The sequence below is a fragment of the Phyllostomus hastatus genome, unplaced genomic scaffold (assembly GCF_019186645.2).
Source record: "Phyllostomus hastatus isolate PE091 unplaced genomic scaffold, TTU_PhHast_1.1 phas_contig_41, whole genome shotgun sequence".
NCBI classification, from domain to species: Eukaryota; Metazoa; Chordata; class Mammalia; order Chiroptera; family Phyllostomidae; genus Phyllostomus; species Phyllostomus hastatus.
The window spans coordinates 11,218,303-11,340,198 of NW_025333876.1; the positions used below are offsets into that span (position 1 = coordinate 11,218,303).

Consider the following 121,896-nt stretch of genomic DNA (forward strand, 5'->3'; position numbering starts at 1 on the left):
AATCCAGATTTTGGCTATCTCTGCTGGTCCTGGGTTTGTGTGGGAGTAAATGTGTGCACAAGGCCAGCTTCTGCCAACATTGAGCCCTAGGGCAGCCTGAGATTCACTTCTACCTGTCTTACCTGACTCCACCTACAAGCTTCCTGTTAGGCTCTACCACTGAAAGAGCCTCTACAGGTATGCAGGTTGCATGACATGTTTCTCAGTGAGTCATCAGATTCCGGCAATTGGTGTTCACCGGAATGACACAGATTAAAACTCAGTGCTAATTGTGGATTTGAGGCTACCTAGCAAAAGTGCCAAGGTACACCAATTTCAGCCATGACCTAGAGGATGCCTGCAGTCATTTGTAATGGGGTTAGGGAGTAGTCAGGATGACACCACCAGAGTTTATCAGGCCCCAAAAGACCAAGATTTGGCCATGTGAAGGGAGCACTCTGAACAGGAATGGTGGCACTGGTTGGGTGTGCAAGGAAAATATCCCCCTCCCAAAAAGCCACATAACTCAGTCTATTCTCAATTCTGGCTGGACATCCTTCACAGTTCTAGCTCAGCAGGGCAAGGTCACCTAGAGTCAGGGTAGTGGGCTAGTGGATCTCTCCTATTATAAGAATCACATCCTCAAACCACAGTAGCCCTTAGCATTCTAATACTTTGAAAATGGGCCTCCCTTTCATAGAACACCTTGTAGGATGCTTTCAATACAAAAAAGAGATGAGTCCCGAAAGAGGTTTTTATATTATAATGTTAGTAGTTCCTGGGTTACTGTATGTACATCCTAGGGACTCATTTAACCTATAATAATAACTCTATGATATTTAGTCTGTATACTTCCCCTGGATCTATCCATGATAGCTGTCTCACCTATGCTAATGTTACTCAACTCAATCTCAGTATGATTTTTGTAGTTCGCAGACAAACAGAAATCTGGCTGCAGGTTAATGTTACCCATGAATGGGAAGATCCAGGAGGCCTGGCCACTCTCAACTGTGCTCTCTCTCAAGTGAGGGTATGGTGCTTCTTAGGACTCTCATTACTTGAACTGTTTCTACTATCATAGCTGCCTCTGCTGCAGCTGAGTCCAACCAGACTGCTCATGTTGTTGATGCCCTCCTCACCAATACAACTCAAGAAATGATCAACGGACATATACTGACCAGAAGATCCTTGCCAGGCTCTCAGTCATAGAGTCTGCAGTAATATGGCTGGGAGAACAATAGGATGCTCTTGTCACTTGCCAACAACTCACTTGTGATCCAGGCATCTCTAAGCTGTGTATCATCCCCCTGAAGTGGAACTCCAGTCAGCACTCATGGGAGGTCCAAAATCGCTTGAGAGGTGCCTTTTTCTCCAATTTCAAGGGACAAATTGATCAACTCCAGATGGAGCTACGTAAACAGCTTCAAGAAAGAGACTCACTGAGCTGAAGGTCTTTCACGTCCTGCATAACAACTTACAATCGCTCAATAGAAAAACTTAGTTTGAAGGACTAAATTTGTGTGTCTGGGTCATGGGGGCTATGGGATGCCTACTAATTATTGTGGTCTTATGGGCCTTGAAATGTATATACAAATTGCTTTCCAGGGATTGTATATGCAAAGAGCAAGTAACAGGTTCCGTGGGACTTACTGCCATGTCTGACATAACAAACAAAAATGTGGGCGATGTTGGGGACCACTCCATGTGGTTTTGGAGACTATAGCCCCACCAAGCAATGCCTTGGAAAAAGCTAGTAAGTCTCCCTGGAAAACCAGGAAAACGAGTGGCAGATGTGACCCGATACTAACACTGAGGGTTCCCCTGGGAAATCAGACCTGAAATATACAACAAATCTTTTGAAGCCTACTCTGCCTAGCCATAACCCTGTTGGTATAAGCCAGACATTTGAGTTCAAAGGATAAGGAGTGAACTCCTTATCTCATGAACACAACAATCACGTGGTGTCAGCATGTCTCCCAGACCTGAACCTGAAGGATCTGTGTTCCTTCAATTGTTATCTATAGATATGTTTTCTATTAACTACAGCCTTCAGGCACTGTTTGATGAGCTTTGAATGCATGCTGTATACCCTTGCACACACTGATCCCAATAAAAGCCATTTCGGAGACGGGCTCAGGGCATTCTCCACTAGAGGGAATTGTCCTCCCTTTCCCAAGGGAACAACAGGTTGAGTCCAGGATGATTCCTTTCTTTTCATCTGCTGCAGCCTGGAGAGCTCTGATAGGCAGAGCACCCCTACACTCTATCATTACAAAATTTCTATCTTTGTCTCTTGTTACCTTTTTTATATTGAAATCCATTTTGTCAGATATAAATATGGCTACATCTCCTTTTCTCTGGATGTTATTTGCTTGGAGTATAATTTTCCACCCTTTCAGTTTCAGTCTGTATGTATCATTGCAGCTTATATGTATCTCCTGAAAGCTGTATATGGCTGGGCTTTGTTTTTTGATCCAGTCTTCTACTCTGTGCCTTTTACTGGTGAATTCAGTCTTTACATTTAGGGTAATTATTCATGTATAAGGATTTCCTAGTGCCATTTTATCTTTTCTGGTGGCTGTGCCTCCACTTGTTTTTCCCTTTTTGTTTTTATTTGTTGCATATGCTTAGTGGTATTCCATACTTTTCCCCATTTCCTTTTTTTTTTTTTTAAGTTATGTGTCTCAGTTTTGGGTTTGTGTGTGTGTCTGTGATCACCATTTACTTTCTGTAAAATCAAGTTTTCATGTATATAGTTTTTTAATTTTGATGCACCTAATCTTCATCCTTCTTTGCAATTTCAGACCTTTACCCTCTCCTGTTTTATGTTTTTGTTGTTATATATTATCTGTTTATGCTGTAAGTTATTTGGTGATCTTGCTTGTAGTTCTGTGACCTTTTGTTCTTTCTTTCAGGTGAATAACCCTTTGAGTATTACCTGCAGTAGAGTTCTGGTAGTAAATTTCCTCAGCTTCTCTTACGTCTGGAAAAGTATAATGATGCTGTAATTACTATTCTTGTATGTTAACTTCTCTTCCAGTAATTTGAATACTTGGTTATACTCTCTTTTAGCTTGTGGGGTTTTTGCTGAGAAGTCCAATGATAGCCTCATGGGCCTTTTAAAGATAGGTTATTTTCTTCTTTATCCTGGTTGCCATGAGAAGTACTTTTCATCATTAATTAAAAAAATATTTTTTATTGATTTTAAAGAGAGAAAAGGAGTGGGAGAGAAAAATATCTGTTGTTCCAATCATTTATACATTCATTGGTTGCTTCTGGCATGTGCCTTGACTGGACATTGAACCTGCAACCTTGGTGTTTCAGGATGACACTCTAACCAAATGAGCTATCCAGCCAGGGCCTCATCTTTAATTTTTGACAGTTTTAATATAATGTGCTTTAGAGAAGACCTTTTTTGATTGAGGTAAGTACTGTGCTCTGTTTGCTTTATGGATTCAAGAATGAAGCACTTTCCATAGATTTGAATTTGAAAAGGCTCTTTGTTCTGTTCTCCTTTTCCTCTTCTTATGTCTATATCCTTATATTACTCCTTCTGATGGAGTCAGATAGTTCTCAGAGTTCTTTTTTTCTTACGTTCAAGGCTCTTCTTCATTTTTAGCTTTCTGTCTTTGATATCACAAATTCTCTCCTCCATCCAGTCAGTTCTATTCCCTATGCTTGCTAATTCATTCTTCCATCTTTTTTATTGAGTTCTTCATCTCCAGAATTTTTGTTTTATTGTTTTAATTTCTTTGGTAAAGTACTTGGTGATTTTTTTTTTTTTAGTTCATTAAACTGTTTTCTTACATCTTCTTGAGTTTTTGAGATCTGCAATCTTGAATTTTCTGTCATTTAAATCACATATTTCCATGTCTAAGTTTATTTCTTTTTCTGGGTAATTTAAATTTTTTCCTAAGCTGCTTTGTAGCCTTCATTATTCATGGTATTTGATGGATTCCTTTTCTGCCTAGGCACCTATGAGTGGTACTTCTGTGGACTGACAAAAGTCTTGCTATTGTTTTCTAGTGTGTGATACTGAACCACAAATTTTTTTAGATTTGTAGCACTTCTCTGGCTTTTCTGATCTCTGCGGGGTGGTAGAAAATGGCGTGTTCCCTGGAAAAATGCATATCTCCTCTGGGCTTTGGCCAATTTGGTCTTATCCTCAGCTGCAGTTTCTATTGTCTACCCCTTCAGGAATGCTCACTAAATCTTTTTAAAAAAATGATTTTATTTATTCTTAGAGGGGAAGGGAGGAAGAGAGGGAGAGAAACATCAGTGTGTGAAAGAAATATCAATGTGTGAGAGAAACATCAATTGGTTGCCCCTCATACACTCCCAACAAGGGTCCTGGCCTGCAACCTAGGCATGTGCGCTGACTGGGAATCACACCAGTGACTCTTCTCTTTGCAGAATGCCCAGCACACTGAGCCACACTGATCAGTGTGCTCACTGAATCTCCTCCAGGTTGAAGGGAGTAATGGTAGCAACCTCATTCCTCCCCTCTCCAGTGTCAGCCCTGCCTTGAGCTCCAGTCTGTGGGCTGTCTTTGTCTAATTTTAGCTATTATCCCTCCTCACCCCCCTGGTTCACTTCCACCTGCCCACCTTCAGATGTTTCAATGTACCAATGTCTTTAATATTTTTGTGCATTGAGCACATTTTCTGTTAAATGATAGCTATTCAAATAGTTGAAGCTTCAAGGGTAGAGACCATGGGGATCTCTTATATCATATTCCTCTGATGTGACTCCCTTTCTTTTTGGCATCATAGATCCCAGACTTGAAGCTGAAAGCCAAAAACCAGAAGGTGCAACCTCCCCCACACCCCCCCCCCCCCGAAAAAAAGAAAAAGACCCTGGCTGGCACAGCTCAGTGGATTGAGCGCGGGCTGGGAACCAAAGTGTCCCAGGTTCGATTCCCAGCCAGGGTACATTCCTGGGTTGCAGGCCATAACCCCCAGCAACCGCACATTGATGCTTCTCTCTCTCTCTCTAACTCCCTCCCTTCAATCCCTAAAAATAAATGAATAAAATCTTTAAAAAAATTAGTATTCAAAGTATTATAAAAAAATTTAAAAAAAGAAAAAAAAGAAAAAGAAAAGCCACCCCCACCCCAAAAGAAAAGCTGTAGTCAAAATACCAGAAAAGGAAAAGCCTATCAAGATAGAACACTTTTAGACAATAATCTCTTTACTTGAGCTAGTTACTATAAAACTCAACATGGCTACAATCCACCATACCAGCGAAGTCCAGACTTCTACACTCTTAAGGTTTAAAGCTATTCCAAATCACTTCCACCCGTACCTACTTAGAATGGTGTCAGAGAAGGCAGAGTAGGGAGGATGGATTTCTTTGTTGGTTAAATTTTTTTTCTTGGTTAAATTTATTACTAAATACTTTATTGTTTTTGATATTATTGTAAATGGGATAATTTAGTTATTTCAGATAATCTATCATTAGTCTATAAAATGCTACGGCTTTCGGTATGTTATTTTTATATCCTGCAACTTTACTGAATTCATTGATTAGGTCTAACAATGTTTTGGTGGAGTCATTAGGGCTTTCTATACATAAAATATCAACTACAAAGAGACAATTTTATCCCTTCCATTACAATCTGGTAACTATTCTTTCCTTCTATTTCCCTTCCCCTTGCTTTCCTGTCCTTTCCCTTCCTTTCTCTTTATTTCCTTCCTTCCCTCCTTCCCTTTCTTTTATGGTTAGGGTTTCCAGTATTATGTTGAGTAAGGATGATGATAGAGTGCATCCTTGTCTTGTTTCTGAATTTAGAGTACAGCTTTCACCCTTTCACCACTGAGGAAGATGTTAACTCGGCTTTGTCATATGTTGTCTTTTTAATGATGAAATACATTGTTATATACCAAAACTGTCTTTTTATCATGGATGTTTGTTGACTTTTCTCAAATGCGTTTTCTGCATCTACTGTGATGATTGCATGATTTCCTTGCTTTCATTCTATATCACATTTATTAACTTCTAAGTCGATGTTAAATCCTCCTTGTAATCCAAGGATAAATCCTACTTGGTCATGGTGAATAATCACTTAATGTGCTGCTAACTTGGGTTTACTAGAATTTTGAGAATTTTTGCAGTTATAGTCATCAAGATATTGTCCTGTTGTTTTCTTCTAAATTTGTCTTTGGTACATTTTTTCCCCCCTAGGATAGTAGCTTAAGATAATCCTCATTTCTAATATAGGTATTTTGTGCTGTTTCTCTGAGCTCTGGTTTACCTGTATACCACATATTTTGACCTGTTCTATGTGTATTTTCATTTAGTCTATATATTAATTTCTTTAAAAAATTGCTTGAGACTTCTGGCCAAGATGGAGGTGGAGGTAGATACACTTTGCCTCCTAACATGACCAAAAGAAGGACAACAAATTTAGAAACAAAAAATAACCAGAACTGCTGGAAATTGAACTGTATGGAAGTCTGACAACCAAGGAGGTAAAGAAGAAACATTCACCTGGATTGGTAGGGCAGGAGGAGACAGGCAGCCAGGGTGGAGAGGAACGACTGCAAGGCAGTGGATAGAGGACTGGGGCAGGCAAGGTGGTGGCTAGTGGAGCGGGTGGTCCCACATTTGTGTGTGGATAAACCAGGAGGAACTACTAGGAAGGAAGACACACCACACAACCCAGGGTTCCAGTGGGAGGAAATAAAGCCTCAAAACCTCTGACTGAAAAAACCTGTGGGGGTTGAGGTGGCAGAAGAAACTCCCAGTCTCTCAGGAGACTTTGTTGGTGAGACCCACAGGGTCCTAGAATGTACACAAAACCACTCACCTAGGAATCAGCACCAGAGGGCCCAATTTACTTGTGGGTAGTGGTGGAAATGACTGAAAACCAACCAAGCCTAGAAAACGACATTGTTCCCTTTTGGAACCCTCCCGCACATAGTGTCACAGAGCAACAACATGGGATGTCCTGCCCTGGTGAATACCTAAGGCTCTGCCCCTTACTACAAAACAGGCATGCCTAGACAAAACAAAAACAAAAAACATGGTCTAAATGAAAGAATAGATCAAAGCTCCAGAAAAAATACAACTAAGTGATGAAGAGATAGCTAACTTAACAGATGCAGAATTCAAAACACTGGTTATCAGGATGCTCACAGAAATGGTTGAGTATGGTCACAAAATAGAGGAAAAAGTGAAGGCTATAAAAAGTGAAATAAAGGGAAATATACAGGGAACCAACAGTGAAGGAAAGGAAACCGGGACTCAAATCAATGATCTGGAGAAGGAAGAAATAAACATTCAACTACAACAGAATGAAGAAACAAAAATTTAAAAAAATGAGGAATGTCTTAGGAACCTCTGGGACAACTTTAAACACTGTAACATCTGAATCACAGGGATGCCAATAGAAGAGGAAGAACAAGAAATGGACAACTTATTTGAAAATATAATGAAGAACTTCCCTAATCTGGCAAAGGAAATAGACTTCCAGAAAATCCAGGAAGCTCAAAGAATCACAAATAAGTTGGACCCATGAAAGCATACACCAAGGCACATCATCATTACATTACCCAAGATTCATAAAGAAAGAATCTTAAAAGCTGCTAGAGAAAAGGAGAGAGTTATCTACAAAGGAGTTCCCATAAGATTATCAGCTTATTTCTCAAAAGAAACCTTACAGGCAGGAAGGGTCTGGAAAATTCAAAGTCATTAAAGGCAAGGACCTATATCCAGGATGATACTGTCCAGCATAGCTATCATTTAGAATGGAAGGGCAGATAAGGTGCTTCCCAGATAACATCAAGTTAAAGGAGGTCGTCATCACCAAGCTCTTGTTATATGAAATGTTAAAGGGACTTACCTAAAAAAAGTTAACAGTATGAACAGTAAAATGACAACAAACTCACAACTATTAACAACCTAACTTAAAAAAAAAAGCAAAAAATGAACTAAGGAAACTACAACAGGAATATATTCACAGAAATAGAGATCACATGGAGGGTTATCAGCAGGAAAAGGTACAGGGAATAAGAAGCATAAATGGTAGGTGCAAAACAGACAGGGGGAGGTTAAAAACAGTATGAGAAATGGAGACACCAAAGTATTTGTATGTACGGCCCATGGACATGAATGAAGGTGGGGGAATGATGGTGGGAGAGGAGATACAGGATGGAGGGGAATAAAGGGGAGAGAAGAAAATGGGACAAATGTAATAGCATAATCAATAAAATATATTTTAAAAATTCCTCATGAGACAAATTATTTAAAAGTACATCATTTAATTTTCAGATGTTTAGGGATTTTTGTTATTTTCTGATACAGACTTACAGTTTTGACTCCACTGTGTTCTGAGAAAACTGTATGATTACAAATTAGTGTTTCGAGTTTCTTTGGATAAATTACCAGAAGTGGAATCACTGGATCATAAAAAAGTTCCATTTTTAATTTTTTGAGGTAACTCCAAACTGCTTTCCTGAGTGGCTGCATAAATCTGCACCAGAGTTCCCTTTTCTCCACATCCTCACCAACAGTTTATTTATTTATGACAGCCATTCAGACAGGGGTGAAGTGATTATGTTGTTATTGTTTTAATTTGCATTTCTCAGATAAGTGACATTGAACATCTTTTCATGTTTGCTGGCCACCTATATATTTCCTTTTTGGATAAGTGTTTATTCATCTCTAAAACTTTTATTTCCTTTAGTTTATGCTATTGGGTACTAATACAGCCATTTGTTTCTTTCATAATTTAAACAGTATTTTTAGTGAGAAGGGAAGGGAGAAGAGTGAAAGAAACACCCATTGGTTGCTTCTTGCATGTCCCCAACTGGAAACCTGGCCCACAATCCAAGCATGTGCCCTGACTGGGAATTGAACTGGCAGCCTTTCAGTTTGTAGGATGGCACCCAACCCACTGTGCTATACCAGTCAGGGCTTGTTTTGTTTCTTAAAGAATAATGTTTGCAGGGTATTTATTCCATTCTTTTAATTTCAATCTACATCTATGCTGAAGTGAATCTGAAATGAGATTCCTGTAAACATATACTTCTTTCACGGTTTTTTATGCACTCTGCCATCCTTTTGATTAGCATATATTGACCATTTACACTTAAGGTTAATTAATGATAGGTTAGTGCTTATGTCTGACCATCTTTTTTGTTTCCTCTAGTTCTGATTTGTTTTCTTCTTGTCTGTGGGGTTCTTGTACATTTTTAATATCCATCTTGATTTAATTCTAGTGCCTGAGTGTATCTCATTGCATACTGGTTGCTGTGTATTATGATATCCATATGTGGTATCACAGTCCAATAGTATGAACATTCTACCATTTTGAATAAACTTATTAAAACTTTACTTCCATTTAGTTCCACACTTTTAAATATCATTGACTTGAGTATAAGATGGTATAATTGTATCAATCATTAAATGATTTACAAAACTCATGAAGGATAGTTCATTATTATGTACCCACATTTCTGCTCTTCCTCTCGGTCTTTCTTCATGTTACAAGGTTCTTTTTTTTTTTTTTTAAGATTTTATTTATTTTATTTTTAGAGAGGGAAGGGAGATAGAGACAGAGAGAGAAACATTAACGTGTGGTTGCTGGGGGTTATGGCCCGCAACCCAGGCATGTACCCTGGCTGGGAATCGAACCTGTGACATTTTGGTTCGCAGCCCGCGCTCAATCCACTGAGCTATGCCAGCCAGGGATACAAGGTTCTTTAATACTTTTCTATTTGAATAATTGCCTCTGGCCAATCTTTAGTGGTAGGTTTCTAGTGACAAGTTTCCATTGTCTGAAAATGTGTTGATAACCCCTGAATTATTGAAGTAAATAGGAAATTTAAATTTGAGTTTTTTTCCTTACACACTCAAAATGTGCCACTTGTTTCTGGCCTCTAATGGACAGGTAACATCTATACATGGATATTCTGAATAAAGGATGATTGACATACTGGGAAGGACAGAGGGGAACGACTCGAGATTTCATTATCCTACTCAGAATGGTGTGCAATTTGAAACAATTTTTGTTTTTTAAAAATAATATTTAGTTTTCAACTATAGTAGACATACTGCAATTATATTAGTTTCAAGTGTACGACACAGTGATTAGACCTTTATATGACTTGTGAGGTGATTACCTCTAAGTCTAGCACCAACCTGGCACCATACATAAGGTATTACAATATTACAGACTACATTTCCTATGATATACTTTAAATCCCTGTGACTATTCTGTAACTACCAGTTTGTATGTCTTAATTCCTTTATCTTTTTGCCCTTTCCTCTAACTGCCCTCCAAAATGTCCTCTGTATTGGAGTCTTTTTTTATTTTTTCAGATTCCATATACACTGTACTTTGCAGTGTATAATGCACTCCTGTGTATAATGCACACTCATGTTTTGGGCCCAAACTTTCAGGAAAGAAAATCTTGTTTTAATGTGATTCATTCATTCATTTTATATTAGACGTGAAACAGACTATTGCATTCCAGGGTAGTATTTTGCATACAGCAATTGCCATTACTTTCTAGAGTTACACTTTTAACACATAAGCACAAATAAAAGAATTAAAAACATTTATATAGATGCAGAATTACCACTACGCATGTATAATGCGCACCCTTATTTGTCCCTCAAAAATCTGAGCAAAAAGTGCACATTATACACGGCAAAATAAGATAAATAAAATCATAAGGCCTTTGTCTTTCAGTGTCTAACTTATTTAACTTAGTAGAATATCCTCTAGGTCCATCCACAGTGTTGCACATGGCAAGATTTCATTAAAGCTTATGAACTGTTTATTTCTGAAATTTTCCAATTAATACTTTCCAACATTTTCACCATATAAATTGAAATAATAAAAAAGAAAAACTGCAGATAAGAATATGCGTGGAGAACAATACCATATTTTGTATTTTAATCCAATACTAAGTTTTTGCTGTTGTTTTTCAAATTTTTCTATTTCAGGTTGCCTTTTGTTCCCTTGACAAAAAAAGAAAGCAAAAATTGTGCTAAAAATTACATAAAAATAAGTTAACCATTTTTTAAGCATACAGTTTAGTAGCATTAACTATATTCATCTTTTGTGCCAATGACTTCTAGAACTTCCTCCACCTGCAAAACAACTATTCCATTTTAACACTCCTCCCGCCCATTTCTGTCTACCTACAGCTCCTTGCAACCACCATTGTATTTTGTTTCAATGAGTTTGACTACTCTAGGTACTTCATACAGCATTCATTCTTTTTGTGATTTCAATGAACTGATACTATTAAATTTATGTATATTCCATATTTGCTCCACCTCTTCGATGTTATGAATGATACTGCAATGAATCTGCGTCTGCAAATAATCTCTTCAAAAGCCTGCCTTCAATTCTTTGGAAAATATGCCCAAGTGGGACTATTGGATCATACGACACTTCTATTTTTATTTTTTTGAGGAATCTCCACATTGTTTTCCACAGTGAATGCAACATTTTACATTCCCACTGCCAACATTTTATATTTCCACCAACAGTGCATAAAGGTACAATTTCTCTGCATCCTTGCCAACACTTACTTTCTGTTTTGTTTATTCCACATTTGTGCATTTGAATAGTTATTGTAGCAGCCAGAGTCACACAATTCAGATCTCCCTTCAGGAAAATCTGATGTAAGGAGCATAGCTGGTTAACAGCTTCCAGTTACTACACTTTCAGATCCACTGAGAGATCTATGCTGAAAGCATGCCCATCCTGGGTTGCTCCAAGCCATGGAATAAATGATGCAGGAATACAAAGACAAGTTATTTCTACCAAACTCTAAACTCTTTATTTTATTTTTGGATCCTTGCCTGGGGACTTTGGCCTGATCAAGATTTTCTGAGAGTTGCACAGCAGTCTTGGCTTTTTCTAATTAATTTTCTTTTTTCCCTCTTAACTTTTCACAGGTGCCAGACCTAAATTACAGTTTGAAGGTTCCCTCTACCTATACTTGCTCCCTTTCCCCTTTATTTTTCATGTATGTTTCCCCCAGTAAATCTTGCACATTTAATTTTGTCTTGGTTGCTGCTTCTGTTACACACAGGATTTTGGGCAGAAGTAAAATCAGATGTTCAGTCCACTGTTTTAATATAGAAGTCACCATTAAGTTTTTGTGTTCTTTGAAGACAATAAGTTTCAAGTTTCATTAAAGTATGGGAGAATAAATTACTTTTAATCCATTTATCATTTGAGAGAAAAATTTTTTGTTGTTGTTTTAGTGGAACAAAATATTCCATGAAATTCCCCAGGAAAATACAGATATTTATTCATTCTTTCAACAAGCTTTAAAAGACCACAGAATGACATACATTATGCCATTTTAATCACTTCTACCCTCTATAATATAATTAAGAATTCAAGTATGGAAATAACTCTAGTGCTGAGGTAACAACATTGTAACCTTCTCCCAACACGACTGTATAGGTCTCAGGCTACACGATGAATCAATCCCACTTCTAATTTAGGCCAAAAGCAGCATATTATACCCATGTACCTGAAAGAAATATCTTCAATACATGTCTGTTTACATGTATATATGTGTGTATATGTGTGCAGGGACAGATACATGCCAGGGAAAGGTTAACTGAACCTCATTGATAACAAAATGTTAGAAGTCAGATGATGTGGGAAATATAGAAACATACACAGTCTTCATGTTCAAAGTCTTCATGGGGATTTTTTCTGTAATTTCTAGAATAAAAGAAGAAAAAGAAATAAGTTTTCTACCTATTCTGCATATTTTAAAAATGTTAACTGCCTAAAAAGTAATGAGTTTGGCCTCAACCCAAACAGAGGTCTGACCTTTGTCCCAGTTCCTGGGGAACTTCTAAACCCATAGAACTTTCTGAGAAAGTCATGTGTGTTGTTAGTCATGGTGGGTCCTTGACCACACCTGATAGTTTATGCTAAACAGATGACTTAGGGTGGAAGTGACCATACCAGAAAGACCAACCATATGATTCAGGGCAAGAGTAGGCTCAACATGTGGGCAATGAATCAAGCATGCCTATGTAATAAAGGCTCAAGACCAGCCCTGCACACCAAGGCTCAGGTGAGCTTCTCTGGGTGGTAATAAACTGTACATACCGACATGCATTGGTGCCAGGAGGAGGTAACACTGTCCATGAATCTTGGGGAGAGGACAACTGAAACTCTGTGTTTGGACCCCTCCCATATTTGGCCCTGCACATCTATTCCTGGGCTTGGTTTAAGGTTTTATCCTTGTCCTATAATAAATGTAGTTCTGTGAAACCTGCTAGTAAATTATTAAACCTGAGAGTGGTTTTGGGAAATCCTCTGAACTTGTACTCGGTGCCAGAAGTGACAGTGGTCTTGTGTGAACCCCTCCCTGAGTTTGTAGTTGAACCCTAACTTGTTACAGCTGGGGTTCAAGTCCTGGTTTAAAGTTTTGAAGGACTGTGCCCTCAACCTACTAACTCTGGGTATTTGTCAAAATGTCCCATACCCCCTCCCTTCATACCACTCCACAAGATATTTCCTCTATCTACAGAAAAGGCCGAGGAGCAAAATTAAGCCAGTGGCCCAGATTTGTGGCTTCTAAATATTAACTTCCTATAACAAGGTGAAGAACAGCTATTCCCAAATCTAGGGAAGAGTACATGGTAAGCCTAGGACACACCTTACAATATCAGAAAATAATTAAAAAAAAATAAATAAAGGGCTCATGTCAGGGTATATGAGCCAGTACGGCCAAAGATAAAAAATTTAAATATACAAAGTATAACACAAACACTACTGATTAACAATGAATACATAAAAACTCAAAGAGAGAAAAAATATTTAAAAAGTTCTTTGCCTGCTTTAGGACACTTTTGCAGTTAGTCAGCTCTGAATTCAAGGGGAAGGATCAACTTTTCCTAAAAATAGCTCTTATCCTAGTAAAAATTCTCAGTACAAAAATACCGTGAAGTTGCTTCCTTAATAGATAACTTCAGGATCTAAAGATGATGTTTAGAATCTAGTGGACAAATCAAAATGGCATCAGTGAGTTTTTCAAACCGTAAGCATTATGTCATCCTTCTAATTTATCAAAATATTAATATTTCATGAAAAATAATTTTCAGAGGAGAAATACACGAGAATACACGTGAAAATGCACGAGAAACAAGCATGTGTGTCAAGCTCCCTCTTAGCTTGGCAGTGGGCTTGAAGACAGCAGCCAGTGTTCCCAGTGTGAGACCCTAGCACCTATTTCTAGAAGCAAAAGAGAAAAAAGATACCACGTTTGTTCTAACATGTCTGGGGGCTATCTGAAGAACTTACATAAGAGGCTTCTCCGTGTTTTGCCTAACTTGGAACTAACTCAGGGCAGAAAGTTGTAGGTATTGCTTAAAAACATTGAAAGGCAAACAAAAAAAGCCCATAGCTATGTGTAACAAAAAATTATTATTGAAACATACTGCTTAGGAGTGGGAGAAGAAGCAGGAGACAGTTTCTTTGGATAATTCGGGCATTAAATGTTGCCCATATATCTTGGGTAACTTGAGAAAGCCACATGTACACCTTGGCCAGGATGTATACAGAGTAGAGACCTAAGAAGAGCCAAAGCTTTCAATTCTGAAAAAGGTAAAAGGCTTTTCTGGCCAAATCTGGCTGTTCTCCAGGCTCAGTGAAAACATAAATTGAAGGCTGAGGCAGGGTTGTAATTAGCCTGGCTGTGATGAATGAGTACCCTAGCACAAGCTGATCCCCCAAAACTGGGAGAGGTGGGTATTTTGTTTTTAAGCTTTTAGCTCCTGGAAGTCAAGAAAATCTCTGTCAAACAGTAGTAGAATATAAGCTAAAGGAACAGACTTCAGTGACTACACATAACAAGGAATATAGTCTTGGGGAGTGTGAGCGCGTAAGTTTGGCAAAGTCATAAAACAAATGAACAATTACAGCTTTCAAAAATCAGAAATAAGCAAACCCTTGTGAGGAGGCGAACCTGATTTCCAGAGTTATCACAATACAGTATTCAAATGTCTAGTTTTCAACAACAAAAATATCCCAAGGCATACAAAGAAACAGGAATGTTATAGTTCATTCAGAGAAAAAAAATAATTGACAATAGCTGTGCTTTATTTAAAGCACAAGTATTTGAACATACAAACGCTCTTATATGGAAAACAATGAACTAATGGAAAGGCCAACAGAAACCACAAAGAATTAAAGAAATCCAAGAAAACAATGCATCAACAATTCAAAAACATCAATAGAGCTCTGGCTGGTGTAGCTCAGTGGATTGAGTGCGGGCTGCAAACCAGGCATCGCAGGTTCGATTTCCAGTCAGGGCACATGCCTAGGTTGCAGGCCATGGCCCCCAGCAACCGCACATTGATGTCTCTCTCTCTGTCTCTCTCTCTGTCTCTCTCTGTCTCCCTCCCTCCCTCCCTCTCCCTCCCTCCCTAAAAATAAATAAATAAAAAATCTTAAAAAAATCAATAGAGAAATTATAGAAAATAACTAAATACAGACTCTGGAGTTGAGAATAACTACTGAAATAAATTCACTAGAGGGACTAAACATATTTGAGCAGGCAGAAGAATCAGTGATTTTGAACATAGGACATTTGAAATCATCCAGTCAAGTGGACTAAAACATACACATTATTCGAGTTTCAGAAGGAGGAAAAAAAAAGAACATTTGAAGAAATAATGACCAAATAGTAAAAACAATAAAAGAGAAGCAATATAACAGGAATATTCAATAAGATTAATAGCCAATTGCTAATCAGAAACCATGGAAGCCAGAAAGCAATGGGATAACACATTTAAAGTGCTGAAAAACTATCAACACAGAAATCTCTATCTGGCAAACATATTCTTCAAAATTAAAGACTAGTTAAAACATTCCCATATAAAGAAAAGCTGAGTAAGTTCTTTATTACTAAATGTGCCCCCCAAAATGATAAAGGAAGTTCTTCTATTTGAAATGCAAGGATGCTACACAGTGACTCACAGTTGTATGGTTATGGCATTGTTGATTTGTAACTCTGCTTTGTTTTCTTTTTTAAAAAGTTTTATTTATTTTAGAGAGGGGAAGGGAGGGAGAGAGAGGGAGAGAAACATTGCTGTTTGAGAGATACATTGATAGGTTGTTTGCCTCTCACAGGCCCCAAATGGGGACCTGGTCCACAACCCAGGCATGTGCTCTGACTGGGAATCAAACTGGTGACCTTTGGATCTGCAGGCTGGTGCTCAATCCACTGAGCCACACCAGCCAGGGCAGCTTTCTGTTTTCTACATGATTTAAAAAATAAGTACATAGCCCTGGCTGGCGTAGCTCAGTGGATTGAGTGCGGGCTGGGAACCAAAGTGTCCCAGGTTCGATTCCCAGCCAGGGTATATTCCTGGGTTGCAGGCCATAACCCCCAGCAACCGCACATTGATGTATGTTTCTCTCTCTCTCTCTCTCTCTCTCTCTCTCAAAATAAATAAAATCTTTAAAAAAAAAGTACATAAAACAATTAATATTACATTTATATTTATGTATAGTGTATTTTCTGACAAGAATATAATGGGGGCAGAGCTGAATACGAGCAGAATTTTTGTAAGCTATTAAAAGTAAAACTGGTATCAATTGAAACTAGGTTATAAATTAGAATGTTAGTTGTAACCCCTGTGGTTAACACTAAGAAAATACCTAAAAAAACACACTAAAGGAAGTCAAAGGAAAATCAAAAGAGTATACTATAAAGAATCAACTAAACACAAAAATGTCACTGAATGAAGAAAATGAGGGGGGAAAAAAGGTGTAAGAGTTGCAGAAAAGAATCCTGGCAAAATAGCTGAAGACCTTCCTAGGCAGTAATAGTTTTTGAACTTTTATTCTTTTAAGCAGAATCTAATTTACTCAGGGGAAGGAAAATACCCAACCCTAGCCCCTTAGAGCCTTCCTTTCTCACTTTAAGAAAAAAGAAAATTAAAAAGCAGAGGAACATCTGTGAAGGTCCCCAGGTCACATTCCCACTAAAGACTGAGCTATAACAATGAAACTCTAGAAGACCTTCCACTCCACCTCCTTCCATATCTTACCAAGACATTATGTGACCTCCTGTATGATCAACTAGATTACCAATGAAAGAACGGCAAAGGTCCCATTTAAGCCAGTTCTATTTCCCTAGTACATTATGTTGAACAATCAACAAACACACCCAGGCATTCTAAGATAAAAAAAAAAAACACAACCCCCCCCCAAAACAAAAACCCCAAACTAAAAAAAAAAGAAACACCCCACAAAACAAACCCAACACCACCACTACCAACAGAAAAACAGTAGGAAGAGACAAAGCAAACATCACTCTGCCATTAGCAGACTGGGAATTTAAAATAAATAGAATTAACATGTTAGGACTCTAATGAAAAGAGTGGATAACGTGCAAGATGAGATGGGCAATGTAAGCAAATAGAGACTAAGAAAGAATTAAAAGGAAATTTTAGAAATCAAAACAACGCAACAGAAATGAAGAATGCCTTATACCAAAAAATCTAAACCTAGGCACATTATATTCAATCTGCAGAAAGATCAAAGATAAGAGGCAAAGATAATGTCTGCCAGTTTTCCACCAATGCTAGAAGACACAACACAAATCCTGATTCAGAAAGTCTAATAAATCTCAGGCTATACGGCTATATAAATTAAAAGATGGAATGGTAAAAAGTTTTGAGTTGGGATGACAAGAATAGTTATTAAGCAAACAACAAAAAAACAAAACAAAGCCATATCCCACTGTAACCTTTTCAAGGAAACAATGTCTAATGTTAAGGGGTTACAGATCAGACTTAGAAGGGACGGTAAGATGTCAATAGAGAAGTTGTCGGCATAGACAGAGAAGCAGTAGTGCAGAAGTGGATGATGTAAAGAGAAGTGTGAGAGATAGAGAAAACATGTATGTCCTTGAAGACACTAGCCTGTGTGTTCTGCAAAGCCAATCATCCTGAGCCTCTGTTTTCTGAATTATTAGGTGGTAAATATGTTGACTGATGACCTAGCTATTCATTCTGATCCAACTCATTGAGAAAATGCATTTAAACCTGCTTTATAAGCTGTAAAGGAGGAGGGACAAAGTCACTTATAGGATTCCCTCACACTGTTATTTGACAATAATGTGATCATTTTGACTCTAGGGGAAGAGAACAATTTAGAATCAGCAAACACGCTAATTTTCCTAGAAGCATGCACAGGACAAAATAGGTTTACACTTGTTCATATGGAAAATAATACCATAATTAATAAATAAGTAAACTATTTTGTGTACTCACAACTGCAAACCTAATTTTGCCTCAACCTGTATTTTTAATAACACACCAATATAATTTTTAGATTATCTCAAAAGCAAAAGGCAATCATCCTCTTAAATATTTTTTTAACATTGTATTATGGTGAACTTCTGGAGAAAGAGGACAAAAAGAGGTAATAGTATTATCTCCTACATTTAATCTATAATTGGTTACTGGTATCACACCTATTTTTAGCAAAAGAAAAAATAAAAAAAAATGTAGTATGTTCTACAATCTCCTCACCATTCATTTGAGTCTCATCCTGGAATAGCTTTAACTTCTTGTTGCGAAGGCCAAACACCTTGGCTGCTTCATACAGAAGACCTTCATAGGTGAGTCCATTCTGTCCGAATGGGTTTTCAAGCAGGAGAGTACCCACTGTTCCCAGTAAACACTCTGCAGAAAACAACAACAACAACAAACAAATTGGATTAAATCTCAAGAATTCACACCATCTAGCTAATGGATTCCTAATGGGAGCAGTGACTGATGCTGGCTTGCAGAGTCAGAGGTAAGTAAAAGAGCTAGAGCGGGACAGCTGTACAGTTTGCAGAAAGAGAAAGAGTCTTAAACATCTCACAAAGGAAAAGGGAAAGGAGTAAAAGAAGACTCAACCAGTAGAGAACAACCACAGCGTGGGAAAGAAATAATCAGTAAACACTCCAATGAAGAGCCTGAAGACTCCACTAACAAATGTGTATGATGAGAACACCAAAATAACAGGAAACAAAAATAACAGTTTTAGAAACATTTTTCAAGAGCCCTGCCCAGGAAGCTCAGTTGATTAGTGTTGTCCCTACACATCAAAGTTGTGGGATAGATCCCTTGTCAGCACACATACAAGAGGTAACCAATGATTGCAAAAAACGTGAAACAACAGGATCTAACGTGTGCGGAGTAGCTAGAAGCTCCATCCACTTGCTCCCAGACCCAGACCGGTCTTACATCTAAATTGCAGAGCAATCCCCTCAGAACTCCACTGGCTGAGAGTGAGTGAGAGCGTGCGTGAGTGTGTACACAGATTAGTGTGTTAGTGGGCAAGAGCCTGCCTGTCTGCAGGGCACACAGGAGTGGGCAGCCTGGGCTCTCCTGGCAGAGCAGCTGCTAGAGTTGTTGCCCAGTCTGGTACTTCCAGCTGTAGAGATTTGGTGTGGGAGACATTTTGGGGAATGCAAAATAGCCTCTTTGGGAAGAAGCTTCCAGAATGCCCACACCTCAGCCAGGATCCATAGACTGCGACTTACTGGGGAGGAGACTGTTGCATCCTGGGCCCTAGGCACCATGGTAACTGCGCTACTAGAATCTGACTCAGGAGCCTTGACTTCCAAGGGGCTGAGAGAGACAGCCAGGGTGGGCTGGCTCCAGAGGCATTGCAGTGGGAGCAGGCCTGCCTGAGGTTGAGATGCACTTAGAGGAAGCAGTGAGAGCACCCTGCCATCACTGTCCAGAAGAGATCCAGAGAGAAACGTTAAAACTGTCAAGGCAGTAGCAGAGCTGTGGTCATCCCTGAGAGAGATTTTGTGCTTTTTGGGGAGTTGGGAGGTGTGTGGAAAACAAGTCCCCCAGGACTTGGTGCTGCTGTGGGTGCTGTTGTGTGGGGGCCACACAGAAACTCTCTGAAAAGAGGACCTGAGGCAGGACCTTGTGTTTGCAGCTGTGCACAGCGTCTCTGTGAACAAAGAAATCAGAGTGATACTATCACGCTAAAGTGACTATGGAACCCAACCAAAAACAGCTGGTGAGCAGGGAACTGTACAGAATAGGGAGTTCGGCCCAGGTCTGCTGCAAGAGGGGCAGACTGGGGACAAGACAGCCAAGAGCTGAACACCTGAGACTTGCTGCAGCAGAGCAGGTCTACCCAACCCCCACCCATGGGATTACAGGCTTTATGGATCAAGGCCAAGTTAAGGCCAAGCTCAGGAGCCCCTAGCTGGATGCACATCCATGGCGGCGGGGGTGGGCGTAAGAATAGATCTGAAAGAAGCCTTTCTACCAGACTCTACAAGCTACACTGTTCCTCCAGCCCTGATCAAGTGAAATCAGCACAGCAGAGAGATTAGAGATAGGCACAAGATGTGTTCAGGGCCCCACTTTGCTTCAGTTCTTAGGGCTGCTGTCTGCACCAAACAGAAAAGAGTTGCCTCCTTTACACATATTGACCCCTTACAAGAAATGGACAGCTAACTTACCAGAAACCATACATTATCGGAAAGAATATGGGACAGACCAAGACATGGTGAAGGGGCAGGGAAACACTCCCACCATCTTCCCTGAAGAATGAACAGCACCCCCTGGGGGTGACCCAGGGTTCCTACCAGAGGTCCCCTCTGGAACCAGGTGGAGGAGGTACTGGCAGTCCTCTCAGGCCATAAATGAACCACTCCTGGGCCCTGTGCTGATGGAAAGCTTATAGGGCAGGACACTGGTGCCACCCAAGCCTGAAGGAAAGAGCCACAGACTGTGGATTGCTTGTAGTGGCAAACAGGTTGCCTAGGGTCAGAGACTAGGACACCATCAAACATTACCAGGAGCAGATCCAGAAAGAGAAGACAGTAGCAAACACAGGGCTCTGCTGAGATGAACTGCACTGTAGTCTTATTGATTATTGGCAGTATTCTCTCTCCTGCACTGCTTTTTAATATTCATTATTTGTCCTTCAAGTTTGTTCCTATAATTTCACTATTTTTAAAAAATTTTATTTTATTTCAAATCTCTTAATTTGTACCTCCCTTCTCTTACTCCATTCTGTCTTCTTCCTTCCTCTTCTCAGTTTTAAATTTTATTTTCCCTCTTGCTACAACTGGTTTCTAGTCTGCACTCTTATTATTTCTCCTATCTCCAGCCTCTCAAAACCATTTTCATGTCACTAGGCATCTCATATTCTTTTTTCCTGTTCTTAAAATACCTTTATTCTCTTTCCACCATTACAAATCTTTGCAGATTGGATTTTGATACAGTGGTTGCTGCATTTTTTCAATTTCATTCCTAGACCTTAACTACTTTTATATTTAAAATCTCAAATTTTCTCATTCCCCTCATCTATTCAATTTTACCTTCCTCCTGCTCTTACCTTTTTTTGTTTTAAAGTTTACTTTTCCCCTCTCAGCCTGGTGTTCAATCCTCACTTGTATTTCTTTGCCCTTTAACCTGTCAAAATCACTTTTCTTTCCTTTAGATATCTCATAAGCTTTTTTTTTCTTTCCCTTTTCCCCATCTTATTCCCATTCCACCTGTATCAATCTTTCCTCATTTGTGGTGGATATTGTTGTGGTGAACCTTTTCTTCTATTTTGGTTCCTAGTCACTATTAAACAAATTGTTTTTAGAAACCTCATACTATACTCCTCTTTTCTTAATCCATTTTACCTTCTTTACCCCCTTTTAAATTTACATTGTAAATTTTATTTTCTTGCTTTCTTTGCCTTGTTTCTATTTCCTAGTCTTATTATTTCTACTCCTTCTACCCTCTCAAAATAATTTTTCTTTCACTTAGTCATCTCCTATTTTTTTAAATGATAGTCTTAATATCCTTATACCTTTATTAATATTTGCTTGTATACTGATGATAGTGTGGTTGTGGGTGAGGTTATTTTTGCAGGTGTGAGTTTTGTATCCTGGGTTGTTTTGTTTTGTTCTGGCAGCACCTGTGTAACAGCATATAAGACATGGTAGGCAGTGTGCCTCTCAGCCAGCCAGCCAGCCAACCAGAGGGAAATACCCACCAAATAACACAACAATGACCCAAACCCAGGTACACCAAGGGAGCCCAAATAAATGGCATAAAGGACATCCAAAGAATTTCCAGCTCAGGAGGTCAAGGAGACTGTACCACTGAGTCCCAAAGTCTCCTACCATAGAACAGTACCCCACAAAGACAAGGAGTCAAAGCAGATCAATCTAATGTGCAGAAACAAACAAGAAGAGTCACCTAAAATGGGGAGAAAAAGAAACATGCCAACTGAAATAAAAATCAGGAATCCCCACAAAGACTACTATATGAAATTGAAGCAAGTGATCTAACAGACATACAGTTCAAAATAATGGTTATAAAGATGCTAAAGTAGCTCACTGAGAACTACAAGAAACACTATGGAAGCTACAAAGAACTTGTATAACTAACTATATAAGTTCTATATTAGCATAAAAAAAGCATAGAAAAACTATATCAGCATAAAAAAAAGCATAGAAACTATCAATAAGAGCCAGGAGAAAATGAATACAGTATCTGAAATGAAGAATACACTAGAAGGAATTAAAAGTAGGCTAGATGAAGCAGAGGATTGAATCAGAGTTGGAGGTCAAGGTAGAGAAAAACACTACAACAGAGCAACAAAATGAAGAAAGACACAAAAAGACAGAAGATAGCTTAAGGGAACTGTAGGGTAACAATGAAACGTAACAATACCTGTATCACAGGGATACCGGAAGGAAAAGAAGAGGAGCAAGGGATAGAAAACTTACTTAAAAAGATAATGACAGAAAACTTTCTTAACTTGGTGAAGGAAATTACCCACAGACATATGAAAAAATGTCCAACACCACTAGCAATTAGAGGGATGCAAATTAAAACCACAATGAGATACCACCTCAAACCTGTCAGAATGGTGTTCATTATTAAATCAACAAATAAGTGCCAGTCAGGATGTGGAAAAAAGGAAACCCTATTGCAGTGTTGGTGGGAATGGAGACTGGTGTGACCACTGTAGAAAAGAGTATGGAATTTCCTCAAAAAAAAAAAAAAAAAAAAAGAACTACTGTTTGACCCAACAATGCCACCGCTAGGAATATATCCTAAATATCCTTAAACAGCAATTGAAAAGAACTTATAAATAGTGCCCTATGTTCACAGAGGCCCTATTTATAATGGCCAAGCGCTAGAAACAGCCCAAGTGCCCATCAGTAATTGAGTGGATCAAAAAACGGTGATACATTTACACAATGAAATACTACACAGCAGAGAATAAAGGAGCTCCTACCCTTCCTGGCAGAGTGGATAGAACTGGAGAATATTATGATAAGCGAAATAAGCCATTTGGTGAAAGACAAATACCATATGATATCACTTATAAGAGGAAGCTAATGAACAAAATAAACTAATGCACAAAATAGAACCAGAGGCATGGAAAAATAGAACACTAACAGTGACCAGGGAGGAGGGGGAAGGACCATCAAGGTGGAAAGAACGGGGAAGGGACTAATCAAGGGCCATGTGTGAACGACCAATGGGTATGATCAACAGGATAGGGAATGACTCTGGAGCAGAGGGAGGGCTGGGTGGAGGCAGACTAAAGGGGAAAACTGGTTTAACAGTAACAAAATAACAAAATATTCAAAATTTAAATAAAGAAAAGTGAAACAACAAACTGGTGGCTCTCCTCCCCCACCTTCTAAAAAATCAATTAATAAAAATAATTTCCCCAAAAAAGCTAAATTAAAATGTTTTGGCATTTAAATAATTTAGCTTCATTTAGCTCTAATTTTTACGTAACCAGTTTATATCATTTCTTTAACATGTCAGATGGATGAATTTGTTTCTACATAGATATACCAAAAGAAATAAACCTGTGTGTGCACCCTAAAGCAGGGTGGGAATCTACACTTATATTACTACATTAAAGCCAAAGTGAAAAATCCACAGAAGTGAGAGAGGTTGAACATTAAAGTAAACCTTACTGCCCAAAACCCCACAATTCACCTGAGGAGGGTGTAATTCACATAGGTACATAGTAATTACACGGTAATTCACATAGCAATTCACATAGCTAGGGGAGGCACGTACCTTGTGGGTGTGTGTTCAGGAGCTGTAGGTTGATATACTGACAGGGAAGAGTACTAGGACTGTCAATCAGAGAGGGAGCTGATCCTGCAGTCACACATAGTGTTTTCCCACTGAGATTCAGTAGGTTGGTTTGATTTTGTATTTCTAAAAATAACAATAGCAACAAGATATTATTCTTTCAGAGCTGAAGTCATTCACTTTTTCTTATTTGTTAAACTACCACATATACATATTTTCAGTGATATTTTTCATGTGTTTATCAAAGGACACTGCCTTTACTATAAAATCAGGTTGTATTAATATGCAATTAATAGACAATGTTATTGATGTGAAACGGCATATTTACGATCTAAAATACAGGCCAACTCTTCTATCCCTCTTTCATTCTTTCCCTGTATAGCTGACTCTTGAACAACATGAGTTTGAACTAGGCCAACTTACATTAAAAAAATTTTAAAATAAATACAGTCAGCCTTTTGTGTTTGCAGGTTTTGCATCTGGGGATTGAAAACAGTATTTTTGCATTCCCAACTGGATGGAAAATACTGTTTTCGGTCCATAGTTGGTTGAGTCTGTGGAGGTGAAGGGTTGACTACACAAATTATATTGAGATTTTTGACCAGAAGTGTGGGATGGGGTGGGGGGGGATCAGTATCCATAAAACCCACATTTTTCAAGGGTCAACTGTATATTATATTGTAGCTTTCTTAAAATTTTCTCCTGAGAACCCCAGGTTTCACCATGAAAAGACCCATGTGTCTAAGAATAATAATCATAGTGAGAAAACATGGTTTTGGACTCAAGAACATATGTGCAAAATAGCAAGACACAAAACATGTGCAATATAATTTTATTTACAGAAAGTTAAACACTGCTAAGTAACGTAAACATAGGTGAGTGACAGGCAGTGGCTGTGACTGAGGACGGGGAATGGATCTGGTGGGTATGAAACCAGACTGGGTAACACCCTCAAAGACCCGTTTTACCTAGTGGTTGGATGCCCATGACCAGCCTGGAGTCACAAGGGCTCCTCTCTTGACCCACACCTATGGCTTCCTGAGGATTCACCAGTTGACTGTGAAAGAAAGTATGTCAAGTGTTTTGTGTGAGTGGCTCTGCATAATGTGCCGCACTATCGCAAATAGATGACTGTAGTCCTGCACACCCACCCACTCTGGGTGGCCCTGATGAACAGTGTTGACAGGAAGACAATTAGTGGGCACAAGTTCATTCAGGGCAGCTGACTGTTTATTTTACTCAGGTGGGATGACCAGAGGAATGGATCTATACTAGTTCATGGGCAGTGGCTAATAATTTGACTGATTGGGAATGACCAGGGACTTGGAAAGAACAGAACTTGAAAATTAGTGACAAGGAAGTCAGGGCAAAGGTATGTAGAAAGACTGCTGCAAACAAGCAGACTGTGTATGAGGATCCTAAAAATTAGGTGGATAGTGTCACCTGTTTTGTGGAGGTCAGTCTAACCCTCTCCCCAAACACTCCTGTTCTTTCCCAATGGAATGATGAATAAAGGGGCCATTCTGGCTAGGTAGATTTCACATGGGTTTAGCAACACAGATTTCACTGTAAATAATGGTTTTGCTAGTTGGTACACTATATCCCATCAACCAATAGCAGGACCATTACTAAGCTCCCAATATCACTTTATTGCCAGATGATGAGTAGAGAACCCGATGACAGATTGGTAACTGGGCCACTTCCATCATGGAAAATGTAGTACTTTATTCTTACTGGAATAGACATTTATTTGGGGTATGGGTTAGTCTTAGTTGCCTGAAATGCTCTGTCAAACCCATCATCTGTGGACTTTGGGAACATCCTATTTACTACTATAGCACCTCACACAGTATTGCTTCTGCCTAAAGAACTTGAGATATGGCAAGGTGTGTGTATGCAGGGAATTCTCTGGCCATACCATGTTCCCCATCATCAAGAAGCAGCTGGTCTAGAACAATGGAGTGGCTTTTTAAAAAATTATTTTATTGTTCAATTACAGTTGTCTGCATTCCCTCCTCCAAAAACTACCCCCCTCACCACAGCCAAAGACACCTCCCTCCCCTGCTTCCACCTCCCACCCTTGATTTTGTCCATGTGTCCTTTATAGTTGTTCCTGAAAACCCTTCCTCCCATCCACCTCCCCTCTGGTTACTATCAGATTGTTCTTAATTTCAATGTCTCTGGTTATATTTTGCCTGTGTTTTTCTTTTGTTGATTATGTTTCAGTTAAAGGTGAGATCATATGGTATTTTTCTTTCACCACCTGGTTTATTTATTTCATTTAGCATAATGTTTTCCACTTCCATCCATGCTGTTGTGAAGAGTAGGGACTCCTTCTTTCCTTCTGCTGGCAGTATTCCATTCTGTAAATGTACCATTGTTTTTTGATCCACTCATTTACTGATAGGGACTTAGGTTGCTTCCAGCACTTAGCTATTGTAAATTGTGTTCCTATGAACATTGGGGTGCATAGGTTCTTTAGAATTGGTGTTTCAGGGTTCTTAGGATATAATCCTAGCAGTGGACTGCTGAGTCAAAAGGCTGTTCCATTTTTAGTTTTCTGAGGAAATTCCATATTGTTTTCCACGTTGGCTGCACCAGTCTTCATTCCCACCAACAGTGCACTAGAGTTCCCTTTTCTCCACATCCTCTCCAACACTTGTTTGCTGCTTTGTTTATGATGGCCATTCTGAATGGTGTGAAGTGGTATCTCATTGTGGTTTTAATTTGCATCTGTCCGATGGCAAGTGATGCTGAGCATCTTTTCATATGTCTCTGGGCCCTCTGTATGTCCTCCTTGGAGAAGTGTCTGTTCAGATCCTTTGCCCATTTTTTAATTGGGTTTTTTTGTCTTCCTGGAGTGGAGTCATGTGAGTTCTTTATATATTTTGGAGATCAAACCCTTGTCCGAGGTATCATTGACAAATGTTTTCCCATATAGTTGGTTCTCTTTTCATTTTAATGCTGTTTTCTTTAGCCGTGCAGAAGCTTTTTAATTTGATGAGGTACCACTGGAGTAGCCTTCTGAAGTCTCAGTTTCAGTACCACATGGGTGCCTACAGATGGCAGGGCTGTGATACTGTCTTCCAACATACCATGCATGCTTTAAACCAGGATATGGAGACTATGGCTCCTGGCTGGTTTCCTGTTTATATAAATAAAGTTTTAATAAAACACAGCCTTGCTCAGCCAGGATAGATGCCTGCCAGAGGAGATACCACAAGGGGTGGACTGTTGAGATTTAACTCTGCTAACTTAGCTAAGCTAAAAGTTTCCCAGAGAAAGGTGCACAGGCACCACTCAGCTTTCACAGGCTTCCATTCTTCCAACTTCTGGGCCACGCACATGAGCAACTCTCTTGCAAAGCTTCTGCAGGTCCGAACTGTCACTATTAGCAGTGGCTAGACAGATGAGTTCCAGTCTGTCCCTGACTATGCCTACTTCTCATCCTACAGTGACTTCAGGTGGAAACCCAATCCTTCCACTGACTTACTTATCGGTACCCCATGGTGGATCCTGGTCAGAGATTTTTCTCAGATGCTCCAACTAACCACTCTCATCCATACCTTTAACATACCGGGTTTTTCTCATATTACTTTTGCTTCCCTCTTCAGCCCCTAACAGACAGGATGGCATGATTTTTCATGGTGGTTCTATTCATTTACAGTCCAGCAGTGAATGTGAGTTCCTACTACACAATACCCTTGACAACATTTAATGCTGTGAAATTTTTCTAGTTTTTGCCAATGTGGTGGCAAGTAATAGTATCTTACTGTGGTGTTTACTGTTGAGGTTCAGCAGGTATTCCTTCAGTTATTGACGATTTAAATGTTCTCTTTTAGGCTATTTAAAAGTTTCTGAAAATAAGCATTCAGAGTGTATCAGTTTCCTTACAGCTGCTATAAGAACCATAAACTAAAGGGCTTAAAAAACCAAATAGTTCTGGAGGCAAGATGTCTGTCTATAATCCAGCTATCAATAGGATCTTGCTTCCTCTGACACCTGTGGGGGAATCCTTCCCTTTCTCTTCCCAGCTTAGGAAGGCCCCTACCAATCTTATGTGTTTCTTGGCTTGAGCTGCATAATTGCAATCTATGCCTGTCATCACACAGTGCCTCTGTGTCTTCACCAACTTCTCATAAAGACATCAGTCATATTGTAGTGGGACCCACCTTACTTTACCTTAACCACCTCTGCAACAACCCTATTTAGAAAGAAGATCAGTGGTACTGTGAGTAAAGACTGAAATATATTTTTGGGGCAGTGGGTGGGCAGGTTGTATCTCACATTTTAACCCATGCCAGTGGGAGAGAATGTACTTACAATTAAAAAAATTATTTAGGCTTATCTTATTGAAAATATGGGTTTAGCAAGACACAGGTACTATGTTTAAGAAAGTTAAAACTCTCCAGGGAAGTCCCTGAAGCCCAGAACCTATCACATGGATAACGGGTGAGAGAGTAGGATGGGAGATTTCATCTCCTAATAACTATGGTGTTTGTTCCGCCATATTGCACAGAACGGAGACACAGGCACGCTTCCGGCAGGCACTGCTGAACAGTCTAGCCTGACTCATATTTTTAACAATCCACCTCATGTAAAAGGTTAATTTTCAAATTTGCACATACCTGTTTCACCATGGAAGACAGCCAGCTCTGTATTTTTCACACCAAAAATGCTATTAACAACACTCTTCAGCTTCAAAAGGTCTAACCTATTATCGCCTTTTGGATTTTCCAGAAGCAATACTCCACCTAAAAAGCCACAAATATAAGTAAAACTGAAGAAAAAGGTAAACTGGAATGAAAGGTAAAGGAAAACAGGGTGTACAAGCTTGACTTTCTTTCCTTTTAAGCATATACTTATGCAGTCTTAGTATGTGCGTTGGCAGTCATAGGTAAATTTGTTCCAAAAATGGAACTCCATCAGGCAATGTTTTCCTAGATTCAAACTTTTGTCTTTATGACCCTCATTTTTCATTCTACACTATTTATAAATCCCGAGGTCACAGAATGGTCAAATATACCATCTAACTTAAAAATAATATCCTCAAGTGGTCCTTGATATTAATTATTCCTACACTTTAGATTTAACTACACATTTTATTGATTTATTTAGATATTTTGAGATAATTAATAAGTCATATGCAGTTATAATAATAGAGATACCCTAGACTCTTTATCCAGTTTACCATAACATAAAACTATATACTACAGTATCACAATCAGGGTACTGACACCGACAATCAAGACACAGAACAATTTGATCACCAGAATCCCTTGTGTTGGCCTTTAAAATCTACCCTTAATTCCTAACTCCCTGCTCCCTACGTAACCTCTAATGAACACTCTATTATCCATTTCTGTAATTTATCATCTCAAGAATTATAAAAACGAAATCATATGTTATATGTACCCTTTTGTGACTTTTTGCACTCAGCATAAATGTAAGGTTTACCCAGGTTCTTATGTTAACCAATGGCTTGTTGCTTTTTATTGCTGAGTCAAGTTCTGTGGTGTGATAGCACAATAGTTTGTGCACCATCACCTGTGAAGAGCATCTGGGTTGTTTCCAGTTTGGGGCTATTATGAATGCGGCTACTAGAAAAACATTTGGGTAGAAGTGTTCTGGGGAAGAATTCAAACTTCATTACTCTAGACTAAATACCCTGGAGTGCAACTGCTGGACCACTGTGGAAAGCATGTTTAGTTTTTAAAGAAATTGTTAAAAATTTTCCAGAGTGGTTGTCCATTTTATATTTCTAACAGCAATACATGAAGAGATCCAGTTTCTCTACATCTTCATCAGCATTTGATATGGTTACTTTTCTATTTTACCTATTTTAATAGGTGTGTAGTAATATCTCATTGTAATTTTAATTTGTACTTCCCTAATGATGTTGCACATTTTCATGTGCTTTTCTGTTATCTGTATAGTCTTCTTGGTAAATATTTATTTAGGCCTTTCCCATTTTCTCCTGGATTTTTTAAACTGTTGAGTTTTAAAAGTTCTTTATATATTCTAAATTCTTCTTTTAGTAATTTAAGTGGTTTACAAAATCTCTCTATAACTTTTTTTATCCTTTACATAGGATCATTTGCAAAGCAGGATTTTTAATTTTGGGTAAGTTCAATTTATCAATTTTTCCTTTTATGAAATTGGCTTTTGGAGTTGTCTTAAAGACCTTTTGCCTAGTCCTTATTCCTAAAAACAGCTGAGTATTTTGAATCTAAGGCTGTGATTCATTTTGAGATTTTTTTTAAAGATATAGATTTAGGTCAAGGATATTTTTTAGTATATGGATTACCTAATTGCTCTAGCATCATATAATGAAAGGACTCAATTGAATTGCATTTGATTCTTTCTCAAAAAGCATTTAGCCACTTCTGTGGGTCTATTTCTCTTTCTTTTTAAGAAATTCTCACCTAAGGACATACTTACTGGTTTTAGAAAGAGGAGAAAGGAGAAAGAGAGGGAGAGAGACATCAAAGTGAAAGAAACTTCGATCGCTTCCATCTTGTGCATGCCCCGTCAAGAGAACCAAACCCACAACCTAGGTATATGCCCTAATGAGGAATTCAACCCGTGACCTTTGGTTTACAGAACAATGCTTTCATCAACTGAGCCACACCAACCAGGGCTGTCAGTCTTTTGGTATTCTTTATTTGTATCGCTGATCTATATATATTTTCTATGCTCATCATGCCAGTCTTCATATGTCTTGAAAATGGGTTAGAGTGATTCTTCCCACTATATTATTTTTCAAAATCCTTTCAGCTATTTTATTTCCTTTATTTTTTCCAGATAAATTTTAAGAGAATCCTGCCTATACCTAAAAAAGTTATTGCTGAGATTTCATAGGAGCTTGGGAGAAACTGATGTTTACTATAATGAATTCTCCAGTCTGTGAACATGGAATGTCTCTCCATTTGCTTAGATTTTTGATATTTTTCATTAGTACTTTATAATTTTTGACCTAAAACCCCTGTAATATATTCTCTTAGATTTATACCTAGGAGTCTTTTATTTGATCAACTGTAAGTGGTATTACATTTTATATTTCATTTTCCAGGTGCTCATTTCTAGTCCACGTAAATTAAACTTATTTTACCTTTTATCAGTAAACTTCATTGAAGTTTTATTCATTTTCTTAGCAGTATGACTTCATGCAATTACTTTGTAAACAAAATCCCCCAACTAATGCTTGAACCAAAAGAAATTTTCAAATAATTTAAAGATCATTTGTTGTTTTTTACTCATGACTGCTTCTAGCCAGAGAATAAGTTACAAACAGTATAAAATCATGTTAATGCAGATAATTAATTTGTAAATGTAATTATTCATCGGAAACCAATGCTACTGGGGATCGGGAGCTGTTTTTCCAAGTTGTTTGATCAGTTGGCCCTAAAAAGAACAGCACTGGAGTCAGCAGATGGGGAATGTATGGCTAATCTACCACTGCTTATTCTGCTGAGTTTATGACTGAAGCTGACCCAGAATCCTGGCCTTGCTGACATCACTGATCCACTTTCTATGGGTTTACCTCACTGCCTCCACTCAAGATAGCCAGGATAGCTATAATAAGGCAGCTCATACATCACTGAACTTGGACAGCAGTGCAGAGGACCATGTATTGCCTGAAGCATCATCACATGTCCAAATGAACACATGATCATCCAGACAACAGTAGGTGCTGGTGCTTGTGGGCAAACCACTGGAGGGGTCTTAGGACAGAGACATGTCTATCTGTAGATTCTGCTAGTCCAAGCAGTGTAATCTACACTAGCTAGCTGTAGATTCAACTCTACTACCTTCACCACCCGCCTTCCCTGTATTAACAACTATACTATCCTCTGTGTCTATTTCTTTTTGTTTTTTCACTTGTTGCTTTCAGTTTTATATCCCAAATAAAAGTGAAATCATATGGTTCTTGCTTTTTATGACTTATTTTGCTTAGCGTGATCCTCTCAAGATCCATACCCAACATCTCCAACACTTATTATTTGTTCTGTTGTTAATAGCCATTCTAACAGGTGTGAGGTGGTATATCACTGTAGTTTGATTTGCATCTCCCTAATAGTTAATAAAGGTGCCTTTTCATATGTCTATTGTCCATTTGTACATCTTCTTGGAAGAAGTGTCTGTTGTTCAAGTTTTCTGTCCATTTCAAAAACTGAATTCCTTGTTTTGTTTTTGCTGTTGTTGAGTTGTGCAAGTTCTTTATATATTTTGAACATTAACCCCTTGAGAACTGTTGTTTGCAAATATCTTCTCCCATTTGATTGGTTGCCTTTTTGTTTTGCTGGTGGTTTATTTTGCTGTGCAGAAGCTTTTCAGTTTGATATAGTCCATTAATTTATTTTTGCCTTTACTTCCCCCTGCCTTTGATATCAATTTCATAAAATTCTAAGAACAAGATCTGTAAGCTTTGTACCTGTTTTCTTCTCTGTAATTTATTGTTTTAGGCCTTGCACTTAGGTCTTTCAATCATTTTGAATTAATTTTTATATAGGGGAACAAACGGAAGTTTAGTTTCACTCTTTTGCAAGTGGTTTTCCAATTTTCCAAATCAAAGTGGACTTTTTTTTCCCATTGTATGTTTTTGGTTCTTTTTTCAAAAATTATTTGACTGTAGACATGTGGGTTTATTTCTGTGCTCTCAATTCTGTTCCACTGATCTGTGTTTTATTCTGCCAAAGCCATGCTTAGGCTATTTGGGGACTTTTGTAGTTTCATACAAATCTGATGATCTTTTGTTGTATTTCTTTAAAAAATGTCATTGGGATTTGAATGGGGATTGCATTAAAGCTGTATATTGCTTTGGGTAATATGTCCACGAACTATATTGCTTCCTCCAATTCATGAACAGAGTATCTTTCCATTTTTTTGTGCCCTTTTCATACTCTTTAAATGATATATTGCAGTTTTCAACATACAGGTCCTTTACAACCTTTGTTAAAGTTATTCCAAAGTATTTTATTCTTTTTGTTAAAACTGCAAAAGGAATTGTTTTAATTTTTCCAATTTTTTTTTCCAGGAATTTGATTATTAGCATATAGGAATGCAATAAGTTTTTGCATATTGATTATGTATCCTGTAACTTTATTGTGCTTGTTTATAGATTTTTTGTAATGACTTTAAGGTATTTTCCTGTATAAAGAATCATGTCATGTGCAGAAATTGACAATTTACCTCTTCATTCTCAATTTGGATGCCTTTTCCTTTTCTTGTCTGATACTTCTGTCTATGACTTCTAGTACTATGCTGAACGAAGAGTGATGAAAGTAGGTATCCTTGTATTGTTCCACTGATCTTAGAGGAAAAGCTTTCAGTTTTTCATCATTTAGTATGACATTATCTCAGGGTTTCTCATATATGGCCTTTATCATGCTCAGGTACTACCTCTATACATGTCCTTCCCTGGAAAGAACCCCACTTGATGTGATGCATCACTTTAAAAATGTACTGTTGTATTCAGTTAACCAGTATTTTTAGAACTTTTCCATCTGTATTCATCAATGACATTTGTCTACAGTGTTCTTTTTCTGTTATACTTGCCAGATTTTGGTACCATGTTTATGCTGGCATCATAAAATGTGTTAGCAATTATTGTCTCTTCAAATTGTGGGAGAAATTTGAGAAAGGCATCACTTTTTTTTTTTAATGTTTAGTAGAATTCACTAGTGAAGCCATCAAGCCCTAGACTTTACTTTTTCAGATCTTTTGATGAGTGTTTCAATTTCCTCACTGATTCAGTCTGGAAAGTTTATGCATTTCTAGGAACTTACTGATTTATCCTCAGTTATTAAATTTGGTGGAATATAGTGTCTCAGAGTATTCTTGCTAGAGGCCATTTTTATTTCTGTAGTGTCTAGTAAATTCTCTTCATTTCTGATTTTGTTTGAGCTTTTTCTCTTTCTGTCCTTAGCAAGTGAAGGCAGAGGTCTGTCAATTAATTTTTTCAAAGAACCGGCTCTTTGTTGTATACTGTATTTTTTGGACTATAAAACACACCCCCTAAATTTGGGAGGAAAAGGTGGTGTGTCTTATAGTCTGAATGTAGCTTTACATGTACAGTGGTGAAACATTACGTTATTGAATATTTTACCACACTTTTTGTTTCAAAAATTTTTTTTTTTGTATTTCCCTCCTCTAAAACCTAGGTGTGTCTTACGGTCCAAAAAATACGGTAGTCTTTTTATTGTTTATTTCAGCAATTTTCAACCAATGTACAGGAATAATTTTTAAAACATGCAGTATCTGACTGTTTATTCAGGAGTAGTAACCTCTTTCCCTTAGATCATCAAATAAAAAATGACCATAACCAACACAACATAGATGTCTGATGAGAATGTAATTTTTTGGTGTGCTGCAGAAATGTAGTAGTTTATGTGTACATTGAGATAAAAAAGGTTGAAAATCTTTGCTATTTCATTTAATTTTGCTCTTATTTTTATTATTTCTTTTCTTTTGCTGGCTTGGCTCTGGGCTGCTTTCATTTTCTTTTTCTATTGCTTTACAATGTAATGTTAGGTTGTTTACTTGAGATTTTCCTGGTTTCTTGAGATAGGCCTATAATGATATAAAATTCCTCATTATCGCTTTTCCTGCATCCCAAAAGTTTTATGTTGTATTATCATTCTCCTTTGTCTATGAATATCTTTCGATCTTACCTTTTATTTCTTTGACTTAGTTGGTTGATTCAGTAGCATATTGTTTAATCTCCATATCTGTGAGACTTGCTTTCTTTTTGCAATTAATTTCTAATTTCAAATCATTATAGTTCAACATTATGTTTAGTATAATTTAATCTTAAATTTGTTGAGACTTCTTTTGAGTCCCAACATACAGTCTACCTGAGAATATTCCATGTTCAATGGAGAAAAATGTGTGATTTGGTGTTCTGCAATTAAAGGCCTTGTAAATGTAATGTCCCTTTGATCTAATGTGTCATTTAAAGCCTGTATTTCTTTACTGATTTTATTTTCGTATGATCTACCTCTAGGTGTCAGTAAGGTATTTAGGTCCTCTCTTTTGGTTGTACTTTAGTCAGTTTCTGTTAGTTTCTATATTTTAGTGCTGACTGATTGGGTGTGCGTATGAGATGTGTATGTCTTCCTGATATAATGTATCTTTTATCATTATACAATGTCCATCTTTGTCTCGTTATCTTTGTTATTTTTGAAATATAGTTGGTCAGATGTAAGTATGGCTACACCTACTATTCTTTGGATGCAATTTGCTTGAAGATTCATTTTACACTTTTCCCTTTGGGTCTGTATTTGACTTCACAGCTAAGATGTGTCTCTTAATAGCAGCATATGGTTGGGTTTTGTTTTTGGATCCAATTTGCTTCTCTGTATGTTTTTATTGTTGATTTCTGTCCTTTTTTACATATAGGATGACTATATTTATCAGGGTTTTCATTAAACATTTCATCTTTGGTTTTCTGATAACTCCATGCTGCTACTGTTTCTTATCCCTTGCGTTTACATTTGGTATTTTTAGTTTGATGGTATTCTATAATTTTTTATTTTGTTTCCTTTTTAAGTTATGGGTCTCAGTTCTGGATGTTTGGGTGTGTGTGGTTACACGTAGGTTTATGCAAAAGATTTATTTACACAGTAGTCCTTTTTGTTTGGAATGAATCTAATTTCCATCTCCCTTTGCAAATTCAGAACTTTACCATCTCCCTTTTCATGTTTTTGCTGTCACTAATTTACCCTACTTATGTTGTGAGTTCAAGTAACTACTGCCTGCTTCCTCTATGTTAATGTTTCCTTCCTTTCCTATTTTTTTTTTTTTAAACTCCTTTAACTGTTGAGTGACATTTAAGTGTATAGTATCCTATTCTGGAAAAGGGTTTAATATTCTGCTTCTGCCTGACTATTGGTGATCTTACACATAGTACTATATCCTTTTATTCCTTGTATCAGGTAGAATAATGCCCTTAAATAAGGTCTTCCAGTGATAAATTCCTGAGCTCTGAAATAGTTTTTATCTTTTCTTCATATACAAAGAATACCTTGGCTGAATACATTTTTCTTGGCTGCTAATTTCTCTATTTTAGTAGTTTGAATATTTGGTTCTACTGTCTCCTGGCCTGTATGTAGGGTTTCTGCTGAGAAATTTGATGAAAACTAAAGGGATTCCATTTATAAGTTACTGTTTTCTTTTCCCTGGCTGCTTTGCAAATTCTTTTTGCCATTAATTTCTGAGTTTTAATACAATGTGCCTTGGATTGAGATAATTAGGTGTCCTGTTTGTCTTAGATTCAAAGACCTAAGTCTTTCCATACATTTTGGAAGTTCTCATCAACTATTTACCAGAATAAGCTGTTACCTTCTCCCTCTCTTCTTCTTCTAGTATGCCTATTATTCTTGTATTATACTTTCTGGTGGAGTCAGAGAGTATTTTTATAAGCCTTCATTAAAAACCCCCCACAAAACTCTCTTCAGCCCCATGTCATAGTGAGCAGTCCCATAGGAATGGAGGAATATTCACTGAATTTGTCTGCTATTCCTCTCTGAAGGGAGTGTCAGTGGCAATCTGACTCCTTCCCTTTCCCAAAACCCTTAGTGAGCTCTAGGGTATGTCCATGGCAAAGTCTTAGCTCTCTCCCCCGCCCCATCCATTTTGCTCCACTTGCATACCTCCATGTTTCAATGCATGTATCTCTTAGGTATGTTTGTACATTGAGGAGAAAATATTGTGTTGGATTACAGCTGTTCAAATTGTTGAAACTTGAAGAGGAGAAATCAAGGGGATGTCCCACCCTGCTAGTCCTCTGATACCAGCCCTTAAGAGTTTGTTTTCCTTTTTCCCTTAAGATTCTATTTATTTATTTTTAGAGAGAAGAAAAAGGAGGAAGAGAAACATTGATGTGCAAGAGATACATCAATCAGTTGCCTCTTGCACACACCCCACCAGGGATCCAGCCCTCAATCCAGGCATGTGTCCTGACTGGGAATCTAACTGGCAACCCTTTGATTCGCAGGCCAGCACTCAATCCACTAAGTCAAACCAGCCAGGGCCCTTTTTTGTGTTTCAGTTGTGTTTTTACCTTCCTTGAAATAATAAAGCATAATACACCAAAAACATTGTTTATTCTTCCATTTTCAATATTAAAATGGCTACATAAAACTTCAATGTTGATAACTTTTTTAAATGCATGCTGATATGACAGGTGTCACAATACAATCTAACAAAATTGATCTGAATGAATTTGAAGACTATTAAGTGCTACTAGAGCCAGCTTATGGAGAAAACGAATAAACTTTCTGGCCAACCCAATACAATACACAGATGGCTTACTGACAACCAGCAATACTTTTGAGGATTTTTTGCTCAACACCATCAGTGAATCATTTGGCAAAAGAAGATATAAAGTATCACCTCACAAGGACCAAATTTGCAATTAGCAGGTGGCATATGTGGGATTCCAAATGAAAACACAGTACTAGGAGCTTGATGGCTGATCAAAACAAGCCATTGTTATAAAAAGCCCAGAGAACTGGCAGCAGCTTTATGGTTTCTTAAGGATTGCAGGATTCTGCCAAATTTGGATTCCAAACTTTGGACTTATAGCAAAACCACTGTGTAATTTTTTTGAAAGAGATAATCCTAATGTTACCCAACAGACTACCACTACCTTAAACTCGGCCTCCCTACTCCCAGACTCAGAGAGAGGCTCAAACCTCCAGCACGACTGCTTGGAAATCATAGACAAAGTTTACTGCAGCAGACCAGATCTACTGGGCCAGCCACTGACAGAAGCTGACTGGCAATTATATACAGATAGGAGCAATTTCATAGAGAATGGTCAACAAGCCAGGTGTAAGTAAGTCATCATATACAAGGTAATGAAAGCACAAATCTTTGCTGTAGGAACCTCAGCACAAAATGCTGACCTGATAGCCCTTATCAGAGTCTTAGAATTGTCCTAGAGAAAGAATGTTAACATCTACACTGACTCTAAATATGCCTTCATGGCAGTCCCTGCCCATGAGGCAAGAGAGAAAGAAACACAACTCTTAACTTTGGGGAATAAGGACATCAAACATACAAAAGAAGTTTTACAATTGCTAGAGGTAGTGAATCTACTGAACCAGATAGCCTTAATGCACAGCCCAGGACACCAGAAGAATGATTCCCAAACAAGTCAAAGAAACAAAACTGCAGATAAGGCCGCAAGACAAGGCACACGAGGGATGCCACTTCAAGGGGCTGTGATTCCCCTCCTGGACTTGTCAGAATTTAAACCCCATCACACAGAACAAGATGATGAATGGGCCCGAGAATGGAGATTTTCTAATATTGACCCTAATTCGATATGGAAGATCAACACTCATGGTATGATCTTATTCCCTGAAGCTCTAGTATATCCCATCCTCAAACACTTACAAGAAGGGTCCCATTATGAAAGAGATGCTTTAATGGACCTCAACAGACTATGCATGAAGGCCCTCATTTGCAAAGGACCATCCAGAGAATTATCCAAGCCTGCCAGATATATGACAAAACAGCGCTAAGACAGAACTTACCCCAATGAAAAAGGAAGTACAATACAGAGGGATTTGCCCATTTAAAGACTCGCAAGTTGACTTGACACAGACGCCAAAAACCAGAGGCAACTTTAAATTTTTATTAGTTTTTGTGGACACTTTTTTTTGGATGGGTGGAGGCATACCCAAATAGAACCAAAAAGGCAACTGAGGTAGCAAAGCTTCTACATAAAGAAATAATCCCTAGTTTGTACTTCCTCACAGCATTAATAGTGACAATAGACCATTGTTCACTTCAGAAATCTCCCAGAAGCTAGGACAGGCACTACAAGTACAATGGAAGCTACATGCGTCCGGGAGACCTCAATCTATGGAAAAGACTAAGAAAATAAAACACAATAAAGAAGACCCAGGCAAATACATGCCAGGCAACACATTTGAAATGGGACCCGGTATTCCTTACTGCCTTGCTCTGAATTAGGGTTGCGCCCTGAAGTGGGCTTAATTTAAGCCTTTTTCAAATAGTTTATGAGAGATCCAAATTTCTGTTTTAGGAACATCCCCTTTAGATTTAGAGCGTGAATCAAAAATTAAACAATATGCACAACATATAGGGCAAACACTAACAATTTTGCACAAGTTTGCTCATTCCAGGTCCATCGACCCATCTGACCATCCCTTACACCCATTACAGCTGGGAAACTGAGTCTTACTAAAGATCAGGAAGACAAGGCCCTGAAGAGCAGTTAACTGAGCAATGGACTGGTCCCTATGATGTCCTGCTCATAACACTCTCTTCCTTAAACCTCAAGGGAATCAAGCCTTGGATCTACCATACACAAATAAAGTGGGCACTGCCTGAGGAAAACCACAGCTGTTGTTGAAAAGCAGGGAAAGATGGACCTACATTCATGAAGGAGATTTAAAATTCCTCTTTCAGAGGGACAGTGGCTCCCAACGTTAACTGACAATGTTACTTTCTATTTCTTTTCCTTCTTATTTTCCTGCATTTCCCAGTAGTGGTTTCCTCAGCAAATTTATTCAGCTGTGGGAGGTTTCCACCCAAAGCCCTGCTCAGGGTTAGATCACAGGGATTCTTTAGTCTCTCTAGTTTCCAACCCTTCACTTGATTGTAGAACAGGTTTCTTTTTGGAAGCCCATCTGCAAAACTATCTCTTGAAACATGAAACACTGCCATTTTCCAAGATACTACATATGCTGCCTTCCAAAAACAACAATTTTTCTCCCTCATGTAAAGAATTCTTTCCATTCCTAACTCCCTTACTCCTTTGTTAGATAGTAAGAATCTCTGGACCTGGGGATTAGTAAGATTATGTCCTCTGCCAGGAAGGAGTAACCCCAGAAGAGTAAGATCTTTGACAGACAATTTACCCTTGTAAAGGGGGGAGGAGGGCGTTGAAGGGGGGAACAGTTATCATAAAATAGTCAGTGGGAGCACCAGGAGAGTCCCCGACCATTGGCCAAGACAGCAGCAAGGGGAGGTTTTTACACTAAGCATGTCAAATGCTACAGATATAAATGGATAGGGCCTGAGCACGCTGAAAGCTAGAAGATGAACATGGATAGTGCCCAAGGAAGTTAAAAGCTAGACAGATAATTGGATTAGGAACATAGCCCTCCCCTCTCTATCCCTATAAAAACTGTGGGCTAAGTAGGAGGATTGAATTGGTCTTTGAGACAGGAGTCCACCATTATATTTCAGGTTGTGTTGCACCTGCATAAACCTCTTTTCTTTTTGTACATCACCTGCCTTACAGTTTGGCAAAAAATATATATTTACACATTTTTATATGCTTTTTATACAGTATACAGCTGGTAATATGTTTGCATTACTCTGTCAATTTAAACCATCCACATTTAGTGTAATTAATGATGTTAACTTTAAGTCTTACAATTTATTTTCTGCTTTCTATTTGTTCTGTTTTCTTTCCCTGAGCTTCCTGTGGGTTATCTGATCATATCATTCCATTTTTGTCTAGTGTTTCTGTATGTAACTTTTGATATAGGCTTTTTTTCCTTTAGTGGTTGTAGTAGGTGGAACATAATACATATATAACCAGTAACAAATTCTTTTCCTTTTCCCTTATTTGAGAATGTCTTGATTTTCTATTCATCCTGAAAGATAGTTTTGTTTGGTATCATTCTGGGTAGATATTACCCGTATTTTAGTATTTCAGAAATGTCCTTTTAACCTTCTGGCATTCATGGTTTCTGAGGAGAAATCCAGTATTATTCAAATTTTTCCCTCTCTAAGTTAAGGCGTTGCACATCTCTGCTTTCAAGATGTTTTAAGTTCTTGTAAGTTTGACTGTGTTGTCTTTATGTACCTTCTTTTGGGATTTTATTGTATGTGGTTCCCTCAGGTTCTTGAATCTGTAGATTTATGTCTTTTGCCAGATATCAGAAGTTTTTGGTGATATTTCTCTGAATACTTTTTAAAGTCCTGTCCTGTCTTCTCTTTCTCCCAGAATTAAGAGACAAGAATATATAACTTCTGTTATTACCCTATAGATCCCTGAGGCTCTGTTCTTTTTCCCCCCAGTTATTTCCCCACCTGGGGGCATTAAATAATTAAACCACATTAAAAATACTTTCATTTTGGTGGTTATAATTTACTCCCCTACAAAAGTCCATGGGGTGATCTGGTGGGTTTACCATAACTGGGATGAACTATGGGAAATACAGTGGCATTTTCTTAGATGCCATGTTGGGGAATTAGAGAAGAACAAGAATGCACACACACCTGTAAACAATCTCTTTCAATGTCTTTTTTTGTAAAAAAATAATCAAGTATTTTTAACTCTCTGTCCTTCAGAATGGGTAATTTCTATTGTTATATCATCCAGTCCACAGATTCTTTCTCATCTTTTTTATTCTGTTGTTGAGCCATCTACTGAGATTTTTGTATGTTATTATATTTTTCATTTCTAAAATTCTCATGTGATTCTTTACATCTTCCATTTCTTTGCTGAGATTTTATACTTTTAATTTGTTTCTATTGTGTTTGTAATTATTCTCTGAAGCATTATAGCCACTTTATATTCTGTCAAGTAATTTCAAAATTTCTGTTATCTAGATGTTCATATGTATTGAATGCCTTATTTAATTTAGTTTAAGAACTTCCTGGTTCTTGGTAAGATGAATAATTTTCAATTAGGTTTTCTGAGACTCTGGTTCTTAATTTAACCCTCCGTTGTAGCTCACTTTGACATCACACTGGTGCGGAAAGGTGGTATTGATTCATTATTGCTTGGTGACAGGGTATGTCCAGGTTCCCTATCATTGACATTCCTTGTCATTGCTGGAGCATGGCGGGTGGTGATGGATTGAGGGAATTCCCACTTTTCTTTAGGCCTTGAAGAGTTGAATTGCTTGCCTACTGCTCCCCACATGGCCCTTAACGATACTTCTCCAGGGTGATGGGTGTCGTGTGACCTCATTACCACAGGGAATGGTGAGGGGAAGAGATGACTTACTACTGGCTGGTGGGGAAGAAGTGTAGGCTCCCCACGTGATCTACACTGCCTCTACTGGGAAGAGGGTCCAGCTGCCAACTAGGTAAAATAAAAGTCCCATCTTACTACTTGGTCTTCTCTGACAACCACCATGGCAGTGGTGGTTTGAAGTTCCTTAGCCTGGGAAAGACAGAAGTCTAGGCTCCCCACCTGATCTTTGTGTCAGGGCTAGTGAGGTATAATAGTATTTTTTCTGTTGCCAGTTGGCTGGAGGAGAACAGTTATTATGTAAAAGTTTTCTGACTTGGTCAAGGTTGCACTGTACTGATCCTTCACCTAGAGAGAGCAGGATTTTGTTGGGGTGTTTTTGTCCATGCTCACTGGTATTTCCAGATTGCCAGCTTCTTTAACTCCAAGTCTGGGATACATGATGGAAAAAGAAATCCCAGGAACACAGTTCTGTTTTGTTGCTTGGTCCCAAGGTCCCTAGCTAGCCTGCCTTCTTCCTTCCACCTTGAAAGAGTATTAGAAATATAAGCCCTGATAAAAATCAGGATTTCCCCCTGCTATTTTGTAATACAAGTGACTGATTTAAGCTTTGTTTGCCTAGGCATGCACTTCAAACACAGCTACCTCCAATAAACACACTGCCAGCCAATGTAGTAGACAATGAGCCAGGAGTAGCTCTTTACATAGAGGCTCCTTTGTTGTGGAGTTCTTGGTTGACTTCAATATCTAAAATTTGGCTACTTCTCGTTTTCTCTTTGCATGCTTTGAAATCCTGCTCTTATGTTTTAAGTTCACCAATAATCCAGGTCTGTGCATTTGTATGCCTGCAACCAACTCCAACCTGGTTTGGTGGCCCCATGTGTGTTGTGTAATTTCCAGGTTTTGTAAGTAAGAAACCTGTACCTTTTCAGTTTCCTGATGGTAACTGTTGAAGGGTATCTTAATCATAAGAACCAAAAGGGCTGGTCTAACAATACCACTGGTTATTGATAGACTGAGAACAGTACAAAATAGTCTTCTCATGCTGGTTTTTACATATAATATAAATGGCATTTGGCTGTACTTTGTGGGAGAAACAGGGAAAAGTATGTCTACTCCAACTTCCTAGTAGAGCAAATCTAGTAATTCACTTTTGTGGGTTCATTTTGATAACAATTAAAAAGAAAAAGTTATCTGATTTTACCAATTCTGTTATAACAGCTTAGAAGATATTCATAGGTTTAAGTAAAAACAAAACAAAACATGGAATTCAGTTACTCATACCTTGCTCACTGCCATTTCCACTAATGAAAAGGTTGACATATGCACAAGCAGGGCTAGGCTTGGATGATCCTCTGGTGAGTGTAATTTCCAGGTCAGACCCCTTTAACTGAGCACAGAAGAATATGTGATTAAGTACCTGCAGCAACTGACCACAGTGTCACAAACAATACAGCAACTATTTCTTCTAAGATAAAGAACTTTCTACAATTTTGAGATCATATTCAATCCCGTCAGCAAAACAGTCAAGGGCTTCAATTCCCCCTCCAATTGTTTTAATCTTTTTTTTTTTTAATTTATTGTTGTTCAGTTATACTTGTCTTGCCCTACCCTGTCTCCCCTGACTCCCACAGTCAATCTTCCCCATAGTCCATGCCCATGAGGTCCTCTATTTGCATTCCTTTGCTTGGCCCTTCTCCTTCTTTCCCCTGTTATTCCCCTCCCCCTTCCCCTCTGGGCATTGTCAGTTTGTTCTTTATTTCCAAGTCTCTGATTCAACTTTGCTCATTTGTTTTATTGATTAGATTCCACCTATAGGTAAAAAAATATACAAACTAGAAAATGAAACTATCTTGTAAACTGTCCTCACTAAAAAGACAGTCACTTCCAGCCCTTGCTTGTCTGCCTTATTTGTCCCACACAAAATAGGAACAGATAAGGAATAAGTGATTGAATAAATGAATGGCTGACATAGATTTTCTTCCCCTATTATACATGTCCAACTTCTGGCCATGTCTTAGTATCAAATTTCCAAAGTTACATGTAAAATGTACTAACAGGAAATAAAACCTTAGGGGTGTGTGTGCGCACAAGCAAGGGCTGGAAGGGACTGTCTTTTTAGTGAGGACAATTTACAAGATAGTTTCATTTTCTAGTTTGTATATATATATGTGTGTGTGTGTGTATGACCTACCACTTTAAAAGTTAACTATTTTCAAGTTAATTGTAGTTAACTTCAACAATAATGTCTAGAATGCACATTATGGACTTTCCTAGTTTTAGATATAACTGGCCCATACAACCATGTGATAGTAGCAATTTTTACATGTTTCCTGGCTACCTTCCCCAAAAGAACTGCTAGGAGAACAGATCTCCCTTCCTTCCCTCTCTCCTATCCTGGACATCATCTCCCTGACCGTACAGACCACTGTCCAAAGTAATCCAGAACTAAGTATTACGCCAGTTGCTACTCAGGGAACAGAATGTCAAGAGGTTAGTACATAGCCCTGACTGGTATGGCTCAGTTCGTTGGGCATAATCCCGCAGAACAAAAGGTTGCTGGTTCAATTCCTGGTCAAGGCACATGAGTGGGTTGCAGGTTCAGTCCCTGGTCAGGGTATGTATGAGAGGTAACCAACTGATGTTTCTCATTCACATCAATGTTTCTCTCCCTCTTTTTTCTCTCTCCCTTTCCCTCTCTCTAAAAAATAAATAAAATCTTAAAAAAAAAAAAAAGAATTCCTTAGATTTAAAAAAGAGAGGTAGTACATAAATGTAACATAAAATCTAATACTAAATCTCTTAATAGTTCAACAGAACTCAGAACTCACCTGAATTTTTTCTTGAATAAGAATTTGATCTGATGTAGGTACTGGATATGGTTTCAAGGGAGCCTTTATGGTGGCAAATATGAACTCCATGTGGCTTTCAATAATGGTACTCAGATATTTTTCTTTAGACTGTGCTGTGTAATAGACTGTTATTTCATCAGTTGTAACCAGATTGCACTAAAAGGACACATAGAAAATTTAAAAGACAAACTTCATTAATTAATATGTAAGGTGCTGTTGAACAAGGGCTGACAATCCCATGCTGAATCATTATGGCAGGGTACAGTCTCCTGCCCAATCCTCCGCTGAAACAAAGGAGTGAAACAGTGAGAACCCATGCACAATGCTCAGTATGAGACAAGAGCTCACAAGCAGTCTGTTTATATGCAGGAAGTAGCCTCCTGAGAAGGTGAACTGCAAATTTCAAACACCTGGCCTAAGGATGAGGGCTGGCAGGAGCCCTCCCTTAAGGGTAGAAGCTCCATAGCTCTTACCTGGTGGAAGCAGGCAATGGTCTCTGTCCACCTGCCCTGGCTCCGAGCTCCTAAATAAAAAACACCCCTTCTGACCAGATCAAAACAATCTCTCCCCTGAGCTAGAAGCCCTTCCACACTTACTGGACTGAACCTCTATTCTTCTTCAGAGACACCCACTGTCATCTCTGATGACCTTCTGCACCAGTCATAAGATGATTTTGTCAAAGTCCCAGGAAAGTGGAAAAAGGAGGACAAGGGGCACAGACTAGTGGAAAGCTCCTAGCCAAAGAAACTAGGTACCCACATCCAGCCTGGGAGTGAACAAGCTGAGAGGGAAAGTGGCCTAACCTTCTTGCAGAGTACAATCTGAATGAATTATACATTAGCAACTAATTTTCATTAACTGATTACCATGGTTTATGTTGCCTACCTCTCCCATCCTCCCCAACAACCAAAACTTAAGCAAAATTCCAAAACAGCAGCTTGCTCTTAATCTGACAAACCTTTTTGCGAAGTTTCTGGATGCGATTGATGACTTCCCGAGCTACTCCTTCATCTATCAATGACTGGTCAGGGGTGACATCTAAGAGAACCAAAGCCTAGAGGAATAAACAGAGCACAGTATGAAGATCATTTAAGGAAAAATGTTCTTTCAAACCCAGCAAAATGCTTTTTAAAACTAAATTCTGAGAAGTCTAATATGCAGCAGTATATATTCACAAAACTGAGCCAAGAACACAGGTAATCTAGTTTCTTCACAGTTTGGGTTCTTGTTTGTAATCAGTGACTGCTTCATCCTTTGAGGTGCAACTTTCCATTTTTCTTCTGTAGGTTGCTGTTCACTGAGGATCCTGAGACCAGCTTTTGTTAGTCTGTCAACTCTACTTTTTGTCAACAGGCACAAAGTCCTTAAAACAGCTTTTCACAATGGATCCATAACAAACAAGTGGATTAAAGGCAACCTGTTATTTTCTTAAAACAAGACCCCTTTTTATCATTTGGTTTACTAGTGCGATTTAAAAAATACTTTCTAAAATGGACCACAGTATTTTTTTGAGTTTACTGTATTTTTCGGACTATAAGAGGCACTCCCTTGCCCCTCCCCCCCCCAACACCAATTTGGGAGGAATAATGGTTGTAAATGCTGCTGTTGAGTTCAGTTTATATTTACACTGGTGAAATACTGTTATTTATGTTTTTAAATATTTTACCGCATTTTTTGCTTCAAAATTTTTTCCTCTAAAACCTAGGTGCATCTTATGGTCTAAAAATACAGTAGTTTAAATTACCATCTTCTTGTCAACTTTGTTTATATTTCTGTCCAATAGGTTCTGAAGATTGTGATGATGATGTACTAATAGTATGTTTCACTTCTATTAGAGGGGAATAAACAAGTAAATTAGGTAACATCACCATTTACCTTAGAGGGAACTCAATCAGAGAGGGTAAGCTTTACAAAAGCATAGAAAGTAGAACAGGAAATGGAGGATGAGTCAGGGCAGTGCCACCATAGCCCACAATGACGTTTCCTTAAGTCAAGCAGAACACTTCTTCAGGCTCTCCCTTACATTGGCTGGAGCTGGGAAGAACTGTACCATCTCAGTGTTTACTATCCTCCCTGTACTCCCTCCCTTCCTTTGTAGCTTCCTCACCTTTGGCTCCTTACACCAGTCTGCCCACACCACACAGAGTCTACATCTAATGTAAGCACCAAGGAGGTTGGCCAGTTCAGATAAGGTACTCCCCACCTCCCACTGAATCTGACATGTTAGGCACAGAGGGACTCCAGCAAGCCCACTACTCCCACACTGGAGATCTTAGAACCTATCTGCCCAGAAAAGTCTGATCAGGAGTCAAAAGAGATGCTATGCTCCATCACGATAAAACATGTTGGCCCCAGAATACAAAACTGCTTGTACACCCTCTTCAAAGGACACTTCCTAAACATCCCCACTTCTACCCCACACTTTGATTTTATTTAATTACTTAATGTTTAAGAGAAGGGAAGGGAGGGGGAAAGAGAGGGAGAGAAACATTGGCGTGAGAGAAAAACATCAATTGCTTGCCTCTTGCACGCCTCCAAACAGGGACCTGGCCTGCAACCCAGGCATATGCCCTGACTGAGAATTGAAACAGTGACTTTTTATTTTGAGGGACAACACTCGACCAACACACTGAGCCATACCAGTCAGGGCTCTACCCCACACTTTAGAAAGGAGTTATTCTCAGTACTTACTTCCACCAGATAATTTATCAGGCAGAAAACAATTAGCTTACTTTCTGGTGTCCATAACTGACTCATCATTTGAAGGGTCAGATTACATTACATCCTATTCATTTTAGTGTGACCCAACACTTGCAACAATTACTCACATACAAAACTCACAAAATGTATATTTATGCATTGGTTAAAGAAATGAATATGTAAGAAGCATATAATAGAGGAGTTTAATTAAGACCATCTGAAATGATTAACTGCTTTACCCTGAGACACGCTGTCAACATTTCAGGAAAAAGAGTATGTCTTATCTTATGGTAAAGAAATGCTCTAGGGAACAGACAATACCTGAGCATCCGAGTGTGCTTCAAACTGTGTTGTTCCACTTGTTGCCTGATCAAAGGTGTACATGAGACGAATATCTTCTTCATGTAATTCATGACCTCCCACAACAATGGTCCCTATTAGAGAATAGCCACTGTTACTCAATCAGTTCTTTCTCCTACTCAGGCTGCCCTGCTCTAAGTATGATGTGCCACCTTTTAACAAAAAACATTCACAGTACTAAGCTATAGAGGCTTTAAGATATCATGTCCTCCTGACCAATGTCTACAGTTATATATAAACTTCCAGATTCAAAGACACGTGCCAGAACGCCATGAATTCCCATCTTAAATACATATTTCATGATGTAATGAAAAATGCAGTCTATAGAGTCAAACTGGCCTTAGGCCTACCACTCAATGAGAGTAGGACTATGGTGTTTTATTATGTAAGCAGGGTGCAGGTGAAATAACGTGAACAGCGTGATGCTCTAAGGGTCATGCCCGTCCACCACAGGCAGAGAATTTATAGAGCTCAGGATGGCAAAATCCCCATGTTCAGGAAGCCCACTGTAATTACCAACAATGATGTTCTTGGTCTCTGAGCATTGGGATGCCATTCTCACGTTATGTCACTATGTTCTGAAAATGATTTTGTTTTCCATCAGGGCAGAACAGTCTATTCAGGAAATACAGTTTTAAAAATTATTATCTTTTGGTTTCAAAAAAGACAAATTTCAGGAATTTTTGATATTTTGGCTACCAGGTGAAACAAATTTGTGATTGAAAGGTTGATCAAAGATTTTTATTAATTTATTATAGCAAGTGAAATTAGTTATGTACTCAACTTTTAGTTGCTAACAACTCATGTAAGTTTGCCAGATAAATTTTATTTAACAAGCTGAGGAATCTTAGGGACATTTCCCCCAATTTTCACAATCACTCATCTGATTTGAGTCTTTAAATCTCTTTTCATGTCACCTCTGTGCTTATGATTTTCAACTTCAGAGGAAGCACTACCAATTAGACACCTTGTGCCCTAGGACAGCTGCAGAAGGTCAAGCTGCAATAAGACCGAGTATTATTCTAATCAAGGCAGTGCTGAGAACTTGTGGACACATGGCAAGCAGATGTTAAGAGAGAGTTGAGTCCTATTTCCTCATCTTCTCATAACATCCCTATATATTTGCTTCAGAGCACTTACAAAACTACAATTACTTCCATAAATCTTCTAAAAAGTGAGGGTGAGGAGTGGCTGCCTTATGAAACTCAAATAGAAGGGCTTTAAACAATATGTGCTGAGTGAACAAAACCAGCCTTGCCCAATTAAGAGACCAAAATATGGATTCTATATAGTTTAAGAGAAACTGTGATAATTTCTGAACCAGTTCTCCTTCACAAAATGTTCCAAACCTCAATGCTAAATTTGTTCTTTAAAAATAATTAATCCTTTTTTCTGAATATTTTCCAGTGTTCATTCTGGTGCCTCCAAAAGTCACCACATCTTTTCTTTCTTAGCAGTATTTGTTAATAGTTGCTTTACATCACTGGCTGGCAAAAGAGCCCCAAGGGTTCTGCTCTCTCCCAGGAAGGTCTCCTTTCTGGGCCCATATTAGGATTTGTAGAATTCAATGATAGCCTAAGGGCCAACCATCTGTTTCAGTAATTTCCATCTAGAAATTCATCCCAAAGAAATTAATTTCATAAAACATTTATATGAAAATATTCACTGAAATATTACTTGCAATATTAAAAGAATGGAAATAAGCTAAAGCACCAATAAAAGACTGATTAAAACCATTATCAGGTATCCATATGAAGGCTAATTATGCAGTTATTGAAATAGCATTTTAATATTAACACACAGAAACACATAAATAAAAAATGCAAAAGAAAAAAATGTTAAAATGAATGAAAACCGAAATTTAAAATTATAGTGTGATCTGTTTCGTAATGAAATAATATGACTATATATGTAACCAAAAGAAAATGAATCAGAATTTTAACAATGCCCCAGCACCTAACATATTAATCAGCAGAAAGAAGGCCCTCAACCTACACTAAATGAATGTGTGATGGGTTAGGGATCATTTTTATTGCCTATTTAAGTTTTTCTAACTTATGAGAATTATGTCTAATAAACATTTTTATACACAGAAGAGTTTTTGGTAAGCAAAAGTCAAGATAAATGTCAAGAGCTTCATTAGGCTCAGACTCCTATCAGGCCGACACCCACCACTCTTCTGGAACTGCTCCAGCTCCTCACTGCTCAGCTGCTTGATGGATGTCATCACCACCTTGAAGGCTCCCTTCAGACGCTTCCCTAGGATCAGGTGATCTGGTTCTGCCCTTAGGCGAACACCATACTTTTTTTTATCTGTAGACAGTGTAACTTTTCGAACATTCAATTCCTATGGTTGGTGGACAACATAGAAAGAAAATAAGGAAAAGGAAGACATGTGTCCACAAAAATATCACACACAAATGTTCCTGCAACATTATTCACAATAAATAAAAAGTAGTTCAACTGTGAATGGATAAAAGATGTAGTCTGCCTATAAAATGGACTATCATTTAGCAATATAAAGAAATGAAACACTGACTTCTGGTGAAGATGGTGATTTAGGCAGGCATGGCTCTCCTCTTCACACAACCACATCAAAATTACAACTAAAATGTAGAACAACCATCACACAGGAACATAAGAAATCAAGCTGAATGGAAATATGACAACCACGAAATTCAGTTGGATGTAAGTCTGACAACTTCGGAATTAAAGAAACCACATCCATCCAGACTGGTAGGAGGAGTGCAGTCAAGGAACAGGCTGGTCTCATACCCATGTAGATAAAAATTCAGCTGGTATTTCGTGGGAGTAAGGAGTCCCAAACCCAGACCAGGCCCCCCAGCCCAGAAATTCCAGTGCCAGGAAGATAAGTCCTTATAATTTCTAGCTACAAAACCCAGCAAGGATTGAGTCACTGGAAAAAACTCCTGGAGCTCTAAGCAGTTCCTCTTAAAGAACCTGCAAACGGACTCACCTACTCTCACTCACTCCCTCTGAGCTCAAGTACTGGGGTAGCAGCTTGAAGGGCACCAGTGGAATACAGGGAGAAACTGAAGTGTCTGGCAGGAAGGAGAGCAGACGCCATTGTCCCTTTTCTAAACCCTCTCCCTACAGTGAATGCAAGCTGGTGCCATATTTGAGACTTCATCAACCTAGCCAACATTGTTTGACCAGCCTTTCAGATCTCCAGAGGCTATGCCCCACCCAACTTACAGGTCTACCAAGCTACTTTTCCATATAAATGGTTGTTCTTGGCTCCTAAATCTTATCAAATAAGAAACAGTTGGCTTCTGAGCCTTAGTGACAGCCAGATTCACAACTTAGCTTCTCCTGGGAATCTCCAAGCCCAGCACAAGTAGTGGCCATCTCAGATTGTTTTATAGCTCTGTCAGGGTGCCCTGGGGAAAACGCAGGTGAGGGCTGACCCCGGCCTGCACCACCTGGGAAACCCCAGACCCAGTGGACATCTACAGATCATGTTGGAGCACCACCACCCTGCCCTACACAGCTGATTCTCCCTGGAGAGCAGAGGTTGGTGGTAAGTGGTCACACCCAGTCCTTGCAGGTGACTGGCCTGGGTACATTACTGGACTACCACTGATCTGCCAACAGCAACCAAGGCTCAACTATAAGAAGCGTGTTTACTCAGCCTACATGAAGGGCACACTTTGAGTACCTGGCTTGGGTCATAGGGGAGGCTGTGCCACTGGATCCTACGGGACACCTACATTAGGCCATACTGCCAAGACACAGCATCAAAGCAGCTCTACCTAATATATAGAAGCAAACACAGGGCCGCTGACAAAAAGAGAAGACAAAGAAACATGGCCCAAGTGAAAGAACAGATCAAAACTCTAGAAAAAGAGCTAAACAAAATGCAGATAAGCAATCTATCAGATGCAGAGTTCAAAACACTGGTTATAAGGATGCTCAAGGAACTTAGTGAGGACCTCAGCAGCATAAAAAAGACCCAGTGAGAAACAAGACACACTAATTGAAGTAAAGAAGAATTTATAGGGAAACAACAGTAGAGTAAATGAAACCGAGAACCAAATCAATGATGTGAAACATAAAGAAGCAAAAAAACACCACAGAACAAGAAGAAAAAAGGATCCAAAAACGTGAGGACAGTATAAACAGCCTCTGGAACAGCTTCAAGAAGTCCAACATTCACATCAGAGGGGTTCCAGAAGGAGAAGAGAAAGACCAAGTAATTGGAAATCTTTCTGAGAAAATAGTGAAAGAAAACTTCCCTAAATTGGTGAAGGAAATAGATATGCCAATTCCAGGAAGCACGGAGAATCCCAATTACGATGGATGCAAAGAGGCCCATTCCAAGACATATAATTAATAGGCCAAAGCTTAAAGATAAAGAGAAACTCTTGAAAGCAGCAAGAGAAAAGGAGTTAGTAACCAGATGGTTGACAGATGGGAGTGGGGAGGATGAGAATGGGTTTAGAGGTGAGGGGAGTAAGAAGTACAAATAGGTAGTTAAAACATAGGTTTGGGGATGTAAAGTGTAGTATAGAAAATAGAGTAGCCAAATAACTTACACACGACCCATGGACATGAATAATAGTGGGGGGACTGCCTGAGGGAATAGGGGGTACTGGATAGAGGGTGGCTAAGGGGAAAAGTTAGGACAACTGTAACAGCATAATCAATAAAATGTAACTTTTAAAAAAGAAATTAAGCAATAGTTCATGCTATAACATGAATAAAGTTGACGATGTCAAATACGAAAGACTACATAGTATATGATTCTATCCATATGAAATGTCCAGAGTAGGTAGGTATACCCAGAGACAGAAAACAGGTTCACGGTTGATAGGGACGGTGGAATCCTGAGGGGAAATGGTGCATGAACATTATAGGATACAGAGTTTCTTTATGCACTGAAGAAAATGTAAAATTGTGGTGACTGGTTATATAATCCTATAAATAATACTGAAAACCAATGCCTTGCATGGTATAAAAAACCTTTCCTGTCTAGATCTGTCAAGAAAGCTGAACATAACTCAATTAAAAATGACTACAGAATTAGGAATCTGAACTTCATCTCTCAAGGATAACCTTTGGTCAAGCAATTTCAGTGTAACTAAAGGTTCACTATCCAGAAGAATCATTTAATCATAACATTTCAGATCTCCATCACACTAGTCAAAAATTATTAATGCAGCCCTGGCTGGTGTAGCTCAGTGGATTGAGCGTTAGCCTGTGAACCAAAGGGTCACAGGCTTGATTCCCAGTCAGTGCCCATGCGTGGGTTGTGGGCCAGGTCCCCAGTAGGGGGCTCGTGAGAAGCAAGCACACATTGATGTTTCTCTCCCTCTCTTTCTCGTTCCCTTCCCCTCTCTATAAAAATAAATAAATACAATCTTTGAAAAAAAATTACTAATGCACAGTAACTGATGACAGGACAGTATATATGACTGAAGCAAATTTTAGGGAGGTGTCTACTTTTGCCATTACACTTAACTGTGTTAGGTGATTCCATAGTGATTAAGATATGCTACTCAAAAATACTCTATTTTTATCCATATTTACAATCATTAATTACAAAATTTAAAACTCTTTAGTTCTAATATTGTCTGGAATACTTAAACACTTAAAGCCAACATAGAAGTTAATATTTTTACAGTAATAAATTTAAATATCACCAGCAAAAATAAAAATGAAATTTGAAATATGGTATATTTATTTTTGAAACATCATGGAATAAAGCATTTTGGGAGGACAACTGACAGTAGTTTAACTTTTGACCTCAAATCTTTACTTTTAGGAATCTATAAAGTGTCCATACTATATAACACAGACACAAAGTTACACACAAACTTTTTGTTTGTAATGAAAAAGCTAAATTTCCTACAACATGAGAGACATTAAATAAATAATGATTCAGCCAAAAAGTGAACATCATGCAGCTGTAACAAGAATAAAGTAGATCTTTATGTTTTTAACACAAGATACCCTTTATGAAATTATAAGTGAAAAAAGCAAGTTGCATACATAATCCTCTATATGCATAAAGCCAATGATGTGTGTATATATGTCTAAAATGCTAGAAACAACCCTTGCAGGAGCTAACCTAGGGAACATCCCTAGGAGGGGCTGAGATTCCATGGGGTGAATGGAACAGAAGAGACTCACCTTTTACTCTATGCTAGTGCTTAACTGTTCACAATCAATGTGTTCACTTGTTACTTATACAATTTGAAGGAACAAAGTTTTTTGTTAATCACAAAGTACTATGAAAAAGAGAAGTGCATGAAGGTATAAATAATCCACCTAAGTTAAGGAAACTCTGATCTTGAAATCACTTTTAAAGAATTTTAATAACTGTAAAAATTCATGATGATTCTGAGAGTAAAATTTCATGGATAATTAAATTTATGTATATAAAGATGCACACAATAAAAAGGATAAATTATATACTCTAAGTGTAGTTCCTTGAAGTGTCCTACTTGAAATAATCTTCTCAAGAAAAGAATCCTGCTTAGACCCAAAGAAATAAGTCATCTACCTTACCTCAATGATATACTTCTCCAAAGACCTGATATCATTAAGAGCTTCCAGATCATGATGTATAACCACAATTTCTTTCAAAGGATACTAGGAGGAAAAGACAAAGAGTTCACTAAGCAGCCAATCCTCAAAACTCCAGAAAATATGGAACATTAAATATTTTATCTGAATGTCAAGTTCCAAGGCTCAAAATTAAGCTCAACCAGTACTAAGTCATTCATACCCTTAGTATAGAAGCAAATGAAAATTTGTACCATTGTTGGAAGTTCTCTATACTAATACTCAGACATACACATTTAGGACTGTGCAATGCAAAATAAATAAAATCTCAAACCTTTATTGGAATAGTTTTGCGGTCTCGAATCACTCGCCCAAGTTCAATGACAGACTGCATTCTAGAGACTGCACTCTCGATTTTCTTGTCAATCAATTCCTCTCTAATTAGGAGAGGGAGGGATGTAAAAGGCATTAGATTTAAAAGAAAAAAAAAATCCTAAATACCAGGCATGCTTAAGTAAGGAAGATGGTCAGGTTAAAGATATGATGGTGTGGTAAGGCCTCCCAGTGAAGCACCTGGGGAAGGACAACATGAGCTGGCCTTGAGAATATTGCAAGGAGCAGGCAGTAAACCTGAGCCTCCTGCTCACTGCACCCAGCAGTTCCCCAAGGCGACTCCAACAGATGTGCTCACACCTCGGATATGCGGAAGCATGCAGCACTACAGGTGGTTCCACACTGAGCATTCCCACTCCTATCCCCACATCTACAACCTGAGGAGAGGCTCTGGTGAGAGCCTGGACACAAAGCAACTAGAGCCCTCACACCAGTGCATGTCTGGCAACTTCCCTTCCCATGGCCCAGTGAGACTTACATGTATTTGATTCTTACCGAACACGGGGCAGCATGAGGTAGTGGATGCTGCATGTATCCTTGTCCTGGACAGAAACGGGGTCAATCAGCATCTTAAGATTCTGGTACATCAATTCAGTAAGAAAAGGTGTATAGGGGGCCTATATAAGGACAGAGGACATCATGTCACTCACATGCAGCCATCATTAACTGACCTCAGAGGGGAAAATGAGAAGTAAACATTTTAAAAATACAAAGATATATGGACAGAAGTGGACATGAGGTGACTAAACATGCCCTACAAGAGAAATGACCTCATTTTCAACTTGGCGAAAGGAACTTCCTGTGGAGCAAAAGAAGGGTACAGTGAGGACCTAAAGGATCCTGAAAGATTTCTGCATAAAAGTAAGAGTCACTGGCTTATCTCAAGAAAAAAGAAAAATCGTAAGAAAACCTACCACTAATCTTAAAGACCTAGAAAAAGAAAAAAAGACAGCCTAAAGTCAGCAGAAGGAAATAGTAAAAATGAGAGTAGAATTGAATGAAAGAACAAAAAAAACTATACAAAAATTAATATAACAAAGAGCTGGTACTTTGAAAAGATTAATTAAATTGACAAACCCATGGCTAGACTCACACACAAAAAAAAAGAGTTAAAAAATGAGAAATGAAAGGGAAGAAGTTACCACCAAGACCAAAATACAAAGGATAACTACAAAATACTCTAAAAGACTATAGGCCACCAAATTCAATAATCGAGGAAAAACAGGTAAGTTTCAGAAATATATAACCTTCCTAGACTGAATCACAAAGAACTAGAAAATCTAAAAGACTGAATAGGAATGAGAAAATTGAAACAACCATCAAAAACCTCCTAAGCCCTGACCAGTGTGGCTCAGTTGCACATTGTCCCACAAAGCACAAGAACACTGGTTTGACTCCCAGTAAGGGCATATGCCTGGTTGTGGGTTTGGTCCCAGGTCGGGGTGAGTATGAGAGGCAACCGATCAATGTTTCTCTCTAACATTGATGTTTCTCACCCCTCTCTCCCTCCCACTAAAAATATAATATGTAAACAAAAGATAAGATAAACAACAACAACAAAAAACTCCTAAAAAACAGAAGTATAGGACCAGATGGCTTCATTAGTCAATTCTACCAAACGTTCAAAGAACTGACACTTACACTTAAAAAAACCTTTCCAAAAAATTGAAGAGACAATACTTCCATACATATGAGGCCACAGCCCTGCTACCAAAACCCAACACAGATAAAACAAAAAAAGAAAACCACATACCAATATCTCTGATGAATACAGATGCAAAAATCCTAAATGAATACTAACTATCAAATCAAACACAACAATACTTTAAAAACAATACATCACAATCAACTTGGGGTTCATTTCAAGGGAACAGGGATGGCTCAACATATGCATATTGATCAATGGATTGTACCACATTAACCAAATAAAGGATAAAAATCATGTGATCTTATTAATAGATGAGAAAAAGCACTTGATAAGAAACAACATCCACTTATAATTAAAACACTCAATAAAATGGATATAGAAGAAAAGTTACCTCAACATAATAAAGGCCATATATGACAAATCCTCAGTTAACATACTCAGTGGTGAAAAACTGAAAGCTTTTCCTCTAAAATTAGGAACTAGACAAGGATGTCCACTCTCCTCATTCTTACTCAACATAGTACTATATAAGTCATAGCCAGGACAAATCAGGCAAGATAAAGAAATAAAAAACATCCAAATTGGGAATGAAGGAGCTTTCAAATGTGTCTTTTTCAGAGGACATGATTCTTTCTATAGAAAAACCTAAAGGCTCCACCAAAAATTATTAAAAACAATAAACAAATATGACCCTGGCTGATGTAGCTCAGTGGATTGAGTGCTGGCCTGTGAACCAAAGGGTCATCAGTTCAGTTCTCATCCCAGTCAGGGCACATGCCTGGGTTGTAAGCCAGGTTCCTAGTTGGGGGCCTGCAAGAGGTAACCACACATTTGATGTTTCTCTCCCTCTTTTCCTCTAAAAATAAATAAATAAAACAATAAAAAATAAAACCTTACATTTAAAAAAACCAAAAACCTGAACAGATACTTCTCCCAAGACCACAAATGGCCAACAGATATATGAAAAGATACTTGACTTCACTAGTTATTAGGGAGATGCAGATCAAAACTACCATGAGCTACCACCTTATAGCTGTTAGAATAGCTATTATCACCAAGACAAGTGACAACAAGTTCAGGAGAGGTTGTGAAGAAAAAGGAACCCTCACTCACTGCTGGTAGGAATGTAAACTAGTACAGCTATGATGAACAACAGCATGGATGTTCCTTTAAAAATTAAGAATAGGGTTACAATAGGACCCATCAACTCCTCTTCTTGCTATCTACCTGAAAAATTTGAAAACATTTATTCCCAAAGACATATGCCCATGTTTTCGTCACTGCATTATTCAGTGGACAAATCATGGAAACAACTAAAGTGTTCTTCAATAGATGGATGAATACAGATGATGTGCTACATATATACAATGAAATATTAATCAGCCATAAGAAAAAATGAAATACTGCAACTTGACACCATAAATGAATCATGAGAATATCATGCAAAGCAAAATAAGTCAGACAGAAAAAGCTAGAACCATATGCTTTCACTCATACGTGGGATATAAAACTGTAAACAGCAAATGAATGAACATGAAAAACAAAAACTCACAGACACAGACAACAGTATGGTTGTTACTAGGGAACGAGGGTGGAAAGGGTAGTAAAGTTTAAAAGGTGTCAAATACCTGGAGATAGAAAATTGACTTTAGATGGCAGGCACACAATGCAATACAGAGATGATGTGTCATAGAACCATACACTTACAACCTATATAATTTTATTAACCAACGTCATCTAAGTAAATAAAAAAGAAAAAAAAAACAACAAAAAAACCCTCAAACAAAAAATCAAACAAACAAACAAACAAACAAACAAACCAGTCACTGACCACATACCAGCAAAGTCATTATAAAAAAAACTCAATGTCCCCAAAACTCAGAAACCTCATTTGTACAAGGGGAACACAACCTGCTTTATAGAATAAAAATGAGTGAGGCCCTGGCTGGTGTGGCTCAGTGGATTCAGTGCTGGCCTGCAAACCAAAAGGTTGCTAGTTAAATTCCCAGTCAGGGCACATGCCTGGGTTGCTGGCCAGGTCCCCAACAGGGGGTGTGAAAGGAGCAGCCACACACTGATGTTTGCCTCCCTCCCTTTATCCCTCCCCTTCTCCTCTCTTTAAAAATAAAATACAATCTTTGAAGAAAAAAAAAGTGAGGACAGTTATGTTAAATCAGGAACAGGACCTGATACAAAGCAGGTTCTCATTCTGTGTATGTTTAGGAAATATACAGAAGGAAGCTTATAATTTATAATAGACTAGCAGAAATTGGTAAAGGAATCCCCATTAAGATGAGGAATGATATTCAAGGGAATTGTGGCAATTCAATCTAGATGCAAGAACCATGACCAGAAATGTATTGTCAGCAGTGAGAAGAAAAAAAAATCTACCTTTTGAAACTAATGTTCTTTGCTTGACACATGTAAGCTAATAAGATTTCTACATATGAACTAGAGATTTAAGTTGTAAAACTTGATTTCTATTTCTGGTATAACAATTACAAAATAGATACAGACAGGAGACTCTGAAGCAACAGGGTACTGCAAAGAGTCCATAGGGCTAGAGTTTTAGAATGGGGCCCAGCATCTTACCATAAGTCTGCACAGAGAAAATAAAACACTAAACAAGGTCTCCAGGGCCGTAACACAATCCTCTGTGCCATTTTCACCCTAGTGAATAAAAAAGAAACACACCGAAATGTTAAAACCAAGTAAGTTTATTAAAAACAGGTAATCCAAAGAGAGCCCATAGTGTACTGACATGACAGACAGAGCCAGGAGAAATGACCACAACCACATAGATCTGGGGTCAGTGCAGAGAGCCAAGATGGGGCCCCCTACTCACTCCTACCTCTGTGGCTGGCTAAGCTGATGAAGAATGGCTCTGTAACTGTGAGGTAAAGATGAACAACAGAATCGGCAGGCTGATAGTGAGATACCCACACAACAGACAGAAGTAGTTGCCAATACAAAATTTAAAGAACTTTTAGGTAACATTCCTTATTTATTAAAAATGTGTATAACGTGTATTTAAATAGTTATATTGATTCATTATAGAAAAAAACAAAAGATTATTTTAAAAAAACTTAACCATAAGTAAGTTACCCAGAAAAAACTACTGTAAACATTTTATCGCATAACCTTGTAGACTGTGTATATGTACATGCATATGTGTATATGTGTGTATATTTTAACAAAAATGAATTATTGTTCTGTTATGGGCTTTTGCCATTAACACACATAAAGGCAAAACTGATGGGCGCCTCTGACTGACCTTCAGGATGAGTGACCCTCACTTCCTGTCTTGTACAGTTACTGTTTATGCATGGCTTAAGTCTTGAGATAGTACCCATTCATTACTCATTGTAAATCCCCAACAGGCTCAAAGAAGAGTTTTGTCAATAAATAACTGACCCTTTAAAGGTAGAAGCCACCCTGGAGATCACAGTCATATATAAAATTTGAAAACATTTATATAATTTTAGACTTCTGGCCAAGATGGAGGAATAGGTAGATATATACTGTCTCCTAGCACAACCAAAAGAACAACATTAAATTTAAAAATAATAAATAACCAGACCTGCCAGAAAATCAAACTTTATGGAAGTCTGACCCCCAAGGAGTTAAAGAAGAAACATTCATCCAGACTCATGGGAGGAACAGAGGCCTAGCAGCAAGGCAGTGGATGGAGGACCAGGCAGGTGAGACAGCGGCTGGAAGACTGGGTGGAACAACTGGGGAGTGAGACAGGCCACACAACCCAGGGTTCCAGTGCAGGGAAATAGAGCCTCAAAACCTCTGACTGAAAAAAAACCTGTAGGGGGTTGAGGTGGGAGGGAAAAACTCCCAGCCTCACATGAGAGTTTGTTGGAGAGACCCAAAGGGTCCTAGAAGGTACACAAACCCACCCGCCTGGGAATCGGCACCAGAAGGGCCCATTTGCTTGTGCGTAGCAGAGGAAGTGACTGAAAGCCAGTAGAGAGCAGAGCCTAGCAAGCAGCATTGTTTCCTCTCTGACCCTCCCCTACATACAGCGACAAGCAGCAGCAATGTGGGCTGCTCTGCCCTCGCAAATACCCAAGACTCCGCTCTTTACTACTTAACAGGTGCAATGAGACAAAAATGTGGCCCTAATGGAAGAACAGATCAAAGCTCCAAAAATACAACTAAGTGATGAAGAGATATCGCCAACCTATCAGATGCAGAGTTCAAAAACACTGGTAATCAGGATGCTCACAGAAATGGGTGAGTATGGTCACAAAATAGAGGAAAAAGTGAAGTCCATGACAAGTGAAATAAAGGAAACTGTACAGGGAACCAACAGTGACAGGAAGGAAACTGGACTTAAATGAACGATTTGGAGCAGAAGGAAGAAAAAAACATAAAACATATGACCAGAAAAGAATGAAGAAACAAGAATTCAAAAAAATGAGGAGAGGCTTAGGAACCTCAGGGACAATTTTAAACGTTCCAACATTTGAATTGTAGGGGTGCCAGAAGGAGAAGAGGAAGAGCAAGAAATGGAAAACTTAGTTGAAAACATGATGAAGGCAACTCCCCAATCCGGCAAAGGAAATAGACTTCCAGGAAGCCCAGGAAGGTCAGAGTCCCCAAAATGTTGGACCCAGGAAGCACACACCAAGGCACATCATAATTACATTACCCAAGATTAAAGAGAAGGAGAAAATCTTAAAAGCAGCAAGAGAAAGGGAGACAGTTAAGGAGTCCCCAAAAGACTATCAACAGATTTCTCTAAAGAAATCCTGCAGGCAAGAAGGGGCTGGAAAGAAGTATTAGAAGTCATGAAAGGCAAGGACCTACATCCAAGATGACTCTATCCAGTAAAGCTATCATTTAGAGTGGAAGGGCAGATGAAGTGCTTCCCAGATGAGGTCAAATTAAAGGAGTTCAGCATCACCAAGACCTTATTATATGAAATGTTAAAGGCACTTAGCTAAGAAAAAGATGATGTGCAAAACTATGAACAGAAAAATCACAACAAACTCACAAATATCAATAACTGAACCTAAAAATAAAAACAAAAACTAACTAAGCAAACAACTAGAACAGGCACAGAATCACAGAACTGGAGATCACATGGAGGGTTATCAGTAGGGAGGGTCAAGGGGGAGAATGTAGGAAAAGTTACAGGTTATAAGCATAACTGGTAGGTACAAAATACACAGGGGAAGGTTAAGAATAGTATGGGAAATGGAGAAACCAAAGAACTTGTATGTATGAGCCATAGACATGAACTAAGGGGGGGTATGCTGGTGGGAGGGGCGTGCTAGTTGAAGGGGAATAACTGTGAGGAAAAAAATGGGACAACTGTAATAGCAAAATCAATAAAATACATTTAAAAAAAGAAGAACATTTACATCACTTTATTTTGCATTCTAAGAGATCTGTTCAGATTATTCCTACATAGCCTTGAGATTCCTTCCAATATAACAAGTCCTTAATTGTGTTGTGAAAACACGCTCCATGACTTTTAAAACTTACAGGTCCTCATCCATCAAATGGTGATAAATATAGCTAATACTCAATGTAAGAAAAAGACTGTTTAAAAAACTGTAGTAGACCATCCTGCGTGGCATGGGCCTAGCCACCAGTGGCAAACATTTACTGCAAAATAACCTCCTAAAAACCATGCTAAACCTTCCAAGGACCAGTGTAACCGGTTCAACCACTCTGCCTTTTCATTTGCAAATATCCCTCTTCTGTGATGTGTTTACCCACATTCTCTCCTTTGTTTTCTGTATGAGGTAACCACCTAAAGTGACCCTGTGCATAGTTAATGAGGACCTTCTTGTATTGTGCCCAGTAAGACAATAAAAACTCACTGGAGCAAGAGGTGAGGCTTTTGCTCCTCTTGAGAGAGAAGGCGCTAGCCCTTTTCTTCCACAGGATTCGGTAGTCTGTGTGAATTTCCTTTGTTTCAGCTACAATGCCGTGGACCCCATGAGTGGGGGTCCGCAACAAAAAAATGAGAGCACTGGGCTGTATGTATTTTCAGACTTCCTAGACATTTTGATGTTCTGAAGAACAGTCTAGACTTACCTTTAACCTTCGGCGGTTCATTCTGACATACCAATTGGTGAGAATATCGACAAACTTGACCAGGCGAGGCACCACAGTATAGAGCCTATAGGCTAAAAGTAAGACCAATCAATCAGGTTGCAAGAATATACTAAGCATTTGAGGTAGTTGAGGAAAGGATGGACATAAGAACAAGTCACCCTGTTATCTAAGAGCGGCCAAGCTTGTTAAGGACAGAAAGAACCAAAGTGAAACAATCACAATGGCTCATTTACTGAGGACATACAGTATGATCATCAAAGGTCTAGGTGCACACACACACACCATCCTGTGAGCTCCTGTACGTAAGGAAAATGTAAACCCCGTATGTGTGGCTCAGAGGCCAATACTGCCCATCACATGAATCCAGAAAGCTGTTTCCCAGGAGCTATGCAAAGCTACAGCACTACAAAAGCCCAATTTACTTTACTGTGCTGCTCTGTACCTCAACTAAGACTAACACAAAAACGTCTAATGAGATGTTAAGAGATGTAACATAGGTCAATGTCTTTCTACCAGAGCAACTTTGTCCAACAAGGGACACTGGCAATGTCTGGAGAGACATTCTGGCTGTCACAACTGAGGAGGTGTGTGCTCCTGGCACCTGGCAAAGGGAATGAGAGATGCTTGCTGCTCAGTCTTGTACAACATACAGCCCAGCCACACCACAGAGAAGCACCCAGCCCAAACAACCCTTCATGCTGCCACTGAGAAACTTAGCAAGAGCTATGAATAAAACAGAACAGGCTTTCTAAGGGGAAAAACAAGGATAACTCATTTTATTGTACTTTACTTTATTGTGCTTCAAAGATATTTGGTGTTTTTTGTTCTTTTGATTTTTTTTTTCTTTTACAAATTGAAGATTTCTGGCAACCTCACAAGTCTACTAGCACCATTTTCCAAACATCATTTGCTCATTGAGTTTTTGTTTCATTTTGGTAACTGCTGCAGTATTTCAAACTTTTTCGTTACTATACTTGTAATGTGATCTATGATCTTTGATGTTACTATTATAATTGCTTTGGGGTTATCATGAATCATAACAACAAGATTATAAACTTAATTGATAAATTAGGGTTCCAAATGCTCTACTGACTGACCATTCCCCGATTTCTCTTCCATTCCTCAGGCCTCCTTATTTCCTAAGACACAGCGACATTGAAATTAGGCTAATTAATAAACCCACAATGGCCTGTAAGTGTTCAAATGAAAGAAGAGTCGCGTAACTACTTCTGGTGAAGATGCTGTGAAGACTGCTGAAATGACAACAAAGGATTTAGACTATTAAACAAACTTATTTGATAAAATAGCAGCAGGATTTGAGATTGACTCCAATTTTGAAAGAGTTCTACTGAGGGTATAAAACACTATCACACAGTATCACTGTACGTGAAAGGGTCAACTGATGCAGCAAACTTCATTATTGTCTATTTTTAAGGAACTGCCACAGCCACCAAAACCTTCAGCAACCATCACTGTGATCAGTGAGCAGACATCAAGATTGAGGAAAATACCTTCACCAGCAAAAAGACTAGTGAAGGCTCAGATGATGGGTAAACGTAAGTATGCATGTTGTGTCAGACACAATGCTTTTGCAGATTTAGTGTAAACATAACACCTATACCCACTGTGAAACCAAAAAATTCATGTGGCTCACTTTATTGTAATATTCTCTTTATTGATTATCTATTTTATTGTAGTAGCCTGGAACTGAACCCACAATATCTCCAAAAGCTTGACAGTCATATGATCCTAATTACGTATGTATAAGGGGGTAAATAGAGTCCTTCAGGATGACTGATAAACACATGGAAATTCCTGGACTAACTGTCCTATTGTTCCAAGTGTAGAGACACCTATTCCAGTGGAGGAAAGGCAGATCTGTGTCAGCAACAAAGTTTGGCTCTGCCCCTCAAACTGTTGAGTACTGTACCTGCACAGCAGCACCGGGCAACTACAGGGTGCTGAGGGAGGCAGGTCAAATTTGCTAGGGTGTGAAAAAGGAATCCCCACCTCAGGTATCCTAGTCAGTAATTTCTGGAAAATTTCTCCCTGACTTATGATTATTCTATCTCTAACCTTGAGAAAACCATCATAACCTACCTTCCCAACCTCTATATAAAACCCAATTCATGTTGTTAAGAAACAGAAATATAGAGAAATGTCTGCTTCATTATTGCTTTTCTGTATTTCCTAATTTTCCTAGACTGTTCAAGAACTACTTATTTAATAAAGCAGACCTGAAAATAAATAAAAAATGAACTATTAACAAGTACTACTTTTTGAGTACCTGTTATCTGTCAGCTACGTGTACATGATCTCTATTTGAGCCACACATACATGTGTATGATCTCTATTTGAGCCTTATAATAACTCTGACAAAGTATTTTTCACAGAAAAAAATTGAGGTTCACAGACCAGGCAATGTTCTGCCAGGGAAAAGGTAGTAGAACCACCCAACACTGAAGCCCCTAATTCCATGGGCCCATGTAGTGCTGGTGGAGAGATAAGGTCCCTCGACATCCCCTGAGACAATTACCTGGGCCTTGGACCAGCACCTCTCTACAACTAACAAGTCTTAACAAAATTTTATTTGAGTGTTAGAAGAAACAAGTATTTATCTACTGCTTTGCCTCTTCAGTATCTCTTAAAATTTCTACAAATTTCTACAAAATCTACTCTATGTTTATATATAAAACATAGTATCTAAAGGGCAATCATACAGAAGAGTCTTTAGTCCTGGGAGGAAAGCTAAAGAAAAGACGCACCTGCCATTTCGGTCTCAAAGAATGCAATGAGTGACTGCATGAAGGACACGACCCATCGGTCTGTGATGTTGGCACTTTTTTTAACCATGTTCTCATTGTAGAGGAATTCCATTTTCTCCTCCTAGGAATTGACAATTGTTGTAACATTCTGCAAGCTTGGGGGAAATTCATATCAAGAAACAAACACTTTAAAGCACTAAAACCAAAATTAATAGCCACATCCTGCCCTCCCCTCCAAAAATCCAGACCTATTGGCAATCTGCAGTTCTAATTCTCAGTAATATTTTCAGAATAAGCTCTACATTTGGGACATTAGGTCCTCAATTAGTGAATTCCATTTTTGAGTGAAATAAGGGGAACTTTGGGAAAAAAATTATTCCTCTGCACCAAAGAATGATTATGAATTGAGAAGTATTCCAAAATCTTGTCAATATGGGCTTTAGTTACTTTAAACTTGAGAAAGGAAGGACAGAAAAACTGGCAATTATATAGATAATTGACTATAAATTGAAAATGAGCCCTAGGAATTACACATTTTTCGGACTATAACACACATCCCTCCCCCATTTGGGAGGAATAATGGTTGTTAATGCTGCTGTTGAGTTCTGTTTACATTTACGTTGGTGAAATATTATGTTATTTATGTTATTAAATATTTTATCACATTTTTTGCTTCAAAATGTTTTTTTTTTCGCTATTTTCTTCCTCTATAACCTAGGTGCGTATTATGGTCTGAAAAACACGGTAGTGTCTCAGCTTGTATTTGTCACTTCAGCTAGAATGCTCTATTTCACCCATTCTTTTTCCTTTGAAAAATCTTCCTCAATCCTGAAGGCCCACCTCACCTATCCCTACTCACACAGCATCACCAGTGGCGGTAGAATGGCCATGCTGATCCTTGCCCTGATTTAAGCACCTGAGGGTGGAGCTGATGTCTTGCTGCCATGCCCAGATGAGGTTCCAGACCAGCAGGTGGCCTGCAAAGTGGACTGTTGGCCCAAAGAGGTGGTAGAAATGAAAAGCCAGGAACACTAGGGGTCTTGGGAAGGTGACTGCTTTTCTCAAACCACAGGGAAAAATCCCTCCAGAAGGTTCATTAGCAGATCTAGATAAGCAAGGGGCAGCAGGAAGCAAGTGATACGACTACTGGAGTGTGATGTTCAAAGCTCAGCTTTCCAACCAGTTTCTCAGGAAGGAATAACATTACATATTTAGTTGACAGGAATTTACTAAGCAATTCTACCTATAGGGTGCTTGAGGTAAAAAGGTGAACGGTATCTGGGCCCTGACCCCACATGCAGTACTAAAAGCGCAGACAGGCACATGTGTAATGGAGCCTGCTGGCCCAAGGGCAGTCACTGGGGCAGGGGAGGTGGCTTCTTAGAGAATGCCTGATGAAATTTTCTAATACATCACAATCATTACTCTAAATCCTAACAACCCAATGAGAATTTCCCTTATGTACAGAGTCTTAGCCCAAACACCCCCATCAAAAGGCCTTCTCTGACCACCCATTTGCAGCAGCCTTTACTGGATATTCAATCTCAGACAGTAGCTGACTCTTCACAGGCTCCACCATGCCACCCCTACTGGTTCCATGAGGGGTGGGGAGGTGGCTAAATGTATACCAAATGCAACTTTTCTACAGGTGAGGCTCCTGTGTCTGTATAGGTAAGCCTGCCCATACAGCTTAGCTCCAACCCATGCTCCTAGCTCAGCAAGGACCCCAGATACCTTCACCTATGGATTCCCAAGTGTCTCTGAGCTTCCACCCATAGGGCTTGAGCAAACCCAGCTCAACATAGCTGGGAAGGCACCTTGGCCCACTTCCAGCTCAAACCACAGCACTTTGGTCCACACCTTCTGCAGTCTTAGGATGTTCTGGATGAAGAAGCGATAGGCATTGTACCAAGGGAGTAGCACATCTTTCAGGACATCACGCACACCTTCCTCTTTAAAGCGGAGGTTTTCTGCTCTGACCACAGGGGAGTTAATCAGATACAATCTGGAAATAAAATTTACACAAAAAAGGAATATAGATGCTACCAATTATTATGTGACATTTTGCTAGGTTAACACCAAAATGATCATTTCTTCTAAAAAGGGGGTAATTATGAGTAGTCTTCTCATGGTCTATATAAAACTGACAAAGCTCTTACTTTTACATATAATAGACTCAGCAAATTATAAAAGGAGATGTAGCCCCCACAACAAATGTAGCACTGGACCAACCTAGAGAAATGCCCTGTGCTGGTCTCAGCTCAGGCCATTGGTGGTGGGTATGGCAGAACCAAGAGGAAGCAGCCAGGACACATCCAGGCACGAAGGACTCACCAGGAGCCAGGACAGAGAGGCTTTTAACCTGAACACTTAATGTTCATGACTATGGCTATTTCAAGCAGCAGCTCACATTCTCTAAAAGGTTTTCAATATTAATTTTTACTTGCTCTAGTATAAACATACCTCATATGACTCTTTTGAAAAGTAGAAAATAGAAATAAATGATGTAACACCAACAAGACAGGGAAAACTTAGACAGAGGTCCTTGTCCTCTAAAAGATTTCTAGATTTGAAAATGTCATTATTATTCAGTAAAACACTTTGGGTAGAGCAAGGGGGTTTAAGTCAACACCATACAAATTTAACCCCACCTAAAACAGAGATACATTTTAAAAAGCTAATTATAAACTAAATGTAAGGAATATGATTAACAGAATGAGAGGTGAGAGGTGCTTACATAAGAAATGACAAATACACACAAGGGAGAGCACTGGTTTATACCTGAGGGCATCAGCACCATATTTATGGATGATTGAAAGTGGATCTGGATAATTCTTTTTTCGTTTGCTCATTTTTTGGCCATCACTTGAAAAACAAAAGGGAGATGTCAAATAAGTTAACTTTACAGTATCTTTATATATGGTTATAGATATTTTCAATTGGAATATATAAATGCAAATGGCATACAAGTAAATGTTAAGGTACAACAATAAAGTTGTTTTGTTAATACCCATGGGCTTGTTTTTTTAAATACTGTGTTGAGTCCATGAAGAATCTTCAGGGTAGACAAAGGCAGCAGGACATCATAATTTAACAGTAAAAAATATAGACTAGGAAGTTATCCCAGAGAAATGAAAGTCTACAGTTATGCAAAACCTGTACCCAAGTTCATAGCATTATTCATTGTCTGTAAAAACTTGAAACAACCCCAAGGTCCTTTAGCACGAGAATAGTCAAACTTAGGGTCACCCACACAGTAAAGAGAAAGAAACACAGATACATGAGCACCTGAGGGAACACCCAGGGAATAACACTGACCAAAAAAATCTACTCCCAAAAAGTTATATATGGTATGATTCCATTTACATAACATACTTGAAATGGCACACTTGAGCTCACCACTTATTTATTGTGTGACCTTACTTTTTCTGTACCTCAAATGTCAAAACACGGTAATAAAAGAACACATCTTACATAGTTCTGGGGATTAAGTGAGTAAAGATGTGTAAATATTCACAACAGGCCTACTGTCATCCTCCCCACTCATGGCACATAAAGCTGGGTATCTATGTAAATATTTTTAATTTCTTATTTTTGTTTAGGTTTTACTTTTAATAACTTGAGGAAGTGTAATCAAAGGATTCCAATATAAAACCAGAAACCTCTAGAACTCATAATTTCCTAATATATTAAAAAAGAAAACAAAAATCTATATAAAGGACCAGTATACAGACTAAGAGCTATAACCAAAAGTACTTTAAGAAAGTCTAAAATGACAAATGTTATTTCATCACTAGAATTATCCCAAGCAAGTCCTCCCTTTTTGCCTACTCCATTATGCTTAGCTTCCAATCCAAGTCTTCCCCCTAAGACAGAGGAAGTGTGGAGACAGAACACAAAAGATGCAAAAGTACACAAAAACAGGAGCTGGATGAAAAGGAAGGTAGCAAGAAGTACAGAAGCAGAAAAGAAAAAGTAGTAAGAGCAGAGTTGGGGCATTCCTAAATTCCCCTATTCATGAAGAGCAGTAAGGGGAAGGGGAACTGGAACTTGTCAAGACACAAAGGAATACACCTGCCTTGCAAGAATGAGTCCATTCGCAATCACATTCCTGAAGGGCGGCTGTCCAAAGAGAGCTGTGGCCAGCACCAGAAGAGTGTAAAACCTGGGAAAAAAATCCCACAAAGAAAGTTAAAAAACAAACAACAAAACAAAACCCCCAAAAGAAGTCTAGCATAGGAAAAAAACTGTACTTACTTATTGAACTGAATTTCTATTTTTGATCTGTTACACTTCTTGATAATCACTTAAGGCAAGGATTTTAATTCCAGTGACATTAAAATCATGCCAGGATCGTTGAAAAATTACACACAAGACCCACTGCAGATCAGTCACATTTAAGCTTCCGATTAGAAAAATACATGACTGAAAGCAAATAAAGGCCTGGATCGAGGTACTGACCCCAGTTGAGGATAGTACCATCACCCTTCTTGGGGAGCCAGCTGAACAGCCTTAAGGCAGAGCACAGCAGGGTAGCAATGGGTGGCCTCTCAGGACCTTCCCACATAACACAAGGCTGAAAATCAGATGTATGTCGCCATTAGCACAAGGTCATATGGGATAGTCTGATGACCTCCCCAACCCCACATGGCCAAAAAGGCAAAAAGCACCCTCGTTCCAAAGTCAAAAGATAGATTATAAGAGCAGAGAAAATGTTTTTATTCTGTCAGATATCACATATGTCATTTATTTGCTAGCTAGCCTCACATCCCTATAAGCTGTACCAGTTAAGTGAGGCTCTTATGTCACCTCCAACCTGATTTTGCACTGCAAGACCATTATGAGACATGAATAGGTGATGTCATAGACCAGACTCCATGTCTAACATGAACACCTGACCTCTAAAGTATGTCAAGAGGACTCTGGTACCTAGGAGAGGCAGCCCACAACTGAGTAAAGAGGAGAGGAGGAGTGTGCACAGGGAACCCATATAAGGACTATTATTAGTTGTCAGCTGTCACCACTCCTCAGAGAATCTCCTTAGGAATAGGAGTTTGTGCCTGGTAGCTCTTCTTATAGGTAAATGGACTGTAAAGTGAAAATAGCACATTCCAAAGCATTAAGGCTAGAATTTAATCAGTTTGTGATGACTACCACAGTTTGCAAAAGCAAAAACTCCACCAACATTCCTTAAACACCCCTGTAGAAACATTACTAATGAAAGTATAATTAGAACCTGGGCCAATCAAGCTCATCCACAAAAAGAAGGTAACTAACCTTTTTATAATTAAGAGGATGAGGGTACTGCTTTAAATAAGGCACCAGATAAAACCAATGCCACAACCCTCTCCCCATGTTTTTTTTAAATCTAGATTTTTTTCAAATGTTAATTTTGGAAGGCTAATCTAGCATCTGAGCATATTTCCAAGTAATCCTTTTTCACATTTGTAGGACCCCACCCATTATCTTGTAGGTAAATACTTACTCGACATCTGAATAAACGACTTGAAGTGATCAAGCTATGACCACATATTAAGAGTTTTGTATCATTTACATTTCCAGTGAAACAAATCTCTATATTCCAAGATGTCAGTGAAATAATTAAATCTGAGACTACACCCTACCACAGACAGAGATTCCTACTTAAAAGATTCCTAGCTTGGTCCCAAGAAGCAGGGGCCCTCTCACTTGACACAATCTTCCCAGCACATAGCAGATAAATACTAGGTGCTCAGTAAAATAACTGCTAAACAAAATCAAATCAACAAAACACTTGAAAGAACCAGGAACATACCATCCTCTGGTTTGGTCAATGCCTTCGGCAATGAAGTCTGCAGGAAATGCATCTTCAAACTCTTTCTTGTTTTCAAATGGATAATGAACTTGAGCATAGGGCATGCTGCCACTCTCAAACCAACAGTCAAACACTTCAGAGATGCGGCGCAGCGATCCCTTCCCACAGCGTGAAGGAATGGTCAGATGGTCAATACTAACAAACAAAAATATAGCCATTCTATTAATTTTAAACTTAATAGAACGTGCAGTTGAAATGCCAGCAGGAAACACAATTCCTGACAAACTTCATATGTATCTATGAACAGAAACATCAGCAGTCATCACAGGCTTACAGAGAGCACTCAAACTAGAGGCACTCAAACTAGAAGTCCTCTGACATCTAACTCAAGAACAGAAGTCACCCTTCCTCATTATGACACAAGTCATCAAGAACAATGTAATTCAGCATATCAGTGTTTGATTTCTATATGTAGCTCTATGATCCACTATAGAGACCATGTCTTAACAGGCCAGGACCTAGCCCAATGCTCTCTGAATGACAGAACTGACAGGAATAAAGCATTCAGAAACTGACCTCTCTCTGTGGAGATCTGAGATCTTTGCTCTTGACAGTTCTTCAAGTTCCGCAATTGACCCAATGCATACTATCTGTCAAAACAAAGTTAAAAAGCAGGAGTGCCAGAGCGGCAAAGATCACACAGAATTAATTTCTGTTGACACTGAAGTTTAGAAACCTTTTGATCTACAGGATAGTTATCACCAACATGGCTTACCCTCATGAAAGACTACAGGTGACCATCTGAAGAGGTGAGCATACTTCACTTCTTTGCTACGTAGTCCCATATCGGAGGGAGGCCCTATAATGTATCTCCCCTGAATAACGTCTCCCCTGGGAGACGTTATTCAGACTTTAGGGAAGATGCTGGGTGTGCTCCTCCACCCCTGCACCACATGTCTTGGTGTACCACAGATTACTTTCAGTAGTGAATAGTTTCTGAAGATTAGCTATCCATTCAATGTGAAGGGCTAATCTGTGTAAAAGGGTCAGCTCTTTACTGCTTGGAGCTGACAGCTGCTCTGTATAAAAGCTGAAGCTAGCCCTGGCTGGTGTAGCTCAGTGGATTGAGCACCAAATGCGAACTAAAGTGTAGCTGGTTCGATTCACAGTCAAGGCACAAGCCTGGGATGCAGGCCAGGTCCCCAGGGGGAACTACGTGAGAGGCAACCACACATTGATGTTTGTTTTCCTCTCTTCCTCTGTCCCCTTCCCTCTAAAAATAAATAAATAAAATCTGAAAATCCTAAAAAATAAAAACCCAAATAAATAAAAGCCAAGGCTCCCTTGGTGGCCTCCTCCTTTCAGTGTCTCTGTCCTTTCTCAGGTTGCCTAGTTTCCCTCTATAAAAAAGATTTTACACATTCACAGCCATCACCTCAACATGTATTTCTTGGGCATTTCTAATGTCCACATCTATGCTGAAAATAACGAGTGGAAGTGAAATAACTAGACTCGTACACTAAGACATTTTAAGTTTCTTCCTTGCACTTGAATTCAGTTCATTAAGCTGAAATCTTCTAAGTCAAAGCTAGAACTAAATTATTGTGCTGAATCCAAATAGTTACAAGATATTAGAATTATGTCCAGGTAAGGAGGCTGAGAGATGGGTCCAGCTGGGGCACTCACAACAGGAAGCATTATCTGATGGGGCAGCACCAACAGTGACTGCTATCAGCTCTCATCCAAGGGTTGTCTGTTACCTAGTGAACACTCTTGGTTTCTTTCTCTGCATCTTCCTGACCAGTCCTGAAAAGTCTTCCAATTGAGCTATTTTACTGTTGCCTTTCAGGTCCCAATGTACTAGAAATTTACTGATGTCCCTGGGCCACTGTGGTCCATGACTGCTCTAATTCTAATGCTCTCAGTTTTCAGCAACAGACATGAAAAGAAGGTCTCATCACGGGAATACATCTGAAGTCCTATATATATATTTATGTATACATACACTCATACAATCATTTATTTTCAGATTAAAAGTCTGCAATGCTTTCGTATTTTTTTTTTAGTCTTCTTTTTTCATTGTTGTAAGTGAAGGGTATAGAGCAGGGGTGTCAAACTCATTTTCACTGGGGGCCACATCAGCCTCAAGGTTGCCTTCAAAGGGCCGAAATAATTTTAGGACTGTATAAATGTAACTACTCCTTAACTGTTAAAGGGCTGAAATTATATTTGGCCCTTTAGCAACAGAAACAATTTAATGTGTGTTCCCAGAAAAAAACACAAATTACATTCAAGGAAAACTAAAGTAAAAATAACTTAAAATGCTAACATTCTTATTTAGTTATGATAAAGGAAAGAAAAATTAGGGAAAAAAAGGGGGGGGGGAAGAGACCATATTCTTTTGCCCCCATATTCAGATGAAACAAACAAACAAAAAAGGTCTCAACAAGAGTCAACATACAAAACTACCACCAGCCTCACCTCCTTGAAGTCCTCACTGACCCACAGTGGGATAGGGGTGCCCCAGTATCTGTTTCTGGAAATTGCCCAGTCACGTGCATCTCTCAGCCAATTCCCAAATCGCTTTTCTCGCACAAACTCTGGGACCCTGCAATAAACAGGTCAGAAACCCAATCCACCTAAGAACATTACTAAGTAAATTTGTAAATGGCACCTGTAAAAATGCTCTGGAAAGGCTGATCTCAATCCTCCTGGGAGATTATTTTCTGCATGGACAGCACTAGATGACTGACAGTGGCTATATCTGCCATGAATTAATCCCAGTGAAGATGCTTTTTAATAGGAAACCTGACATCACCCATGCTTCCCCATCCTACTCTCCAAGTAGGACTGCCACAATTTTCTGTCACCAATGCTAGCAAGCCTGGCCCCACTAATATCTACTTTCTGGGTATTTCATGCAATAGTTCTCTTACTGTAACTCACTACCACAGGCATCTGATCACCTAGAAAATACCACTCTGAACAGGTAGGCTGTTGGTAGCTACCTGGTAGCTGCCTCTCCAGGATCACCTGCAATCCCCATGGTACTGCATGTTAGGCTCCAGCAATGGGGCAAATCCCTCAGATTCAGCTTCTCACCTCATTGCTTTCACTAGTACCATCTGTCTGCTTTGCTAACCTTCACCCAGCAGTCCTTGTATTAGCCATCACTCCCCCAAGTTTCTACTGCCTCTGATTGCTAAATGACTCCTTATCCTTTGAGGTTCAGCTTTGCAAAAAACCTTCCCAAACTTAAGGTTGAGTTAGGACACCCGAGGCTCCTGAACATTCTGTCTTTAGTCCTGTATCCTAAATGCTAGATTTTAGGCCTGCATGATGCCACAAGGCTCCCATACTAACATTCTATACTAAGCCCATCACACATTAGGAAAGCTAAAGAACTCCTTAGGTATAAAAAGAAAAAAAAAACAAAACGTCTTTTCTTGAAAAATCAGGGTCACTTTCCTAGAAAAAAAGAGAAAGCTATAGCCTTTTGTTTATAATGCCCAGAGATTCTGCCCATTCTTCCAAAATTAAATGCAGCTTTTAAGTTCTTGTTAGAAGTAAAAAATACTAATCTCTCTCCAAACTCTCAGTGAAAAACATTATTCTGCAATACATGAGTCAATCTTACTTTATTTTTCTAACAGGTTGAACTAACGCCTCTGTGGTCAGATTATTAGGGAAGAGAAAGGCTTCTGTCCCTACAGTGCTTATCAATGAAGCCAGCCTGCATCTTCATAGTTAAGGAACTAAACAAGCATCAAAAGCAGTAGCTGATCCTTAAATAACACATGTGTAAATGGCAGAGTCCACTTATATGCAATTTTTTTTCAACTGATTGACTTGTCCATCTCAAACCCATGTTGTTAAAGGGTCAACTCCAATGTTGAGAATCCACGGATGTGGAGAGTTGATTGTAGTTATACATGGATTTTTTAATGTACAGAGATTAATGCCCCTTACCTCTGCATTGCTCAAGGTTCAAGTGATGTTATAAATGGATTTTGTGGGTATATTTAAAACTAAACGTTTACCCTGAAAGTTCAGCCAGGTATTTTTCAGTCATTCTATTCTGTTATTTGCATAAACAGCAGTTTCTCATTTCTATTGGGTTTAAAAGAAAGACTCCTTCATGGGCCTTATAAAGAAAATAATTACTTTGTTATGTCTTAGATGGTTATTAAAGTTATCATAATTGGGGAAAGTATACATCAATACTTACTAACTATATGATAAAGGACATTATGAAGACTCATGTCTCATTGCTCACCAGTAACACAAATCATTGTTCTTCAGCAGCTGGTCTACCATGTGTTCAACCCGCACAAACCAGCTGGGCACCGCTTTGTAAATAAGGGGAGTGTCCGACCTGGGGAAGCAGAAATGGAGGTGTGGCTGGTAAGACTAAGGTGTGCAGGTGCTCAGGGTAGCAACAACCATTAGTTTCTCACTGGTGTCACCACCATTAACTTGGCCTTCTGCCAACATTCATGTCTACTGCAAAATGAATGTCTATGTCTTTAGTATTGGTCATGGACCTACATAATACCAAGAAAGGTAAAAGTTAACAAAACAACAATATAAGAAAAAAAGTCCTCATATAGTTCTGCTGGTGTGTGACAGCTGTCTAAAAAATGGTATCAACTTCAGCAAAGACAAAACGTGATGCCACTAAACATTCTAATTCACCCACATATTTAGAACCTTCTTTAAATGGTACATTGCATATTTCTCACTAAATTCCATTAGAAAATGTTAGGCCTGTCTTATCCTAAAGAAATGTGAACCCAACACAAACATATTTGTCTATGTGAGATAATAGAAAATATACATATATGTGCATGTACATACACACACATGGTTCTTGCCCATGGTTTGCCCATGGTTCTTGGCACAGAGGTCCTGAAACCCTTATAATTTCTTTGGTGATAAGAGCACTGGGAACATCTTTAGTTCTAATATTTGGTCTTGGATACTAGTTCTTGATATAAAGCTCCTAAAACCCTTGTAATTTTTTGGTTGACAGGAGTGTCTTTTGTTCTAATGAGGTGACTCTATATGGGGTTCCTTGGATGGGGGCTGGTCACCAGAAAGACCAAACCCAATAGCTTGGAATATTCAGCACTGTACCTATCCTCCTGATTAAATCCCAAAAGTATGGAATGTACGGGGTTTCCAGGTTGAAGAACACATCCACATACTGGAAGGGTGAGCACCTCCCCTCCACAGGACAAATGCTCCTGCTCATAGGACCCTTCCAGACCCCTCCCTATGTATATGTCTTCATCTGGCTGTTCATGCATATCCTTTAACAAATATAAGTATTTTCAGGAGTTTTGTGAGCCTCTCTAGCAAATTAATTGAATCCAAGGAGGGGAGAGCTGGAACATCTGATCTCAAGCGAGTCCATTGATCAGGGGAAAACTTGGGTTTGTGACTGGCATCTAGAGTGCGTGTTGTGTTTGTGTCCCATTCTTGTGGGACTGATCCCTTAACCTCTGAGTAAATACTGTTGGAATTAAATTAAATAATAGGACACCCAGCTAGTGTCAAAGAAAATTGCTTGGTGTGGAGGAAAAAACCTTCACTATTTTGGTGACTCAAAAGTGTCAGAAGTGAAGTTTATAAAGGGAATAGTAAAGAAGACTCACAGGATAATGAAACAGTAGGAAAGAGATAATTTTTTTTTCTGTAGAGCACAAGGCTGTTTTTTTTTCTGTTACAGTCTATGCCTATATTTCTCAGACAACACCTGAGGAACAAGTAAATGTATGCATTCATAAAATTATCCTCGAAACAAAAAGGCAGTTTCCAAACACTAACTCCAAAGAATACAACTGAGATGGAAACCACAAACTAATGGAATGGGCACATACATTAAGTACATGCACAAATCTAAAACTCTAACTATAAAACTCTTTTCTCCTTACCTCCAACAGAAAGGATAGCTATGAGTGAAGGTGCTGGCAACAAGAAGTCGGCCTTGTTCCTTCAGGGTCCTGATGATATTTTTGTCAGCATCCTGTTTAAAAAAAAATTAAAATCTAGACATTAAAATATCCTACAGTACTTAGTAACACAATATAATTAAGTGTATTAGCCAAGTCTGGTATTTGGTTACTTTTATTAAGAGTATACAGCACAAATAACAAATATATTATGAAAGACGTGACCCATATTTTAGATATCTTGTAACTTCACGTACTTTTTAAGTATATTCCACACCATTAAGGTACTGAAGTTTTGAATCAGCAATAGTTACCCCAAAGTCACAAAGATGCTTCATGAGTCAGTAGTCCAATTTTTTAAACTCCTATGCTTAAAACTATAGCATGCCTCCTCTGAAGATACTAGCCCCCCACAATGTAGCTGATAACATGATCCATCTTTTCTGATTTTATGTGCTGGAAAAAAAAAAAAAGAAAACAAAAACAAACAATTTCCTGGAAAAAACATCCCAGATGAGGAAGCTATTTGATAAAAACTGATTAATGAAAAAATATGATGAAACCAACACATTTCTATGTCATTCAGACACAAACCTTCACATATTGTCCCACAAAATCTGTCACTTCTGCTGTGAAACAGCCTGAAGCATCCACAGGGCAAACAGGGACAGAATCTTTCTGAATGATGTTGAAGTCCATACAGACCCGATAATCATCCTGGGGAAAAGTGGAAAAGGTGGAGGGAGGGAAGAATAAAAGAGTTTATGTGTGCATGGGGCAAGAGAGGAGGGTAAAAGGAGGTAGATTTTACAGGGTAAGTTTCCAATATTCTGATGTATAAAATGTAATCAACAGTAATCCACTGAAGTTACTTCAAAGACCACACAGAAAATAACAGAGCCTTACAGTTGCACAGGGGATTATATCATCTAGCCCAGTTTAAGCAGCCATTATTTCATAGACTCCTACATATATCAGAGTATCCATTACAAGAGAAGAAAGATATTATATGAGTATTAAAACAAAATCAAATTTGATTTATAACATCAATATGTATGAACATACAGGCATGATGAAAGCAGGAGCACATACAGAAGTTAGGCATAGCATATTAAGTACTGCATGATGCTTGATATGCATATAGATTAGCATCCTGTCAAGGATCACCTGAGAGATTGCAACACTGAGCATACCTTTCCTAGATCATACCACAATGCTCAGAATACTTTTTGAGTAGTGTTTATAATTAGACCAAATGCTTATATGTAAAGCTTATGTAACAGTGCTCTGAATATTTTACTACTCAGATCACTTTTTCTTCACCACTGCAAGGAAGGCTGGTGCACTAGGTTTTCATCATGTGTTCTCCTGGCAAAATCCAACAACTATCCCAATTTAACAGATAAGGAGGCTGTGGCACAAAGAAATCCTTCACTGCAAAGTGGCAATGCTCACATTCAAAACCAAACAGCCTGGCTCTAGAGTCCAAAGTCTTAACTGCTATGCTATGCTGCCCAAATCTAAAATCAAAGAAATAATATCACAGGCCAGATAGTGAAACCACACTCTCGTTTGACTTTAAAACAAGATAGAGAGGCAATGTTCCCACCCGGGCCTATGTTTAACTCCCACTGTGATGAGGGGCTGCCTGGTATGATGCAATGTGTAGGTACCTGTCCATGAAGAAAGACCCCAAAATGTACTCACACAACAGAAAGGACAAGTCCTAAAACCCAGCAATTTGAAATATTTAGAGAACACACAGCCCCACGACTTAAACCAGCTGAGCGCAGCATTCCTGAATGGAGTTATGACAGGTCTCCGTCATGCGTAAGTATGACTCTGCAGAGGTCACAGGGTATCACCTAACAAAATGCAGTATGAGTGGTCTCTCAGAAACATTTCTACCAAATGGGATTAAAGGTTGTACTTCAGAGATCTGATCTTTTATTACCTTAACCTGCCTGGCTTTCAGGGCAGATATATGAGGTATTACAATAGTAAATAACACATGTTCACACTTTGAATTGAAAGCGTGGGCTTTGAACCAAGATGGAGCCGTAGGTAGATACATATTGCCTTCTCGCACAACCAAAAGAAGGACAACAAATTTTTTTAAAAAGTTACCCAGACCTGCCAGAAAATCAAACTTTATGGAAGTCTGACCCCCAAGGAGTTAAAGAAGAAACATTCATCCAGACTCATGGGAGGAACAGAGGCCTAGCAGCAAGGCAGTGGATGGAGGACCAGGCAGGTGAGACAGCGGCTGGAAGACTGGGTGGAACAACTGGGGAGTGAGACAGGCCACACAACCCAGGGTTCCAGTGCAGGGAAATAGAGCCTCAAAACCTCTGACTGAAAAAACCTGTAGGGGTTGAGGTGGGAGGAAAAACTCCCAGCCTCACATGAGAGTTTGTTGGAGAGACCCAAAGGGTCCTAGAAGGTACACAAACCCACCCGCCTGGGAATCGGCACCAGAAGGGCCCATTTGCTTGTGCGTAGCAGAGGAAGTGACTGAAAGCCAGTAGAGAGCAGAGCCTAGCAAGCAGCATTGTTTCCTCTCTGACCCTCCCCTACATACAGCGACAAGCAGCAGCAATGTGGGCTGCTCTGCCCTCGCAAATACCCAAGACTCCGCTCTTTACTACTTAACAGGTGCAATGAGACAAAAATGTGGCCCTAATGGAAGAACAGATCAAAGCTCCAAAAATACAACTAAGTGATGAAGAGATATCGCCAACCTATCAGATGCAGAGTTCAAAAACACTGGTAATCAGGATGCTCACAGAAATGGGTGAGTATGGTCACAAAATAGAGGAAAAAGTGAAGTCCATGACAAGTGAAATAAAGGAAACTGTACAGGGAACCAACAGTGACAGGAAGGAAACTGGACTTAAATGAACGATTTGGAGCAGAAGGAAGAAAAAAACATAAAACATATGACCAGAAAAGAATGAAGAAACAAGAATTCAAAAAAATGAGGAGAGGCTTAGGAACCTCAGGGACAATTTTAAACGTTCCAACATTTGAATTGTAGGGGTGCCAGAAGGAGAAGAGGAAGAGCAAGAAATGGAAAACTTAGTTGAAAACATGATGAAGGCAACTCCCCAATCCGGCAAAGGAAATAGACTTCCAGGAAGCCCAGGAAGGTCAGAGTCCCCAAAATGTTGGACCCAGGAAGCACACACCAAGGCACATCATAATTACATTACCCAAGATTAAAGAGAAGGAGAAAATCTTAAAAGCAGCAAGAGAAAGGGAGACAGTTAAGGAGTCCCCAAAAGACTATCAACAGATTTCTCTAAAGAAATCCTGCAGGCAAGAAGGGGCTGGAAAGAAGTATTAGAAGTCATGAAAGGCAAGGACCTACATCCAAGATGATTCTATCCAGTGAATCTATCAGCCCTTATTATATGAAATGTTAAAGAGACTCATGTAGGAAAAAGATGATAATATAAGCAGTAGAATGAAAACGAACTCACAACTATCAGTAACCGAATTTAAAACGAAAACAAACACAAACTAAGCAAACAACTAGAAGAAGAACAGATTCACAGAACTGGAGATCGCATGGAGGGCTATCAATGGGGAGGGAAGATGGGGTATAAAGGTACAGAGAATAAGAAGCATAACTAGTAGGTACAAAATAGACAAGGGGAGGTTAAGAAGAGTCTAGGAAAAGGAGAAGCCGAAGAACTTATATGTATGACCCATGGACATGAACTAAGCTGGGAAAATGATGGTGGGAGGTGGGGTGCAGGATGGAGGAGAGTAAAGGGGGAAAAATGGGACAACTGAAATAGCATAATCAATAAAATATATTAAAAAGTAAAACATAAATAGAAAACCTAAACTACAATTCAAAATCAATATTTCTTTATTTATTATCAGTGGAGCAAATATACCAGTTGACCCTAAAACTATCATAAATTAACTAAAACCTGACTAGTTCCTAAACCTCAAATAGTATTAATCAAGATTACTTTTACTCAATTTTTCTTCCATTTTCAATCATTTATTTATTTTTCAATTACAGTTGACATACAGTATTATATTAGTTTCAGGTGTATATCACAGTGATTAGACATTACGTAACTTATTAAGTGATCACCCAATCCCGTACCCATCTGACACCATATGTAGTTACTAGAATATTACTGACTATATTCCCTATGATATACTTTACATGCCCATGACTATTTTTTTGCTACCAATTTGTACTTCTTAATCCCTTCATCCTTATCCAAACCCCCAACACCCTACCATCTGGCAATTGTCAAAATATTCTCTGGCCCTGGCCAAGTGGCTTAGGTGGTAGTAGCACCGAGTGTACACCAAAAATATGCGGGTTCAATTCCCAGTTGAAACTCGTTTAAGAGGCAACTGATCAATGTTTCTCTCTCACATCAACGTTCTCTCGCTCTTAGAAAATCAATAAATATATCCTCAAGTGAAAATTTTTTAAAAAGTTATTCTGTATTTATCAGTTTGTTTCTATTCTGCCTGTTCAGTTTTTTAGATTCAATTGTTGATAGATATGTATTACCATTTAATTGTTCATATTTCTCTCAGTCCAGCTTTAACAGAAACAACAAAAGATAAATGGTGATGCCCCACTACTGTACATATCATCTCTAGTGTTCCGTCAGTTCAGGGCATTTCCTCCATAAGAAAAAAGGCTGGTCTCCCTAAACCCTGCAGGAAAGGCCTGTCCTGTCCAAAACCACATCTCAGCTAAATCTTATGTCTTTTTCTTAAAGTATGTTTTATTGATTATGCTATTACAGTTTTCCCAATTTTTGCCTCTTTATCTCCCCTTTGCCCTGCACCCACCAACTCTCTATCATTACCCTCCTTAGTTCATGTCTACGGGTTGTACATGTGAGTTCTTTGAACTGTTTCTTACCATTCTGAATGCATCCGTCTATTTTGTACCTACCAATTATGCTTCTTATTCCCTGTACCTTTCCCCCTTATTCTTCTCCCCTACTTCCCCACTGAAAACCCTCCATGTGATCTCTATTTCTGTGAATCTGTTCCTGTTCTGGTTGTTTGCTTGGTTTGTTTTCATTTGTATTTTTTCTTTTTGGTTCAGTTGTTGATACTTATGAGTTTGTTGTCATTTTCATAGTTCTGGACTGTTCACAGTTCACTGTTCATAGTTTCTGGACTATATTTCTTTGTTCCAGGACACTTGTTACGCTGTAAGGAGGCAGGGCCTTTGGTATACTCCAGGGAAGAGCAACCATCTTTGCTGCATTGTGGCATCATCTGTGGGGGAGGGGTCAGAGAGGGAAGAATACAATTCGCTTGCTTAGCTCTAGCCCCACTTTTCAATGAACTCTCGTGTGAGACTGGGAGTTTCTCCTGCAGTGGCAACCCCCATGATAGTTGACAGTTAGCTTTGAGTCTTAGTTTCCCATTCAGCCATCCCTGCCTCGCCTGTGTGGTTCACCACCTTGCTGTGGGTCTTCTCTGCATACCCGATTGCCGTTGTCCTTTGTATTGCTCTGGGTGCATGTTTCTTTAACTTTCTGGTTGTCAGAGCTCAATGAAGTTTGCTTTTCTGGCACTTCTGGTTGTTTATGGTTTTTAAAGATTGGTTGTTATCCTACTTTTGGGATAGTAGGGAAGTTTTTATCCTAGCAGGGAAGCTAAGGGTTTCTACCTATGTCTCCATCTTGGCCAGAACTCAGATCTTGTGTTTTATGCATGACAATTATAAAAGAGGGGTTTTGTTGCTCTTATGGCTGTATACTGTTGTATGACCCAGTGCTCACTTTTGCTTATAGGAATGTTCTTTGCTTTTCTGAACATCAGGCTTGAGGATATCATTGTCACGGTTCCAGTCAGCTGGGCACACTTTCCTATGTTTGTTAGTGAACTGGAAAGCCTGAACCAGTCTCAAATTCTCATCAGAGTGGTCAATAGTAAAGTTGTTTATGCTGATCTGGGAAAGGATACCTTTATCAGCCTTCAAGACCCCATCATGCTGAACAATGGTGCACTTGAGGTTTGAAACCAAGGAAATGTTCATGGGTCCTGGTCCTCCTTATTTCTTGGGTGAGTCGATCCATGCCAGGTGACAGAAGGGAAAAGCCACACAAGCACCAATCACTTTGTAGTTGAGTTTCTTGAATTCTTCTGCCCAATCTCTGGAAGCAATGATATCCATGGGGCACACAAAGGTAAAGTCAAGAAGGTAAAAAAGAACACAATATATTTTCCTCTGTAGTAACATAGGCTGATGGCTTTGAACAGTGTCCAATTTTACCATTTCCTCAAGTCATCTTGCTATCAGCAGCTGTGAGACAGAAATACAAAGACCAAATGGTAGGAAGATGCACAACGCCTGTTCATTCATATTTCTGAGTTTTCCTTCTTCTTAAAGAAGACCTTTTAACAAGTCACATAACATAGATTTGGTAGTGATGAGCTTTTAGCTTTTTCTTCTGTGAGAAACTTTTTACCTGTCCTTTGACTCTAAATGATAGCTTTGCTGGGTAGTGTAATTTTGGTTTGTAGGTCCTTGCTTTTCATCACTTTATTTTATGCTAATCCATTCTGGCCTGCAAGGTTGAGTAATCACCTGACAGTATTATATGAGGTAGTTCCCTTATAGGTACGTAATTGCTGAAAAGATTCTATCTTTAGTCTTTCATTCTAATTATGATATGACTTGGTATGGTGTGGGATTCTTTGAGTTCATCTTGTTTGGGACCTTCTGTGCTTCCGGGCCTTGTATGTCTATTTCCATTACCAGATTGGGGAAGTTTTCTGTCATTATTTTTTACAATGTGTTTTTATTTTCTCTTCTTCTTCTAGAACCCCCATGATGCAAATATCGTTATGCCTGAATGTAGGGGACTGGTTTGTTTTGGTCTGGTAAATGTGGCTCAACTCTGTATGAAAAACCTACAGAAGTGACGCGGTTGGCAGGAGCCAGACCTCAAACCGGGATTTCCCCATGGGAATCAGGCCTAGAAAATGCATACAGACTATTATGGCTTGCTCTTGCTACAACTCCCTCACCCTGGTCTAAAACAGTGCTGTATATGTTTATTGCCTGTCTTCAAGGTAGTTTCCAAAGCCTGTGTAAATTTTCCCAAGGATGGCGCTAATCAGTTCTCTGCCTTTCCCTTCTGCGTTTGTTATTTTCATTTCCTTGATTGTATCTAAAATGTAGACAATATTCTATGTAATAGACAATAAATCCTTCTTTGATGTAAACCCTGAGAAAACAATAAAAGTCTGTCTAAGCAAGGGTTGGTGCACTCTCCTCGTGAGAGACTGGCCATGCCATCCCCTTTTCTCCACAGGATTGCTGTAGCCTGAGCATTGTTTTCATCTTAAGTCACAACAGGCAGACTCTGTGGGCCAGAGTCTGCCACACCTGAAGTTATCCCAGAGGCTCCTTACACTATGCTAATTTTTTGGATTCTTTTTTCTGTTCTAATTGTGTATTTTGCTCCTTATATTCAAAATTGCTGATGTGATTCTCAGCTTCATCTGTCCTACTGATTCCCTGTAAATTTTTCATGTCAGTTAGTGTATCCTTCTTTTCAGACTAGTTCTTTTTATGCTCTTGAGGTTCTCGCTAAGTTCAGTATTGTTACAACTAATGTTTTGAATTCTGCATCTAGCAGACTGCTTGTCTCCATTTTGTTCAGTTCTTTTTCTGGAGTTCTGTTCTTCCATTTGAATGTCTCATTTTAGCAGCCTTCCAGTGTTCGTTTCTACGTATTAGGTAGAGTTGCTATGTCTTTTAAGCTTTGTAGAGTAGCCTACTATAGTAGGTATTCTCTAGGGTCGAATGGCATAGACTCCCTAGTCACCTAAGCTGGGACTTGAGGTGCACCCCGTTAGCCTTGATTGCTTTGGCACATCAATGAGAGGGATCTACCCTCAGGCCAATCAGCTGCCAAGGACTGCCTGTGACCATTGACCACCATGGAGGACTAGCTGCACAGGTCCCCACCCCAGAGAGCCAGGCTTACTTCAGCAGGGCTCCAGTGCCACCCCTTGAAGTGAGTCCACCCCTTGAGCGTGTCACTTGTTGAGGTGGTTTGATGGTGATGCTTCATTGTGGTCTGAAGTATCCACTAGGTATGCTGGCCTTCTGGGAGGTGCAGGCCAAGGTCAGCCACTGACTCTATTCTGCGCAGGTTCACCTGGCATAAGCTACAAAGCAATCTACAGCTGGCTGCGATTTGTGCTGGACTTGGAGGTGCCCAGGCAAGGCCAAGCTGTGAGGTAAGGTTGGCTGCCACTTGTGCCAGGCCATGGCCACGGCCACTTAGTGAGAGGTATGGGGCATGCTGAGGCCCAGATGCTGCTTGTTTTAGAGATTTTTAGGAAAATCTGAAGCATAAGTCAGGACACGTCATTGGTATGGAAAAGGCACAGGAAACAGCTTAGGTGAGTCTGAAAGCTGGATGGAGTAGGGTATCAGGGAATCACCAGGGCAGGGCTGTGTGAGCCAGGCTTATGGAGTCTCACAGATGGTGCTTGCTGTGAGAGAAGGGCTCATCTGTCAGCACTTCTGTCTGGGACAAAACTGTCCCCTCAGCTCTCATCTTGATGCCAGACAATTCAGTTTCTTTCTATATGTCCCTGGTGTTTTTCAAGCTACTGCCCCAGCACAGAAGGTCAAATAGAATGAGTTTGAGTAATTCCATGCACAGGCCCTTTAACAGGAATGGCCTGGGACTTCAGAAGCCCTCTGTCTCCCTCAGCCTTAACCTTCACTGGTTTTCACAGCCAGAAGTCATGGGGATTTGTCTTCCTGGCACTGGAACCCTGGTCTGGGGGTGGGGCCTGGTGTGGAGCTAGGACTCTTCACTCATCAGGGGGAACATCCGCAGCTGAGACATCCCTCCTGATTTTTATCTGCCACAGGTGATTGTGGGACCTGCCCATTCTGTCTCTGCCCCTCCTAACAGTCTCAGTGATGTGGTTTCTTCAATTCTGTAGTTGTAGGACTTTTATTCACCAAGATTTCAAGTGGTTCTGAATGATGGTTGTTCTGTAATTTAGCTGTAATTTTGATGTACTTATGGGAGTAAGTGAGTACAGGTTCCACCCAATTTGAATAGTGAACAGGTTGGTGATAATAAGTAATTGGTAGTTTTACTGGTTTTAACATTATCATGGTAGTTATATTAAAAATAAAATTTCTCATCAATCATAGACATATACTGAAGAATTTGCAGACAAGGATATGATGTTCAGGATTTGTTCCAAGAAAGTCCAGTTTAAATAAAAGCATGGGGGAAGAGGACGGATTAAGATAGATAAAACAGAATTCCCAAAATGTTGATTAATTGATGGAGCTGAATGATATAAACATATGGATTTATTATAATTTTTTACTTTTTTAATGAAGATTTCCATATTAAAAATATCTACCGACTTTAAATATGAAAGTGAGCAATGGAAAAGACTAGCTTATCACCCCCATCACTGATAAAATGATCAAGCAGAGAGGTTTGTGTAGGTCCCCAGTAACTGCTACACTGGCAGTAGTAACTGTGTATACTCCTGTAGCATCATGCACTCTATTAAACACTCTTTGTAGAAGAGTATTCCATTTAGTCCTTCTAGGTCTCAGGACAGGCAGGTACTATACCTGTTACAGAAAAGGAAAACGAAATCGAGACAGGCCAACTAACTTACCCAGGGAGTGCCTATTACTGCAGGGCTTCAACTTAAAGATCTGGTTAGCTTTAAAACACGTACCCTTAACCTGTAAACTCTACTATTTTATTCATATAAAATTATATTACAAGGACATTTTCAGAAAAATTGCTTTGGGCAAAATATAAAAATAACCATACCCTTTCCCCTTCTAATCACACGGTAGGTATTTAGTCAAGAAAAAGCAGAACCTTTCTGAAGTCTGATTAATCATGGTGACTGCACGACAGTGTGCCCTTGTTAAAACTCACAGAACTGCATACTATAAAGAGCAAAATGTAATGCATATAAATTATGAGTGAATGAAAACACAGCTTGCTTTTTACAAAGACTAAATGCCCTTAGCCCACCATTTTTTAGAGATTAACTCAGGGTGAAAAGAAACTGCAGACGTATTTTATAAGCCAAAAAGGCTGATCCCATGGCTTAAGAAGAGTGGTGATCAATACACATGCACGAACATGAGGACAATGACTTAGTGGGCACTGAAATTGACTTCTTATAATTATAATGGCAAGATCTGTATTACTCACTGCGCCAAAGTAAGGAGCTTGATGTACAACCCCAGTGCCTTCTTCCTCCCTCACATAGCTGTCAACAAGCACAGTAAAAGCACCATTCTCTTTACACTGGAAAAGAAAACATTAGCAGGACTAAAGGATGAAACTGTACCATAACATAATATTAATTTGATAACAGCTTTTAGAGCTTGAAAAACTTTTAACATGTGAAATTCTTTTCAGCAACAGAAATGGCAGTAATTCATATGGGAAGGAAACATGTCAATTCTATACAGTAGTTCATGAATAATCATTCAATACTTACAAATGAAATAGTTATCTAAAGACTTGCAGAGAAAATTTTCTAACTTTTTTAGTATGACACTGGGCCTTTTGATTAGTTCTCCTGGACTGATCCCCCACTCCAAACTACCCTCACACTCAGCATGCCCTTTAACATAATCTCACAAAATATACTCCTTAAACTATTCCTTCCCGATATATAGCTCACCCTTGAACAATGCGGGGGTTAGAGGCACCGACCCTCATGCAGTGGAAATCTGGGTTTAACTTCTGACTCTGCAATTCACCCTTCCCATCCTTGAATTCAACCAACCACAAACTGAACACCATTTTTTCAATCTGCACTTGGGAATGCAAAAAAGTGTTTTTTATCCATGGTTGGTTAAATAAAATCGATGTATAAATGTACTGGCACCTTGTTTAAGCATCAGCTGTATTTTCAATCACTGCATACACTTCACTTTTCTTTCCATTTCAAGTCCAGCTCAAGGCATTCAGTTGTAAAAGGCAAAACTTGAAAGATGTGGAATGGGGGAGCCAAGAGCTATCATTTCTATCTCTAAATATTCTACACTAAGGTAACCCTGATGGGTAATGTTTCCAATTTTATTTCCTTTGCAATAACAATAAAGCTAGGTTGATACATATAAGGTTATAGACCTACTTTTTCTCAGATCGTCATCTCTTAACATTTTATTTCACATACCCTTTCTTTTAGCCCAACTAAAACCCTTTGTTTTCTTATCTGCCTTTGTAAAAAAGTACTTTCAGAAATGATTTTCACAATGAAAACTATAATCCCGAAAAAAAAAAAAAAAAAGGCATTAGTACTTCCAAGTTTTAAAGATATTCTGGTTGCATGTGAATTTCACAAGTGAACTCAGAACAAAGATAAAATGGCTTGCACAAATCACACAAACAGCAATGAAGCCGGACCTGAAACAAAGTCACTTGGGTCCAAATACAATAGCATTTTCAACTCTTTAACTGTTTGGCACATGCTTAAAACAAAACATGAAAAATAACCATAAATTTTAATTGCTGTAACCCAAATCACCTGTAAATGTCTTTGGTGTGGTATCACAGGTACTGGGGTGTGTCTTCAATGATATAAACATGGAGAGAGAATATGTATGTTCTTACAGTCAGATGTAGGGAACACAAAGGTACCTTACTGTTTATAACTATACCGAGAACCTCCACACTGTATTCCTATCTCTGGGTCCAGCTCTGGATCTTGCCTCGCTGAGGCTGAGATTGGTCAGAGGTCACTACGGTGCTGTACACACGTACTCTCACAGCTCTCATTTAATATGTCAGAACATGTGTATTTTAGGTACACATCAAACGATTTTGTCCTAAGTCAAAGAATTTGTAGAGTCTGTGTAGCATTTACAGAAGGTTCCAGAAATTTCCAGAAGCTAAGTGAATGGATAGGTCTTACTCATCTTAACCCTATGTACTAAGTGCATGTTCCAATGACTTAACCCAAAGTTCCTATCTAGGGTGTCCATGTACATTTTCTGAGAGGGTTTAGCTTTCTTCAACTTCTCAGTCGAGTCTATAATTCAGAAAGTTTACGAGTCACTCACCTAGTGGAAGAGTTTTAAGACAAGAACAAATAAAACATAAAACAAATTAAGATTCGTGAGAGAAGAATGTAGTAATGGCATGTTTCAGAAGGAGAAACCAAAGAGGCATTTCAGAAAATACTTTTTCAGATGGCATCTAAGTTCAGCTTTGAAGAGTGACTTGAACTTGAGCTGGTATGACATTACAGAAAGGTGAAGGGCATTTTAAACAGAAGAAAAAGTTAATGAAAACAAAGGCAGGAAGGAAGAAAAAGGGTTTTTGACTGAAGCAAAAGATATGTTAGGTGATGTGACTAAGAAGCGGGTTTGCCTCATGCCTAGTGGAGAACATATGGCGAGAAATAGGCTGGCAAATGAAACAACTATAGGCTCACAGGGAGGGATCAAATCAGGAAACATGTAGGGATATCCATCAGCAGCAACACGTAATGAGGGAAAGGGCCACTAGTTAGGAGACTAGAAACATAGGAAAACACTCAAAGAGCATGACAGTGAAAAGACAGATGTAAGCAACATTGTGGACAGAGCCCAAATGACAGAGGCCATCTGCATTAAATTAAGCAAATTCTGTTACTGCACTGAAACACAACAGAAGGTAAGTAAATGTTTTATCCTGGGCTCTGATGTAAGGTTTTGCTGGCTAACAATATGCCTAACTGAGTATATTTCTTCCATAATATGTGAAGCCAGGTCTGAATCAGTTTACTCTAAGACTTATAAATAAGGACCAATTTCTGATGACCTTGTTCTTTTGGTGGTGGTTGGGTTTGCAACTATAGCTATAAATTCTGTTGTCAGAAAATGAAAACTACATAAAACAGCTTTATGACTCCTAAGAAAAGTTACTAAATTAATGAGCTCTGTTGTAGTACCCAGATTGAAACACCTACCTAGTCAATTTCCATTAAATGAACTATTTTTTTTAAAGATTTTATTTATTTTTAGACAGAGGGGAAGGGAGGGAGAAAGAGAAGGAGAGAAATATCAGTGCCTGGTTGCCTCTCCCGCACTCCCCACCAGGGACCTGACACATAACCCAGGCGTGTACCCTGACTGGGAATAAAACTGACCCTTTAGTTCCCATGCTGGCACTCAATCCACTGAGCCACACCAGCCAGGGCTGAACTGTTTATTTTTTTACACAGTTTTGAGTACTAGCCTAAATTTGTGGGAGGGAAAAAACCCTCAAACAATCCCTCATATTCCTGAGAGATATGTACACTAGAAACAATAAATATATACAAATATATCTTATCAAAAGTAAGTGATGTCTTATGTAATTTGAGAAAAGTATTTTTAAAGTCCCTATAGGATTTTAATGATTAGAACAAGGAAATACTAATAGAACTTAATTCTGTTAATACTAGACTTTTTGATTCAGGCACACTCATGCAAACAATATAATAACGAGACCGCTTCAGTTACCATTATATTTGTTCCAGTTATCAATATAATACAAGGGCTGTGAAGAACCACTACGGTAGTGCTCCCTAAGCTCACCTTTACAAAATAATCAAACAGGGGCCTGTATTTCTTGCCCTTGAGATAGGCACCAGGAAACCTAGAAAAAAAGAGAAAGGCAAACTTACAATTATATTTAGATCACCAAAGAAATTAGGTTGGAGCCTCATGAAATCACCACTCCCTTCTCATTTATATGTTCCTTAGTCATAAATGTTGGCACATGCAAGTAATGGTATTAGTAACTTAAAGCTAAACTTGCATTATACAAGCTTTTGGGTAATAAAGTTATTTTATTTTTTAAAACTAAAGACACACATGCATAAATAAATGATTTGTATATTTACCTTTCCAGGATCTCATAGTCACTCTCCAATTTAAAGAGGGCTGGTAATCTGGCTTCCATTAAAATGAGTGATTTTCCTCTGACAACATCTATGAGACCAATAGAAAAAGTGGACTTCAGTGATATTCACACTGTGTCTTATTCTAAAGACATGAATCAGCATAGCTTTCCCTCCAGTGGCTCCTTTATCACCTGTAACCAGTGTGCTCAGCACTCACAGAGAAACACTGCAAAGAACACTACACACTTCTTTCTGGATACTAAAAAGACAGAAACACTGAAAGCTGTTAGGCAGCTCATGAATTATTGTAAATTGCACCTCTACCCATTTTTAGTAAACTGATCTTTATTTTATCCTACCAAAGGTAATATATATGTGGCTGATTCAAAGTCATTAACAAACTAAGAAGTTCACAAATAAAAGTCCCCTGTAATCTTATTTACCCTTAGGTACTACTCACCATATATTTGAGTGCGTGTCTCCAGGTATTTTTCTATGTATATAGTAACATACATATTATGTGAATGGGTGACTTTTAAAAAATAATTGTGGGTCCTGGCTAGTGTGGCTCAGTGGACTGAGTGCCAGCCTGCAAAACCAAAGGGTTGACAGTTCGATCACCAGTCAGTGCACATGCCTGGGTTGCGGGCCAGATTTCTAGCAGGAGGCACATGCAAGGCAACCAGACATTGATGTTTCTCTCCTTCTCTTTCTCCCAACCTTCCCCTCTCTTTAAGAATAACAATAACAACAACAATAATAATTATTATTATTGTAGAATATAACTCAATATAGTTTTAAAATTTATTTTTACATATCATACTATGAACAACTGTTTACACTGGGATACTGAGTATTCTAGCATGTTTCTTTGTATTCTTATTAAAAATGGAGGACTTACCCTAAAAATAGAAAAGCTGGAACAATTATAAAAACATTTAAAATTTAATAGATACTGAAAAACTGCCGTATAAAAATTTAAAACTCCCACCTATAAAGTATGACATACCTAAGAATTTATTCAAGCCTATGACATACATACAATTCACCATAAGAAAAATGAGAATATGAATCTCCGTGAAGGCCTCTGAAATTCATTGACAAACTGCTGTATATAATTTGACACCAGTCCTGATCTCACAGGTACTCATTACAAGTGGAGTCTACATTTTCTGAATTAAAACTCAGAATACATAGTCCACCAAGTACAAAAGGCAGGCAGAGTGACATGATTGAAATCTCAGTCAGATGGCTCCTTAGACTGTCAGGCTCACTACAGAATGGCTGTCTCACAGGTGAAACAGGGAACTTAAAATGGAGAAGCAGCCAGGCTGTGTGTGCAAACAGCTCTTTCCTAGCAAGTATCATAAGAAACCAACTCTTGGTCCTATCCACTCCCAAGACATAGGTAAATAATAATTACCTGTTTTCTGACCCCCAATTCTCTCTATTCCTTTATCAGTATTCCCCTCTTGCCAACAAAAGCTATTGTGGGTTACGCTGATTGTCACGTAAGGTGGTTTCTTTTTTCTGTTTTTCTTTTCTACTCTTGCTTCACCACCTTCCCTCATAAAGTATCAAAACCCTAAAGGTTCCAATCTTCTATTTTCATGTAAGTATCTTTGAAATGGCCTCACTGAGACTGTGGTTAACTCTCTACCAGGGAATTTTTGAAAGACGCAAAGTCAAGTTTTGATACAAATTCTGTGATCCTCAGGCAGGAGACAGCATAGCAATGGAGGAACTCTGAGACTGCACTGCTGTTGCTGAGTATACTGTCCTGGTTGCCAGGAAATGCCTTTTAGTATCTGGGTAGAGACCATGCCTGTGCACAAAACTTCACTGGTAGTTAATGAAAAGAATAAAGTCAGTGCCATTTGCTATCGTGGCACCATTTGCCAAGCAGGCCTATGACCTTGTTAAACATGACCGCCATTTTTCTCTTCTGAGCTTGTCCCCAGGACTGGAAATTACTGGAAAGCAAGAATAGAACTAATTGCTCCCTACAGTCACAGGCATAAGATTACATTGGAATACACTGCAGTCTCATGTTACGATGCCCCAATGAAACGAGGTGCAAAGTGGAAATATTCCCCACATTCCAAAGTTGGAGAATGGGGGAGGGGGGTGATACGGAGGTTAAGATACTTTTCATAACAATGGCAAGTTAATAGCTAGTTGATAGCTGTGCTGCCAATCCAGGTAAAAGGTCTACTTGACTTTCAGACTTAGCCTGGGGAGCTTATACAGTGCCTGCAGGAGAAGGCAGGCTCCTGTGTCATGGGGTACTCTTGACTAAAGATGGCAGCTGAAAGAGGTAAAAGATACGGGGTAACTGGCAAAAGTAGCACATTGTAGGATGAGCCACATACGAGGTTACATAGGATACTCTGGGTCAGCATTTAAAAAATAAGAGCAGGCTCAGAGAGAGGAAGGGAAGCAGCAGTGAGGTTTCAAAGGGCATAGAAGAACTGCCTAACTGGCCATGAGGTCAGCAGTGATTGGCAGCCATGAAGAAGGAGCCAGGGGAATTTCAGCCATGAGGTCTGAGAAAGAAAACGGCAAGCAGCTATGCAGTTTATAGTGAAGCAGTCCACCATGAGGTTGGTGTGAAAGGTAGAAGCCATGCTGGCCAGGAGTTACGATCCTGCCTTGCCGCCCAGGGTAGTGAGGAGTAGCCATGCTGGCTGAGGAAAGTGTAAGAGAGCTGACTGAGCTAGGTGGGAACCTGCTGAACCAAGCATGGATTCGTGACAGATGCCTAGAATGCTGACTTCTGCTTCTCTGAAGGACATACAGAGAGGACTCTCTCTTGGGAGATGTGACTCCCAGGACTCCACCATGATCCAGTGTAACCTGGCACATGTTTTCCTGGACTACTACATGGAGGCTAAGAACAACATACCCCATATCCTGAAGGAGAGAGCTGCTGCAAGAGAATGGTGACTCTGAAACACACGAGTGCATGCACATGCCAGAGAGAATGGAGAATTGTTTGCACAGCTGGCTTATGAACAGATAAGGATATGGGGAATTTGGGGCATGTTTTTGGCTCATCACCTGATGGGGAGCAAGGAAAGTGCTGGGTCTCGTGGGAGAACAGGGCTCAGAGCAGGAATGCTCCCAGCCCATCCCCTGAGGTTAGAATCCTGCAAATAAAAACCTGTCTCCTTCAACACTGATCATTGGGTTATGCACCAAGGTGACACATGGACAGGTCCCAGTTTGCTCGATTACACCAACAGCTCAGGGGCCACAAAACAACAACTTCCTGGTCTTTTCTAATCCAATAAAAGCTCAAAGCCCCTACCTCTCAATTCTGGAGCATCTCTCCATACCATGCCCCTCTCCTTTCTTGGAAAGTGAATAAATACTTTACTCTCTGCACTTTATTCTTTGTGATCTCTTTCACATCCCATGTCACTGACTACTTAACAGTTAACCCATCTCACCCCACTTACTGTACTTTCCAGAGTATAATACACTGTTGTATATTAATGTGCACCCATGTTTTTGGCCCAATTTCAGGAAAATAAACTTTTGTTTTAGTTTTTGTGTTTATTTATTTTTAAGTTACTTGATTTTTATATTATTAAAGAAATTTTAGCATTTATTTTTGAACATATTGTGGTACAAGGAATTTTCTGTTACAAATAATTACAAAAAACAAGAACAGATATAAGTGCATTCCAGGCACTACCCTTGCATAATGCACATCTTTATTTTTCCCTCAAAAATTTGGGCAAAAAGTGTGCATTATACACAGCAAAATACTGTGATTGCTATGCTATTATAATGAATTAACATAGCTGCTTGATCCTAGAGATGGCAATCAAGGATATCGTGGGAAAGGCACCAGAGCACAAGCTTAAAGGTTATATAACTAATTAAGCATGTGCAGCAAGAAGCCCACAAAAATTAAACAAAAGAATTCACCTTTTCCTCTCAGGTCCACAAAATGAGACAAAAGATTCAGAAAAACTCCTGTCCGGTATCTCTTGGGAAGAAGTGGGTCAGTTCCTTGTTGGCAAAGGAGGTGACCCATTCTTCTATTTCAGGAGCGTACTTTATAAATCACACTAACTGCACGCCACTTTGTTGGTTAAGAGATACACTTTCTTTAATAAACCTTGCATGGTACACATAACCTTGTGTGTGTACTCAGTCCAATTTATTGGTGGCGACTACCAAGGGCCTAAAGCTGCATTCATCAGCATCAATATTAGAATTCATAATAAACACATATTTTGTCTTAGTCCCCTGTTCTGGCAGAGCTGCTAAAACACTTTGAGTTTCTCAAGTGACGAGAGACTTGTAACCTACCCTAGTTCCATGGGGAAAGAAGCTGTGCTTGGGACCCTTTAAACCTCACCCTATAAACTTCTTCATATGTGTAGCCTTCATAATATCCTTTTATAACACACTGGTAATCTAATAAATACAATGTTTCTCTGAGTTCTGAGAGTCACTTCAGTAAATTAATCGAACCTGAGAAGAGATGGTGGGTCAGTCAGAAGCACAGGTTAAGAACCTGGACTTGGAACTGGAGTCCGAAGAAGGGGTATGATGGTGGGGACAGTGTTGTAGGACTGAGACCTTAATGGTGGGATCTGATGCTAACTCCAGATAACTAGTATTTAAACTGACTAAATTGCTTGGTGCTATTTAAAAAAACATGCATTAGAGATTCTTAATAATGATGAAATGCCACCTCTCTGAATCTCAGGAACTTCACTTATAACAGGAGCATGATGTACAGAGGTGTACTAAAATCTGAAAATTGTAAGAAATTTTTACTTTTAATATCTTTGTACTATGCTACTTTGTGTGTTATATTTTCAATCTGTTGAAGAGAAAACAAGAACCAAAATGGCCTTAGTCATTCTAAAAAGCCCATGATACCAAACCAAGGTTTATTATTTGACCTAACTGCTGTTTCAATCTCTCCTAGAAAATCTACAGTTATTTGGTCAACATCAATGAGTTAATCTGTGGAATAGGTTCTCACCAGCCCTCCACCAGAAAAAAAAAGAGGCAATCTGCATAATAAAAAACATTTGCTGTGAGCTTCCCCTAAAAACAAAAACAAACAGCCCTGGCTGGTGTGTCTCAGTGGATTAAGAGCTGGCCTGCAAACCAAAGGGTCTCCTGTTCAACTGCTAAATTGCGGGCCAGGTTCCCAGGTCAGGGCACACAAGAGGCAAGCACACACTGATGTTTCTCTCCCTCTCTTTCTCTAAAAATGAACAAACAAAATCTTAAAAAAAAAAAATAGCTCCCCCTGAAACTTAGATGTCCTGGTCTAAAAAGAATCTTTCTCCTTTCTCTTTCCCTTTCCCCTTCCCTTCCCTTTCTTTTCTTTTCCTAATAGCTCCCCTTACCTCATCCTCTTCCTTTAAAAAAAATCTTACATTTTGCATAACCCTTAGCAGTACTCTTTTAGTTGCTAACTGGTATACTGTCCACTTAATAAGGCCAATTAGACCTTCAAATTTATTTGGCTAAATATTGTTCTTTAACAGATTAGGAAAAAAACCCCTCTTTTAGAGGTTATTGTTCTGACTGAGCCTAACACATTTTAAAAACTTCTATTTTTACTCCAAAAAGAAATGAAACTTTCATTTTTTCCCAAAATGTTAGTTATTTTATTCATATTGATCATAAGTAACCAGGCTCACACTTACCTTTAATCTTTACATACTGCGAATCTGGATTAACACAGAGGGCAAGGTTGCTAGGGAGAGTCCAGGGAGTACTTGTCCAAGCAACCAAAGATACATTTTCATCTTCCTCCAAAGGGAAGGTTACAAATACTGAAGGGTCTTGAACATCCTGAAATAAAATGAAGACAAAATCTATAACAGACATGGAAGGAAAAGAAACTAATCCTAAAGAGTAAAATAAACTGGTATTCAGAATAAACTGAACTTTTAAAACACCTCTTGCCATATTTATAAAAATAAAATAGCAAGAAAATCAAATATATATTCTAATACACTTTAAAAGTTTTAACAATTACACACTGCAAAATGGCATTCGATCAATGGACTGCAGATACAACGGCGGTCCCATAAAGATTATAACAGAGTTGAAAAATTCCTATAGGACAGGCTAGTAATGCCATAGCTTTCCTTAGGTTATAAGGCAATGCATTACATAGTCGTAGTAGCACTGTGTTACAAGTGCCTACAATATTCAGTATAGTAACACATTGTATAGCTTTATAGTCTAGGAGCTGTAGGGCAAAAGACTATGTCATCCCAAAGTATATCTATTTTGGATAAGAATTACTTTAGGTCAATTAAAGAAAGAGCAGAAAGGGGAGAAGCTCTGAAAATCTAGTAGACATTTGCCTTTGCAAAAGACATTTACATTTGTAAAGGAAGTCTCCATCTGTAAGTTTCTCCTCTTCATGTGTCAGGAAGTGGAAGACCTTATCTTTAGATACCCTTATCAATAAAGAAGACAACTCGGTAAATCTGCATAGCAACCTTACTTTTGTTTTCTGTGATTTTCCTGGTAACTTACCATAACTGACTCCCACCACCCCTAATATCTCTTACATAACTTGAGCAAAAGATGTTATTTTAAGGTGGCTTCTGCGTTTCTTCAAGTTACTCAGATTTCCTGGGTCCCTCCCACATATAGAAGAGCTACACATACTATTAAATGCCTTTGTTTTTCTCCTGTGAATCTGTCTTTTATTACAGGGCTGTCTTAGCCAAGAGGCCAGAAGGGTAAAGGGAATTTATTTTTCCTTCCCTACAGAGCAATAAGCTATATATCATATAGTCTAGCTGTGCAGTATGCTATTCCATCTAAGTTTGTGTTAAGTGCACTCTGATGTTCTCACAAGGATAAATTCAACTAACAGATCCTTAAATGGAGCAGGGCTGTAGTCACAAATAACACATTCTAAGTGTATCAAGAGATATATATATAGTGGGTTTCACTATTACAATGAACTATTTTATAATACAACTATAAAGTAATATGCCAATAAAGTAACTTTTACCTCTTTCCCCTCCTGTTTCCCTCTTCCCTTGACATAAAAGGCTGAATCCTGCACTTTCTTAATATGGTTCTTAGGATGCTAATCTGCCATCGTTTTGGCTTGCTGGCTTTCTGAATAAAGTCGCTTTCCTTGCCCCAACACCTTATCAGTCAACTTATTGCCTATTGTGTGGCAAGGGGCAGAAACTTATACTTGGCTGCAAATAATAACTCAGCTCATAAAGAAAAGAATAACCTTAGTGGGTAACCAATACACATTCAGAGAATTGTAACCGAGCAGCTTGGGGTCTGTGTTTGTGAACAAACATAACACAGAAATAGGTGAGGAAAGAAAGAGGTTTTTATTAACAGGTACCAAATTTGAGGGGACTGGGAGCATCCCTACTCCAAGTCAACCTCTTTCACAAAACACAGAAATTCCCTTGTTGCCAGAACAGAAACCCAAATTGATGCCCAGAAGTTACCCATCATCTGTATCTATCCTTTTGGAACCCAAGGAGGCTATACTAACAAGTGTCTGTCTCTCCAGTTTTAAGGCTCTTTGTCTCTGGGGTGCACACTTCAGGGTTCCAGAGCTGCCACTGTCTCAGCTTCCTCTCTCTCCCCCGGGGCCTAGTGTGCACTGCCAGATCACTCCAACTGGTCATGCAAGAGAATCTCCATCTGTGGGACACCTGTGCCCAAGAGTTGCCCCAAGGCTAGTGAGTGTTCCCAGCCCATGCCTCCATATGTTGGCCTCAGCACGAGAGCAGGGGCATAGGCTCAGACTCCTGAGGTGCAGAGCAGCTGCATCTCAAGGGCCTGCAATGTGAGATGCATCTTGGTGTGGGACTCTGCCTGCAGGTGAAAAGCCCTGAGTGGGCCCTTCATCCGCCCATCCCATAACCAGCCCCTGCACCTCACCCTAATCAAGTGCACGAGGCAAAGAAAAGAGAGTGCTTCTCCCAGGGATCTATTTTAAAGTCTCAGCCCAGGAACCCACACACAATGGAGCATCTGGCTTTTCAACCTATATGCTGTAACATCTACCATGTTTGTTAGCCCCCCAGTGTCTTTGCTCCTCTTCTGGCCACCATTTTGCAGCAAGGGGCAGAAGTTTCGCAGTGGTGAACAGGGGCACAAGTGTCTTGGCCCAAGGTGGGGCATTTGGCCCACACAGACAGCTTAGGTTCTGTGCAGCCTATGTCATGAGCTGCTCACTTGTTGGGGCACTGCACTCTGGTTAGTGCTTCTTGCATTTGTTTACAGTTGTTCTGGGGCATGGATACCTATCAAACTCTACCTCTACTCTCAATTTTGGGTTGCCATCATTGCTTCTGGTAAACCCCTCCCTTCTGAGGGCAGAGGGGACATACTGGCTCTCAGGATTTCTTCCCTGCTCCCCAGCAGTCTGATCAGATCCCTTTGCTACAGAATGGCTAAAGTAAAAAAAGAAAATGCTAAGTGTTGAGAGAATGCAGAGTAATCATAACTGTTTAGTGGGAGTATAAATCAGTATAACCACTTTGGGGCACTTTATGTTAGTATAATACAGTGAAAGGCATCAACCCACAGCTCACAAGCCAAATCTAACTGTACCCTGTTTTCATATATCTAAAGAGCAGAGAACAGTTTTCAAAGAACTGAGCACTTGAGATAGGCCATTTGGATCACAAAGCCTAAAATTTTTACTAGATGGCCCTTTAAAGACTGCCACCTATGTATTGAAGCTAAGTGGAAGTGTATGTTTTGACTCAACAATTCCACTCCTGCTGGTTATGTATCTAAAAGATATATATATGTACAGTATATGTTCTCCTAAAAACATGTTGTAGAATGTTCACAGTAGCACTACTGGTAAGAACCACAAACTGAAAACTGCCCAAATTCCCATCAATATTAGGATAAATAAATAATACTAGATAACAATTTAAATGGTGATCTACAAACACAATATGGATGACTTTCAAACAATCTTGAGCAAGAGAAGCCAGACATACACAAACAAAACCACACTGTATGAAACCATTTATATATAGCTTAGAATCAGCAAACGAATCAATGCAGTTAGAAGTAGGGGTGAGAAGTGCATAACTAACTTAAGGGACCAGGAGAAGGGAGAACTACTAATAGACTGATAAATTTTTTTTCTTAAAAAGATTTATATTTATTCATTTTTAGAGAGAGAGGAAGGGGAAAAAGAGGGAAACATCAATGTGTGGTTGCCCCTTGCGTGTCCACTGCTGGTTACACCTGGCCTGCAACCCAGGCATGTGCCCTAACTGGGAATTGAACCAGTGACCCTTTGGTTCTCAATCCTGTGCTCAATCCACTGAGCTACACCAGCCAGGGCTGTTCATAAAGTTCTTTCTTTTATATGGGTATTGGCTTCACAGATATATTCATTTTGTGCAATTATACGGAGTAGAGTAAGAAAATAGAGGAATAGAAAACTGGTTTTATCACTAAAATAAGGCAATAGGCACTAAGATGTAAAACATTAATTTTAGTAAGTACAGAAATGAATGTAAAAAAATAAAACTTAAAACTTCTAATGGAAACCTAAATAAAACATTAATAATGATTGCCTTTAGGTACTAGGATAAATTTTCCAATGGTTTCAAAATATTCCACAATGAGAATGAACTTGATAAATAATCCAACTTACTAGACTTCTAAAAACTATAAATTTAGACAAATAACAAATAAATATTTTATATACCACAAGTCGGTTTACCTTTGGGAACAGCTCCTGAAACTCAGTGAACTTTTGCACAGCTTGCTCTTTCCCAATAAGAGAATGTTTATGAAAGAGAGTAACCTTTGAAAATTGTAGGAGCTCACAAGCTATTATGAAGGTCTAACATGTAAAAATTTAGATGCCAAAGGAAACCCAGCATAAATATACAAGGATTTATATTTTAAATGTTCACAGCAATGTCCATCAAAACCACTCACATGTCTACCAAATGAATAAACTGTAACCTATTTGTTACATGAAACACTACAAAGCAGTTAAAATAAACTTAAATATGTATGTATCAAGATGAAGAAGCTTTAAAAAATATTGTTTAGTATAAAAGATGAGGTGCAGAGTAAGTACAGTGCTGAGATTTGAAAACATGCAGAACAATGCTAATACTGTTTATAGATATTTATGCAGATAGTAAAAGTATAAAAATACGTATGGGAAAGAAACGTCAATTCCAGAACCACAGTTACCTGCCAGGATGTAAGAAAGGAAATGGAAAAGTATTGAAAGAAATCGTGGTATATTCACTCACATAGAACTTAGAAGAGAAAACCCATCACTATGTGGATCACCATCAGAAACATAATGCTGTGTGAGAAAAATTAGCTATAAAAAAATACATAGTGGTTCTTTCCACTTCCACAAAGTGAAAAGAAGCAGCAACAATCAACGGTTATCTGTAGTATCTTATGTATGTTTACAAAAAAGAGATGCCACTTATTGGAAATCATCAAATGGTACACTTAAGATTTGTACATTTAATTGTTTATGAATTTTAACCACCCTACTTTGACAACACCCCCAAAACCATACACAAATACCGACCTCTATAAATGACATACATGAAGAAAAAAACCAGATATACAAATGAAGTACCAATTAATGTAAAATATAAAGGACAGAGATTGTGTTAAATTAGACCATACAAACACAATTAAAACACTTATATTGTGGAAACTTTCCAAGACAAAATCTGTCTCCTAACCAGTAATTTGCAAGGAAAAAGAACAGAAAGAGAAAAGGAGACCTACAGATTAATACAGATCAAAAAGACAGTTATTACCATGTATAAACCTTTCGTAGATCTAACAAAACAAAATAAAAATAATGGAGGGACAAAGGTATGATATTTTTGAGACAAAGAGAAACACTAATGATATCAAAGAATTAAAAAATTTTAAAGCATTTAAAAATAATGACTGGTGCAAAAAGGTACTGTGGTATTATTTTAAAAAAGATACTTAGTATATAATTCTCTACATTTGTATGTGCTTAAAATATTTTCTTAAAAAAGTACAACACAATTAATTATTAGCACTAGCACAGAAGGGTATTTAGGAGACAACAGGATCATCATGCCCACATCAGAATTTGCAAAAATCAAACTGAACTTATGAAGAAAAGCATTCTATAAGATGAAAAATGCTTTTGAAATGCAAGTTTTAATAGTATTTCCAAATCTGAGCTATAAAATAAGAATTCCCCCCAAAATCAATGTCCTTTAAAAACAGAGGGTTAGATAAATTTTCAGAAATGAAAACACCTCTTGAATATACGCACATGAGAACACACAGTTCAGATAGTTTCAGAAGATTTATTGCCTTGACTATCTGTCTAGATAAGGTAGTGTATTTTATAAATACCAGACATGTCTAAACTCTTCTATTAAACCAATGACAGGATATTCCATTTATTAGAAAAAAGAGTGTAATACTGTATACCAACCTTCAATCAGATTTTTTCCAAATACCATTAACAAATAAATGAACTATGAGCTTTTAGGTGAGGGATAAAGGTCACCCAAACCAACAACTCTTATGAAACAGTAACAGGAGGGAAACAGGGCAGAGCTCAACTTGTAAACCAGACGCATGAAAATATGGTCAAAACAAGCAAAACCTATCACATTAAGGAAGACATTATTCACAAATCTCACAGGGAAAAAGTAATCGCTTGTTTTCAATATTAACAGAGCCTTGGTTCAGTGGCTGGCAGCACTACCAGCACTTGGTAAGAAACAATCACACTGACCAGACTCGCTGGGCCAACCTTCTACATCGAGACTGGTCACCTTGATCACGACAATCATTTAAGTTTCCAGGTACATAATGCCCAATGATGTCCTACTCACCTTGTAATTCTGGTGAGATTCGAAGTTGGAAAGTGGAGTGTTGCATGCAGTAGAAAAGGGCATCACTTTCATACCTCTATAAACAAGGCCTTTGTCATAGAGTTGTTTGAAGACCCACCTAGCAAGTAGAGACAAAGTTTTAGAATAATTATATAACCTAAACTGTTTCCCCAAATGCAAACATTTACGCCAGGTTATGTTTATAGTTTGTGTCAATCAAAGATGTGAAAAAACAATGTCTCTGAAGACTCTCTGGTAAATTACGACACATCAGAATGAGACATTATGTAGACATAGAAGTACTCTATCTGTTGACATGGAAACATGTTCATAACTTAATGTTGACTGAGAAAAGTAACTGGCACCATATTGTATAGTAAGGTACCAATTATGTAAAACTATACAAATCAGTATACATATTTATTTTTTTCATGAATGCTGAAAAAACAGATTTCCACTATGTCTGACATTTCAGTTTCTATTTTTAATAGTTTTCCGGTGTACTGCCTACAGCTTACATTTTATTATAATGGACAGTATTACACCACCAGGATTAGAATCTATTTCTCCTACTTTTATTAGAATATTTAATCATGCTGCTGTAAGGAAAATGTATTCAATACAACACTACAAACATCAGTTAAGTCATCCCTATGACTGCAACTCTCCCAAATGGATGCTTAGGATGCACTGGGGAGAACCGTTAAATTTTCCCACTTTAAAATTTGTCTTTATAGACCAATTCCTACATGCTTGTCACAATAAATGAATTAAAACCCCTCCCCTTTGCTATGATAAATGTTTATGAAAACTACATATTTTTATGGCACTCTTTGGCTTTAAATAAAGCTCAAAAAGTGATGTTTTATAATAAATTTCGCAATATTAAACTCAATCTTAAAGTATATACTTTGAGGCAGAACACTCATAGGGGACTGCAGAGTGTTATATTAGTTTTTGTATGACCCAGTTTCTAAGCCTAAGAGCAATAAAACTAGCTGCATGATCTCAGGTATGTCACAACTACTTGCCTTTATCTCAAACAGGGTTCTAACCTAATCCACAGGGCCCTTTGCATGAGGTGGGAAAATTCACATGGAAGTACTTTACATTTTTAGGCCAAAAAAAAAAAAAAAAAAAGAAAAAAGGTTCATTCAAGAAAATGTAAAAGTGTTTTATTTATCAAAGTAAAATGAATAGTCAAAATTGCACAATTACATTCTTAAAAATTCCACATATCACCCTCAGAATAATCAGTTTCTGCACAAAGATTCACACATTAATTTTTCCTCAGTGTGCTACTGAGTTCAGAGGTTTTGCTTGAATATTTCACAAGCACAGAATGTTTATCAATTTCTCCAATGACAACACTGACACGTCTTTTGATATATAACCCTAGTAACATTTGTTCTACTCCCTGTGAAGAGCTGAACATTTGTTCATGGCTTTCAACCACAATCGAATTAATAGTCAGTGTTCTCACTATCATTCTCCCATCAGAAGTAATAACAGCAACAATCTGGTTGATATAGGTCTCCAGAGTGGACATTGTGGTGCTCAGCCTGGCTACTCCAGGTAACACTGCAGAGTAAGTGACAGGAGGACCACATGGAACTACTTTATAAACTCAAACCACCAACTCAATCTAAATTATCACCATTGTTCCTAATGCTGTCATTATTAAAGGTATCACCTATGCTTTCTTTTATTTACCCTAGGCCTATGTGTCTTACTTATATACCAAGATGTTCCTCAGGGATACTAACATCTTAATACCAACAAACTTCAAAAGCTGTTTTCCCTTGACTCAAGTATGTTTTATATGAATCAAGAAGTAGAATGCAGAGCTGCAGTTTCCAACATGTAGACAGATACTACCCATAGCTGCACATTTAAATTTAAATTCATTAAAATTAGAAATTTAGCTTTTTGATCACAGTAGCCACATTTAAGTGATCAACAGCCCCAATCTAGAACATAAATATACCTTTCAGATGTTTAACACAAACCCTGGTTTTTAGATGCTCTAATCACGAGAACCCGAGCAGTTCAACAAATGGGAAGCTGTCTTCTCAAAATCCCTGGCGCAGCAGAAAATTTGATCAGCTTCTACCCTTGAGTACTTGGGTTTGGAGATGCACCCACAGGGTCACATCAGAGTCAAATGGTCTGAGAACTCTCCAAGGTGTCTTGCTCCACAAAGGCAAAGAATATGTGCTAAGCATGTGCAACAGATCCTGACTAACAGAAATGAAAGCAGGTAGATAGGAAGACAGTATGAGCCACAAACACCTACAATGCAGTGCAGTAAAGTGCTTCCTACAAAACAGCTTTGCAACTTGCCTGTAATAACTAACCTGAGTAATGTATAGAGGGATTTTACAACCCTAATAATGATGTCTCTTTACCCATCAATAATATGTAATGGTTTTCAGACTATAATATCAGGCTCAAGTTAAATCACCGATCAAGACTGGCATGGCAATAGTTGTCTTTTAACAGTAAATAAGTAAAACCCATTTTGAAATGGTTACAGAACAGTAACTGCACTATACTTTTCTCTTGGTATAAAATTCAAACACACAATCTCTTAGCCTTAATTCCCTAAAAAACAAGTTTCTGGAACCAGTTTCCCTAAGTTATATACCAATCAATTTGACAGAAATACTTTAAAGGGTTATTTGTTTTCATTAAGTTGACATTCAATATTTTATACTATACATTTCTGTGACTATTTCATAATTACCAATTTGTTCTTCTTAATCCCTTTGCCCTTTTTAACCAGCCTCCTAACCTCTTTTCATCTAGCAACCACCAGTTTTTCCCATTTATCTATAAGTTTGTTCATTTAGCATAATACCCTCTCTGTCCCTGCACATTGTCACATATAAGATCTCATTCTATATTTTTATGGCTTAGTAATATGCCATTGTATATAAGTATCCTACCTTTTTTATTCATTCATCTATTAATGGACAGTGAGGTTGCCTCACCATCTTAGCTATTAGTAACACTGTAATGAACCGAGATGCACATGTACCTTTTTGAAATAGTGTTTTATTTCCTTCTGATAAATATCCAGAAGGGGAATTGCTGGATTGTAAGACAGTTCCATCTTTATAACGTTTTTGAGGAACCTCAATGCTCTTTTCCATAGTGGCTGCACCAATTTCCAATCCCACCAACAATGCACGGGGATTCCTTTTCTCCACATCTTTGCCTACAATTCTGTGATTTATTGATATTGTATGATTTATAGATACCATGCCATTTATATTCTTTATTCTATGTAGTGGGAACCATTCTTTGTTGTGATGCAAAAACATTAATGCATTTGATTATGGCTTGCTGCTCAATCTTCTGGGGACATTATATATGACAAAGTACACGGATATCTTATTACCTATCTAGAAACCAAAATAAACTGAAAAAATTAAATCACTGTATGATACGGGAATGATGGTTACATGTTATTACCCCAAACCACAGAATATTCGACAACAGAGAACCCTAAAGTAAACTATGGACTTTGGGTGATTATAATGTGTCAACGAATGTTCAATTCATTGAAACAACTCAATCAAAAAACAACTCATCATCACTCTAATACACAGGTGGGCAAAGCAGGTTTACAGTTGTATGTAACACCAATTTTTTTTTAATATTTTCATTTTATTTACTTTTTTTTTTAGAGAGGGAAGGGAGGGAGATAGAGAGAAATATCAATGTGCGGTTGCTGGGGGTCATGGCCTGCAACCCAGGAATGTACCCTGACTGGGAATCGAACCTGCGACACTTTGGTTCGCAGCCCACACTCAATCCACTGAGCTACGCCAGCCAGGGGAAACAGATTTTTTTTTTAATATTTTATTATGCTATTAAAATTGTCTCGCTCCCTCCCTTTATTCCCCTCTGCCCTGCACAACCCCTTCCACCCACATTCCCCCTCTTTAGTTCATGTCCATGGGTCATACATATCAGTTCTTTGGCTTCTACATTTCCTATACTATTCTTAACTTTCCCCCGCCTATTTTCTGCCTAACATTTATGCTACTTATTCTCTGTACCTTCCCCCCACTCTCCCCATATACTCCCCTGTTGATAACCCTTCATGTGATCTCTATTTCTGTGGTTCTATTCCTGTTCTAGTTGTTTGCTTCTATTTTTGCTACAGGTGTGGTTGTTAATAACTGTTTGCTGTCATTTTACTGTTCACAGTTTTTGATCTTCTATTCCTTAAGATAAATCCCTTTAACATTTCATATAATAAGGGCTTGGTGGTGATGAACTCCTTTAACTTGACCTGATCTGAACTTGATCTGAGAAGCACTTTACCTGCACTTGCATTCTAAATGAAAGCTTTGCTGGATAGTCATCTTGGATGTAGGTTCTTGCCTTTCATGACTGGGAACACTTCTTGCCTGTAAGGTCTCTTTAGAGAAATCAACTGAGAGTCTTATGGGGACTCCTTTGTAGGTGACTGTCTCCTTTTCTCTTGCTGCTTCTAGGATTCTCTCCATATCTTTCATCTGAGCTAACGTAATTATAATGTGCCTTGTGTCTCGGGTGTATTCCTCCTTGGGTTCAACTTCTCTGGGACTCTGGGCTTCCTGGAAGTGTATTTCCTTTGCCAGACTGAGGAAGTTCTCCTTCATTATTTGTTCAAATAAGTTTTCAATTTGTTGCTCTTCCCCTTCTCCTGCTGGAACCCCTATAATTTGGATGTTGGAACATACTTTAAAGATGTCCTGGAGGTTCCTAAGCCTCTCATTTTTTTGAATTCTTGTTTCTTCATTCTGTTCTGGTTGAATATTTTCTTCCTTCTGCTCAACACCATTGATTACAGTCTCAGTTTCCTTCCTGTCATTGTTGGTTCCCTGTACATTTTCCTTTATTTCACTTAGCACAGCCTTCAATTTTCATGTAATTTGCGAAAATATTCCACCAATCCTGTGAGTATCCTGATTACCAGTGTTTTTAACCGTGCACCTGATAAGCTGGCTATCTCTTCGTAGCTTAGTTTTATTTTTTTCTGGAGCTTTGATCTGTTGTTTCATTTGGGCCAATTTTTTTTGTCTCAGCACACCTGCTACATATAAGGGGCGGCAACCCACATCGCTGCTTTGTGACGCTGTATGTGGGGGAGGGGTTGATAGGGAACATTAGCGCTTGCTCCACTCTCTGCTGGATTTCAGTCACTTCCCCTACTACCCACAAGCACAGTGGGCCCTTCTGGTGATGGTTCCCAGGTGGGTGGGCTTGTGTACATTCTAGGACCCAGTGGGTCTCTCTAATGAACTTTCCCGTGAGACTGGGAGTTTCTCCCATTGCCACCTCAACCTCCACAGGTGTTTTTAATTGGTGGTTTGAGGCTTTATTTCCCAGAGCAGGGACGCCGGGTTGCAAGGTCTGCCTTGCTCCCGAGCTGTTTCTCCTGGTTTATCTGCATGTGGATCTGGGACCACCTGTTCCACCAGCTGCTGCCTTGCCAGTCTGCCAGCTGTTGGCTCGCATGCCTGGCTCCACAATCTGCTACCTTGTGGAGTGTGCCAACCACCACCTTGCCCACCCCGCTCCTCTACCATCGCTTTGCCACGACTCCTATCTGCCCGGCTGCCCATCTCTGCCCCTCCTACCAGTCCTACCAGTCTGGATGAATGCTTCTTCTTTCACTCCTTGGTTGTCGGACTTCCATATAGTTTGATTTTCTGCCAGTGTGGTTGTTTTTTTGTTTTTAAATTGTTGTCCTTTTAGTTGTTTGAGGAGGAACAGTGTATCTACCTATGCCTCCATCTTGGCTAGAAACTACTCCAAAACAGAGTTTATTCTTGCATTATTTATTAATTGTTGCATTTTCCATTTGAACAACTATAAATCTACTTTTGCTCACTCCTGTGTAGAATTATATTTACAATTTCAAATAAACCTACCAGACAGATTCCATGAATTCTGGATACAGAGTTTTATAGTCATTGTCAAAGTCAATCCATCGGCCAAGTCTGTTAACAGTAGACTACAAAGAATATAAATATTAGTTATTAGAGAATGATTATTTTGATATTGTACACCAATGTGTTTTACTTCCTTTTTAAAGCATTGTTTTTTAAAAGATTTTATTTATTCATTTTTAGAGAGAGGGGGAGGGAGAAAGAGAAGCAGAGAAACACTGATGTGTGAGAGATACATAGATTAGCTGCCTCTCAAATGCCCCTATCTGAAGACCTGGCCTGCAATCCCAGAATGTGCCCTGACTGGGAATTGAGCGTACAACCTTTTGGTTGCAGGCTGGTGCTCAACCCACTGAACCACACCAGCCAGGGCAAATGTGTTTTGCTTTATCACCACATAGAATAATTTTGAGAAAATATAACAATCAATGATTCAAGTTAATCTATATTGTAATAAACATGCTATATAAGGTTAAGAACCAGCTTTTTACCAGCATTCATCCTGTATGTAAATAATGTTATTTACAAGTATTAATATGCCTTTAAAGTGTACCAACCACCTGGCAAATACCACAGGTATATGTGTTGCCGGCAAGAATCATTCATAGGTACTAAAACTACTGAGTTAAGGTATAAGAAACAAAGTATTTGCAATCTCCCCACTGAATAATGATTAATTACAAAGGAAAAACTCTGACTTTACAATGAAGAAACTTGACACAGACCACCTTAGTGACTGAAGTTAACATTACCAATGACACATCAGTATCATAGGCCTCCTGATTATGATAGACTGAGAAGGGTATGATGGTATGATGTTACTTCTTCAGTATTTTTTCCAAAAATGGAAAAACTTACACTGAATTATGAAGAAATGTTAGATATTGAGGGACAAAATAACTGGTTTTTACTATTTAAAAGTGACAAGAACATAAATGACAAAGATTGAGGGAATGTTCCATATTTAAGGAGACTAAGGAAGTATGACAAGTAGACTTCCAGCAAGATGGAGGCATAGGTGGACACACGGTACCTCCACGCACAACCAAGATTGGAACAACAATTTAGAGGCAGGATAACACCCAGAACCAACAGAGAATTTATCTGAATGGAAGTCGGACAGCGAAGAAGTTGAAATAGACCCGTATTGTAGGAGGGGCGGAGACAAGCAGCCGGGTGCGGAGAACAGGGAGAACTAGGCGCATAAGGCAACCGGGAGCGTGTAAGGCATCTGGGGCGCGAAAGATCGCAGTGGGTGGACCCTGAGTACGCAAGTGGCAGCTGGCAGACCCAGTGAGGCGGCGATTGTGGAGCAGGGCAGAGCGTGCAACCAAGGATCCCAGGGAAGGGACTGAGGTCCCATGGAGAACGGAGCTACCGCCATTGTTCCCTCTCGAGCCCTCCCCCACATATGTCACAATGTAGCAACTGGGGTGGCCAGCCCTGGTGAAAACCTAAGGCTTCACCCCTCACTGTAACAGGAGTGACCAGACCAAAAAAGAGAGAGAGAGAGAGAGAGAGAGAGAGAGAGAGAGAGAGAGAGGGAGGGAGGGAGGGATGGATGGACACACGTCTCAAACAGAAGAACAGATCAATGCCCCAGGACTCATCATTTTAAGCGACCAAGAGATAGCCAATCTATCAGATGCACAGTTCAAAACACTGGTGATCAGGAAGCTCACAGAATTGGCTGATTTTGGGCGCAAATTAGATGAGAAAAATGCAGGTTACCATAAAAGAAATGAAGGAAAATGCACAGAGAACCAATAGTGATGGGAAGGAAACTGGGACTCAAAACAATAAAGTGGACCAGAAGGAAGAAAAAAACAACCAAACAGGAAAGAATGGAGAAATAAGAATTAAAAAAAAAAGGAGAAGCTTAGGAACCTCCAAGACATCTTTAAACGTTCCAACATCTGAATTATAGGGTACCAGAAGGGGAAGAGGAAAAGCAACAGATTGAACAGGTATTTGAACAAATAATAAAGGAGAACTTCCCCATTCTGGCAAAGGAAACAGAATTCCAGAAAATTCAGGAAGCTCTGAGAGTCCCAAAGAAGTTGGACCCAAGAAGAAACACACTAAGGCACATCATAATTACATTAGCCAAGGTAAAAATGAAGGAGAGAATCCTAGAAACAGCAAGAGACAAGGAGACAGTTACCTACAAAGGAGTTCCCATCAGACTGTCAGCTGATTTCCCAAAAGAGACCTACAGGCAAGAAGGGGCTGGAAAGAAGTATTCCAAGTCATGAAAGACAAGGACCTATATCCCAGATTACTCTATCCAGCAAAGTTTTCATTTAGAATGGAAGGACAGATCAAGTGCTTCTCAGATAAGGTCAAGTTAAAGGAGTTCATCATCACCAAGCCCTTATTTTATGAAATGTTAAAGGGACTTATCTAAGAAAAGAAGATTAAAAGGACAGCAAACTCACAATTATTAACAACCACACCTAAAGCAAAACCAAAAGAAACTAAGCAAACAACTAGAACAGGAACAGAACCACAGAAATGGAGATCACATGGAGGGTTAGCAACAGGGGAGTGGGAGGAGGAGAGGGGGGAAAAGGTACAGAGAATAAGTAGCATAGATTGTAGGTTGAAAATAGATAGGGGGAGGGTAAGAATAGTATGGGAAATGTAGAAGCTAAAGAACTTATAAGTATGACACATGCACATGAGTAAAGGGGGGGATGTGGGTGGGAGAGGGTGTACAGGGTGGAGGGGAGTGAAGGGGGAAATAGGACAACAGTAATAGCATAATCAATAAAATATATTTAAAAAAAAGGAGGTATGACAACTAAATGCAATGTATGCTTCTAAACTGGATCACAGATCAGAAATGAAAGTTAGTGGAACTGGTTAAATTTCAGTAAGGTCTAACAAGTTTATCACTGTTAATTTCTTTTTAGTAATTTGCTTTCGATAATTATATTATGATCATGATGGTGTTACCCGGTCAGTGAAAAACACAGATGAACTCTTCATGCTACTTTTGCAATATTTTTATATTTATTAATTTTAGAGAGAGGAAGGGAGGGGGGAAAAGAGAGAAACATCAATTTATTGTTTCACTTATTTATGCATTCATTAGTTGCTTCTTCTATGTGCCCTCACAGAGATTGAACCTACAACTCTGGTGTAACAAGACGATGCTCTAACCAACTGAGCCACCTAGCCAGGGCCTACTTTTGCAATTTTTAATAAGTCTGAATTAATTCATAATAAAAAATTTAAAAACAAGAAAACAAAGACCCAAATGCATATTATAATCACCAGAATTTTTCCCTACTGGCAACCAGAAAGAAAAGTTATAGGGGAAAATTTTAAAGCTTTGATTTTTCAAGCTGATTAAAGAAAATTTTATTCATTAATGAAGAGAAGTTATTCAGTGTTTTGAGCAAAGGGCAAGATGAACAGTTTTATGGAAGAGATAACTTGGCAGGATGGGCAAAAAGAACATGAACAAGAGACCAATTAGTAGACTGTTACAGAAATAAAGAGATGAAAGGCTAGGGAAAGGGTGTAGGAATGAAAATAAATGACTAAATAAGAGATACTAAGAAGGAAGACTTGATAGGATTTGACATTTCATTTGATCATGAGGATTAATATTTGAAGCCTGATACCATTAGCAGAATTGAGAATTCTGAAGAACTGCAATTTTGAGAAGTCAAAGTAGTAAGAAGATGGGTAAGGCGAAAAAAATAAAAGCCAGACATTTTTTAAGTTGTAGAAACAAAGAATTGGGTTGACCAAAAAATTTGTTTTTTTCCCCCCCTGTAAGATGGCTGTAGTAGAGCTTAGTTATCGTTTAACTTTAATCAAAAACAATTTGTTTGACTGTATTGTGATAGTTGTCATATCAGTGTGAATTAAAAAAAAACTTATCAAAATTGGTGAATTTTTGTTTAGCCATTTTAATAATAATAATTATTATGCTTTATTATTTTAAGAAACTTTTTTTAAAAAACTGAAAGGCAAAAATAGATTCGTGCAGGGTATGGAGAAGGCCCTGTGACCTATCAAATTTTTCAAAAGTGGTTTGTGAAGTTTCCTGCTGGCAATTTCTCAATGGACAATGCTCCATAGTCCATTAGACCAGTTGAAGTAGACAGTCATCCAATTGAGACATTGAGAACAATCAACCTTAGACAATGTGGGAGAAAGCTGACATAAATATCCAAATCAACAGTTATTGGTGAAAGTGAAAAATGTGTCTTTTATTTTACTGAAAGAAAACCACATAAACTTTTTGGCCAACGCAATAATTAATTGAGAATGAAGGAAGAAATAAGGAGTTGAGAACCTTTGTTCCTAAGCTTTTAAAAACAAGAAAGGGCAGGAGCTCTGACAGCACTTCACAGTTACCTAAAGGTACCAGCTATGGGAGCTCTACTACTAACAGGGGTGGGCAAGATGGAAGTAATATTCATGTAACTATGGGTCTAAATTAGAATTCATTTTAATGTCTGATTTTTTAAAATTACAATATTCAAGTTAGTCTATTTGTTAGGATAGACTGATTCCTGTCATATACTGTGGACAGGTAAAAGATTAAACACAGAAGACTAATTAAGCACAAAGAAATAAAAGAGGCTTCAGTTTAAGCTACAGTCCAAGCATTAGGATTGGAGGTGGAAGCTAAACACTCCTTTAAAAAGGATGGTTCACCTCTCTCTTGTTAAAACCTCACACAGATAGCCATACTTTCAGGAGCATAAAAAAAAGCACAAAGGACCATAAACCATTTCAACTCCCATTTAAATTAGAAGTTTTTCTTCATTCTATTGAAAATAACCAAACATACCTTCCACTCGGTAGAATATCTCATCACAATGGTTCGGCACTGATTGTTATATTCCATAATTCCCATTTTGGCTACATCCTCTGGTCCTCTGATTCCCAGTAGCTTATCAATTTCATATTCCTGAAAATTTACAATAAGATTGTTAACAACCCAGCCCTATAAAACAAATGTAATTCGGCCACTCTAGATAATAAAATAGATTAAAAAAATTAGTTCTCAGAAAATCTAAAAAAAAAAAAGAAAAGGAACTATAAATAGTATTATAGAAATGAAATAGAAGAAACACTCTTATTATAGTAAAAATTTATCATACTTATTATATACATGACAAAATCTAATGCTTAATTTAAAAAAATCAGCCCTGGCTGGTGTGGCTCAATGGACTGAGCACTGGCCTGTGAACCAAGAGGTCACCAGTTCAATTCCCACTCATTTAACATGCCTGGGTTGCAGTTAACATGAACTGGTCCCCAGTTCGGGGCATGCAAGAAGCAACTAATTGATGTTTATCTCACATGCTGATGTTTTCTTCCCTCTCCTTCTCCCTCCCTTCCCCTCTCTCTCTGATTAAATAAGTAAAATCTTAAAAAAAAAAAAAAATCAAAACATGGGTTGGCAACTCTAACATACCACAGGTAAGCCATGACAATCCCATCCAAATCTTCTGTCAACATGAAATCCACTCTGGTGAGCATATCTTGTAACTATATCTTTAATTGTCCCTGCAAGTATATGTCCATAATGAGGCAGTCCAGTTGCAAAAGGAGGCCCATCATAGAAAGTAAACCTAATCAACATAATAAAAATATGTTAAGTAATTTTAAAATAGCAAAAATTTGTGACATTTTTCTATACATGGTTCTTGGCACAGTGGAGTCTTCAAGAAGAAAAGCAGTGAGACCAGGAAATTCAGGTAACTGATTAGATATTTACTAGAAGCCTTGCCTTCAAAAAAGCTAATAATGAGAGAGCTGGAGAGGCCTCCATTGGGCCATCCTCTCTTCACTGATTAGTCCACACATAACCCAAGTTATTCATCCTGACACTGAACAATTAAGTTACTTATCAGTAAAATAAAGCAACAAATGCCCATCTCATGAAGTTTTTGAGCACATGAAACACATGACGAAAAAAAAGGACGGGTCTTTAGGTGACTGGAAGACCAGTACAGGCATGAGGTACCCTAATAGAAGACTATAACTAGTTTAAGTACTTAAATGAGGTGGTGATAATGAGAAAAGTGGAAAGGAAGAGGGTGATTATGTACACTCTAGTTAATAACGGTTCAATTTTAAATGGCTTTTAACATTGCAATTTTATTAGAACATTCAAGTCAATCTCTTTAGATGTTTTAAAGAAAGTGAATCTAATCTACTAAGAACCATTCATTAAGAGTCTATTCTGAATAGATTCAGAGTCTATTAAGAATTCATCCATTCATTGTACATGTACAACTGAGAGCACACACTATATAGACCTAGAAGACTCTGGTAGTACAAAGGTGAACACAAAGTTCTTGCCTTAATGGAACACAGCCTAAGTAATGATTATTCTTAAGGACTCTATCTTTACCAAAGAAATTCACATACTTTGGCCTATGTTTTGACTGCTTTAAGCATTCTTGAAAACAATTAAATTCAGACCAGAACTTCAAGATTTTCTCTTCTTCGGCAGGGAAATCAATGTTTTCTGGAACTTGAACCATTTTGGTGCTGCAAGAGAAATCAAATTTATTATTTTCAAAAGAAGGGTCTAGGAGTAAAGATTACCATACATTAAAATGAGTATATATATTACTACCCCTGACACTACATGACACTTTAAAAATAATTATAGCTTTTTTGTGGTAAAGTTCATGCACTATAAAGTTGACCTTTTTAAAGTGTACAATTTGGGGTTTTTTAGTATATTCACAAATTGTGTAACCATCACCGTGCTTTAATTCTGGAACATCCTTATCACTGCTCCCTCCCTCTCCTCTAAAAACCTGTACACATTAGCAGTCACTCCCCATTCCCTACTTCCGTAGCCCCTCAACAACCACTAATCTGCTTTCTGCTCTATAGATTTTTCTCTTTACATTTCACATAGTGGGATCATGTATATACAGCCTGTTTTGTCTGGCTTCTTTTGTTTAGAATTAGGTATTCAAGGTTCATCCGTGTTGTAATATGTATTCACATTTCATTTCTTTTTATACTGAGTGATATTTTACTATAAAAACACACCACATTTTGTTTATCCATTAATCAGTGCATGGACATTAGGACTGTTTCCACTTTTTGGCTATTGAACAATGCCATGAATATACATGTATAAGTGTTTTGTGTGAGCATATTTTTTCAGTTCTCTTGGGTATATATACCCAGGGAGTAGAATTGCTAGATCATATTGTAACTGTGTTCAACTCTTTAAGAAACTGCCCAAGTTTTTCCTATAGCTGCTGCATCTTAAAATATTCTTCCAGCAGTGAATGAAGACTGCAGTTTCTCTAAGTCCTCACTTTATTACCCATTACTGAATTACAGGAAATCTTAGTGGATAGGAAATGGTAACTCATTGTTGTTTTGATTTGCATTTCCTTAATGATTAGTGATAATGAGCATGTGATTACTATGCATTTTTATATTTTCTTACAGAGCTGTGTATTCATCCTTTGCCCAGCGTATAATTTGGTTGTCTTTTTATTGCTGTGTTGTAAGAGTGCTTTATATATTCCAGATATAAGCTTCTCAGTTATATAATTTGCAAAAATTTTCTCCCATTGTGTAGGCTTTCTTTTCATTTTCTTCATGTTATTATCTGAAGCACATACACTTTTAAACTGGTGAAGTACAGTTTATCTACTTTCTGTTTTGTTACTTGAGCTTTTGGTGACATATCTAAAAAAACCAAAACCTAAAACAAGGCCGTGAATATTTAGCTCTTAATATTTTGGTTGATCCATTTTGATTTATTTTTATATAAAGTATGAGACAGGGATAATGATTATTTTTTAAATTATTGCAAAACTTGTGTCCAAATCACACTCTTCATCTATTTTTCAACAATATAACATTTAGTAATTGCAGACGATATGCTTCTAAATGTAAAAAAGAAAATCTCGGGAAGTCTCTTGAATGACGATAAAAATTCAACAATTTAAAAAAAAAAATCTCAAAAATAGGTGAGAATTAGTACCTGCATCCACAGAACAAAAAACACTTCTGTTGAAATAATCTCACCTCCTGAATTTCACGTTAAACCTCAGTAACAGTAATTTGCTATTGAGGAATGACAAGCATAACCTAAATAAGAAAATTTAAAGCTAAAAAGATGAAAATCTTGCATTCACATAATTCCTAGCTCATTCTTATTTTCTATTTTATCCTTTTTTATTGCTTATTCATGATTTTTGGAAAGGACAAACCTTATAGTTCTCTGATTTAATCCCTAGTAAAAGAAGTCTTAAGGTATCCTTACACAGTTCTGCTAATAATCATTTGATCCATCCAGGGCTGCTTAACTATCTGGTGAGCATCCTCAAGTCCATTCCTCCTCAAAACCCACTTAATATTACTTTATAGTTCTAATTAGGTTGGTGACCAGATTTCCAAGCCAACATGAGATTAGAAGGGGACAGGACTGCTGAAAATGGAAAAGCAAACAGAGAAGATGGAAAACCTTAAACCTATAAAAGCCTGGAGCAAATGACTTTAGAAATTCTGAAAACATTAAAGAGTAATCACAGTAATCGACCCATGTCATCAAAGCAAAATTTTGTTATAAGCATTGCTTCTCCTTCTTTATGTTTGAGATTCAAGAGTACTTCTGAGTTTTATATAGGGAAAAAAGTAAAAAAGGAATAGGTGGATTGTTTAATTCTGATTAAATGGTATTAAACAAAAGTTGATGGCATTTTGGATCTTCAGCTATTGTTGCAACCTCCAGCCTTTCAAGGTGAGAAAAAGGTGTTAGTTTATACATTTACAGATTAGGGGTCCTCCTGGTTTAGGGACTACCTTATTGGAGGACAACTAAAACTTAAGGGATCACATCGGAAGACTAGATCTTTAGATATCAACACATTTATTTCTGTAACTTCTAATGATCCTCATGGCTGGTCCTACAATTGCCAGGATCTGTGGAAACTATTAAGAGTAGACTTACCAGTTCTACCTCTGAATAAGGAGTCAGTACTTACATTTTAACAAGACCAAAGGATTATCATGTACATCAGAGTGTGAGTCATTACTCTGCAACTGTTCTGAGCACATTCAGGACTATCTAGCTAAACTTTTTATTTTTTTGAGAAAATGAGATTTAAGGTTTCTGTGAAGATGGCTCATAACTTTTATAAAAATTTCTAGGGAGCCACTATTCCCCAAAAGACTAAGAATTACTGCATTATTATGCCAAATACAAAGACTCAAAGTAATGGCATTGCACATTACTTTGAAGAGCCATATTATCAGTGACAGGGCTGCACTCACTATGGAAGAGAAACGGCCTCCATCTGTAGATCACAGGCGTGCTCTGGCTCCTCACATCCACTGGAAAACTGTACTTGCACTATGGCATCCAGTAACCACAGGGCACTTGTAGGTGAGAAAGAGAAGGAAAATTAACTTCATCGAAGCTGTGCTCAGGAATACAATCTCCTCTTCTTCCCTCTTACTACTATATCCAGGTCTCCAAGCTTCCCAATTCCATATTCCTTCAGACCTCTTTAGGCTCAACTTCCTGTTCAGCAATTTCTTCATACCCTCTTTGACTTTTACCTGAATAGGTTTTAGAAAATAAATTTCATGATCTTCTTTGTCACACCTGCTCCCACTTTCAATTCAACCATAGTTGTAGCTCCAGTATTCATTCCTGTTACCTGAAATTTCTGAGTCACCCTTAATACTACCAAATGATGCCTACATCCAATTGATCACCAAGTCATAGGGATCTTGCTTTTACTGTTCTTCATAACCCATTGCACTGAGTCAAACTGAACCCCAGAGGTAGTCCATCTCTAGCCTTTTCTCAGTTTAGTTATATCCTATCGTACAAAGACAGTAATTAAAGCACTGTTTTTATAGACAAATACCTAAAATAAATATCCATACAGGTGACTAAAATAAACTACAGTACATCAATATCATGCAGACATTAAAAAGAACAAATCTTAATATATCAAATATACATACTACCTACGCATACTGAGAAAGGTCACAGCAATAGCAATTTATACTATGTGTCATAACTTTCAAGAGATTTTTAAAACACATACATTAAATCTATGTTTAAGTAATTTTGTATTTAAATTTAGAAGGCAACCCACCAAACTTAACTGAGTACCATCAGGAAGTAGGACTGGAGGGGAAGGCATGAACCAACACGTTTTCATATTATCTAACAAGAAAAATCTGATTTTTTGAACATTGTTTTTTATTTTTCAGCCCTGGCTGGTGTGGCTCAGTGGATTGAGTGTCAGCCTGAGAACCAAGGGGTCACCTGTTCAATTTCCAGTAGGGGCACATGCCTGCCTGGGTTATGAGCCAAGTCCCCAGTAGGGGGCACATGAGAGGCAACCACACATTGATGTTTCTCTCCCTTTCTTTCTCCCTCCCTTCCCCTCTCTCAAAAATAAATAAATCTTTTAAGAAATTATTTTTTATTTTTCAATTACAGTTGACATACAGATTATATTAGTTTCAAAGCATACACCCCAGTGATTATAGACATTATATAAACTACTAAGTGATATCCTGATATACCTTGTACCAACCTGACACCATACATAGTTTCTGATGTTTTAAATTACATTACAGAGTATGTAATGTAATTTAAGAAACCGGCCGGACAGTGAAAGAAACAGAAATGTTAGTGTGCTAATGGCTGCTGACCAGCTAATAAAATACTGTTCACATGCCTGTTTTGCCTGTTGGAACTTTGGATTAATTTCCAGGGGGCCATTTCCACTTGTTGTTCAGCCAAGCGCCATTCAACACGTTGTTTGTACATGGGCCTTCCTGACTGCTGTCCCCAGCCAATTTATGGGAGTAGACATTTGTATACACAAATTCTGTGCTTATACCAGAGCTTGCCACATTTCACCTTCTACTACCCTTTGCCCGAAGCTATTGTAAATTCTTTCAGTCTTCCTCTTTCTTCTTCCTTCCCTCTGACTTCAAGTATAAAACAACTTGCCAAACTCTGGAATAATGGACATGCTGTCTTTTCTACCTAGTCCTGCTACTGACCCCTAGACCAGTCTTTCTGGCTAGCAGTTTTGGCTCAATAAAATCTTACTTACAAAAGATTTTCAGCTGTAAAGTTAAAGTTTTTTAAACACTTCATACTACTGTTTTGAATCCTGCATACCAGTATTGATTAACCCTCACAATGCAAGAGCTCTGAAAGTAACATTTCTGTATTAAAAAGAAATCCAATGGTTCCTCACTGCCAACAGCATTCTATAGACTTTTCAATGGAACACTCAAGGCCACCTTATTCTTACCCTAAACTACTACTCTTACTCCTGACTTTTATTTACTCCTATAAAGCTCTAGGTCCAGCTACACCAGCCTCTTGGTCACTGCTAAAAAGCAAAACCATTCTCCTCTATCAAGCCCTTTCTCCACATACTCTAACACTACTTAGCTTAAATGGACTCTCCTTTATCAGGTTTTCAGATTCCTCGTTTTCTGAATACCTCCTTCCCCTGAATCTGCTGCTCTCCTACATATAGTAGTTTATGTGCATTGCACGTTTCACACACTCCAATTCAACTGTAAACTTGTTGCTGGCAGTAGTAGCTTACTTTCTAACCCACACTGCATGCTTACATGGTTAAGTGCTCAAAAACGTTTGTTTGAATGCATCCCTTTGTCAGCATCCTTAAGTTTCCTCAGTGATACTCCTACCTGCCTCCCCAATCTATCCCACACCATGGGCTCTTTCTGGCCCAAGATAATAGCTTTAAATTTTACAGTTTCGGTGCCACCACTTAGTATGTGAGCTACAGGAAAAGTTACTCAACCTTTAAACCTCAATTGTGTCATCTGTAAAATAAAGGCCATAAACATTCACAATGTTAACTTAATCAGTGAAATAATGGCTATTACAGATCACAACAATCAGATGTTATCCACTTAAGCTATTACTTCGTTGCCCACAAATTCCATTCTATTGCCCCTGTCTTTCCAAAAACACTTAAAGACTATAATTTACACTTTCCTGCCTTGTCTCTTACATATATAATTCACTCTTTAACCACTAATAATATTATCTTCAAGGCCCCAAACCTATCGCAGCTCCTCAGAAGCCGTCTCCTCCCACTTCGAGACTCCAGAGGTCTTCCTTCCTCCTCCGTGCACACGGCTTTAGTCAGGCAGCGAGGGCCGAGGACAAGGTCGTGCTTACTTCCCCTCCAGTCACAGGTACTCGGCAAAGAACGCCCTTCCACGGGAACGTAGTATTTGACCTGTTCTTATGAATACAACGACTTCGAAGTTATTTCTAGTTTCGCCCACTTTCTGCACTTTTCCAGCAAGCTCGACCACACCAAAATCCGCAACCACGATTCCAGTTTGTAAAGGAACTTCCATGGGTTGCAAAATCTTGCAAGAGAACTAGGATTCGTACCCAGTTCCGAGTTCTTTATCCCACTTACAGCCCCTCCCAATCTTCTCCTTGGAAATAGATATGCACGCAACTAACCCACAGCCCTACAGACATTAAACAAAACCCCACCAAAACGTGTTCCTAAGGTGCAGTACCTGACGTCTCCTAGCTGTCTCTCCAGGGAAGGAGCGCAGGCACGTTGCCGTCAGGCGACCAAAGGTGATGCAACGCCGAGACCCGGCCAGGCTGAGGAAGCCGTTCTGCGCCAGCTAATCAGCGTGCGTGGCTAGAGACCAGGGAACAAAGAGAACGGCAATTGGCTGAATGAGAGTCTGACCACGCCCACCCGCTCGCTAACCTGCGTTGTGGGATGGGAAAGCGGCTGGGCGATTCAAAGCGGCTTGGGTAATGGTGGAGGGAATCTGAAGTGGCTTCTGGGGTGGGGACTGATTGGGACGGGCACTAAATGGCCGCTGAAATTGTGCATTCTGATGGGTGTTGTCAAATAGGTGCATTCGTTTGTCAGTGTTTACTTTTCTATACGTTAAACCAATGAAATCCAACAACAGTGGCCTTGATAATTGTAGTGTGGAGCTGCGAGCTAGCGATCCCAATTTCCTAGGTAACCATTACAGGAAGCAGCCTTAGCGCTGGGACT

General features: G+C 38.7%; 1 protein-coding gene, 1 non-coding gene and 2 pseudogenes across 4 annotated transcripts; all 4 read right to left on the bottom strand.

The window, feature by feature from the left end:
* Positions 1-11,754: 11,754 nt before the first annotated feature.
* On the bottom strand, positions 11,755-121,481 carry IARS1 (isoleucyl-tRNA synthetase 1). Of its 3 annotated transcripts, none has more exons than XM_045844729.1 (36): positions 121,394-121,473; positions 120,920-121,098; positions 118,118-118,222; positions 115,235-115,357; positions 114,276-114,432; positions 113,646-113,765; positions 108,815-108,897; positions 102,885-103,002; positions 96,693-96,840; positions 91,009-91,096; positions 90,701-90,761; positions 87,339-87,434; positions 77,704-77,826; positions 77,092-77,183; positions 75,432-75,530; positions 73,637-73,763; positions 71,732-71,805; positions 71,156-71,350; positions 69,440-69,526; positions 68,143-68,226; positions 67,222-67,366; positions 65,362-65,482; positions 62,576-62,667; positions 59,108-59,185; positions 55,363-55,484; positions 54,809-54,911; positions 54,478-54,561; positions 50,119-50,293; positions 47,908-48,020; positions 45,845-45,940; positions 44,866-45,042; positions 43,319-43,424; positions 28,695-28,820; positions 24,049-24,192; positions 18,514-18,666; positions 11,755-12,679 (listed from the first exon to the last, which is right to left on the bottom strand). In XM_045844729.1, the coding sequence occupies exons 3-36, from the start codon at positions 118,138-118,140 to the stop codon at positions 12,597-12,599; spliced, it is 3,816 nt and encodes a 1,271-aa protein (XP_045700685.1). In that variant the 5' UTR covers positions 118,141-118,222; positions 120,920-121,098; positions 121,394-121,473; the 3' UTR covers positions 11,755-12,596. The 3 variants fall into 3 exon arrangements, with proteins under 3 accessions (XP_045700685.1, XP_045700686.1, XP_045700687.1); XM_045844730.1 differs by having other exon boundaries at positions 120,920-121,103; positions 121,394-121,450; XM_045844731.1 differs by lacking the exon at positions 120,920-121,098 and having other exon boundaries at positions 121,394-121,481.
* LOC123822669 lies at positions 82,886-83,367 on the bottom strand (annotated as a pseudogene).
* LOC123822650 lies at positions 104,175-104,433 on the bottom strand (annotated as a pseudogene).
* On the bottom strand, positions 118,088-118,221 carry LOC123822807. The gene has a single exon (XR_006786428.1). It is a non-coding gene; the product is annotated as a small nucleolar RNA SNORA84 (small nucleolar RNA).
* Positions 121,482-121,896: the final 415 nt, after the last annotated feature.

Coding starts and splice junctions, on each gene's coding strand:
- IARS1 (XM_045844731.1), bottom strand. CDS start 118,140: ATGGAGGCCGTTTCTCTTCCATA. Junction 55,485..59,107: donor TTTCTCTGTGCAGACTTATG/GTAAGATGCTGG, acceptor GTCCTTATATAG/GCCCCCTATACACCTTTTCT. Junction 50,294..54,477: donor TGGAGAAGTATATCATTGAG/GTAAGGTAGATG, acceptor CACCAACCATAG/GAATTGAATGTTCGAAAAGT.